The 144,179-nt window shown below is 48.7% G+C and overlaps 1 protein-coding gene across 5 annotated transcripts; it reads left to right on the forward strand.

The window, feature by feature from the left end:
- Positions 1-37,162: 37,162 nt before the first annotated feature.
- Positions 37,163-98,448, forward strand: SPC24 (SPC24 component of NDC80 kinetochore complex). Of its 5 annotated transcripts, none has more exons than XM_063931385.1 (7): positions 37,165-37,428; positions 73,189-73,295; positions 73,445-73,661; positions 73,753-73,897; positions 75,346-75,450; positions 82,492-82,568; positions 98,226-98,448. In XM_063931385.1, the coding sequence occupies exons 3-7, from the start codon at positions 73,496-73,498 to the stop codon at positions 98,330-98,332; spliced, it is 600 nt and encodes a 199-aa protein (XP_063787455.1). In that variant the 5' UTR covers positions 37,165-37,428; positions 73,189-73,295; positions 73,445-73,495; the 3' UTR covers positions 98,333-98,448. The 5 variants fall into 5 exon arrangements, with proteins under 5 accessions (XP_063787459.1, XP_063787455.1, XP_063787456.1 ...); XM_063931386.1 differs by lacking the exon at positions 37,165-37,428 and adding an exon at positions 37,760-38,369; XM_063931388.1 differs by lacking the exon at positions 37,165-37,428 and adding an exon at positions 62,211-62,306.
- The last annotated feature ends 45,731 nt before the right edge of the window (positions 98,449-144,179 follow it).

Genomic DNA, 144,179 nt, shown 5'->3' on the forward strand with positions numbered 1-144,179 from the left:
GCATGTGCAGTCGAGCGGTACAAAAATAGTTTGTGCAGTTTCTGAGTAGCTCAGAACTTACTCAGCCCTTGCGATCACTTCAGCCTGTCCGGTCCCGGAATTGAGGCTAGACGCCCGACCTGCAAACGCTTGGACACGCATGCGTTTTTCCAAACACTCCCAGAAAACGGTCAGTTGACACCCACAAACAACCTCTTCCTGTCAATCTCCTTGCGATCGGCTGTGCGAATGGATTCTTCGTTAAATCCATTGCACAGCAACGATCCGCTTTGTACCCGTAAGACGTGCCTGCGCATTGCGGTGCATATGCATGCGCAGTAGTGACCTGATCGCTGCGCTGCGAAAAATGGCAGCGTGCGATCAGGTCGAAATGACCCCCACATGCGAGTGCCGGTAGTCTGGGAAATGGAAGCTCTAATTATTGAATTGATGCAACCTGAGCGACAGGTTTATTACCGAGATGCTTGCCAGAATATCCATTATAGGTCTATATTCTTTTCCTTCTGTCAAATGTAAAGAAGTAACCATGTATTTATCTGCATATGTATATTGGAAACAAAGAGATAGATCACTTCAGCAAATATGGGGTGTTTTCTACATTGCAAAGGGTGTGGACACCCCAGGTGATACTTCTACTCAAGCAGAGTGGAGATTGCATTCAGTCATTAACCTCTGTGATATTATCAATTGACAGTGCTCCAATTTAACAGTGTGTCCTGTGAGATCATGCCATTTTGCGCAATACCTGAAAGAATGCATCTGCTGAGTTTGGTCCTACAGATCCAGTAAAGCCAGGGGCGGGTAGGGAGCGACGGGGAGAAACTGTTCAGACGAGGGATGGGCGCGTTAACGATATTAAGTGTACATTGTGTATCTGGCACTGGCGGCATTTGATATTGCTCAGAATGGCCTTTCTGAGCAATATCTTTTACTTTCTCGTCTAGTGTGTATGGGGCTTAAGTCAGCAATCATGCCAATTGCCTTTAGAGTCATTGGCATACAGCCAGCCACACACCTAATTCACCCACCTTCAGCTGAGATAGTCCAGAGATGGAAGCTCATATATTATCGTTAGCTAGGCAACTGTTGCTTTGTGATAGATCGAAAGTCAATGGAAAGAATTTGTTGAGTCTAAGGATATCTCTAAAGAAAATGCTTCAAATAACACGATAAACCTGTTAGTGTATCGAATTTAGGTAGTAACTCATGGCTTATTACAGAGGACAAAACTTTGTGTAAGGTAGGTAGAAAATCCAGATAAAATTCCAAAAACATACATTTAGAAAATGATGAATGCCGTTGCTTAATTTAAAATTGTTGTACACATAAAATGTATTATTTCGTAAATGCACAGCCTGCACATCACACTATAGCTTAGAACCCTATTGTAAGAAGTTCCTATTCTAAACAGGCTTAGGTGGCTAGATTTATTTTAAGTAAATCCGTAACATACGTTTCCCCAATCATGTTACCTTGCTAGGCCATAGCATGGCGAAAATGCACCCTCTGGCAGTTCTGCCCCCTCAACATGTCACATCATGATGTAAAAATAAGGGGGACCAGGGACATGTTCATTCCCCTTAAGCATTCGGAGAATGCTCCGGCCGAAGCTGCAGTGGTTAGCTGCCAGAACCAGGGAGAAGATGGGTGACTGGAGCGTCCTAAGGCAGTTTTCTAGGGTGCTGTTCTAGGCACCATGCATGCCAAATACAGGAGCCACTGGGGGCAGCAACAGTACTGTTCACTAACTTCTGCACCCTGGACACTTGTCCACCCCTAGTTAAGGCTCTGTTAACCAGAAATTACCAGAAATAACCAAATAATAAGAATTTACTCACCGGTAATTCTATTTCTCGTAGTTTGTAGTGGATGCTGGGAACTCCGTAAGGACCATGGGGAATAGCGGGCTCCGAAGGAGGCTGGGCACTCTAGAAAGATCTTAGACTACCTGGTGTGCACTGGCTCCTCCCACTATGACCCTCCTCCAAGCCTCAGTTAGGTACTGTGCCCGGACGAGCGTACACAATAAGGAAGGATTTTGAATCCCGGGTAAGACTCATACCAGCCACACCAATCACACCGTACAACTCGTGATATGAAACACAGTTAACAGTATGAAACAATAGAGCCTCTCAACAGATGGCTCAACAATAACCCGATTTAGTTAACAATAACTATGTACAAGTATTGCAGATAAACCGCACTTGGGATGGGCGCCCAGCATCCACTACGGACTACGAGAAATAGAATTACCGGTGAGTAAATTCTTATTTTCTCTAACGTCCTAGTGGATGCTGGGAACTCCGTAAGGACCATGGGGATTATACCAAAGCTCCCAAACGGGCGGGAGAGTGCGGGTGACTCTGCAGCACTGAATGAGAGAACTCCAGGTCCTCCTCAGCCAGGGTATCAAATTTGTAGAATTTTGCAAACGTGTTTGCCCCTGACCAAGTAGCTGCTCGGCAAAGTTGTAAAGCCGAGACCCCTCGGGCAGCCGCCCAAGATGAGCCCACCTTCCTTGTGGAATGGGCATTGACAGATTTTGGCTGTGGCAGGCCTGCCACAGTATGTGCAAGCTGAATTGTACTACAAATCCAACGAGCAATAGTCTGCTTAGAAGCAGGAGCACCCAGCTTGTTAGGTGCATATAGGATAAACAGCGAGTCAGATTTTCTGACTCTAGCCGTTCTGGAAACATATATTTTCAGTGCCCTGACAACGTCTAGCAACTTGGAGTCCTCCAAGTCCCTAGTAGCCTAGGCACCACAATAGGCTGGTTCAGGTGAAACGCTGACACCACCTTTGGGAGAAACTGGGGACGAGTCCTCAATTCTGCCCTATCCATATGGAAAATCAAATAAGGGCTTTTACAAGACAAAGCCGCCAACTTTGATACTCGCCTGGCAGAAGCCAAGGCCAATAACATAACCACCTTCCACGTGAGATATTTCAGATCCACGGTTTTTAGTGGTTCAAACCAATGTGATTTTAAGAAACTCAACACCACGTTGAGATCCCAAGGTGCCACAGGAGGCACAAACGGGGGCTGACTCTGCAGCACTCCTTTTATAAATGTCTGAACTTCAGGTACTGAAGCTAGTTCTTTTTGAAAGAAAATCGACAGAGCCGAGATCTGTACCTTAATGGAACCCAATTTAAGGCCCATAGTCACTCCTGCTTGCAGGAAATGCAGAAATCGACCTAGTTGAAATTCCTCTGTTGGGGCCCTTTCGGCCTCACACCATGCAACATTTTTTCGCCATATGCGGTGATAATGAGTTGCTGTAACCTCTTTCCTGGCTTTAGTAAGCGTAGGAATGACTTCCTCCGGAATGCCCTTTTCCTTCAGGATCCGGCATTCAACCGCCATGCCGACAAACGCAGCCGCGGTAAGTCTTGGAACAGACAGGGCCCCTGCTGCCGCAGGTCCTGTCTGAGTGGCAGAGGCCATGGGTCCTCTGATATAAATTCTTGAAGTTCTGGGTACCAAGCTCTTCTTGGCCATCCACGAGTATCGTTCTTACTCCTCGCCTTCTTATTATTCTCAGTACCTTTGGTATGAGAGGCAGAGGGGAGAACACATAAACCGACTGGTACACCCACGGTGTTACCAGAGCGTCCATAGCTATCGCCTGAGGGTCCCTTGACCCGGTGCAATATCTTTTATAGCTTTTTGTTGAGGCGGGACGCCATCATGTCCACTTGTGGCCTTTCCCAATGGTGTACAATCCTATTGGAAGACTTCTGGAGGAAGTCCCCATTCTCCCGGGTGGAGGTCGTGCCTGTTGAGAAGATCTGCTTCCCAGTTGTCCACTCCGGGAATGAACACTGCTGACAGTGCTAACACATGATTTTCCGCCTATCGGAGAATCCTTGTGGCTTCTGCCATCGCCATCCTGCTTCTTGTGCCGCCCTGTTGGTTTACATGGGCGACTGCCGTGATGTTGTCTGATTGGATCAGTACCGGCTGGTTTTGAAGCAGAGGCCTTGCCGGCCTCAGGGCATTGTAACTGGCCCTCAGGTCCAGAATATTTATGTGTAGGGAAATAACCTGACTTGACCAAAGTCCCTGGAAATTTCTTCCCTGTGTGACTGCCTCCCAGCCTCAAAGGCTGGAATCCATGGTCACTAGGACCTAGTCCTGTATGCCGAACCGGCGGCCCTCTTGAAGATGGGCACTCTGCAGCCACCACAGTAGAGATACCCTGGTCCTTGGAGACAGGGTTATCAGCCTATGCATCGGAAGATGCGATCCGGACCACTTGTCCAACAGGTCCCTCTGAAAAGTTCTTGTATGGAACCTGCGTAATGGGATTGCTTCGTAGGAAGCTACCATTTTTCCCAGGACTCGCGTGCAATGATGCACCGCTACCTATTTTGGCTTCAGGAGGTCTCTGACTAGAGATGACAACTCCTTGGCTTTCTCCTCCGGGAGAAACACTATTTCTGGTTTATGTCCAGAACCATCCCCAGGAACAGTAGACGTGTCATAGGAACCAGCTGTGACTTTGGACTGTTTAGAATCCAACCATGCTGTTGTAGCACTTTCCAAAATAGTGCTACCCCGACTACCAACTGCTCCTTGGACCTCGCCCTTATAACGAGATTGTCCAAGTACGGGATAATTACAACTCCCTTTTTTTGAAGGAGTATCAACATCTCGGCCATTACCTTGATAAAACACCCTCGATGCCATGTACAGTCCAAACGGCAGTGTCTGGACTTGGTAATGGTAATCCTGTACCACAAATCTGAGGTACTCCTGGCGAGGATGGTAAATGGGGACATGCAGGTAAGCATCCTTGATGTCCCAGGATACCATGTAATCCCCCTCGTCCAGGCTTGGAATAACCGCCCTGAGCGATTCCATCTTGAACTTGAATTTTTGTGTTCAAGGATTTTAAATATAAAATGGGTCACACCGAACCATGCGGTTTCGGTACCCCAACCCGTGTGGAATAGTAACCCCGTCCTTGTTGAAGTAGGGGCACCTTGAGTATTACCTGCTGGGAATACCGCTTATTAATTGCCTCTAGCACAGCCTCCCTGCCTGAGGGAGTTGTCAGCAAGGCATATTTTAGGAAACGGCTGGGGGGAGACATCTCGAATTCCAGCTTGTACCCCTGAAATACTACTTGAAAGAAACAGGGATCCACCTGTGAGCGAGCCCACTAATTGCTGAAATTTTTTAGACGGCCCCCCACCGTACCTGGCTACACCTGTGGAGCACCCGCGTCATGGTGTGGCCTCACAGGAGGCGGGGGAAGAATCTTGATTCTGGGAACAGGCTGACTGGTGCAGCTTTTTTCCCTCTACCCTTGTCTCTGTACAGAAAGGAAGCGCCATTTGACCCGCTTGCTTTTCTGAAGCCGAAAGGACTGTACCTTTGTCTGTGAGGAAACCTGAGGTAAAATTATTTCTTCCCAGCAGTTGCTGTGGATACGAGGTCTCAGAGACCATCCCCAAATAATTCCTCACCCTTATAAGGCTCTCTATGCGCTTTTTAAGTCGGCATCACCTGTCCAGTGACAGGTCTCTAATACCCTCCTGACAGAATGGACATTACATTTATTTTGGATGCCAGCCGGCAAAATATCCCTCTGTGCATCCCCCATATATAAGACGACGTCTTTAATATGTTTTTATGTTTGCCAACTAGTATCCCTGTTTGACAGGGTCACCGACCACGCTGCAGCAGCACTATCTGCAGGTCTCAGTCTAGTACCTGAGTGTGTAAATACAGACTTCAGGATAGCCTCCTGTTTTTTATCAACAGGCACCTATTAAAGTGGCCGTATCCTAAGACGGCAGTGCCACCTTTTTTGACAAACGTGTGAGCGCCTTATCCACCCTAGGGGATATCTCCCAGCGTAACTTATCCACCTGGCGGGAAAGGGTACGCCATCAGTAACTTTTTATAAATTACCAGTTTCTTAACGGGGGAACCCACGCTTTCACACACTTCATTTATTCATCTGATGGGGGAACAAAACACTGCCTGTTTTTTCTCCCCAAACCTAAAACCCATTTTTAGAGGTGCTTGGGTTAAAGTCAGAAATGTATAACACATTTTTTATTGCCGGGATCACGTCACGGATGTTCCTAGTGGATTGTGTATATGTCTCCACCTTGTCGACACTGGAGTCAGACTCTGTGTCGACATCTGTGTCTGCCATCTGAGAGAGCGGGCGTTTTTGAGCCCCTGATGGCCTTTGAGACGCCTGGGCAGGCGCGGGCTGCGAAGCCGGCTGTCCCACAGCTGTTACGTCATCCACCCTTTTATGTAAGGAGTTGACACTGTCGGTTAATACCTTTCACCTATCCATCCACTCTGGTGTCGGCCCCACAGGGGGCGACATCACATATATCGGCCTCTGTTCTGTCACCATATAAGCCTCCTCATTCAACATGTCGACACAGCCGTACCGACACACCGCAGACACACAGGGAATGCTCTAAACGAGGACAGGACCCACAAAAGCCCTTTGGGGGGACAGAGTAAGAGTATGCCAGCACACACCAGAGCGCTATATATATACAGGGACTAACTGAGTTATGTCCCTAATAGCTGCTTTTTATATAATATACTGTATACAGTGCCAATTTTAATGCCCCCCCCTCTCTTTTCCCTCTTACTGTACTGTAGAATTGCAGGGAAGAGCCAGGGAGCTTCCTTCCAGCCGAGCTGTGAGGGAAAAATGGCGCCAGTGTGCTGAGGAGATAGGCTCCGCCCCTTTTTCGCGGCCTATTCTCCCGTTTTTTATGGAATTCTGGCAGGGGTATTTACCTCATATATAGCCCCTGGGGCCATATATTGAGGTATTTTAGCCAGCCAAGGTGTTTTTATTGCTGCCTCAGGGCGCCCCCCCCAGCGCCCTGCACCCTCAGTGACCGGAGTGTGAAGTGTGTGAGAGGAGCAATGGCGCACAGCTGCAGTGCTGTGCGCTACCTTGGTGAAGACAGAGTCTTCATGCGGCCGATTTTCCGGACCATCTTCTTGCTTCTGGCTCTGTAAGGGGGACGGCGGCGCGGCTCCGGGACCGAACATCAAGGCTGGGCCTGCGGTCGATCCCTCTGGAGCTAATTGTGTCCAGTAGCCTAAGAGCCCAATCCGGCTGCAAGCAGGCGAGTTCGCTTCTTCTCCCCTTAGTCCCTCGCTGCAGTGAGCCTGTTGCCAGCAGGTCTCACTGAAAATAACAAATTCTAAGACTATAACTTTCTAAGAGCTCAGGAGAGCCCCTAGTGTGCATCCAACCTCGGCCGGGCACGAAATCTAACTGAGGCTTGGAGGAGGGTCATAGTGGGAGGAGCCAGTGCACACCAGGTAGTCTAAGATCTTTCTAGAGTGCCCAGCCTCCTTCGGAGCCCGCTATTCCCCATGGTCCTTACGGAGTTCCCAGCATCCACTAGGACGTTAGAGAAACATAAATATAATTATTTTGAAATTATCTTCTCTTGTATATATAAAATCTAAAATGAAACTAATTGGTTTGAAGTTTCTCTAAGCCAGGGGTGGGGAACCTTTTTTCTACCAAGGGCCATTTGGATATTTATAAAATTCTTCGGGGGCCATGCAAAAATTATCAACTTAAAAATGACCCTGCCCCCCAGTAATTATGCCCCCAGTAGTTATGCCCTTAGTGGTACTGAGTGTGCGTGCCAAAAAATGGGTGTGGCCAATTAAAAATAAGAATTTACTTACCGATAATTCTATTTCTCGGAGTCCGTAGTGGATGCTGGGGTTCCTGAAAGGACCATGGGGAATAGCGGCTCCGCAGGAGACAGGGCACAAAAAGTAAAGCTTTAAGATCAGGTGGTGTGCACTGGCTCCTCCCCCTATGACCCTCCTCCAAGCCTCAGTTAGGATACTGTGCCCGGACGAGCGTACACAATAAGGAAGGATTTTGAATCCCGGGTAAGACTCATACCAGCCACACCAATCACACTGTACAACCTGTGATCTGAACCCAGTTAACAGTATGATAACAGCGGAGCCTCTGAAAAGATGGCTCACAACAATAATAACCCGATTTTTGTAACTATGTACAAGTATTGCAGATAATCCGCACTTGGGATGGGCGCCCAGCATCCACTACGGACTCCGAGAAATAGAATTATCGGTAAGTAAATTCTTATTTTCTCTATCGTCCTAGTGGATGCTGGGGTTCCTGAAAGGACCATGGGGATAATACCAAAGCTCCCAAACGGGCGGGAGAGTGCGGATGACTCTGCAGCACCGAATGAGAGAACTCCAGGTCCTCCTTAGCCAGGGTATCAAATTTGTAGGATTTTACCAACGTGTTTGCCCCTGACTAAATAGCCGCTCGGCAAAGTTGTAAAGCCGAGACCCCTCGGGCAGCCGCCCAAGATAAGCCCACCTTCCTTGTGGAATGGGCATTTACATATTTTGGCTGTGGCAGGCCTGCCACAGAATGTGCAAGCTGAATTGTATTACACATCCAACTAGCAATAGTCTGCTTAGAAGCAAGAGCACCCAGTTTGTTGGGTGCATACAGGATAACAGCAAGTCAGTTTTCCTGACTCCAGCCGTCCTGGAACCTATATTTACAGGGCCCTGACAACATCTAGCAACCTGGAGTCCTCCAAGTCCCTAGTAGGCGCAAGGCACCAAAATAAGCTGGTTCAGGTGAAACACTGACACCACCTTAGGGAGAGAACGGGGGACGAGTCCGCAGCTCTGCCCTGTCCAAATGGACAACCAGATATGGGCTTTTTTGAGAAAAAAAACCACCAATTTGACACTCGCCTGGTCCAGGCCAGGGCCAAGAGCATGGTCACTTTTCATGTGAGATGCTTCAAATCCACAGATTTGACTGGTTTTAAACCAATGTGATTTGAGGAATCCCAGAACTACGTTGAGATCCCACAGTGCCACTGGAGGCACAAAAGGGGGTTGTATATGCAATACTCCCTTGACAAACTTCTGGACTTCAGGAACTGAAGCCACTTCTTTCTGGAAGAAAATCGACAGGGCCGAAATTTGAACCTTAATGGACCCCAATTTGAGGCCCATAGACACTCCTGTTTGCAGGAAATGCAGGAATCGACCGAGTTGAAATTTCTTCGTGGGGCCTTTCTGGCCTCACACCACGCAACATATTTTTGCCACATGTGGTGATAATGTTGTGCGGTCACCTCCTTTCTGGCTTTGACCAGGGTAGGAATGACCTCTTCCGGAATGCCTTTTTCCCTTAGGATCCGGCGTTCCACCGCCATGCCGTCAAACGCAGCTGCGGTAAGTCTTGGAACAGACATGGTACTTGCTGAAACAAGTCCCTTCTTAGCGGCAGAGGCCATAAGTCCTCTGTGAGCATCTCTTGAAGTTCCGGGTACCAAGTCCTTCTTGGCCAATCCGGAGCCATGAGTATAGTTCTTACTCCTCTACGTCTTATAAGTCTCAGTACCTTAGGTATGAGAAGCAGAGGATGGAACACATACACCGACTGGTACATCCATGGTGTTACCAGAACGTCCACAGCTATTGCCTGAGGGTCTCTTAACCTGGCGCAATACCTGTCCCGTTTTTTGTTCAGACGGGACGCCATCATGTCCACCTTTGGTATTTCCCAACGGTTTACAATCATGTGGAAAACTTCCCGATGAAGTTTCCATTCTGCCGGGTGGAGGTCGTGCCTGCTGAGGAAGTCTGCTTCCCAGTTTCCATTCCCGGAATGAAACACTGCTGACAGTGCTATCACATGATTTTCCGCCCAGCGAAAAGTCCTTGCAGTTTTTGCCATTGCCCTCCTGCTTCTTGTGCCGCCCTGTCTATTTACGTGGGCGACTGCCGTGATGTTTTTCCCACTGGATCAATACCGGCTGACCTTGAAGCAGAGGTCTTGCTAAGCTTAGAGTATTATAAATTTACCCTTAGCTCCAGTATATTTATGTGGAGAAAAGTCTCCAGACTTGATCACACTCCCTGGAAATTTTTTCCTTGTGTGACTGCTCCCCAGCCTCTCGGGCTGGCCTCCGTGGTCACCAGCATCCAATCCTGAATGCCGAATCTGCGGCCCTCTAGAAGATGAGCACTCTGTAACCACCACAGGAGAGACACCCTTGTCCTTGGATATAGGGTTATCCGCTGATGCATCTGAAGATGCGATCCGGACCATTTGTCCAGCAGATCCCACTGAAAAATTCTTGCGTGAAATCTGCCGAATGGAATTGCTTCGTAGGAAGTCACCATCTTTACCAGGACCCTTGTGCAATGATGCACTGATTTTAGGAGGTTCCTGACTAGCTCGGATAACTCCCTGGCTTTCTCTTCCGGGAGAAACACCTTTTTCTGGACTGTGTCCAGAATCATCCCTAGGCACAGCAGACTTGTCGTCGGGATCAGCTGCGATTTTGGAATATTTAGAATCCACCCGTGCTGTTGTAGCAGTATCCGAGATAGTGCTACTCCGACCTCCAACTGTTCCCTGGACTTTGCCCTTATCAGGAGATCGTCCAAGTAAGGGATAATTAAGACGCCTTTTCTTCGAAGAAGAATCATCATTTCGGCCATTACCTTGGTAAAGACCCGGGGTGCCGTGGACAATCCAAACGGCAGCGTCTGAAACTGATAGTGACAGTTCTGTACCACGAACCTGAGGTACCCTTAGTGAGAAGGGAAAATTTTGGACATGGAGGTAAGCATCCCTGATGTCTCGGGACACTATATAGTCCCCTTCTTCCTGGTTCGTTATCACTGCTCTGAGTGACTCCATCTTGATTTGAACCTTTGTAAGTGTTCAAATTTTTTTAGATTTAGAATAGGTCTCACCTAGCCTTCTGGCTTCAGTACCACAATATAATGTGGAATAATACCCCTTTTCTTGTTGTAGGAGGGGTAATTTGATTATCACCTGCTGGGAATACAGCTTGTGAATTGTTTCCCATACTGCCTCCTTGTCGGAGGGAGACCTTGGTAAACCAGACTTCAGGAGCCTGCGAAGGGGAAACGTCTCGACATTCCAATCTGTACCCCTGGGATACTACATGTAGGATCCAGGGGTCCTGTACGGTCCCAGCGTCATGCTGAGAGCTTGGCAGAAGCTGTGGAACGCTTCTGTTCCTGGGAATGGGCTGCCTGCTGCAGTCTTCTTCCCTTTCCTCTATCCCTGGGCAGATATGACTCTTATAGGGACGAAAGGACTGAGGCTGAAAAGACGGTGTCTTTTTCTGCAGAGATGTGACTTAGGGTAAAAACGGTGGATTTTCCAGCAGTTGCCGTGGCCACCAGGTCCGATGGACCGACCCCAAATAACTCCTCTTCCTTTATACGGCAATACACCTTTGTGCCGTTTGGAATCTGCATCACCTGACCACTGTCGTGTCCATAAACATCTTCTGGCAGATATGGACATCGCACTTACTCTTGATGCCAGAGTGCAAATATCCCTCTGTGCATCTCGCATATATAGAAAATGCATCCTTTAAATGCTCTATAGTCAATAAAATACTGTCCCTGTCAAGGGTATCAATATTTTTAGTCAGGGAATCCGACCAAGCCACCCCAGCTCTGCACATCCAGGCTGAGGCGATCGCTGGTCGCAGTATAACACCAGTATGTGTGTATATACTTTTTATGATATTTTCCAGCCTCCTGTCAGCTGGCTCCTTGAGGACGGCCCTATCTATAGACGGTACCGCCACTTGTTTTGATAAGCGTGTGAGCGCCTTATCCACCCTAAGGGGTGTTTCCCAACGCGCCCTAACTTCTGGCGGGAAAGGGTATACCGCCCATAATTTTCTATCGGGGGGAACCCACGCATCATCACACACTTCATTTAATTTATCTGATTCAGGAAAAACTACGGTAGTTTTTTTTCACATCCCACATAATACCCTCTTTTGTGGTACTTGTAGTATCAGAAATATGTAACACCTCCTTCATTGCCCTTAACGTGTGGCCCTAATAAGGAATACGTTTGTTTATTCACCGTCGACACTGGATTCAGTGTCCGTGTCTGTGTCGGTGTCGACCGACTAAAGTAAACGGGCGTTTTAAAACCCCTGACGGTGTTTCTGAGACGTCTGGACCGGTACTAATTGTTTGTCGGCCGTCTCATGTCGTCAACCGACCTTGCAGCGTGTTGACATTATCACGTAATTCCCTAAATAAGCCATCCATTCCGGTGTCGACTCCCTAGAGAGTGACATCACCATTACAGGCAATTGCTCCGCCTCCTCACCAACATCGTCCTCATACATGTCGACACACACGTACCGACACACAGCACACACACACAGGGAATGCTCTGATAGAGGACAGGACCCACTAGCCCTTTGGAGAGACAGAGGGAGAGTTTGCCAGCACACACCAAAAACGCTATAATTATATAGGGACAACCTTATATAAGTGTTTTCCCTTATAGCATCTTTTATATATTTCTAACGCCAAATTAGTGCCCCCCCTCTCTGTTTTAACCCTGTTTCTGTAGTGCAGTGCAGGGGAGAGCCTGGGAGCCTTCCCTCCAGCCTTTCTGTGAGGGAAAATGGCGCTGTGTGCTGAGGAGATAGGCCCCGCCCCTTTTTCGGCGGGCTCGTCTCCCGCTCTTTAATGGATTCTGGCAGGGGTTAAATATCTCCATATAGCCCCCGGAGGCTATATGTGAGGTATTTTTAGCCAAAAAAGGTTTTCATTTGCCTCCCAGGGCGCCCCCCTCCCAGCGCCCTGCACCCTCAGTGACTGCCGTGTGAAGTGTGCTGAGAGGAAATGGCGCACAGCTGCAGTGCTGTGCGCTACCTTAAGAAGACTGAGGAGTCTTCTGCCGCCGATTCTGGACCTCTTCTCGTTTCAGCATCTGCAAGGGGGCCGGCGGCGAGGCTCCGGTGACCATCCAGGCTGTACCTGTGATCGTCCCTCTGGAGCTAATGTCCAGTAGCCAAAGAAGCCAATCCATCCTGCACGCAGGTGAGTTCAATTCTTCTCCCCTAAGTCCCTCGTTGCAGTGATCCTGTTGCCAGCAGGACTCACTGTAAAATAAAAAACCTAAGCTAAACTTTTCTAAGCAGCTCTTTAGGAGAGCCACCTAGATTGCACCCTTCTCGGCCGGGCACAAAAATCTAACTGAGGCTTGGAGGAGGGTCATAGGGGGAGGAGCCAGTGCACACCACCTGATCTTAAAGCTTTACTTTTTGTGCCCTGTCTCCTGCGGAGCCGCTATTCCCCATGGTCCTTTCAGGAACCCCAGCATCCACTAGGACGATAGAGAAATAAGATTTTACTCACCGGTAAATCTATTTCTCGTAGTCCGTAGTGGATGCTGGGACTCCGTAAGGACCATGGGGAATAGCGGCTCCGCAGGAGACTGGGCACAACTAAAAGAAAGCTTTTAGACTACCTGGTGTGCACTGGCTCCTCCCACTATGACCCTCCTCCAAGCCTCAGTTAGGATACTGTGCCCGGAAGAGCTGACACAATAAGGAAGGATTTTGAATCCCGGGTAAGACTCATACCAGCCACACCAATCACACCGTATAACTCGTGATACTATACCCAGTTAACAGTATGAAATATAACTGAGCCTCTCAACAGATGGCTCAACAATAACCCTTAGTTAGGCAATAACTATAAACAAGTATTGCAGACAATCCGCACTTGGGATGGGCGCCCAGCATCCACTACGGACTACGAGAAATAGATTTACCGGTGAGTAAAATCTTATTTTCTCTAACGTCCTAAGTGGATGCTGGGACTCCGTAAGGACCATGGGGATTATACCAAAGCTCCCAAACGGGCGGGAGAGTGCGGATGACTCTGCAGCACCGAATGAGCAAACTCAAGGTCCTCCTCAGCCAGGGTATCAAACTTGTAGAATTTAGCAAACGTGTTTGCCCCTGACCAAGTTGCAGCTCGGCAAAGTTGTAAAGCCGAGACCCCTCGGGCAGCCGCCCAAGATGAGCCCACTTTCCTCGTGGAATGGGCTTTTACTGATTTAGGATGCGGCAATCCAGCCGCAGAATGCTCCAGCTGAATTGTGCTACAAATTCAGCGAGCAATAGTCTGCTTAGAAGCAGGAGCACCTATTTTGTTGGGTGCCTACAGGATAATAAGATTTTACTCACCGGTAAATCTATTTCTCGTAGTCCGTAGTGGATGCTGGGGACTCCGTAAGGACCATGGGGAATAGACGGGCTCCGCAGGAGACTGGGCACTCTATAAGAAAGATTTGGTACTATCTGGTGTGCACTGGCTCCTCCCTCTATGCCCCTCCTCCAGACCTCAGTTAGGATACTGTGCCCGGAAGAGCTGACACAATAAGGAAGGATTTTTTGAATCCCGGGTAAGACTCATACCAGCCACACCAATCACACCGTATAACTCGTGATACTATACCCAGTTAACAGATGGCTCAATAATAACCCTTTAGTTAGGCAATAACTATATACAAGTATTGCAGACACTCCGCACTTGGGACGGGCGCCCAGCATCCACTACGGACTACGAGAAATAGATTTACCGGTGAGTAAAATCCTATTTTCTCTAACGTCCTAGTGGATGCTGGGGACTCCGTAAGGACCATGCGGATTATACCAAAGCTACCAAACGGGCGGGAGAGTGCGGATGACTCTGCAGCACCGAATGAGAGAACTCAAGGTCCTACTCAGCCAGGGTATCAAATTTGTAGAATTTTGCAAACGTGTTTGCCCCTGACCAAGTAGCAGCTCGGCAAAGTTGTAAAGCCGAGACCCCTCGGGCAGCCGCCCAAGATGAGCCCACCTTCCGTGTGGAATGGGCTTTTACAGATTTAGGCTGCGGTAAGCCTACCGCAGAATGCGCCAGCTGAATAGTGCTACAAATCCAGCGCGCAATAGACTGCTTAGAAGCAGGAGCACCTATCTTGTTGGGTGCGTACAGGACAAAAAGCGAGTCAGTCTTTCTGACTCCAGCCGTCCTGGAAACATAAAGTTTCAGGGCCCTGACTACATCCAGTAACTTGGAATCCTCCAAGTCCCCAGTAGCCGCAGGCACCACAATAGGTTGGTTCAAGTGAAAAGCAGATACCACCTTAGGGAGAAACTGGGGACGAGTCCTCAATTCTGCCCTATCCATATGAAAAATCAGATAAGGGCTTTTACAAGACAAAGCCGCCAATTCTGACACACGCCTGGCCGAAGCCAAGGCCAATAACATGACCACTTTCCACGTGAGATATTTCAGATCCACAGTTTTAAGTGGTTCAAACCAATGTGATTTTAGGAAATTCAACACCACATTGAGATCCCAAGGTGCCACGGGAGGCACAAAAGGGGGCTGAATATGGTTCGCGGTTACTTCTTTCCTGGCTTTTATCAGCGTAGGAATGACTTCCTCCGGAATGCCCTTTTCCTTTAGGATCCGGAATTCAACTGCCATGCCGTCAAACGCAGCCGCGGTAAGTCTTGGAACAGACAGGGCCCCTGCTGTAGCAGATCCTGTCTGAGCGGTAGAGGCCATGGGTCCTCTGATATCATTTCTTGAAGTTCTGGGTACCAAGCTCTTCTTGGCCCATCCGGAACCACGAGTATCGTTCTTACTCCTCGTCTTCTTATTATTCTCAGTACCTTTGGTATGAGAGGCAGAGGAGGGAATACATAAACCGACTGGTACACCCACGGTGTCACTAGAGCGTCCACAGCTATCGCCTGCGGGTCCCTTGACCTGGCGCAGTACTTTTCTAGCTTTTTGTTGAGGCGGGACGCCATCATGTCCACCTGTGGCCTTTCCCAATGGTTTACCAACAGTTGGCAGACTTCTGGATGAAGTCCCCACTCTCCCGGGTGTAGGTCGTGTCTGCTGAGGAAGTCTGCTTCCCAGTTGTCCACTCCCGGAATGAACACTGCTGACAGTGCTAAGACGTGATTTTCCGCCCATCGGAGAATCCTTGTTGCTTCTGCCATCGCCATCCTGCTTCTTGTGCCGCCCTGTCGGTTTACATGGGCGACTGCCGTGATGTTGTCTGATTGGATCAGTACCGGCTGGTTTTGAAGCAGAGGCCTTGCCAGACTTAGGGCATTGTAAATGGCCCTCAGTTCCAGAATATTTATGTGTAGGGACAACTCCTGACTTGACCAAAGTCCTTGGAAATTTCTTCCCTGTGTGACTGCCCCCCAGCCTCGAAGGCTGGCATCCGTGGTTACCAGGACCCAGTCCTGTATGCCGAATCTGCGGCCCTCTTGAAGATGAGCACTCTGCAGCCACCACAGTAGAGATACCCTGGTCCTTGGAGACAGGGTTATCAGCCGATGCATCTGCACTTGTCCAAGAGGTCCCACTGAAAGGTTCTTGCATGGAACCTGCCGAATGGAATTTTGCTTCGTAAGAAGCTACCATTTTTCCCAGGACTCGTGTGCAGTGATGCACCGATACCTGTTTTGGTTTCAGGAGGTCTCTGACTAGATGACAGCTCCTTGGCTTTCTCCTGTGGGAGAAACACTTTTTTCTGTTCTGTGTCCAGAACCATCCCCAGGAACAGTAGGCGTGTGGTAGGAACCAGCTGTGACTTTGGAATGTATAGAATCCATCCATGCTGTTGTAGCACTTCCAGAGATAGTGCTACTCCGACCAACAACTGCTCCTTGGACCTCGCCTTTATAAGGAGATCGTCCAAGTACGGGATAATTAAAACTCCCTTTTTCGAAGGAGTATCATCATTTCTGCCATTACCTTGGTAAAGACCCTCGGTGCCGTGGACAGTCCAAACGGCAGTGTTTGGAATTGGTAATGGCAATCCTGTACCACAAATCTGAGGTACTCCTGGTGAGGATGGTAAATGGGGACATGTAGGTAAGCCTCCTTGATGTCCAGGGATACCATGTAATCCCCCTCCTCCAGGCTTGCAATAACCGCCCTGAGCGATTCCATCTTGAACTTGAATTTTTTTATGTATGTGTTCAAGGATTTCAAATTTAAAATGGGTCTCACCGAACCGTCCGGTTTCGGTACCACAAACAGTGTGGAATAGTAACCCCGTCCTTGTTAAAGTAGGGGCACCTTGACTATCACCTGCTGGGAATACAGCTTGTGAATTGCCTCTAGCACAGCCTCCCTGCCTGAGGGAGTTGTCGGCAAGGCAGGTTTGAGGAAACGGCGGGGGGGGGGGGGGGGGGGAGACGCCTCGAATTCCAGCTTGTACCCCTGAGATACTACTTGAAGGATCCAGGGATCCACCTGTGAGCGAGCCCACCGATCGCTGACATTTTTGAGGCGGCCCCCCACCGTACCTGGCTCCGCCTGTGGAGCCCCCGCGTCATGCGGTGGACTCAGAGGAAGCGGGGGAAGAATTTTGATTCTGGGAACTGGCTGACTGGTGCAGCTTTTTCCCTCTTCCCTCGTCTCTGTGCAGAAAGGAAGCGCCTTTTACCCGCTTGCTTTTCTGAAGCCGAAAGGACTGTACCTGATAATACAGTGCTTTCTTAGGCTGTGAGGAAACCTGAGGTAAAAAATTTTTCTTCCCAGCTGTTGCTGTGGATACGAGGTCCCAGAGACCATCCCCAAACAATTCCTCACCCTTATAAGGCTCTATGTGCCTTTTAAAGTCAGCATCACCTGTCCAGTGTCGGGTCTCTAATACCCTCCTGACAGAATGGACATTGCATTAATTCTGGATGCCAGCCGGCAAAATATCCCTCTGTGCATCCCTCATATATAAGACGACGTCTTATGTTCACAAAATAGTATCCCTGTTTGACAGGGTTACAGACCACGCTGCAGCAGCACTATCTGCAGGTCTCAGTCTAGTACCTGAGTGTGTAAATACAGACTTCAGGATAGCCTCCTGCTTTTTATCAGCAGGTACCTTCAAAGTGGCCGTATCCTAAGACGGCAGTGCCACCTTTTTTGACAAACGTGTGAGCGCCTTATCCACCCTAGAGGATATCTCCCAGCGTAACTTATCCTCTGGCGGGAAAGGGTACGCCATCAGTAACTTTTTAGAAATTACCAGTTTCTTATCCGGGGAACCCACGCTTTTTCACACTTCATTCACTCATTTGATGGGGGAACAAAACACTGCCTGCTTTTTCTCCCCAAACATAAAACCCTTTTTTAGTGGTACTTGGGTTAATGTCAGAAATGTGTAACACATTTTTTATTGCCGGGATCATGTAACGGATGTTCCTAGTGGATTGTGTATATGTCTCAACCTCGTCGACACTGGAGTCAGACTCCGTGTCGACATCTGTGTCTGCCATCTGAGGGTGCGGGCGTTTTTGAGCCCCTGATGGCCTTTGAGACGCCTGGGCAGGCGCGGGCTGAGAAGCCGGCTGTCCCATAGCTGTTACGTCATCCAGCCTTTTATGTAAGGAGTTGACACTGTCGGTTTATACCTTCCACCTATCCATTCACTCTGGTGTCGGCCCCACAGGGGGCGACATCACATTTATCGGCATCTGCTCTGCCATCACATAAGCCTCCTCATCAAACGTGTCGACACAGCCGTACCGACACACCGCACACACACAGGGAATGCTCTGACTGAGGACAGGACCCCACACAGCCCTTTGGGGAGACAGAGAGAGAGTATGCCAGCACACACCAGAGCGCTATATAATTTAGGGATTAACACTATATTGAGTGAATTTTTCCCAATAGCTGCTTGTATATACAATATTGCGCCTAAATTTAGTGCCCCCCCTCTCTTTTTAACCCTTTGAGCCTTGCAAACTACAGGGGAGAGCCTGGGGAGCTGTCTTCCAGCTGCACTGTGAAGAGAAAATGGCGCCAGTGTGCTGAGGGAGATAGCTCCGCCCCTTTTTCGCTGACTTTTCTCCCGCTTTTTTATGGATTCTGGCAGGGGTATTTATCACATATATAGCCTCTGGGGCTATATATTGTGATATATTTGCCAGCCAAGGTGTTTTTATTGCTGCTCAGGGCGCCCCCCCCAGCGCCCTGCACCCTCAGTGACCGGAGTGTGAAGTGTGCATGAGGAGCAATGGCGCACAGCTGCAGTGCTGTGCGCTACCTTGGTGAAGACTGATGTCTTCTGCCGCCGATTTTCCGGACCTCTTCTTGCTTCTGGCACTGTAAGGGGGACGGCGGCGCGGCTCCGGGAACGAACACCAAGGCCAGTTCCATGCGGTCGATCCCTCTGGAGCTAATGGTGTCCAGTAGCCTAAGAAGCCCAAGCTAGCTGCAAGCAGGTAGGTTCGCTTCTTCTCCCCTTAGTCCCACGATGCAGTGAGCCTGTTGCCAGCAGGTCTCACTGTAAAATAAAAAACCTAAAATAAACTTTCTTTCTAGGCGCTCAGGAGAGCCCCTAGTGTGCATCCAGCTCGGCCGGGCACAGAAATCTAACTGAGGCTTGGAGGAGGGTCATAGTGGGAGGAGCCAGTGCACACCAGGTAGTCTGAAAGCTTTCTTTTAGTTGTGCCCAGTCTCCTGCGGAGCCGCTATTCCCCATGGTCCTTACGGAGTCCCAGCATCCACTTAGGACGTTAGAGAAAATAAGATTTTACTTACCGATAAATCTATTTCTCGTAGTCCGTAGTGGATGCTGGGGACTCCGTCAGGACCATGGGGATTAGCGGCTCCGCAGGAGACAGGGCACAAAAATAAAGCTTTAGGATCAGGTGGTGTGCACTGGCTCCTCCCCCTATGACCCTCCTCCAAGCCTCAGTTAGGATACTGTGCCCGGACGAGCGTACACAATAAGGAAGGATTTTGAATCCCGGGTAAGACTCATACCAGCCACACCAATCACACCGTACAACTTGTGATCTGAACCCAGTTAACAGTATGACAAACGTAGGAGCCTCTGAACAGACGGCTCACAACAATAACAACCCGATTTTTTTGTAACAATAACTATGTACAAGTATTGCAGACAATCCGCACTTGGGATGGGCGCCCAGCATCCACTACGGACTACGAGAAATAGATTTATCGGTAAGTAAAATCTTATTTTCTCTGACGTCCTAGTGGATGCTGGGGACTCCGTCAGGACCATGGGGATTATACCAAAGCTCCCAAACGGGCGGGAGAGTGCGGATGACTCTGCAGCACCGAATGAGAGAACTCCAGGTCCTCTTTAGCCAGGGTATCAAATTTGTAGAATTTTACAAACGTGTTCTCCCCCGACCACGTAGCTGCTCGGCAGAGTTGTAATGCCGAGACCCCTCGGGCAGCCGCCCAGGATGAGCCCACCTTCCTTGTGGAATGGGCCTTGACAGATTTAGGCTGTGGCAGGCCTGCCACAGAATGTGCAAGTTGAATTGTGCTACAAATCCAACGAGCAATCGTCTGCTTAGAAGCAGGAGCACCCAGCTTGTTGGGTGCATACAGTATAAACAGCGAGTCAGATTTTCTGACTCCAGCCGTCCTTGAAATATATATTTTCAATGCCCTGACAACGTCCAGCAACTTGGAATCCTCCAAATCGCTAGTAGCCGCAGGCACCACAATAGGCTGGTTCAGGTGAAACGCTGACACCACCTTAGGCAGAAAACTGAGGACGCGTCCGCAGTTCTGCCCTGTCCGAATGGAAAATCAGATATGGGCTTTTATACAATAAAGCCGCCAATTCTGACACTCTCCTGGCTGAAGCCAGGGCCAGTAGCATGGTTACTTTCCATGTAAGATATTTCAAATCCACCGATTTGAGTGGCTCAAACCAATGGGATTTGAGAAATCCAAAACTACATTAAGGTCCCACGGAGCCACTGGGGGCACAACCGGGGGCTGTATATGTAGTACTCCTTTTACAAAAGTCTGGACTTCAGGAACTGAAGCCAATTCTTTCTGGAAGAAAATCGACAGGGCCGAAATTTGAACCTTAATGGACCCCAATTTGAGGCCCATAGACAATCCTGTTTGCAGGAAATGTAGGAATCGACCCAATTGAAATTCCTCCGTGGGGGCCTTCCTGGCCTCACACCACGCAACATATTTTCTCCAAATGCGGTGATAATGTTGTGCAGTCACCTCCTTCCTGGCTTTTACCAGTGTAGGAATGACCTCTTCCGGAATGCCTTTTTCCCTTAGAATTCGGCGTTCAACCGCCATGCCGTCAAACGTAGCCGCGGTAAGTCTTGGAATAGACACGGTCCCTGCTGAAGCAGGTCCCGTCTTAGAGGTAGAGGCCACGGATCTTCCGTGAGCATCTCCTGAAGTTCCGGGTACCAAGTTCTTCTTGGCCAATCCGGAGCCACGAGTATCGTTCTTACTCCCCTTTGCCGTATAATTCTCAGTACTTTTGGTATGAGAGGCAGAGGAGGAAACACATACACTGACTGGAACACCCACGGTGTTACCAGAGCGTCCACAGCTATTGCCTGAGGGTCTCTTGACCTGGCGCAATACCTGTCCAGTTTTTTGTTGAGGCGAGACTAGAGATGAGCGCCTGAAATTTTTCGGGTTTTGTGTTTTGGTTTTGTGTTCGGTTCCGCGGCCGTGTTTTGGGTTCGAACGCGTTTTGGCAAAACCTCACCGAATTTTTTTTGTCGGATTCGGGTGTGTTTTGGATTCGGGTGTTTTTTTCAAAAAACACTAAAAAACAGCTTAAATCATAGAATTTGGGGGTCATTTTGATCCCAAAGTATTATTAACCTCAAAAACCATAATTTACACTCATTTTCAGTCTATTCTGAATACCTCACACCTCACAATATTATTTTTAGTCCTAAAATTTGCACCGAGGTCGCTGTGTGAGTAAGATAAGCGACCCTAGTGGCCGACACAAACACCGGGCCCATCTAGGAGTGGCACTGCAGTGTCACGCAGGATGTCCCTTCCAAAAAACCCTCCCCAAACAGCACATGACGCAAAGAAAAAAAGAGGCGCAATGAGGTAGCTGTGTGAGTAAGATTAGCGACCCTAGTGGCCGACACAAACACCGGGCCCATCTAGGAGTGGCACTGCAGTGTCACGCAGGATGGCCCTTCCAAAAAACCCTTCCCAAACAGCACATGACGCAAAGAAAAAAAGAGGCGCAATGAGGTAGCTGTGTGAGTAAGATTAGCGACCCTAGTGGCCGACACAAACACCGGGCCCATCTAGGAGTGGCACTGCAGTGTCACGCAGGATGTCCCTTCCAAAAAACCCTCCCCAAACAGCACATGACGCAAAGAAAAAAAGAGGCGCAATGAGGTAGCTGTGTGAGTAAGATTAGCGACCCTAGTGGCCGACACAAACACCGGGCCCATCTAGGAGTGGCACTGCAGTGTCACGCAGGATGTCCCTTCCAAAAAACCCTCCCCAATCAGCACATGATGCAAAGAAAAAGAAAAGAAAAAAGAGGTGCAAGATGGAATTGTCCTTGGGCCCTCCCACCCACCCTTATGTTGTATAAACAAAACAGGACATGCACACTTTAACCAACCCATCATTTCAGTGACAGGGTCTGCCACACGACTGTGACTGATATGACGGGTTGGTTTGGACCCCCCCCAAAAAAGAAGCAATTAATCTCTCCTTGCACAAACTGGCTCTACAGAGGCAAGATGTCCACCTCATCTTCACCCTCCGATATATCACCGTGTACATCCCCCTCCTCACAGATTATCAATTCGTCCCCACTGGAATCCACCATCTCAGCTCCCTGTGTACTTTGTGGAGGCAATTGCTGCTGGTCAATGTCTCCGCGGAGGAATTGATTATAATTCATTTTAATGAACATCATCTTCTCCACATTTTCTGGATGTAACCTCGTACGCCGATTGCTGACAAGGTGAGCGGCGGCACTAAACACTCTTTCGGAGTACACACTTGTGGGAGGGCAACTTAGGTAGAATAAAGCCAGTTTGTGCAAGGGCCTCCAAATTGCCTCTTTTTCCTGCCAGTATAAGTACGGACTGTGTGACGTGCCTACTTGGATGCGGTCACTCATATAATCCTCCACCATTCTATCAATGTTGAGAGAATCATATGCAGTGACAGTAGACGACATGTCCGTAATCGTTGTCAGGTCCTTCAGTCCGGACCAGATGTCAGCATCAGCAGTCGCTCCAGACTGCCCTGCATCACCGCCAGCGGGTGGGCTCGGAATTCTGAGCCTTTTCCTCGCACCCCCAGTTGCGGGAGAATGTGAAGGAGGAGATGTTGACAGGTCGCGTTCCGCTTGACTTGACAATTTTGTCACCAGCAGGTCTTTCAACCCCAGCAGACCTGTGTCTGCCGGAAAGAGAGATCCAAGGTAGGCTTTAAATCTAGGATCGAGCACGGTGGCCAAAATGTAGTGCTCCGATTTCAACAGATTGACCACCCGTGAATCCTTGTTAAGCGAATTAAGGGCTGCACCCACAAGTCCCACATGCATAGCGGAATCGCTCCCTTTTAGCTCCTTCTTCAATGCCTCCAGCTTCTTCTGCAAAAGCCTGATGAGGGGAATGACCTGACTCAGGCTGGCAGTGTCTGAACTGACTTCACGTGTGGCAAGTTCAAAGGGCATCAGAACCTTGCACAACGTTGAAATCATTCTCCACTGCACTTGAGACAGGTGCATTCCACCTCCTATATCGTGCTCAATTGTATAGGCTTGAATGGCCTTTTGCTGCTCCTCCAACCTCTGAAGCATATAGAGGGTTGAATTCCACCTCGTTACCACTTCTTGCTTCAGATGATGGCAGGGCAGGTTCAGTAGTTTTTGGTGGTGCTCCAGTCTTCTGTACGTGGTGCCTGTACGCCGAAAGTGTCCCGCAATTTTTCTGGCCACCGACAGCATCTCTTGCACGCCCCTGTCGTTTTTTAAAAAATTCTGCACCACCAAATTCAAGGTATGTGCAAAACATGGGACGTGCTGGAATTTGCCCATATTTAATGCACACACAATATTGCTGGCGTTGTCCGATGCCACAAATCCACAGGAGAGTCCAATTGGGGTAAGCCATTCCGCGATGATCTTCCTCAGTTGCCGTAAGAGGTTTTCAGCTGTGTGCGTATTCTGGAAAGCGGTGATACAAAGCGTAGCCTGCCTAGGAAAGAGTTGGCGTTTGCGAGATGCTGCTACTGGTGCCGCCGCTGCTGTTCTTGCGGCGGGAGTCCATACATCTACCCAGTGGGCTGTCACAGTCATATAGTCCTGACCCTGCCCTGCTCCACTTGTCCACATGTCCGTGGTTAAGTGGACATTGGGTACAACTGCATTTTTTAGGACACTGGTGAGTCTTTTTCTGACGTCCGTGTACATTCTCGGTATCGCCTGCCTAGAGAAGTGGAACCTAGATGGTATTTGGTAACGGGGGCACACTGCCTCAATAAATTGTCTAGTTCCCTGTGAACTAACGGCGGATACCGGACGCACGTCTAACACCAACATAGTTGTCAAGGACTCAGTTATCCGCTTTGCAGTAGGATGACTGCTGTGATATTTCATCTTCCTCGCAAAGGACTGTTGAACAGTCAATTGCTTACTGGAAGTAGTACAAGTGGGCTTACGACTTCCCCTCTGGGATGACCATCGACTCCCAGCGGCAACAACAGCAGCGCCAGCAGCAGTAGGCGTTACACGCAAGGATGCATCGGAGGAATCCCAGGCAGGAGAGGACTCGTCAGAATTGCCAGTGACATGGCCTGCAGGACTATTGGCATTCCTGGGGAAGGAGGAAATTGACACTGAGGGAGTTGGTGGGGTGGTTTGCGTGAGCTTGGTTACAAGAGGAAGGGATTTACTGGTCAGTGGACTGCTTCCGCTGTCACCCAAAGTTTTTGAACTTGTCACTGACTTATTATGAATGCGCTGCAGGTGACGTATAAGGGAGGATGTTCCGAGGTGGTTAACGTCCTTACCCCTACTTATTACAGCTTGACAAAGGGAACACACGGCTTGACACCTGTTGTCCGCATTTCTGGTGAAATACCTCCACACCGAAGAGCTGATTTTTTTGGTATTTTCACCTGGCATGTCAACGGCCATATTCCTCCCACGGACAACAGGTGTCTCCCCGGGTGCCTGACTTAAACAAACCACCTCACCATCAGAATCCTCCTGGTCAATTTCCTCCCCAGCGCCAGCAACACCCATATCCTCCTCATCCTGGTGTACTTCAACACTGACATCTTCAATCTGACTATCAGGAACTGGACTGCGGGTGCTCCTTCCAGCACTTGCAGGGGGCGTGCAAATGGTGGAAGGCGCATGCTCTTCACGTCCAGTGTTGGGAAGGTCAGGCATCGCAACCGACACAATTGGACTCTCCTTGTGGATTTGGGATTTCGAAGAATGCACAGTTCTTTGCTGTGCTGCTTTTGCCAGCTTGAGTCTTTTCATTTTTCTAGCGAGAGGCTGAGTGCTTCCATCCTCATGTGAAGCTGAACCACTAGCCATGAACATAGGCCAGGGCCTCAGCCGTTCCTTGCCACTCCGTGTGGTAAATGGCATATTGGCAAGTTTACGCTTCTCCTCCGACAATTTTATTTTAGGTTTTGGAGTCCTTTTTTTACTGATATTTGGTGTTTTGGATTTGACATGCTCTGTACTATGACATTGGGCATCGGCCTTGGCAGACGACGTTGCTGGCATTTCATCGTCTCGGCCATGACTAGTGGCAGCAGCTTCAGCACGAGGTGGAAGTGGATCTTGATCTTTCCCTAATTTTGGAACCTCAACATTTTTGTTCTCCATATTTTAATAGGCACAACTAAAAGGCACCTCAGGTAAACAATGGAGATGGATGGATTGGATACTAGTATACAATTATGGACGGGCTGCCGAGTGCCGACACAGAGGTAGCCACAGCCGTGAACTACCGCACTGTACTGTGTCTGCTGCTAATATATAGACTGGTTGATAAAGAGATAGTATACTCGTAACTAGTATGTATGTATAAAGAAAGAAAAAAAAACCACGGTTAGGTGGTATATACAATTATGGACGGGCTGCCGAGTGCCGACACAGAGGTAGCCACAGCCGTGAACTACCGCACTGTACTGTGTCTGCTGCTAATATAGACTGGTTGATAAAGAGATAGTATACTCGTAACTAGTATGTATGTATAAAGAAAGAAAAAAAAACCACGGTTAGGTGGTATATACAATTATGGACGGGCTGCCGAGTGCCGACACAGAGGTAGCCACAGCCGTGAACTACCGCACTGTACTGTGTCTGCTGCTAATATATAGACTGGTTGATAAAGAGATAGTATACTCGTAACTAGTATGTATGTATAAAGAAAGAAAAAAAAACCACGGTTAGGTGGTATATACAATTATGGACGGGCTGCCGAGTGCCGACACAGAGGTAGCCACAGCCGTGAACTACCGCACTGTACTGTGTCTGCTGCTAATATATAGACTGGTTGATAAAGAGATAGTATACTCGTAACTAGTATGTATGTATAAAGAAAGAAAAAAAAACCACGGTTAGGTGGTATATACAATTATGGACGGGCTGCCGAGTGCCGACACAGAGGTAGCCACAGCCGTGAACTACCGCACTGTACTGTGTCTGCTGCTAATATAGACTGGTTGATAAAGAGATAGTATACTCGTAACTAGTATGTATGTATAAAGAAAGAAAAAAAAACCACGGTTAGGTGGTATATACAATTATGGACGGGCTGCCGAGTGCCGACACAGAGGTAGCCACAGCCGTGAACTACCGCACTGTACTGTGTCTGCTGCTAATATATAGACTGGTTGATAAAGAGATAGTATACTCGTAACTAGTATGTATGTATAAAGAAAGAAAAAAAAACCACGGTTAGGTGGTATATACAATTATGGACGGGCTGCCGAGTGCCGACACAGAGGTAGCCACAGCCGTGAACTACCGCACTGTACTGTGTCTGCTGCTAATATAGACTGGTTGATAAAGAGATAGTATACTCGTAACTAGTATGTATGTATAAAGAAAGAAAAAAAAACCACGGTTAGGTGGTATATACAATTATGGACGGGCTGCCGAGTGCCGACACAGAGGTAGCCACAGCCGTGAACTACCGCACTGTACTGTGTCTGCTGCTAATATATAGACTGGTTGATAAAGAGATAGTATACTCGTAACTAGTATGTATGTATAAAGAAAGAAAAAAAAACCACGGTTAGGTGGTATATACAATTATGGACGGGCTGCCGAGTGCCGACACAGAGGTAGCCACAGCCGTGAACTACCGCACTGTACTGTGTCTGCTGCTAATATAGACTGGTTGATAAAGAGATAGTATACTCGTAACTAGTATGTATGTATAAAGAAAGAAAAAAAAACCACGGTTAGGTGGTATATACAATTATGGACGGGCTGCCGAGTGCCGACACAGAGGTAGCCACAGCCGTGAACTACCGCACTGTACTGTGTCTGCTGCTAATATAGACTGGTTGATAAAGAGATAGTATACTACTAATATTATATATACTGGTGGTCAGGTCACTGGTCACTAGTCACACTGGCAGTGGCACTCCTGCAGCAAAAGTGTGCACTGTTTAATTTTAATATAATATTATGTACTCCTGGCTCCTGCTATAACCTATAACTGGCACTGCAGTAGTGCTCCCCAGTCTCCCCCACAATTATAAGCTGTGTGAGCTGAGCAGTCAGACAGATATATAATATATATAGATGATGCAGCACACTGGCCTGAGCCTGAGCAGTGCACACAGATATGGTATGTGACTGAGTCACTGTGTGCTGTGTATCGCTTTTTTCAGGCAGAGAACGGATTATAAAGTAAACTGCACTGTCCTCACTAGTAAACTCTCTCCACTCAGTCTCTACACTTCTACAGTAACAGTACTCCTCCTAGTCAGCTCCAGTAAATCTCTCTCAGTCTCTTATAATCTAAATGGAGAGGACGCCAGCCACGTCCTCTCCCTATCAATCTCAATGCACGTGTGAAAATGGCGGCGACGCGCGGCTCCTTATATAGAATCCGAGTCTCGCGATAGAATCCGAGCCTCGCGAGAATCCGACAGCGTCATGATGACGTTCGGGCGCGCTCGGGTTAACCGAGCAAGGCGGGAAGATCCGAGTCGCTCGGACCCGTGAAAAAAAACATGAAGTTCTGGCGGGTTCGGATTCAGAGAAACCGAACCCGCTCATCTCTAGGCGAGACGCCATCATATCCACCTTTGGTTTTTCCCAACGGTTCACAATCATGTGGAAGACTTCTGGATGAAGTCCCCACTCTCCCGGGTGGAGGTCGTGCCTGCTGAGGAAGTCTGCTTCCCAGTTGTCCACTCCCGGAATGAACACTGCTGACAGTGCTATCACATGATTTTTCGCCCAGCGAAGAATCCTTGCAGTTTCTGCCATTGCCCTCCTGCTTCTTGTGCTGCCCTGTCTGTTTACGTGGGCGACTGCCGTGATGTTGTCCCACTGGATCAATACCGGCTGACCTTGAAGCAGAGGTCTTGCTAAGCTTAGAACATTGTAAATTGCCCTTAGCTCCAGTATATTTATGTGGAGAGAAGTCTCTAGACTTGATCACACTCCCTGGAAATTTTTTCCCTGTGTGACTGCTCCCCAGCCTCTCAGGCTGGCATCCGTGGTCACCAGGACCCAGTCCTGAATGCCGAATCTGCGGCCCTTTAGTAGATGAGCACTCTGCAGCCACCGCAGAAGAAACACCCTTGTCCTTGGAGACAGGGTTATCCGCTGATGCATCTGAAGATGCGATCCGGACCATTTTTCCAGCAGATCCCACTGAAAAGTTCTTGCGTGAAATCTGCCGAATGGAATCGCTTCGTAAGAAGCCACCATTTTTCCCAGGACCCTTGTGCAATGATGCACTGACACTTTTCCTGGTTTTAGGAGGTTCCTGACTAGCTCGGATAACTCCCTGGCTTTCTTCTCCGGGAAAAACACCTTTTTCTGGACTGTGTCCAGAATCATCCCTAGGAACAGCAGACGTGTCGTCGGAAACAGCTGCGGTTTTGGAATATTTAGAATCCACCCGTGCTGTCGTAGAACTACTTGAGATAGTGCTACTCCGACCTCCAACTGTTCTCTGGACCTTGCCCTTATTAGGAGATCGTCCATTTTCTTTGAAGAAGAATCATCATTTCGGCCATTACCTTGGTAAGGACCCGGGGTGCCGTGGACAATCCAACCGGCAGCGTCTGAAACTGATAGTGACAGTTCTGTACCACGAACCTGAGGTACCCTTGGTGAGAAGGGCAAATTTGGACATGGAGGTAAGCATCCCTGATGTCCCGGGACACCATATAGTCCCCTTCTTCCTGGTTCGCTATCACTGCTCTGAGTGACTCCATCTTGATTTGAACCTTTGTATGTAAGTGTTCAAATATTTCAGATTTAGAATAGGTCTCACCGAGCCGTCTGGCTTCAGTACCACAATATAGTGTGGAATAATACCCCTTTCCTTGTTGTAGGAGGGGTACTTTGATTATCACCTGCTGGGAATACAGCTTGTGAATTGTTTCCACTACTGCCTCCCTGTCGGAGGGAGACGTTGGTAAAGCAGACTTCAGGAACCTGCGAGGGGGAGACGTCTCGAATCTCCAATCTGTACCCCTGGGATACTACTTGTAGGATCCAGGGGTCCACTTGCGAGTGAGCCCACTGCGTGCTGAAACTCTTGAGACGACCCCCCACCGCACCTGAGTCCGCTTGTACGGCCCCAGCGTCATGCTGAGGACTTGGCAGAAGCGGTGGAGGGCTTCTGTTCCTGGGAATGGGCTGCCTGCTGCAGTCTTCTTCCCTTTCCTCTATCCCATGGCAGATATGACTGGCCTTTTTTGCCCGCTTGCCCTTATGGGGACGAAAGGACTGAGGCTGAAAAGACGTGGTCTTTTTCTCCTTTATACGGCAATACTTCCATGTGCCGTTTGGAATCTGCATCACCTGACCACTGTCGTGTCCATAAACAACTTCTGGCAGATATGGACATCGCACTTACTCTTGATGCCAGAGTGCAAATATCCCTCTGTGCATCTCGCATATATAGAAATGCATCCTTTAAATGCTCTATAGTCAATAAAATACTGTCCCTGTCAAGGGTATCAATATTTTCAGTCAGGGAATCCGACCAAGCCACCCCAGCGCTGCACATCCAGGCTGAGGCGATCGCTGGTCGCAGTATAACACCAGTATGTGTGTATATACTTTTTAGGATATTTTCCAGCCTCCTATCAGCTGGCTCCTTGAGGGCGGCCCTATCTGGAGACGGTACCGCCACTTGTTTTGATAAGCGTGTGAGCGCCTTATCCACCCTAAGGGGTGTTTCCCAACGCGCCCTAACTTCTGGTGGGAAAGGGTATACCGCCAATAATTTTCTATCGGGGGAAACCCACGCATCATCACACACTTCATTTAATTTATCTGATTCAGGAAAAACTACAGGTAGTTTTTTCACACTCCACATAATACCCTTTTTTGTGGTACTTGTAGTATCAGAAATATGTAACACCTCCTTCATTGCCCTTAACAAGTAACGTGTGGCCCTAAAGGAAAATACGTTTGTTTCTTCACCGTCGACACTGGAGTCAGTGTCCGTGTCTGTGTCGACCGACTGAGGTTAAAGGACGTTTTAACGCCCCTGACGGTGTTTGAGACGCCTGGACAGGTACTAATTGGTTTGCCGGCCGTCTCATGTCGTCAACCGACCTTGCAGCGTGTTGACATTATCACGTAATTCCTTAAATAAGCCATCCATTCCGGTGTCGACTCCCTAGAGAGTGACATCACCATTACAGGCAATTGCTCCGCCTCCTCACCAACATCGTCCTCATACATGTCGACACACACGTACCGACACACAGCACACACACAGGGAATGCTCTGATAGAGGACAGGACCCCACTAGCCCTTTGGAGAGACAGAGGGAGAGTTTGCCAGCACACACCAAAACGCTATAATTATACAGGGACAACCTTTATAAAAGTGTTTTTCCCTTATAGCATCTTAATATATATAATCATATCGCCAAATAAGTGCCCCCCCTCTCTGTTTTAACCCTGTTTCTGTAGTGCAGTGCAGGGGAGAGCCTGGGAGCCTTCCCACCAGCATTTCTGTGAGGGAAAATGGCGCTGTGTGCTGAGGAGAATAGGCCCCGCCCCCTTTTCGGCGGGCTTCTTCTCCCGTTTTTCTGAGACCTGGCAGGGGTTAAATACATCCATATAGCCCCAGGGGCTATATGTGATGTATCTTTTAGCCAGTATAGGTATTTCATTGCTGCCCAGGGCGCCCCCCGCAGCGCCCTGCACCCTCCGTGACCGCTGGTGTGAAGTGTGTGACAACAATGGCGCACAGCTGCAGTGCTGTGCGCTACCTCATGAAGACTGAAAAGTCTTCTGCCGCCGGTTTCTGGACCTCTTCACTTTTCGGCATCTGCAAGGGGGTCGGCGGCGCGTCTCCGGGACCGGACTCCATGGCTGGGCCTGTGTTCGATCCCTCTGGAGCTAATGGTGTCCAGTAGCCTAAGAAGCCAATCCATCCTGCACGCAGGTGAGTTCACTTCTTCTCCCCTAAGTCCCTCGTTGCAGTGAGCCTGTTGCCAGCAGGACTCACTGTAAAATAAAAAACCTAAAAACTTTTTCTAAGCAGCTCTTTAGGAGAGCCACCTAGATTGCACCCTGCTCGGACGGGCACAAAAACCTAACTGAGGCTTGGAGGAGGGTCATAGGGGGAGGAGCCAGTGCACACCACCTGATCCTAAAGCTTTATTTTTGTGCCCTGTCTCCTGCGGAGCCGCTAATCCCCATGGTCCTGACGGAGTCCCCAGCATCCACTAGGACGTCAGAGAAAATGGGATGTGATACACATATGCCCCCAATAGTGCAGTGCCAGATACACATATGCCAGTGCAGTGCCAGATACACAAATGCCGCCAGTGCCAGATACACAAATGCCCCCGCAGTGCCAGATACACAAATGCCCCCACAGTGCCAGATACACATTGCCCCACACATGCCCCCTCCCTCCACTGTGCTGCTCATCGCTGCTGCTGTATGTCAGGGAAGGAGAGCACAGCATGCGACTCTCCTGCCCCTTAGTGCTCAGTCCAGTGGTGTGTCTCAGCTGTCAGGGTCCAGGCAGGGAGGAGAGCGCAGCTATGTCGGGAGGCGGTGTGTAAGACCTCAAACCAGCCACCGGTTCGTAAGCCAATCAGAGCTCATGGACCGGCAGCGGCGGCTCCTGATTGGCTGCCGGTCCGCAAGCTCTGATTGGCTACTGAACCGGCGGCTGGTTTGAGATCCTACCCGCTGCCGGACATAGCTGCGCTCTCCTCCCTGCTCTGACAGCTGAGACACGCCGCTGCTGGACTGAGAGGTGGCGTGTCTCGCTGACACACAGCAGTGGGTGAGCCGGAACAAACAGCTTTGCGGGCGTGGGCCGGAGGGGGGAACCCCTGCTCTAAGCCAAACTACTTTTGAATTATTTGTTGAACTCAATAAAAACGTTAGAAGTCTGTGTAGAAAGCCTTATTCAGAGAATGCCTTCGCAACTGCGATTCAGTATGCAGCAGCTGTGTAATAATATGCATCGTGGCACAACTTATATGCATGTGCAGTAGCAACAAATTGCTCCATTGCATACATCGACATTATATTCCGAATCAGGTCCACACTGTGTTGTTTTACTAATACACAGCTACAAAGCAGGAATATTCCTGGTTTATAGATAATTCTGGTCAGTGCTGCCGAGAGGGGGGGAGCGGGTACAAATTTCCCGGGCTGCTGGAGGGGCCCCGAGTCCGCTACTCCCTCACCCTAAGTATACCTGCGCTGGGATCCGGCCGACGGCGGCATCATCTTCCCAGTGATATCTACAGGAAGATAGCGCCGCACATAGAAAATAAAGACTCTGGCACTGTGCCAGAGTCTTTGCTCTCTAGTGACCAGCATGATCTTCCTAAATATCACTGGGAAGACGGCTCTGACCAGGGAGGAGGGACCCGCTTCCAGATCAAGTAAGGTAGGAAGCGGGTGCCTTCTCCTGCGCCCCCTCTCTCCTGTCCCCCCTCCCCCGGTGTTAAAATGGCGCCCCCCTTGAGGCGGCCCCGCAATTATTTTATTATAACAATAATTTTTTTATTAAAGGGCATAGTAACGCCCACTTTAGACACGCCCCCCCTCCCCCCCTTCCCCTTTACTGGGGCCCGGAAACGCAGGTACCACTTTAGGAAGAATTTGCTGACCTCATGGAAAATTAAGTAGGGGCTTTTGTGAGACAAAGCCCCCAGCTCCGACACATGTCCTGCTGAAGCCAAGGCCAACAGTGTGACGGTCTTCCACGTAAGAGATTTTACGTCCACGTCCTGTAACGGTTCAAACCAGTCCAATTGGAGGAACTGCAGCACCAAATTGAGACCCCAAGGTGCCGTGGGAGGCACGAAGGGAGGTTGGATTTGCAGAACACCTTTCAAGAACGTCTGGTCCTCAGGGAGAGAAGCTAATTGTTTTTGGAAGAAAATGGACAAGTCCAAAATCTGGACTTTTATGGAGCCCAGACGTAGACCCACATCCACACCCAACTGCAGAAAAAGCAGGAAACGTCCCAGATGAAATTCGACCGTAGAATAATTTCTGCTCTCACACCAAGAGACTTATTTCTTCCAAATACGGTGGTAATGTTTAGACGTTACCCCCTTCCTGGCTTGGATCATAGTCGGGATGACCTTGTGAGGGATGCCTCTCCTTGCTAGAATCAGCCATTCAACTTCCATGCTGTCAAAAGTAGCCACGGTAAGTCCTGATAGACGAACTGGCCCTGTTGCATTATATCCTTGCGAAGAGGTACAGGCCACGGATCTTCGAGGAGCATCTCCAGAAGGTCCGCGTAGCAGGCCCTTATTGGCCAGTCCGGAGCAATGAGTATTGCTTGAACCTTTCCCCTTTTAATCTTTTTAGAATCCTTGGGATCAGAGGAAGTGGAGGAAACTCGTACACCATCTGATAGACCCCTTGAGTCGTCAGAGCATCTACCGCCACTGCCTGTGGGTCTCTCGACCTGGAACAATACCGCTTGAACTTCTTGTTGAGACGAGAGGCCATCATGTCGATTCGTGGATATCCCCATCAACGTGTCAAGCACCTGAACACTTCCAGGTGAAGGCAGCATTCCCCCGGGTGCAGGTCGTGTCTACTGAAGAAGTCTGCTCAGTTGTCTATTCCCGGAATGAAGACCGCTGACAACGCCACAACAGGGTTTTTTTTTGCTATTCGTTCCACCCTGAAGGTTTATGTACGTCACTGCCGTCACATTGTCCGACTGGACCAGAATTGCCTGATCTTAAAGAAGATAGGAGGCCTGCAGGAGGGCGTTGTATATGGCCCTGAGTTCCAGAATGTTGACTGGAAGGATGACTTCCTGACTTGACCATCTTCCTTGAAACTGCACCCCCTGGGTGACTGCTCCCCAACCTCTGAAGCTTGCGTCCATGGTTAACAGAATCCAGTTCTGAATTTCGAACCTCCGACCCTCGATGAGGTGAGAAGTCAGTAGCCACCACAGACGGGAGATCTTGGCTTTTGGCAACAGACAGATCCTCTGGTGCATGTGAAGATGTGATCTGGATCATTTGTCCAACAGATCGAGATGGAAGGGTCTTGTATGAAACCTTCCGTATTGTAGCATCTTGTAAGAAGCCACCATTTTCTCCAGAAGGCGAATGCACAGATGCACCGATATCCGGGTTGGCTTCCGGACATCCTGAACCATCGACTGGATTACCAATGCCTTTTCCAACGGAAGGAACACCTTCTGTGAATCACTTTGGTGAACACCCTCGTGACAGCCCAGAGACTGATGCGTCCACTATCGGTGTATTTTCCCATTTTTTTCTATCCTCCAGAGGAAAAGGAAAAGATGAGAGCAACCTTTTAGGGATTTGAAATTTCTTATCAGGAGTAACCCACAGTTCTTCAAACAGGGTATTCAATTCCTTTGACGCAGAAAAAGTGACTGAGGACTTATTTTTTACATTAAAATAAGATTCCTCTGACACCTAATCAGGAATTTGCAGAACATCTCTGATAGCCTCTATAAGAGCCTCTATTCCCTGTGACAGAGTAGCATCCACCCCCCTCCAAATCCACCTCACCCTCCTCCAAGTCTGACCTGTCAGTGTCCGAGTCAGACTGCATGATATGGGCCAGAGATCGTTTTTGTGGACAAATGGGAGGGGATTGAGATGCTGGTTTGGGGACTGAGTCTCTATTCATACACTCATCCACAGTCTGTCTTAAGTATTGCGTCTCTTATTTCTTATTGCTGGACAATTTCATAGAAATATTGGAGATCATTCCTTTAATGGAATTAACCCACTCCGGTTCAGCCCCGCTATTCTGGGAAGGTGCACTGCCCTGAGTATCCAGTAGTAAGCCCCCTAGTGAAGAGGAACACTCCGCTGTACAAGAAACACACTCTTTGCCTGACATAATGTAAATGTGACAGCACACACACACACAGGAAAAAGGTTAAGCACAATTTACCCACAAAGAGCCCATCAGGGAGACACAGAGTTTGGAGCCAGCCCCCACCGCGCCCTTATCGCTAATGCCAAGCTTAGCCGGGTCGCAGACTAAGTACCCTGATAGGGGACTTAGTACACTAATAATCGCTCCCCCCCTGCTATGACCCGCTGGTACCGCTGAGGTAAACTGGAGTCACTCTGGAGGAGCTACGCGTCCCTGTCAGTCAGCTTCTGTGTCCACTGCAGAGGGAAAATGGCGCTGGTGAGCTGCTGGATCTTCTCATAGTGAGGGCCCCACCGCCTCAATGGCGCGCGGTCTTCACGCTTTTTTATACTGACTGAGGTAATCTGGTGCTTAAAATTGAGAGAAACCCGATTTAAGGCTGTTTTTGCCAGTGTGGGTACTGTGTACTGAGTTGCAGCTGTGTACTGTGTCTGGAGACGCATTCCGCCCCGGTTAGAAGCCGTGCGTCTCCGTACCCTCATGCTGCCATAATGGCCGACGCCCCGCTAACCGGGACGTCATCTTAGTACTCAGCACTCTTCATTCTTCTGGCTCTGTTAGGGGTGGCGGCGTGCTGCAGGAACATATGCTCGCCATGGTGGGGCTTGCGAATAGTTCCCTCAGGAGCTCAGTGTCCTGTCAGCGGGGAATGGGACAATTTACCCTTCAAGAGATTGGGTTGGGCCGTCCACACCCCCCAAGTCCCACGAAGCAGGCAGGCTGGTGCTATCCAGCCCTGCCTGAAAATAACAAACATATAAAATAAATGCAGAAAACTCTTCAGGAGCTTCCATAAACATGACCAGCTCCTCCGGGCACATTTTCTAAACCGAGTCTGGTAGGAGGGGCATAGAGGGAGAAGCCAGCCCACACTATCAAATTCTTAAAGTGCCCATGGCTCCTAGTGGACCCTTCTATACCCCCATGGTACTAAATGGAACCCCAGTGTCTTCTAGAACGTAAGAGAAAGATAGCTAACGTTGTATATGACCAGCGGGAGCACGCATCATATACAATATTTCCCTTACACATTGACGTGACCGATATATCGTATGAGGCAGCGGCTCGTACGATATATCGGGTGCACATCGGACAGTATTTACCCCGCTTTAAGGCCGGTACACACAACCCGATGTTTTAATGCTGGAAGTGAACGATATCGTTGATCGATATAGCGTTCAGCGATATAATGCGTACATACTGAACATTATCGTTGATAACATTCAGTGACGTCACTGCCGGCATTCCCGAATATGCATCTCCCATTACAATGGAAGCCTATGGGAGCGCCGCTTAGCCACGCCACTTTACCCGTAAGCAAGCCCCTTTTCCGATTTTGTACCGGTTTTCAGCTGGGCAGCGTTGGAGGGTATGATATTAGTGAACGCTGAACGACGTGCGAGAACTTGTATTGTTCACCAAGATCACCCTCAAGGGCCCTACAGACACAGCCCCCCCCCCCCCAGCGAGCGACCCAGAAGGGGGGGGGTTAAGTTTCTTCACTCCCCCATCACCATAGCAATGCATGCTAATATGGACAATCTCGTCCATATTGGCCTGCATGCACCAGCGACGGGGCACCACGATTATCGAGCGCAGGGCCGCACATCGTTAATCGTTGGAGCATACACACTGCACGATGAGCGAGTTCTCGTTCATTAATGAATGAGAATGTCCATACAGATCTGCCAGTGTGTACACATTGGACGATATCGCCTAGTGTGCGCCCCCCTTTACGATGCATAACACCATGTAGATAGCGAGTGAATATATTATACCGGTGGATTCTCACAGCTCCGTTGATATACTGTATATATATCGCTTACACATTTTTAAACAGAGGAGAAAGGCTGCAACGTTACACGTCAGGACTCCAAAGAATCCGAGAGAACTCAATACTGACGTAGTGGCCCGTCCGGCCTACAGCCCGCCCTGCTACGGACGGGAGGAGGTCGGTCGGTCCCTGCTCCTCCTCCTCCGGCTCTCAGGAGAAGGCGGGGTTGCTACTGCTGCTGGGTCGGACTGTGAGACGGGTTTACCTCATCTGACTACATACCGCTCTCCCTATCCGTGACGTTACGCCCCTCCCCCACCGTTACCGGACGGATCGCGAGGGGAATAAGAAGGTAACAGCTGGGAGGAGCCACCCTCACGCGGCGGTTGTTTTTTTCTTTAAGATAACAGTCTGTGCAGCTCGAGCTCTCGGCGGGAGAATTCAAATTCCTCACGAGGGACGCTGTCGCTTTGTGATTGGTCTGCGGCAAAGCGGTTACTATGGCTACAGGCCATCTAGGGCACTGTCAGTTGTGTAAAGCGTTTGTAGATATGTGTGTTTATGGGGTCTATTCATGAAGTAGTGAAAAGTGTGGCGAAGTGAGCAGGTGGAGGAGTTGCCCATGGCAACCAATCAGCATTGATGTAACATTTATAATTTGCATACTATACAATTGTACGGAGCAGCTGATTGGTTGCCATGGGCAACTTCTCCACTCTTTTCACTGCTTGATGATTAGACCCCTATGTCACTGGCAAATATATATCTGTGTGTTGGCTATTGGTGGGCAGCGCATAGTTATGTAGGCAGTTTAAAGTGTGCAGCTGGTTACCTTCGGGAATTGTATTGAACACAAAGGCACATTGGGGGGTGCACTATCCTCAAAAAGGCTGGCAAACCTCTAAAAATGGCATTTTTGGAGGTATGACTGCTTTCCCCATATGTATCAGAACTCGAAACTGCGCTGAGTCTGTTCCTGGTAGGCAACATTATCCTAATAGAAGCCCATTGGCTTCTTATTGCAGACTTATAGGATCCCACTCAGTATCCATTGAGGCTCATGTGTGCGCCGCCTGACGGTCCCGCATTCACAGAAGGACTACCGGGTTATAAACATTAAAGTCCCCATATGCTTATTCCCACCCATTGTCCATCTCGGTACCTCCCAACAGTACTGATTTATGTGCATCAGTCCCCATTTGGAGCACCGTCAAATGCAGGAGGACACCGCCCTCCCCATTGTCCAGACAGCACTTACCTTGGTGTGCACTGTGTTTTAAGGAAAGTGAACAGGTCAGTAAGTAAGGTGGTGTAGATATATGAAGGGTTGTTTCGGGGTATAGTGGTATCTGCACGTTATATGCTGCAGAAACCGTGTCCTCATGTATTACGGCTGCGATGCGTGTCTTTAGTGGTGCTGCTATCTGCAAGATACTGTAGCACGTCAACGTACCAGGCATTATGAATGATCAGTGGCACTGATCGTTCCGACACCTGCAGCTATCGATGTCAACAGCTGACATTGCCCGGCGCACAGCACTGTCCCTGGCTGTTGGCAATGACAACAATTTCTCTATCGTCCTAGTGGATGCTGGGGTTCCTGAAAGGACCATGGGGAATAGCGGCTCCGCAGGAGACAGGGCACAAAAAGTAAAGCTTTAGGATCAGGTGGTGTGCACTGGCTCCTCCCCCTATGACCCTCCTCCAAGCCTCAGTTAGATTTTTGTGCCCGGCCGAGAAGGGTGCAATCTAGGTGGCTCTCCTAAAGAGCTGCTTAGAAAAGTTTAGCTTAGGTTTTTTATTTTACAGTGAGTCCTGCTGGCAACAGGATCACTGCAACGAGGGACTTAGGGGAGAAGAAGTGAACTCACCTGCGTGCAGGATGGATTGGCTTCTTTGGCTACTGGACATTAGCTCCAGAGGGACGATCACAGGTACAGCCTGGATGGTCACCGGAGCCTCGCCGCCGGCCCCCTTGCAGATGCTGAAACGAGAAGAGGTCCAGAATCGGCGGCAGAAGACTCCTCAGTCTTCTTAAGGTAGCGCACAGCACTGCAGCTGTGCGCCATTTCCTCTCAGCACACTTCACACGGCAGTCACTGAGGGTGCAGGGCGCTGGGAGGGGGGCGCCCTGGGAGGCAAATGAAAACCTTTTTTGGCTAAAAATACCTCACATATAGCCTCCGGGGGCTATATGGAGATATTTAACCCCTGCCAGAATCCATTAAAGAGCGGGAGACGAGCCCGCCGAAAAAGGGGCGGGGCCTATCTCCTCAGCACACAGCGCCATTTTCCCTCACAGAAAGGCTGGAGGGAAGGCTCCCAGGCTCTCCCCTGCACTGCACTACAGAAACAGGGTTAAAACAGAGAGGGGGGGCACTAATTTGGCGTTAGAAATATATAAAAGATGCTATAAGGGAAAACACTTATATAAGGTTGTCCCTATATAATTATAGCGTTTTTGGTGTGTGCTGGCAAACTCTCCCTCTGTCTCTCCAAAGGGCTAGTGGGTCCTGTCCTCTATCAGAGCATTCCCTGTGTGTGTGCTGTGTGTCGGTACGTGTGTGTCGACATGTATGAGGACGATGTTGGTGAGGAGGCGGAGCAATTGCCTGTAATGGTGATGTCACTCTCTAGGGAGTCGACACCGGAATGGATGGCTTATTTAGGGAATTACGTGATAATGTCAACACGCTGCAAGGTCGGTTGACGACATGAGACGGCCGACAAACAATTAGTACCGGTCCAGACGTCTCAGAAACACCGTCAGGGGTTTTAAAACGCCCGTTTACTTTAGTCGGTCGACAAAGACACAGACACGGACACTGAATCCAGTGTCGACGGTGAATAAACAAACGTATTCCTTATTAGGGCCACACGTTAAGGGCAATGAAGGAGGTGTTACATATTTCTGATACTACAAGTACCACAAAAGAGGGTATTATGTGGGATGTGAAAAAACTACCGTAGTTTTTCCTGAATCAGATAAATTAAATGAAGTGTGTGATGAGGCGTGGGTTCCCCCCGATAGAAAATTATGGGCGGTATACCTTTTCCCGCCAGAAGTTAGGGCGCGTTGGGAAACACCCCTTAGGGTGGATAAGGCGCTCACACGCTTATCAAAACAAGTGGCGGTACCGTCTATAGATAGGGCCGCCCTCAAGGAGCCAGCTGACAGGAGGCTGGAAAATATCATAAAAAGTATATACACACATACTGGTGTTATACTGCGACCAGCGATCGCCTCAGCCTGGATGTGCAGAGCTGGGGTGGCTTGGTCGGATTCCCTGACTAAAAATATTGATACCCTTGACAGGGACAGTATTTTATTGACTATAGAGCATTTAAAGGATGCATTTTCTATATATGCGAGATGCACAGAGGGATATTTGCACTCTGGCATCAAGAGTAAGTGCGATGTCCATATCTGCCAGAAGATGTTTATGGACACGACAGTGGTCAGGTGATGCAGATTCCAAACGGCACAAAGGTGTATTGCCGTATAAAGGAAGAGGAGTTATTTGGGGTCGGTCCATCGGACCTGGTGGCCACGGCAACTGCTGGAAAATCCACCGTTTTTTACCCTAAGTCACATCTCTGCAGAAAAAGACACCGTCTTTTCAGCCTCAGTCCTTTCGTCCCTATAAGAGTCATATCTGCCCAGGGATAGAGGAAAGGGAAGAAGACTGCAGCAGGCAGCCCATTCCCAGGAACAGAAGCGTTCCACCGCTTCTGCCAAGCTCTCAGCATGACGCTGGGACCGTACAGGACCCCTGGATCCTACATGTAGTATCCCAGGGGTACAGATTGGAATGTCGAGACGTTTCCCCTTCGCAGGCTCCTGAAGTCTGGGTTACCAAGGTCTCCCTCCGACAAGGAGGCAGTATGGGAAACAATTCACAAGCTGTATTCCCAGCAGGTGATAATCAAATTACCCCTCCTACAACAAGAAAAGGGGTATTATTCCACATTATATTGTGGTACTGAAGCCAGAAGGCTAGGTGAGACCTATTCTAAATCTAAAAAAATTTGAACACTTACAAAGGTTCAAATCAAGATGGAGTCACTCAGAGCAGTGATAACGAACCAGGAAGAAGGGGACTATATAGTGTCCCGAGACATCAGGGATGCTTACCTCCATGTCCAAAATTTGCCCTTCTCACTAAGGGTACCTCAGGTTCGTGGTACAGAACTGTCACTATCAGTTTCAGACGCTGCCGTTTGGATTGTCCACGGCACCCCGGGTCTTTACCAAGGTAATGGCCGAAATGATGATTCTTCTTCGAAGAAAAGGCGTCTTAATTATCCCTTACTTGGACGATCTCCTGATAAGGGCAAAGTCCAGGGAACAGTTGGAGGTCGGAGTAGCACTATCTCGGATACTGCTACAACAGCACGGGTGGATTCTAAATATTCCAAAATCGCAGCTGATCCCGACGACAAGTCTGCTGTGCCTAGGGATGATTCTGGACACAGTCCAGAAAAAGGTGTTTCTCCCGGAAGAGAAAGCCAGGGAGTTATCCGAGCTAGTCAGGAACCTCCTAAAATCAGTGCATCATTGCACAAGGGTCCTGGTAAAGATGGTGACTTCCTACGAAGCAATTCCATTCGGCAGATTTCACGCAAGAATTTTTCAGTGGGATCTGCTGGACAAATGGTCCGGATCGCATCTTCAGATGCATCAGCGGATAACCCTATATCCAAGGACAAGGGTGTCTCTCCTGTGGTGGTTACAGAGTGCTCATCTTCTAGAGGGCCGCAGATTCGGCATTCAGGATTGGATGCTGGTGACCACGGAGGCCAGCCCGAGAGGCTGGGGAGCAGTCACACAAGGAAAAAACTTCCAGGGAGTGTGATCAAGTCTGGAGACTTTTCTCCACATAAATATACTGGAGCTAAGGGTAAATTTATAATACTCTAAGCTTAGCAAGACCTCTGCTTCAAGGTCAGCCGGTATTGATCCAGTGGGAAAAACATCACGGCAGTCGCCCACGTAAATAGACAGGGCGGCACAAGAAGCAGGAGGGCAATGGCAAAAACTGCAAGGACTTTTCGCTGGGCGGAAAATCATGTGATAGCACTGTCAGCAGTGTTTCATTCCGGGAATGGAAACTGGGAAGCAGACTTCCTCAGCAGGCACGACCTCCACCCGGCAGAGTGGAAACTTCATCGGGAAGTTTTCCACATGATTGTAAACCGTTGGGAAATACCAAAGGTGGACATGATGGCGTCCCGTCTGAACAAAAAACGGGTCAGGTATTGCGCCAGGTTAAGAGACCCTCTGGCAATAGCTGTGGACGTTCTGGTAACACCATGGATGTACCAGTCGGTGTATGTGTTCCATCCTCTGCTTCTCATACCTAAGGTACTGAGACTTATAAGACGTAGAGGAGTAAGAACTATACTCATGGCTCCGGATTGGCCAAGAAGGACTTGGTACCCGGAACTTCAAGAGATGCTCACAGAGGACTTATGGCCTCTGCCGCTAAGAAGGGACTTGTTTCAGCAAGTACCATGTCTGTTCCAAGACTTACCGCAGCTGCGTTTGACGGCATGGCGGTGGAACGCCGGATCCTAAGGGAAAAAGGCATTCCGGAAGAGGTCATTCCTACCCTGGTCAAAGCCAGAAAGGAGGTGACCGCACAACATTATCACCACATGTGGCAAAAATATGTTGCGTGGTGTGAGGCCAGAAAGGCCCCACGAAGAAATTTCAACTCGGTCGATTCCTGCATTTCCTGCAAACAGGAGTGTCTATGGGCCTCAAATTGGGGTCCATTAAGGTTCAAATTTCGGCCCTGTCGATTTTCTTCCAGAAAGAAGTGGCTTCAGTTCCTGAAGTCCAGAAGTTTGTCAAGGGAGTATTGCATATACAACCCCCTTTTTGTGCCTCCAGTGGCACTGTGGGATCTCAACGTAGTTCTGGGATTCCTCAAATCACATTGGTTTAAAACCAGTCAAATCTGTGGATTTGAAGCATCTCACATGAAAAGTGACCATGCTCTTGGCCCTGGCCTGGACCAGGCGAGTGTCAAATTGGTGGTTTTTTTCTCAAAAAAGCCCATATCTGGTTGTCCATTTGGACAGGGCAGAGCTGCGGACTCGTCCCCAGTTCACTCCCTAAGGTGGTGTCAGTGTTTCACCTGAACCAGCTTATTTTGGTGCCTTGCGCCTACTAGGGACTTGGAGGACTCCAGGTTGCTAGATGTTGTCAGGGCCCTGTAAATATAGGTTCCAGGACGGCTGGAGTCAGGAAAACTGACTTGCTGTTATCCTGTATGCACCCAACAAACTGGGTGCTCTTGCTTCTAAGCAGACTATTGCTAGTTGGATGTGTAATACAATTCAGCTTGCACATTCTGTGGCAGGCCTGCCACAGCCAAAATATGTAAATGCCCATTCCACAAGGAAGGTGGGCTTATCTTGGGCGGCTGCCCGAGGGGTCTCGGCTTTACAACTTTGCCGAGCGGCTATTTAGTCAGGGGCAAACACGTTGGTAAAATCCTACAAATTTGATACCCTGGCTAAGGAGGACCTGGAGTTCTCTCATTCGGTGCTGCAGAGTCATCCGCACTCTCCCGCCCGTTTGGGAGCTTTGGTATTATCCCCATGGTCCTTTCAGGAACCCCAGCATCCACTAGGACGATAGAGAAAATAAGAATTTACTTACCGATAATTCTATTTCTCGGAGTCCGTAGTGGATGCTGGGCGCCCATCCCAAGTGCGGATTATCTGCAATACTTGTACATAGTTACAAAAATCGGGTTATTATTGTTGTGAGCCATCTTTTCAGAGGCTCCGCTGTTATCATACTGTTAACTGGGTTCAGATCACAGGTTGTACAGTGTGATTGGTGTGGCTGGTATGAGTCTTACCCGGGATTCAAAATCCTTCCTTATTGTGTACGCTCGTCCGGGCACAGTATCCTAACTGAGGCTTGGAGGAGGGTCATAGGGGGAGGAGCCAGTGCACACCACCTGATCCTAAAGCTTTACTTTTTGTGCCCTGTCTCCTGCGGAGCCGCTATTCCCCATGGTCCTTTCAGGAACCCCAGCATCCACTACGGACTCCGAGAAATAGAATTATCGGTAAGTAAATTCTTATTTTTGCACATGCAAAAAAAAAAAAAAGTTTTTGTTTTCCTTGTTCAATACGACCACGGGTACCGCTGGGGGATTTCTGACCTACGCATGCTTACTATCTATGCAAGTGCCGATCAGAGCAGCCCAAGAGGGAAACAAGTACTTTATCACTCTCTCTCTTCAGAAAAGTAGCCATACACACTTTCGCCAGTTACAGGAACCTGCTTCGCCGTGCCAAAAGGGCTAAGTAGGTCCTGTCGCATAAAGGCACATGCAGCCCTGATCGTACATTTCCCCCATGCATACCTTCCAACATGACCCTCTCCAGGAGTGACAGAACGCTCTGCTTCTGGACTTTCCTCTTAATTTATGATTGCCATCACCTGTGGTGAAACACCTTTCTTATCTATTAACCTAATCAAAACAGGTGCCGGCAATCATAAATTTAGAGGAAAGTCCAGGAGCAGAACATTTTGTCCCTCCTGGAGAGGGTCATGTTGGGAGGTATGCCCATGTGCAGTCCTGTGACACTTGATCATGCCCCCGTCTCATGATGGCTGTTACAAATGTGTGTTATGCATTAATAAATGATACTGATTTGTAACTGATGTAGTTCTATTCGGCTTTGTCTGGTGCTCCGTGGCTGCAGCCATTTTGTACGGTAGGGCCACTAGTGAGCCGGACCATTCAGTAATGGTAGTAAGAATTTAGGATCCGTCCTCCTAAAATATCTGTTTCTGGAAGAATGGTACAATTTAGGATATCAGGGTGCTTTAAGAAGGTGTTACTGCAGCAGAGTGATAAAAGAGATCTCTTCTTCGGAACCCCTCTTAACAATCACAGCAGCAGTCCCCGTAGTGATATGTGGGCACTGTGACGATGCCCAATTTATTTATTTATTTACAGTTTCTCTGACGTCCTAGTGGATGCTGGGAACTCCGTAAGGAACTCCGCAGGAGACTGGGCACAAAAGTAAAGCTTTAGGACTACCTGGTGTGCACTGGCTCCTCCCCCTATGACCCTCCTCCAAGCCTCAGTTAGATTTTTGTGCCCGGCCGAGAAGGGTGCACACTAGGGGCTCTCCTGAGCTTCTTAGTGAAAGTTTAGTTTTAGGTTTTTTATTTTCAGTGAGACCTGCTGGCAACAGGCTCACTGCATCGAGGGACTAAGGGGAGAAGAAGCGAACCTGCCTGCTTGCAGCCAGCTTGGGCTTCTTAGGCTACTGGACACCATTAGCTCCAGAGGGACCGAACACAGGCCCAGCCTCGGAGCTCGGTCCCAGAGCCGCGCCGCCGGCCCCCTTACAGAGCCAGAAGCAAGAAGAGGTCCGGAAAAATCGGCGGCAGAAGACATCAGTCTTCAACAAGGTAGCGCACAGCACTGCAGCTGTGCGCCATTGTTACTCAGGCACACTTCGGTCACTGAGGGTGCAGGGCGCTAGGGGGGGGCGCCCTGAGCAGCAATGTAAACACCTTGGCTGGCATAAATGCACCACATATAACCCCCAGGGCTATATGGATGTATTTTAACCCCTGCCAGAACTCACCAAAAAGCGAGAGAAAAGGCCGCCGAGAAGGGGGCAGAGCCTATCTCCTCAGCACACGGGCGCCATTTTCCATCACAGCTCCGCTGGAAGGACGTCTCCCTGACTCTCCCCTGCAGTCCTGCACTACAGAAAAGGGTAAAAAAGAGAGGGGGGCACTAATTTGGCGCAGTTTTAATACTAACAGCAGCTATAAAGGGAAAAGCACATTTTATAGTGGTATTCCTGTCTATCTATAGCGCTCTGGTGTGTGCTGGCATACTCTCCCTCTGTCTCCCCAAAGGGCTAGTGGGGTCCTGTCCTCTATCAGAGCATTCCCTGTGTGTGTGCGGTGTGTCGGTACGATTGTGTCGACATGTTTGAGGAGGAAAATGAGATGGAGGCGGAGCAATTGCCTATTATAGAGTTGTCACCCCCTAGGGAGTCGACACCTGAGTGGATGAGCTTATGGAAGGAATTGCGTGACAGTGTCAGCTCTTTACGACAGACAGTTGACGACATGAGACAGCCGGCTACTCAGCTTGTGCCTGTCCAGGGGTCTCAAACGCCATCAGGGGCTTTAAAACGCCCGTTACCTCAAATGGCAGACACAGACACGGATACTGACTCCAGTGTCGATGATGAGGAGACAAACGTGACTTCCACTAGGGCCACACGTTACATGATTGAAGCAATGAAAAATGTATTGCATATCTCTGATAATACAAGTACCACTAAAAAGGGTATTATGTTTGGTGAGAAAAAGCTGCCTGTAGTTTTTCCTGTATCCGAGGAATTAAATGAAGTGTGTGATGAGGCGTGGGTTTCCCCCGATAAAAAACTGATAATTCCTAAAAGGTTATTGGCATCGTACCCTTTCCCGCCAGAGGATAGGGCACGTTGGGAAACACCCCCTAGGGTGGATAAAGCGCTCACACGCTTGTCTAAACAGGTAGCACTACCCTCTCCTGATACGGCTGCCCTAAAGGAACCTGCCGATAGAAAGCTGGAGAATATCCTAAAATGTATATACACTCACACGGGTGTTATACTGCGACCAGCAATCGCCTCAGCCTGGATGTGCAGTGCGGGCCTGGCGTGGTCGGATTCCCTGAGCAATAAGAGGTTTATGGACGCGGCAGTGGTCAGGTGATGCGGATTCTAAAAGGCACATGGAAGTATTGCCTTATAAGGGGGAGGAGTTATTTGGGGTAGGTCTATCAGACCTGGTAGCCACGGCAACTGCTGGAAAATCCACATTTTTACCCCAGGTAGCTTCTCAACCTAAGAAGACGCCGTATTATCAGGCGCAGTCCTTTCGGCCCCATAAGGGCAAGCGGGCAAAAGGCGCCTCATTTCTGCCCCGTGGCAGAGGGAGAGGAAAAAGGCTGCAACAAACAGCCAGTTCCCAGGAACAAAAGCCCTCTCCCGCCTCCGCAAAGTCCTCAGCATGACGCTGGGGCTTTACAAGCGGACTCAGGCACGGTGGGGGCCCGTCTCAAGAAGTTCAGTGCGCAGTGGGCCCACTCGCAAGTGGACCCCTGGATCCTTCAGGTGGTATCTCAGGGGTACAAATTGGAATTCGAGACGTCTCCCCCTCGCCGTTTTCTAAAGTCTGCTTTACCGACGTCTCCCTCAGACAGGGAGGCAGTATTGGAAGCCATTCACAAGCTATATTCCCAGCAGGTGATAATCAAGGTACCCCTCCTACAACAGGGAAAGGGGTACTATTCCACACTATTTGTGGTACCGAAGCCGGACGGCTCGGTGAGACCAATTTTAAACCTAAAATCCTTGAACACTTACATACAAAGGTTCAAATTCAAGATGGAGTCACTCAGAGCAGTGATTGCAAACCTGGAAGAAGGGTACTATATGGTGTCTCTGGACATCAAAGATGCTTACCTACATGTCCCAATTTACCCTTCTCACCAAGGGTACCTCAGGTTTGTGGTACAGAACTGTCACTATCAGTTTCAGATGCTGCCGTTTGGATTGTCCACGGCACCCCAGGTCTTTACCAAGGTAATGGCCGAAATGATGATACTCCTTCGAAGGAAGGGAGTTTTAGTTTTCTCTGACGTCCTAGTGGATGCTGGGAACTCCGTAAGGACCATGGGTAGTAGCGGCTCCGCAGGAGACAGGGCACATCTAAAGAAAGCTTTAGGATCACCTGGTGTGCACTGGCTCCTCCCCCTATGACCCTCCTCCAAGCCTCAGTTAGATTTTCTGTGCCCGACGAGAAGGGTGCACACTAGGGGCTCTCCTGAGCTCTTTGTGAAAGTTTTAGTTTAGGTTTATTATTTTCAGTGAGACCTGCTGGCAACAGGCTCACTGCATCGAGGGACTAAGGGGAGAAGAAGCGAACTCACCTGCGTGCAGAGTGGATTGGGCTTCTTAGGCTACTGGACATTAGCTCCAGAGGGACGATCACAGGTTCAGCCTGGATGGGTCACCGGAGCCGCGCCGCCGGCCCCCTTACAGAGCCAGAAGAGCGAAGAGGTCCAGAAAAATCGGCGGCAGAAGACTTTCCTGTCTTCAGATAAAGGTAGGCGCACAGCACCGCAGCTGTGCGCCATTGCTCTCAGCACACTTCACACTCCGGTCACTGAGGGTGCAGGGCGCTGGGGGGGCAGCGCCCTGAGACGCAATAAATCGTTAGAAAACCTTTTATGGCTAAAATAAATGCATCACATATAACTCCTGGGCTATATGGATGCATTTAACCCCTGCCAAAACATACAAGAAAACGGATGATAAGGACGCCGAGAAAGGGGCGGAGCCTATCTCCTCAGCACACTGGCGCCATTTTCCCTCACAGCTCAGTTGGAGGGAAGCTCCCTGGCTCTCCCCTGCAGTCACTACACTACAGAAAGGGGTTAAAAAAGAGAGGGGGGCACAAATTAGGCGCAGTATAAACAATACAGCAGCTATAAAGGGAAAAACACTTATATAAGGTTATCCCTGTATATATATAGCGCTCTGGTGTGTGCTGGCAAACTCTCCCTCTGTCTCCCCAAAGGGCTAGTGGGGTCCTGTCCTCTATCAGAGCATTCCCTGTGTGTGTGCTGTGTGTCGGTACGTTTGTGTCGACATGTATGAGGAGAAAAATGATGAGGAGACGGAGTAGAGTGTCTGTAATAGTGTTGTCACCCCCTGGGGGGTCGACACCTGAGTGGATGTACTGTGGAAATTGCGTGACAGTGTCAGCTTTGTATAAAAGACAGTGGTTGACATGAGACAGCCGGCTACTCAGCTTGTGCATGTCCAGACGTCTCATATAGGGGCTCTAAAGCGCCCGTTACCTCAGATACAGACGCCGACACGGATACTGACTCCTGTGTCGACGGTGAAGAGACAACCGTGATTTCCAAATAGGGCCACACATTGCATGATTGAGGCAATGAAAAAAGTTTACACTTTTCTGATAATATGAATACCACCAAAAAAAAGGGGTATTATGTTGGTGAGGAAAAACTTCCTGTAGTTTTCCTGAATCTGAGAAATAAAATGCGTGGGTTTCCCCCCGATAACAATTGATAATTTCTAAAAAGTTATTGGCAGTATACCTTTTCCCGCCAGAGGTTAGGGTGCGTTGGGAAACACCCCCTAGGGGGGATAAGGCGCTCACACGCTTGTAAGAACATGGGCTCTACCCTCTCTTGAGATGGCCGCCCTTAAGGATCCTGCTGATAGAAAGCAGGAGGGTATCCTAAAATGTATTTACACACATACTGGTGTTATACTGCGACCAGCAATCGCCTCAGCCTGGATGTGCAGTGCTGGGTTGGCGTGGTCGGATTCCCTGACTGGAAATATGATATCCTAGATAAGGACAGTATATTATTGCCTATAGAGCAATTAAAAGATGCATTTCTATATATGCATGATGCACAGCGGAATATTTGCCGACTGGCATCAAGTATAAGTGCGTTGTCCAATTATACCAGTAAAGTGGTCAGGTGATGCGGATTCCAAACGGCATTTGGAAGTATTGCCTTAAAAGAGGGGATGTACCCCAGGTCGCCTCTCAAAATAAGACGCCGTATTATCAGGCGCAGGCCTGGTTGGCAAGCGGACAAAAGGGTTCCTCTTTTCTGCTCGTGACAGAGGGAGAGGAAAATGGCTGCAGAGATCAGCCAGTTCCAAGGAACAGAAACTCTTTTCCGCCTCTGCCAAGCCCTCAGTATGACGCTAGGGCTTTACAAGTTCAGGCACGGTGGGGTCCCGTTCTCAATGAATTTCAGTGCGCAGTGGGCTCACTCGCAAGTAGACCCCTGGATCCTTCAGGTAATATTTCAGGGGTACAAATTGGAATTCGAGACGTATCCCCCTCGCCGTTTCCAAAGGTCTGTTTTACCGACGTCTCCCGCTGACAGGGAGGCAGTTTTGGAAACCATTCACAAGCTGTATTCCCAGCAGGTGATAATCAAGGTACCGCTCCTGCAACAGGGAACGGGGTATTATTCCACACTATTGTGGTACCGAAGCCAGACGGCTCGGTGAGACCGATTTTAAAATCTAAAATCTTTGAACACTTGCATACAGAGGTTCAAATTCAAAATTGAGTCACTCAGAGCAGTGATTGCAAACCTGGAAGAAGGGGACTACATGATGTCTCGGGACATCAAGGATGCTTACCTTCATGTCAAAATTTACCCTTCTCACCAAGGGTATTTCAGGTTATGGTACAGAACTGTCACTATCAGTTCGGACGCTGCCGTAGGGATAGTCCACGGCACCCCGGGTCTTTACTGAAGTAATGACCGTAATGATGATATTCCTTCGAAGGAAGGGAATTTTAGTTATCCGTTACTTGGACGATTCCCTGATAAGGGTAAGATCCAGGGAACAGTTGGAGATCGGTGTAGCACTATATCAGGTAGTGTTGCGGCAGCACGATTGGATTCTCAATATTCCAAAATCGCAGCTGGTTCCGACGACTTGTCTTCTGTTCCTAGGGATGATCCTGGACACAGTCCAGAAAGAAGGTGTTTCTCCCGGAGGAGAAAGCCAGGGAGTTATCCGACAGGAACCTCCTAAAACCGAACCAAGTCTCAGTGCATCAATGCACAAGGGTTCTGGGTAAAAATGGTGGCTTCCTACGAAGCAATCCCATTCGGCAGATTCCACGCAAGACTTTCCAGTGGAACCTACTGGACAAATGGTCCGGGTCGCATCTTCAGATGCTTCAGCGGATAACCCTGTCACCGGGGACAAGGGTATCCCTCCTGTGGTGGTTGCAGAGTGCTCATCTTCTAGAGGGCCGCAGATTCGGCATTCGGGACTGGGTCCTGGTGGCCAGGGATGCCAGCCTGCGAGGCTGGGGAGCAGTCACACAGGGAAGGAATTTCCAGGGCTTATGGTCAAGCTTGGAGACATCTCTTCATATAAACATTCTGGAACTAAGGGCCATTTACAATGCCCTAAGTCAAGCGAAACCCCTGCTTCAGGGTCAGGCGATATTGATCCAATCGGACAACATCACGTCAGTCGCCCACGTAAACAGACAGGGCGGCACGGGAAGCAGGGGGGCAATGGCAGAAGCTGCAAGGATTCTTCGCTGGGCGGAAAATCATGTGATAGCACTGTCAGCAGTGTTCATTCCGGGAGTGGACAACTGGGAAGCAGACTTCCTCAGCAGACACGACCTTCACCCGGGAGAGTGGGGACTTCACCCAGAAGTCTTCCACCTGATTGTAAACCGTTGGGAAAAACCAAAGGTGGACATAATGGCGTCCCGTCTAAACAAAAAACTAGACAGATATTGCGCCAGGTCAGGGGACCCTCAGGCAATAGCGGTGGACGCTCTGGTAACACCGTGGGTGTACCAGTCAGTGTATGTGTTCCCTCCTCTGCCTCTCATACCAAAAGTACTGAGAATCATAAGAAGGAGAGGAGTAAGAACTATACTCGTGGTTCCGGATTGGCCATGAAGGACTTGGTATCCGGAACTTCAAGAGATGCTCACGGACGAACCGTGGCCTCTACCTCTAAGAAAGGACCTGCTCCAGCAGGGGCCTTGTCTGTTCCAAGACTTACCGCGGCTGCGTTTGACGGCTTGGCGGTTGAACGCCGGATCCTGAAGGAAAAAGGCATTCCAGATGAAGTCATCCCTACCCTGGTCAAGGCCAGGAAGGACGTAACCGCAAAACATTATCACCGCATTTGGCGAAAATATGTTGCGTGGTGGGAGGCCAAGAAGGCCCCTACAGAGGAATTTCAACTGGGTCGTTTCCTCCATTTCCTGCAAACAGGACTGTCTATGGGCCTAAAATTAGGGTCCATTAAGGTTCAAATTTCGGCCCTGTCGATTTTCTTCCAAAAGGAACTGGCTTCAGTGCCTGAAGTTCAGACATTTGTAAAAGGGGTACTGCATATACAGCCTCCTTTTGTGCCTCCAGTGGCACCTTGGGATCTCAATGTTGTGTTGAGTTTCCTAAAGTCACATTGGTTTGAACCACTCACCACTGTGGTCTTAAAATATCTCACATGGAAGGTGACGATGCTGTTAGCCCTGGCTTCAGCCAGGCGTGTGTCAGAATTGGCGGCTTTATCATATAAAAGCCCTTATTTAATATTTCATTCTGACAGGGCAGAATTGAGGACTTGTCCTCAATTTCTACCTAAGGTGGTTTCTGCATTTCACATGAAGCAACCTATTGTGGTACCTGCGGCTACTAAGGACTTGGAGGATTCCAAGTTGCTTGACGTGGTCAGGGCCCTGAAAATATATGTTTCCAGGACGGCTGGAGTCAGAAAATCTGACTCGCTGTTTATCCTGTATGCACCCAACAAACTGGGTGCTCCTGCTTCTAAGCAGACGATTGCTCGTTGGATTTGTAGTACAATTCAGCTTGCACATTCTGTGGCAGGCCTGCCACAGCCAAAAATCTTAAAATGCCCACTCCACAAGGAAGGTGGGCTCATCTTGGGCAGCTGCCCGAGGGGTCTCGGCTTTACAACTTTGCCGAGCAGTTACTTGGTCAGGAGCAAATACGTTTGTAAAATTCTACAAATTTGATACCCTGGCTGAGGAGGACCTGGAGTTCTCTCATTCGGTGCTGCAGAGTCATCCGCACTCTCCCGCCCGTTTGGGAGCTTTGGTATAATCCCCATGGTCCTTACGGAGTTCCCAGCATCCACTAGGACGTCAGAGAAAATAAGAATTTACTTACCGATAATTCTATTTCTCGTAGTCCGTAGTGGATGCTGGGCGCCCATCCCAAGTGCGGATTGTCTGCAATACTGGTACATAATTATTGTTACCAAAAGATTCGGGTTATTGTTGTTGTGAGCCATCTTTTATAGAGGCTTCTCTATTATCATGCTGTTAACTGGGTTCAGATCACAAGTTGTACAGTGTGATTGGTGTGGCTGGTATGAGTCTTACCCGGGATTCAAAATCCTTCCTTATTGTGTACGCTCGTCCGGGCACAGTATCCTAACTGAGGCTTGGAGGAGGGTCATAGGGGGAGGAGCCAGTGCACACCAGGTGATCCTAAAGCTTTCTTTAGATGTGCCCTGTCTCCTGCGGAGCCGCTATTCCCCATGGTCCTTACGGAGTTCCCAGCATCCACTACGGACTACGAGAAATAGAATTATCGGTAAGTAAATTCTTATTATCCCTTACTTGGACGATCTCCTGATAAGGGCAAGATCCAGGGAACAGTTGGAAGTCGGAGTAGCACTATCTCAGATAGTGCTGCGCCAGCACGGTTGGATTCTCAATATTCCAAAATCGCAGCTGATCCCGACGACACGACTTCTATTCCTAGGGATGATCCTGGACACAGTCCAGAAAAAGGTGTTTCTCCCGGAGGAGAAAGCCAGGGAGTTATCCGAACTAGTCAGAAATCTCCTAAAACCAGGCCAAGTCTCAGTGCATCAATGCACAAGGGTCCTGGGAAAGATGGTGGCTTCTTACGAAGCAATCCCATTCGGCAGATTCCACGCAAGAACCTTCCAGTGGGATCTGCTAGACAAATGGTCCGGGTCGCATCTTCAGATGCATCAGCGGATAATCTTGTCACCAAGGACAAGGGTGTCTCTCCTGTGGTGGTTGCAGAGTGCTCATCTTCTAGAGGGCCGCAGATTCGGCATTCAGGACTGGGTCCTGGTGACCACGGATGCCAGCCTGAGAGGCTGGGGAGCAGTCACACAGGGAAGAAATTTCCAGGGCTTGTGGTCAAGCCTGGAGACATCACTTCACATAAATATCCTGGAGCTAAGGGCCATCTACAATACTCTAAGCCTAGCAAGACCTCTGCTTCAAGGTCAGCCGGTGCTGATCCAGTCAGACAACATCACGGCAGTCGCCCACGTAAACAGACAGGGCGGCACAAGAAGCAGGAGGGCAATGGCAGAAGTTGCAAGGATTCTTCGCTGGGCGGAAAATCATGTGATAGCACTGTCAGCAGTGTTCATTCCGGGAGTGTACAACTGGGAAGCAGACTTCCTCAGCAGACACGACCTCCAACCGGGAGAGTGGGGACTTCACCCAGAAGTCTTCCACATGATTGTGAACCGTTGGGAAAAACCAAAGGTGGACATGATGGCGTCCCGCCTCAACAAAAAACTAGACAGGTATTGCGCCAGGTCAAGGGACCCTCAGGCAATAGCTGTGGATGCTCTGGTAACACCGTGGGTGTACCAGTCAGTGTATGTGTTCCCTCCTCTGCCTCTCATACCCAAGGTACTGAGAATCATAAGAAGGAGAGGAGTAAGGACTATACTCGTGGCTCCGGATTGGCCAAGAAGGACTTGGTACCCGGAACTTCAAGAGATGCTCACAGAGGACCCGTGGCCTCTACCTCTAAGAAGGGACCTGCTCCAGCAGGGACCATGTCTGTTCCAAGACTTACCGCGGCTGCGTTTGACGGCATGGCGGTTTGAACGCCGGATCCTGAAGGAAAAAGGCATTCCGGATGAAGTCATCCCTACCCTGATCAAAGCCAGGAAGGATGTAACCGTACAGCATTATCACCGTATTTGGCGTAAATATGTTGCGTGGTGCGAGGCCAGGAAGGCCCCTACAGAGGAATTTCAACTGGGTCGTTTCCTGCATTTCCTGCAAACAGGACTGTCTATGGGCCTAAAATTAGGGTCCATTAAGGTTCAAATTTCGGCCCTGTCGATTTTCTTCCAGAAAGAACTGGCTTCAGTTCCGGAAGTTCAGACGTTTGTCAAGGGGGTACTGCATATACAGCCTCCTTTTGTGCCTCCAGTGGCACCTTGGGATCTCAATGTAGTTTTGGGGTTCCTAAAATCACATTGGTTTGAACCACTCACCACTGTGGACTTAAAATATCTCACATGGAAAGTGGTAATGCTGTTGGCCCTGGCTTCAGCCAGGCGTGTCTCAGAATTGGCGGCTTTATCCTATAAAAGCCCTTACCTAATTTTTCATACGGACAGGGCAGAATTGAGGACTCGTCCTCAATTTCTCCCTAAGGTGGTTTCAGCGTTTCACTTGAACCAGCCTATTGTGGTACCTGCGGCTACTAGGGACTTGGAGGACTCCAAGTTGCTGGACGTAGTCAGGGCCCTGAAAATATATGTTTCCAGGACGGCTGGAGTCAGAAAATCTGACTCGCTGTTTATCCTGTATGCACCCAACAAGCTGGGTGCTCCTGCTTCTAAGCAGACTATTGCTCGTTGGATTTGTAGTACAATTCAGCTTGCACATTCTGTGGCAGGCCTGCCACAGCCAAATTCTGTAAAAGCCCATTCCACAAGGAAGGTGGGCTCATCTTGGGCGGCTGCCCGAGGGGTCTCGGCTTTACAACTTTGCCGAGCAGCTACTTGGTCAGGGGCAAACACGTTTGCTAAATTCTACAAATTTGATACCCTGGCTGGCTGAGGAGGACCTGGAGTTCTCTCATTCGGTGCTGCAGAGTCATCCGTATTCTCCCGCCCGTTTGGGAGCTTTGGTATAATCCCCATGGTCCTAACGGAGTTCCCAGCATCCACTAGGACGTCAGAGAAAATAAGAATTTACTTACCGATAATTCTATTTCTCGTAGTCCGTAGTGGATGCTGGGCGCCCATCCCAAGTGCGGATTGTCTGCAATACTTGTAAATAGTTATTGTTAACTAAAGGGTTATTGTTGAGCCATCTGTTGAGAGGCTCAGTTGTTTTCATACTGTCAAACTGGATATAGTATCACGAGTTGTACGGTGTGATTGGTGTGGCTGGTAAGAGTCTTACCCGGGATTCTAAATCCTTCCTTATTATGTCTGCTCGTCCGGGCACAGTGTCCTAACTGAGGCTTGGAGGAGGGTCATGGTGGGAGGAGCCAGTGCACACCAGGTAGTCATAAATCTTTCTAGAGTGCCCAGCCTCCTTCGGAGCCCGCTATTTCCCATGGTCCTTACGGAGTTCCCAGCATCCACTACGGACTACGAGAAATAGAATTACCGGTGAGTAAATTCTTATTTTCTCTGACGTCCTAGTGGATGCTGGGTACTTCGTAAGGACCATGGGGAATAGACGGGCTCCGCAGGAGACTGGGCACTATTAAAAGAAAGATTAGGTACTATATCTGGTGTGCACTGGCTCCTCCCTCTATGCCCCTCCTCCAGACCTCAGTTAGAATCTGTGCCCGGCCAGAGCTGGATGCACCTAGTGGGCTCTCCTGAGCTTACTAGAAAAGAAAGTATTTGTTAGGTTTTTTATTTTCAGTGAGATCTGCTGGCAACAGACTCACTGCTACGAGGGACTGAGGGGAGAGAAGCAAACCTACCTGCTTGCAGCTAGCTTGTGCTTCTAAGGCTACTGGACACTATTAGCTCCAGAGGGATCGAACACAGGGCCCGACCTCGATCGTCCGTTCCCGGAGCCGCGCCGCCGTCCTCCTTGCAGAGCCAGAAGACGGAAGATTCCAGGAGAAAATCGGCGGCTGAAGACTCCGGTCTTCAATAAGGTAGCGCACAGCACTGCAGCTGTGCGCCATTGCTCCCACAGCACACCACACGCTCCGGTCACTGGTGCGCCCTGGGCTGCAATATGTATACCTTTGTTGGCAAAATGCACATAATACAGTTATAAACTGTATATGTGCCTAATCCCCCGCCATAAATATTATTAAAAAAGCGGGAGAAGCCCGCCGCTGAAGGGGCGGGGCTATCTTCCTCAGCACAGCCAGCGCCATTTTCTCTTCACAGCTCCGCTGGAAGGACGCTCCCCAGGCTCTCCCCTGCAGTATTCACTACGAGAAGGGTAAAAAAGAGAGGGGGGGGGCACATAAATTTAGGCGCAAAAGGTGATATAAGCAGCTATTGGGGGAAAATTCACTTTGTATTAGTGTAAATCCCTCTGTTATATAGCGCTCTGGTGTGTGCTGGCATACTCTCTCTCTGTCTCCCCAAAGGACTTTGTGGGGTCCTGTCCTCAGTCAGAGCATTCCCTGTGTGTGTGTGTGCGGTGTGTCGGTACGGCTGTGTCGACATGTTTGATGAGGACGCTTACGTGGAGGCGGAGCAGGAGCCGATAAGTGTGATGTCTTCCCCTGCGGGGCCGACACCAGAGTGGATGGATATGTGGAAGGTATTAACCGACAGTGTCAACTCCTTGCATAAAAGGTTCGATGACGTAACAGCTTTGGGACAGCCGGCATCTCAGCCCGCGCCTGCCCAAGCGTCTCTGAGGCCATCAGGGGCTCAAAAACGCCCGCTACCTCAGATGGCAGACACAGATGTCGACACGAAGTCTGACTCCAGTGTCGACGAGGATGAGACCAATGTACAATCCACAAGGGCCATCCGATGCATGATTACGGCAATGAAAAATGTGTTGCACATTTCTGACATTAACCCGGTTACCACTAAAAAGGGTATTATGTTTGGGGAGAAAAAGCAGCCAGTGACTTTTCCCCCATCTGATGAATTAAATGAATTGTGTGAAGAAGCGTGGTGTTCCCCAGATAAGAAATTAGTGATTTCTAAGAGGTTACTAATGGCGTACCCTTTCCCGCCAACGGACAGGTTGCGTTGGGAAACATCCCCTAGGGTGGACAAGGCGCTCACACGCTTATCAAAAAAGGTGGCACTGCCGTCTCAGGATACGGCCGCCTTAAAGGAGCCTGCAGATAGAAAGCAGGAGGCTATCCTGAAGTCTGTGTATACACACTCAGGTACTATACTGAGACCTGCTATTGCTTCAGCCTGGATGTGTAGTGCTGCAGCAGCAGCATGGTCTGATTCCCTGTCAGATAACATTGATTCCCTTGACAGGGATACTATTTTGCTAACCATAGAGCATATTAAAGACGTAGTCTTATATATGAGGGATGCACAGAGGGACATTTGCCGGCTGGCATCTAGAATTAATGCAATGTCCATTTCTGCCAGGAGAGTATTATGGACTCGGCAGTGGACAGGTGATGCTGATTCTAAAAGGCACATGGAAGTTTTGCCTTATAAGGGTGAGGAATTGTTTGGGGACGGTCTCTCGGACCTCGTATCCACAGCAACAGCTGGGAAGTCGACTTTTTTACCTCAGGTTCCCTCACAGCCTAAGAAAGCACCGTATTATCAAGTACAGTCCTTTCGGCCTCAGAAAGGCAAGCGGGTCAGAGGCGCGTCCTTTCTGCCCAGAGGCAGGGGTAGAGGGAAAAAGCTGCACCAGACAGCCAGTTCCCAGGAACAAAAATCCTCCCCTGCTTCCACTAAGTCCACCGCATGACGCTGGGGCTCCACAGGTGGAGCCAGGTGCGGTGGGGGCCCGTCTCCGGAACTTCAGCGACCAGTGGGTTCGCTCACAGGTGGATCTCTGGGTTCTACAAGTGGTATCTCAGGGATACAAGCTGGAGTTCGAGACGTCTCCCCCTCGCCGTTACCTCAAATCAGCCTTGCCAGCTACTCCCATGGAAAGGGAAGTAGTACTGGCTGCAATTCACAAGCTGTACCTTCAGCAGGTGATAATCAAAGTTCCCCTCCTTCAACAGGGACGGGGTTACTATTCCACAATGTTTGTGGTACCGAAACCAGACGGTTCGGTAAGACCCATTCTAAATTTGAAATCCTTGAACACTTATATAAGGAAGTTCAAGTTCAAAATGGAATCGCTCAGGGCGGTTATTGCAAGCCTGGAAGAGGGGGATTTTATGGTGTCACTGGACATCAAGGATGCTTACCTACATGTCCCCATTTACCCACCTCACCAGGAGTACCTCAGGTTTGTGGTACAGGACTGCCATTCCCAATTCCAGACGTTGCCGTTTGGTCTGTCCACGGCACCGAGGGTATTTACAAAGGTAATGGCCGAAATGATGATACTCCTTCGAAAGAAGGGAGTTATAATTATCCCGTACTTGGACGATCTCCTTATAAAGGCAAGGTCCAAGGAGCAGTAGTTGGTCGGAGTAGCACTATCTCAGGAAGTGCTGCAACAGCACGGCTGGATTCTGAATATCCCAAAGTCGCAGCTGGTTCCTACGACGCGTCTGCTGTTCTTGGGCATGATTCTGGACACAGAACAGAAGAAGGTGTTTCTCCCGGAGGAGAAGGCCAAGGAGTTGTCATCTCTGGTCAGAGACCTCCTGAAACCAAAACAGGTGTCGGTGCATCACTGCACGCGAGTCCTGGGAAAGATGGTAGCTTCTTACGAAGCAATTCCCTTCGGCAGGTTCCATGCAAGGATCTTTCAGTGGGATCTGTTAGACAAGTGGTCCGGATCGCATCTTTAGATGCATCGGCTGATCACCCTGTCCCCGAGGGCCAGGGTGTCTCTGCTGTGGTGGCTGCAGAGTGCTCATCTTCTCGAGGGCCGCAGATTCGGCATTCAGGACTGGGTCCTGGTGACCACGGATGCAAGCCTCCGAGGTTGGGGGGCAGTCACTCAGGGAAGAAACTTCCAAGGACAATGGTCGAGTCAGGAGACTTCCCTACACATAAATATTCTGGAACTAAGGGCCATTTACAATGCCCTAACTCAAGCAGAACCCCTGCTTCAAAACCAGCCGGTGCTGATTCAGTCAGACAACATCACGGCTGTCGCCCATGTAAACCGCCAGGGCGGCACAAGAAGCAGGATGGCGATGGCAGAAGCCACAAGGATTCTCCGATGGGCGGAAAATCACGTGCTAGCACTGTCAGCAGTGTTCATTACGGGAGTGGACAACTGGGAAGCAGACTTCCTCAGCAGGCACGACCTCAACCCGGGAGAGTGGGGACATCATCCAGAAGTCTTCCAGCTGATTGTAAATCGTTGGGAAAGGCCACAGGTGGACATGATGGCGTCCCGCCTCAACAAAAAGCTAAAAAGATATTGCGCCTGGTCAAGGGACCCTCAGGCGATAGCTGTGGACGCTCTAGTGACACCGTGGGTGTACCAGTCGGTTTATGTGTTCCCTCCGCTTCCTCTCATACCAAAGGTGCTGAGGATAATAAGAAAGAGAGGAGTAAGAAAAATACTCATCGTTCCGGATTGGCCAAGAAGAACTTGGTACCCGGAACTACAAGAAATGATCTCAGAGGACCCTTGGCCTCTGCCGCTCCGACAGGTCCTGCTACAGCAGGGGCCCTGTCTGTTCCAAGACTTACCGCGGCTGCGTTTGACGGCATGGCGGTTGAACGCCGGATCCTATTGGAGAAAGGCATTCCGGTTGAAGTCATTCCTACGCTGATAAAGGCTAGGAAGGATGTGACAGCAAAACATTATCACCGCATATGGCGAAAATATGTTGCTTGGTGTGATGCCATGAAGGCCCCAACAGAGGAATTTCAGCTGGGTCGATTTCTGCACTTCCTACAGTCAGGAGTGACTATGGGCCTAAAATTGGGATCCATTAAAGTCCAGATTTCGGCCCTGTCTATTTTCTTTCAAAAAGAACTGGCTTCACTGCCTGAAGTTCAGACGTTTGTTAAGGGAGTGCTGCATATTCAGCCCCCTTTTGTGCCTCCAGTGGCACCTTGGGATCTCAACGTAGTGTTGGATTTCCTAAAATCACATTGGTTTAAGCCACTTCAGACCGTGGAGTTGAAGTATCTCACGAGGAAGGTAGTCATGCTGTTGGCCTTGGCCTCAGCTAGGCGTGTGTCAGAATTGGCGGCTTTGTCCTGTAAAAGCCCATATCTGATTTTCCATATGGACAGGGCAGAATTGAGGACTCGTCCCCAATTTCTCCCAAAGGTGGTATCAGCGTTTCATTTAAACCAACCTATTGTGGTGCCTGCGGCTACTCGGGACTTGGAGGATTCCAAGTTGCTGGACGTAGTCCGTGCCCTGAAAATCTATGTTTCCAGGACGGCTAGAGTCAGAAAAACTGACTCGCTGTTTATCCTGCATGCACCCAACAAGCTGGGTGCTCCTGCTTCAAAGCAGACTATTGCTCGCTGGATCTGTAGCACGATTCAACTTGCACATTCTGCGGCTGGACTGCCGCATTCTAGATCAGTAAAAGCCCATTCCACGAGGAAGGTGGGCTCTTCTTGGGCGGCTGCCCGAGGGGTCTCGGCTTTACAACTTTGCCGAGCTGCTACTTGGTCGGGATCAAACACTTTTGCAAAATTCTACAAGTTTGATACCCTGGCTGAGGAGGACCTTGAGTTTGCTCATTCGGTGCTGCAGAGTCATCCGCACTCTCCCGCCCGTTTGGGAGCTTTGGTATAATCCCCATGGTCCTTACGGAGTACCCAGCATCCACTAGGACGTCAGAGAAAATAAGAATTTACTCACCGGTAATTCTATTTCTCGTAGTCCGTAGTGGATGCTGGGAGCCCGTCCCAAGTGCGGACTTTCTGCAATACTTGTATATAGTTATTGCTTAACTATAGGGTTATTGTTCTGAGCCATCTGTTGATTGAGGCTCAGTTGTTGTTCATACTGTTAACTGGGTATAGTTATCACAAGTTGTACGGTGTGATTGGTGTGGCTGGTATGAGACTTAACCTGGATTCCAAATCCTTTCCTAGTAATGTCAGCTCTTCCGGGCACAGTTTCCCTGACTGAGGTCTGGAGGAGGGGCATAGAGGGAGGAGCCAGTGCACACCAGATATAGTACCTAATCATTCTTTTAAGAGTGCCCAGTCTCCTGCGGAGCCCGTCTATTCCCCATGGTCCTTACGGAGTACCCAGCATCCACTACGGACTACGAGAAATAGAATTACCGGTGAGTAAATTCTTATTATATATATATATATATATGGGACATGTGTGTATTTGTTTATTACATTATGATTTATAATGAATGCTGAAGTAAGAGTATTCTTTCTCATGTGCTGGTCGCTCTGTTGATAAAGCTCTAGGTCGGCCGTGACGAGCAGATCCTCACAAGGAGTCCGAATGATTATTCTTTTCCCGCTGTGGATAGAATACTGTGAAAGTCAACTCCTTGTCGACACGGGGCCCTGTCACAAAGGATCGTACACAGGAAGCTAAGTGATATTTTATTTCTATGCTTTGGAGTTATTGGCATTACATGCACATGGGGGAGTGTTTATATTCGGAAAAGCATCCGATAGTATTACCCTAAAGAGAGTGGGGAAGTGTCTTATGTTGAGTCTTCTCTATTCCATGGCAAGAAATGCTGCGGCTGACTCCGAGAGATACTCGAGTGTTTCCCTGGGACGTTGTACCGCTGTGTGGGGAGGCCTCAGTTCAGTCAATCTCGGCGGATACCACTGGTAAGTCTAACTTCGTGAGTTAGATTCCCTCACAACGGTTGTTGACGCATTCGGTTGAGGGATGCAGTCATTTTAACTCGTTTGATACCCTTCTTTTTTCCCTTTTGGTGCAGATTGTGGTAGGTGAAAAGGTAAGAGTTCTGCAGCTTTGTTAGGTTCGCAGAAGCGGATGTCGTTTTCTGTTTCTACCACATCCACCGCAGGTCGCTGGGTCTATCTGGCTGGAGCCCACTTCGGTGGGAATTCGTCTACTACTCTTCAGTCAGTCTGGGAATTGACTTGGACCTGTGAGTCAATAATGGAATACAAAGGGGGACATGCTGGAGTTTACAGATGATTCCCCTCACTGATTTTTGGAATAGATCTTTCCGATTCCTCTCTGGAAGGGGAGGTGGTACGGGACGCCATACCAGAGTTGCGTCAGGTTCAGGACATTGTCCTGCTGTCCATATAAAAAAAAAAAAAAGGATTCCTACTTACGAAGGGAGCTCCAGCACGTAACGGTAGAAAAGGGGTAAAAGGCGTGTTTCTCTGCATTCGGCTTGCCTAGGTTGATATCCTGGATTGTCTTTGCCATTTCACCGGAGTGATGGCAGTATGATGGGTTCTTTCAATAATTAGAGCTGTTGTCATTCTGTGCTGAGACGCTCTCCTGATTAAGGCGAGGTCAAGAAACAACTGGTGCAAATCGTTGTTTCTCTGACGTCCTAGTGGATGCTGGGAACTCCGTAAGGACCATGGGGAATAGCGGCTCCGCAGGAGACTGGGCACAACTAAAAGAAAGCTTTTAGACTACCTGGTGTGCACTGGCTCCTCCCACTATGACCCTCCTCCAAGCCTCAGTTAGATTTCTGTGCCCGGCCGAGCTGGATGCACACTAGGGGCTCTCCTGAGCTCCTAGAAAGAAAGTTTATTTTAGTTTTTTTATTTTACAGTGAGACCTGCTGGCAACAGGCTCACTGCATCGAGGGACTAAGGGGAGAAGAAGCGAACCTACCTGCTTGCAGCTAGCTTGGGCTTCTTAGGCTACTGGACACCATTAGCTCCATAGGGATCGACCGCATGGAACTGGCCTTGGTGTTCGTTCCCGGAGCCGCGCCGCCGTCCCCCTTACAGAGCCAGAAGCAAGAAGAGGTCCGGAAAATCGGCGGCAGAAGACATCAGTCTTCACCAAGGTAGCGCACAGCACTGCAGCTGTGCGCCATTGCTCCTCATGCACACTTCACACTCCGGTCACTGAGGGTGCAGGGCGCTGGGGGGGGGGCGCCCTGAGCAGCAATAAAAACACCTTGGCTGGCAAATATATCACAATATATAGCCCCAGAGGCTATATATGTGATAAATACCCCTGCCAGAATCCATAAAAAAGCGGGAGAAAAAGGGGCGGAGCTATCTCTCTCAGCACACTGGTGCCATTTTCTCTTCACAGTATAGCTGGAAGACAGCTCCCCAGGCTCTCCCCTGTAGTTTGCAGGCTCAAAGGGTTAAAAAGAGAGGGGGGGGGGCACTAAATTTAGGCGCAATATTGTATATACAAGCAGCTATTGGGAAAAATTCACTCAATATAGTGTTAATCCCTAAATTATATAGCGCTCTGGTGTGTGCTGGCATACTCTCTCTCTGTCTCCCCTAAGGGCTGTGTGGGGTCCTGTCCTCAGTCAGAGCATTCCCTGTGTGTGTGCGGTGTGTCGGTACGGCTGTGTTGACACGTTTGATGAGGAGGCTTATGTGATGGCAGAGCAGATGCCGATAAATGTGATGTCGCCCCCTGTGGGGCCGACACCAGAGTGGATGGATAGGTGAAAGGTATAAACCGACAGTGTCAACTCCTTACATAAAAGGCTGGATGACGTAACAGCTATGGGACAGCCGGCTTCTCAGCCCGCGCCTGCCCAGGCGTCTCAAAGGCCATCAGGGGCTCAAAAACGCCCGCTCCCTCAGATGGCAGACACAGATGTCGACACGGAGTCTGACTCCAGTGTCGACGAGGTTGAGACATATACACAATCCACTAGGAATATCCGTTACATGATCCCGGCAATAAAAAATGTGTTACACATTTCTGACATTAACCCAAGTACCACTAAACAAGGGTTTTATGTTTGGGGAGAAAAAGCAGGCAGTGTTTTGTTCCCCCATCAGATGAGTGAATGAAGTGTGAAAAAGCGTGGGTTCCCCCGATAAGAAACTGGTAATTTCTAAAAAGTTACTGATGGCGTAACCTTTCCCGCCAGAGGATAAGTTACGCTGGGAGATATCCCCTAGGGTGGATAAGGCGCTCACACGTTTGTCAAAAAAGGTGGCACTGCCGTCTTAGGATACGGCCACTTTGAAGGTACCTGCTGATAAAAAGCAGGAGGCTATCCTGAAGTCTGTATTTACACACTCAGGTACTAGACTGAGACATGCAGATAGTGCTGCTGCAGCGTGGTCTGTTACCCTGTCAAACAGGGATACTATTTTGCGAACATAAGACGTCGTCTTACATATGAGGGATGCACAGAGGGATATTTTGCCGGCTGGCATCCAGAATTAATGCAATGTCCATTCTGTCAGGAGGGTATTAGAGACCCGACACTGGACAGGTGATGCTGACTTTAAAAGGCACATAGAGCCTTATAAGGGTGAGGAATTGTTTGGGGATGGTCTCTGGGACCTCGTATCCACAGCAACAGCTGGGAAGAAAAATTTTTACCTCAGGTTTCCTCACAGCCTAAGAAAGCACTGTATTATCAAAGGCGCTTCCTTTCTGCACAGAGACGAGGGAAGAGGGAAAAAGCTGCACCAGTCAGCCAGTTCCCAGAATCAAAATTCTTCCCCCGCTTCCTCTGAGTCCACCGCATGACGCGGGGGCTCCACAGGCGTAGCCAGGTACGGTGGGGGGCCGCCTCAAAAATTTCAGCGATCAGTGGGATCGCTCATAGGTGGATCCCTGGATCCTTCATGTAGTATCTCAGGGGTACAAGCTGGAATTCGAGGTGTCTCCCCCCCGCCGTTTCCTCAAATCTGCCTTGCCGACAACTCCCTCAGGCAGGGAGGCTGTGCTAGAGGCAATTCACAAGCTGTATTCCCAGCATGTGATAGTCAAGGTGCCCCTACTTCAACAAGGACGGGGTTACTATTCCACACTGTTTGTGGTACCGAAACCGGACGGTTCGGTGGGACCCATTTTAAATTTGAAATCCTTGAACACATACAAAAAAAATTCAAGTTCAAGATGGAATCGCTCAGGGCGATTATTGCAAGCCTGGAGGAGGGGGATTACATGGTATCCCTGGACATCAAGGATGCTTACCTACATGTCCCCATTTACCATCCTCACCAGGAGTACCTCAGATTTGGGGTACAGGATTGCCATTACCAATTCCAAACACTGCCGTTTGGACTGTCCACGGCACCAAGGGTCTTTACCAAGGTAATGGCAGAAATGATGATACTCCTTCGAAAAAAGGGAGTTTTAATTATCCCGTACTTGGACGATCTCCTTATAAAGGCAAGGTCCAAGGAGCAGTTGTTGGTCGGAGTAGCACTATCTCGGGAAGTGCTACAACAGCACGGATGGATTCTATACATTCCAAAGTCACAGCTGGTTCCTACCACACGCCTACTGTTCCTGGGAATGGTTCTGGACACAGAACAGAAAAAAGTGTTTCTCCCGCAGGAGAAAGCCAAGGAGCTGTCATCTCTAGTCAGAGACCTCCTGAAACCAAAACAGGTATCGGTGCATCACTGCACACGAGTCCTGGGAAAAATGGTAGCTTCTTACGAAGCAAAATTCCATTCGGCAGGTTCCATGCAAGCACCTTTCAGTGGGACCTCTTGGACAAGTGGTCGGGATCGCATCTTCAGATGCATCGGCTGATAACCCTGTCTCCAAGGACCAGGGTATCTCTACTGTGGTGGCTGCAGAGTGCTCATCTTCAAGAGGGCCGCAGATTCGGCATACAGGACTGGGTCCTGGTAACCACAGATGCCAGCCTTCGAGGCTGGGGGGCAGTCACACAGGGAAGAAATTTCCAAGGACTTTGATCAAGTCAGGAGTCGTCCCTACACATAAATATTCTGGAACTGAGGGCCATTTACAATGCCCTAAGTCTGGCAAGGCCTCTGCTTCAAAACCAGCCGGTACTGATCCAATCAGACAACATCACGGCAGTCGCCCTTATAAACCGACAGGGCGGCACAAGAAGCAGGATGGCGATGGCAGAAGCCACAAGGATTCTCCGATGGGCGGAGAATCACGTCTTAGCACTGTCAGCAGTGTTCATTCCGGGAGTGGACAACTGGGAAGCAGACTTCCTCAGCAGACACGACCTACACCCGGGAGAGTGGGGACTTCATCCAGAAGTCTTCCAACTGTTGGTAAACCGTTGGGAAAGGCCACAGGTGGACATGATGGCGTCCCGCCTAAACAAAAAACTAGATATTGCGCCAGGTCAAGGGACCCTCAGGCAATAGCTGTGGACGCTCTAGTGACACCGTGGGTGTACCAGTCGGTTTATGTATTCCCTCCTCTGCCTCTCATACCAAAGGTACTGAGAATAATAAGAAAACAAGGAGTAAGAACGATACTCGTGGTTCCGGATGGGCCAAGAAGAGCTTGGTACCCAGAACTTCAAGAAATGATATCAGAGGACCCATGGCCTCTACCGCTCAGACAGGATCTGCTACAGCAGGGGCCCTGTCTGTTCCAAGACTTACCGCGGCTGCGTTTGACAGCATGGCGGTTGAATTCCGGATCCTAAAGGAAAAAGGCATTCCGGAGGAAGTCATTCCTACGCTGATAAAAGCCAGGAAAGAAGTAACCGCAAACCATTATCACCGTATTTGGCGAAAATATGTTGCGTGGTGTGGGGCCAGGAAGGCCCCAACAGAGGAATTTCAGCTGGGTCGTTTTCTGCACTTCCTACAGTCAGGAGTGACTATGGGCCTAAACTTGGGTTCCATTAAGGTCCAGATTTCGGCTCTGTCGATTTTCTTCCAGAAAGAACTGGCTTCACTGCCTGGAGTTCAGACATTTGTAAAGGGAGTGCTACATATTCACCCCCCTTTTGTGCCTCCTGTGGCACCTTGGGATCTCAAACGTGGTGTTGAGTTTCCTAAAATCACATTGGTTTGAGCCACTTAAAACTGTGGATTTGAAATATCTCACGTGGAAAGTGGTCATGTTATTGGCCTTGGCTTCGGCCAGGCGTGTGTCAGAATTGGCGGCTTTGTCATGTAAAAGCCCTTATCTGATTTTCCATATGGATAGGGCAGAATTGAGGACTCGTCCCCAGTTTCTCCCTAAGGTGGTATCAGCTTTTCACTTAAACCAACCTATTGTAGTGCCTGCGGCTACTAGGGACTTGGAAGATTCCACGTTACTGGACGTAGTCAGGGCCTTAAAAATGTATATTTCCAGGACGGCTGGAGTCAGGAAAACTGACTCGCTTTTTATCCTGTAGGCACCCAACAAAATAGGTGCTCCTGCTTCTAAGCAGACTATTGCTCGCTGAATTTGAAGCACAATTCAGCTGGAGCATTCTGCGGCTGGATTGCCGCATCCTAAATCAGTAAAAGCCCATTCCACGAGGAAAGTGGGCTCATCTTGGGCGGCTGCCCGAGGGGTCTCGGCTTTATAACTTTGCCGAGCTGCAACTTGGTCAGGGGCAAACACGTTTGCAAAATTCTACAAATTTGATACCCTGGCTGAGGAGGACCTTGAGTTCTCTCATTCGGTGCTGCAGAGTCATCCGCACTCTCCCGCCCGTTTGGGAGCTTTGGTATAATCCCCATGGTCCTTACGGAGTTCCCAGCATCCACTAGGACGTCAGAGAAAATAAGATTTTACTCACCGGTAAATCTATTTCTCGTAGTCCGTAGTGGATGCTGGGCGCCCATCCCAAGTGCGGATTGTCTGCAATACTTGTATATAGTTATTGCCTAACTAAAGGGTTATTGTTGAGCCATCTGTTGAGAGGCTCCGTTATATTTCATACTGTTAACTGGGTATAGTATCACAAGTTATACGGTGTGATTGGTGTGGCTGGTATGAGTCTTACCCGGGATTCAAAATCCTTCCTTATTGTGTCAGCTCTTCCGGGCACAGTATCCTAACTGAGGCTTGGAGGAGGGTCATAGTGGGAGGAGCCAGTGCACACCAGGTAGTCTAAAAGCTTTCTTTTAGTTGTGTCCAGTCTCCTGCGGAGCCGCTATTCCCCATGGTCCTTACGGAGTTCCCAGCATCCACTACGGACTACGAGAAATAGATTTACCGGTGAGTAAAATCTTATTTTCTCTCTGACTGTTCTTCAACACAGGGAATGGCTGTTGTTCCCAACGACGCAGATGTCGGAGGTGGGTATCAGAGTAGTTACTGAACGGTTGAAGTTCTGTGTTTTCCTGTGGAAAGAGGTCTGCGGATCCAGAGTCGGATCAGATTTGCAGTGACAATCCATCAATATGTTCTGTTGATGGAGAGGTTGGTGCGGCCTAAGAGGCTTTGCTGTAAGCAGGTCAAATGCCAGAATGTTTTTCACGGGGCCAGTTGAAAATGTGGTCCGGGTCTCACCTGCACATGCGCCAGTATATAATCCTAGTGGCCAAGATATCGCTCCTGTGGTGTCTGCTCAGTTCTCACCTCCTAGAGGGAAGAAGGTTAGAATCCAGGATGAGACCCTGGTGTCCATGCATGCAGATCTCCGAGACTGAGGAGCAGTCCTTGCAGGGGACGTATTTCCAGAAGAAAAGGTCAAGCTGGGAAGCTTGTCTGCAATAAGCTTTCTTGAATTAAGAGCTATTTTCAATGGACATATGCTTTGTGATCTGCCGTGTTAATTCTGTCGGGCGACTTGACAGCTGTGGTGTAAGTGAGCCGCTAGGACGGAACATGGAGCAAAGCGGCAATGGCAGATGCCGTAAAAGTTTTCCGCTGAGTGAAACAACTGGTAAACGCTATATTAGCAGTCTTCGGTCCGGATGTGAACGACGGAGAAATACATTCCTCTGCAGATGCGATCTCCATCCGGAAGATATACAGTCGTCATCGAGAAGTTTCACTGAAGCAACAGGTCTTTGAGGTGTGCCTCGATTCGACATATTAGTGTCTCGCCTCAACAAGAGATCTCAGGAATATTGTTCCAGGTCATGGGACACTCAAGCTATAGTAGTGGACGTCCTCGGGACACCTTGGGTGTTCAGTCGGTCTATGTGTCCACTCCGTTTTCACTCTTCTGAAGGTGATAAACGTAAAATGAACAAGGGTTCAGGCGATCCTCATTGTTCCGGTCTGAACATGGAAGGCTTGGGATCCAGTTCTTCAAGATTTACTCATAGCGGATCCCTGGCCTCTTCCTCTACGTGAGGACCTGTTACAACAAGATCCGGGCGTGTATCAAGACTTACCGCGGCTGTGTTTGGCGGCATGGCGGTTGAACGCCATATCCTAGCCAGAAAGGGTTTTTCCAGTGAAGTCATTTCCAATTTTCTTCAGGCTAGAACAGAAGTAACGGCAAAGCCTTACCACCGTGTTTGGAGAAAATATGTGTCTTGGTGTGAATCCAAGAAGGCTACTACGGTAGACTTTCAGTTGGGTCATTTTTCTACATTCTTTGCAAGCAGGTGTGTTTGCAAGCCTAAAGTTAGGCTCCATTCAAGAGTGGTTTTGACCTTATAAATTTTCTTTTAAGGAAGAATTGGCGACCTTTCCGGAAGTTCGGACCTTCGTGGAAGTAGTACTGCACATCCAACCTCCATTTGTGCCCCCATTGGCACCGTGGGACCTTGACGTGGTGTTGTTTTTTTGTGTCACAATAATTGGAACCTTTCTGAAAGGTTGTGTTAAATTTTCTCTCTTGGAGAGTGGTCATGCTTTTGGCTTTGGCGTCCGCAAGGCGGGTGTCGGAAGTGGCGGCTGGGTCTCACAGGAGCCCCTGTTTGATCTTCCAGGTGGATAGAGAGAAATTGAGAACTCCGATAATAGTTCTGCCAACAGTGGTTTAGGTGTTTTGCAGTGTGTTTGATGCCTGTGGTTACTTGAGCTGATTCAAAGTCTCGATGTAGTCAGTGCTTTGAATATTTATGTCGCCAATTTGGCTCAGTTTGTGGAAACAGAGGCTCTGTTTTAGTCAGGTATGCTCCCAGCGTGATTGGGGCGCCTGCATCTCTGTAGTCGGTTACACGCTAGATCTGTGATCCGCTTCGGCGTGCTCGTTCTACGGCTGGATTGCCGTTACCGAATTTGGTGGTGACCCATTCTACTTGGAAAGTGGGTTTTCTTGGGCGGATGCCCGAGGAGTCTCGGCAATTCATCTTTGCCGAGCGGATACTTGGTCGGGTTCAAACACTGTTGCTAAGCTCTACAAGTTTGATACCCTGGCTGATGGGGTCCTCATGTTGCTCAATCGGTGCTGCAGAGTTGTCCGCACTCTCCCGCCCGGTCTGGAGCTTTGGTATAAACCCCATGGTCCTTACGGAGTCCCCAGCATCCTCTAGGACGTAGGAGAAAATAGGATTTTAATACCTACCGGTAAATCCTTTTCTCTTAGTCCATAGAGGATGCAGGGCGCCCGTCCCAGTGCGTACTGTGTCTGCAGTAATTGGTGATGGTTACACTCTTGTGGTGTTTCTTTTGTCAGGCTGTTGCTGATGTTGTGCATGCCATGGCAGGCGGTGTCTTTTTATTGGTTGTGTTGACACACTGGTTGTGTTACATATTCTCTCAGCATGTGGCTGTGTATTTTTCATGCCTTTGGCTGGTATTCTTTTGAATGCCACGTTCTTTGGTATGTTCGTGGTGTGAGCTGGTATGACACTCACCGTGTTTAAACAATAAATTATTTCCTCGAAATGTCCGTCTCCCTGGGCACAGTCTTCTAACTGAGTTCTGGAGGAGGGGCATAGAGGGAGGAGCCAGTTCACACCCAGTAAAAGTCTTATAGTGTGCCCATGTCTCCTGCGGATCCCGTCTATACCCCATGGTCCTTACGGAGTCCCCAGCATCCTCTACGGACTAAGAGAAAAGGATTTACCGGTAGGTATTAAAATCCTATTTTTGCCCATCACTGACATCCCAACTTTTCAGCAGAGTGGAGAGGGATTTTGCACATCCGGAAAAGGGGCTGAGCAGTGGGAGAGGTGGCCTCAAACCCTCCCCCGACACCACGGGAAGCTGCGGCCTGTGGGAGGGACAGCGGAGCAGTGCCTGAAAAGTTGGACTGTCCCACTACATTCAGGGCGGTTAGGAGGTATGCATCAACCCTCCTTGTCCATCATTCCACTTACATTTTTATGCCCATCACTTTCTCATTTCACTTACAATAATTGCTCCTCTTTGTTTCATAAGATGGTGTTGGCTGTGGCTGGTCAGTCCCTGCTCGGTGTACTGCTGGCTGTGGTACAGTGTCGCAGGCACAGCCGGTTCATACACCCATGGCTCCTTGTAGATCATTAGGGGATGGTTGCGGGAGCGCGCATCGTTAACGACATTGAGTGTACACACTGGACAAGATTGTAAAAGATCTCGCTGAGATCGGCCCTTCTGAGCGAGATCTTTTACTTTATCGTCTAGTGTGTATGGGGCTTTAGAAGGAAAGGGCGCCATGCAGAAGGAGGGAGCATGTCCGAGGTTAAGTCTCCGCGGAGAGCCGCTGGGACCTAGCGCTTGGCGACGATCTGCCGATAAACAGATACAGAGCAGATTGCGCCTCTAACAATCCTTACATACCACTAGCGAATCACTCATCGCTGTTGGCGCCCAGCATTTCTGCTTCCAGCTGTGGACTGCACTCGCGACCTCATGCTGAGATGGTGGCAACACACTTTGGCCTCCCTACGTTATGTACTTTTTACCTCAACTCTACCTTTTCATCATTTTAGTGCGTTAGGTTGCTTATAGTACTGGGTACTTAGGATTAGTATATTGTGTGGCGACTTTGCAAATCCTGTGTCGCGTTAAATGGAGCTGTTTGGCGCAATTTGATCATAGTATTTGGATACATTTGTACTAGTGTGCTTCAGTGACTTCATTCCAGTTATCCAGTGCCCTTTTCCATATACGTGTGACTATATAACCATACAAGTTTGCACAGCAGAGTGAAACTATTTTTTATTTGTCTGCAGAATATTTTTTTTTTAAAGCAGCAATTCTTTCCAAGGCAAAACCATGTCACTACATCCGGCCCAATGCTATAAACAGATTTTGAAATTGTTTTTTTATTGACATACCTCCCAACATGACCCTTTCCAATAAACTGAATTTTTTAAGCCATTGAGAATATAGGCCCTCATTCCGAGTTGATCGCTAGCTGCCGTTGTTCACAGCGCAGCAATCAGGCTAAAAATCGGCACTTCTGCGCATGCGTATGATGCGCACGCTCGACGGACGCTTTTCAGTCGCACTGCTGATCGTTGAGTGATTTACAGGAAGTGGGTGTTTCTGGGTGGTAACTGACCGTTTTCGGGGAGTGTGTGTAAAAACGCAGGCGTGCCAGATAAAAACGCAGGAGTGGCTGGGGAAACGGGGGAGTGGCTGGACGAACGCAGGGCGTGTTTGTGATGTCAAAACAGGAACTAAATATTCTGAAGTTATCGCATGGTAGGAGTAGGTCTGCAGCTACTCAGAAACTGCTTTAAAAAATGTTGTCGCCGTTCTGCGATCCTTTCGTTCACACATCTGCTAAGCTAAGATACACTCCCAGAGGGTGGCGGCTTAGCGTTTGCACTGCTGCTAAAAGCAGCTAGCGAGCGAACAACTCGGAATGAGGGCCTTAGTGCGACAAGCTGCTTAAAGGCAGCTATCCTCACTTGAGGATCACTGAGTTGTGATTGATCCATTAATGTGGAAACAGATATGCCTATCTATATAATACGGGATGGTCTTACCTGTCTCTGTCATGTGCAGTGGGAGCGGTGGTGCAGACTTAACGGCTTCCACTGCCACAACGGAAAAGACGGGACAAGTTAGTGGCCGAAGGTGAGCGGAAAACCCTACAGCACAGACCTCCCAGAGTAAGTGTAAGAGCAGTCCGTGGATGAGGGGGGACCTGGTATGGGATTGATCCAAATTACTGTTATTTAACCTGAGTGCCATGTTACTAGATACTTCTGCAGCATGTTGTTCTATTTGCATGTATACTAAAGCCAGTTTTGTTTTCTAGGGCCCCTTAATTACTTGCTAATTCCATCACTTTGGTTGAAAACTAACGAATATGTTTTGGGAGGGGATACAAGAGTATGTGGAGTTGAGTCAGGAGATTGTGAAGGTCATGGTGTCGGACAATGCCGCCGTCACACTGAAGATAAGTCTGGACATGCAGGAAGCCATGATCGACTCGCTTGCAGAGACTGAAAACCAGGCCTCGGAGCTCATCAGAGGTTCTTATTCTCTGACCGCTGTTGTACTTTACAGTGTGCTTAGTACAGGAATATCCATCCTAGCAGTCTTTTTTTTTTTAAATACTTTTAGATGTTCTGTCCGTGGAAGAAGTAGTAGCAGAAAAACTACTTGAAACAGAAGAAGCCATGCAGAAGGCTTCGTCCAGACAGAGGCAGATTGATCAGGAGCTGCAGCAGGTGCTCAAGAAGAATGCGTCATTGGAAAGCAGCATCAAATATCCTTTATGGCTGACCATTGTACTCAGAGTAGTGCTTATTATTTTTCATTACCTAAGACTCGTAGACTGCTACAGTTTAGCAGAATTTTAAAATGAAGCGGAGTACGCACTAATCGCTATATTCTACAATGTATTGTTCCGATTTGGCTCGGAACATATGTCATAAGCATCGTATAGTGTGTACACCTGATTGTGAATTCATGCCGGTCATGGCCGCTTCCTATCCGATGTGCTGCATGTCAGATGGGACACTGTGATGAACGACTGTATCCAGTTACTTGCATGCTGTAAGAAAACATTGCGCTGTCATACACCGGATCGTGTATTGTGTACAGCGAGCACAATGTGTCGATACATCACGTCACATAGTGTGTGCCCAGCTTTAGTCAACCTGACAGACGCACGCTAATATTTGTAGTTTCAACAAAATTGACCACGTGTTTTGGAGCAAAGGGAAATTATGTTGCTTTGTGTGTTCGTGAAATACTTGTTTTGATCATTTAAAATATTCTTAGTATTACAGGTTGAGTATCCCTTATCCAAAATGCTTGGGACCAGAGGTATTTTGGATATCGGATTTTTCCGTATTTTGGAATAATTGCATACCATAATGAGATATCATGGTAATGGGACCTAAATCTAAGCACAGAATGCATTTATGTTACATATACACCTTATACACACAGCCTGAAGGTAATTTTAGCCAATATTTTTTATAACTCTGTGCATTAAACAATGTGTGTGTACATTCACACAATTCATTTATGTTTCATATACACCTTATATACACAGCCTGAAGGTCATTTAATAGAATATTTTTAATAACTTTGTGTATTAAACAAAGTTTGTGTACATTGAGCCATCAAAAAACAAAGGTTTCACTATCTCACTCTCACTCAAAAAAGTCCGTATTTCGGAATATTCCGTATTTTGGAATATTTGGATATAGGATACTCAACCTGTAATTGGATTATAAATTGCCTTGCTCAAACATACAGTATTCTCATTGGTATGTGTGTGCTGTCATTTGGTCCAGTGGTCTAACAACTGGATCTGGGCAATTTGCACCACGCTTGCTAAAATAACTAGCACCCATTCCCACTGCCTTAGGTTGTAACCCCTTTTTGCCTTCGCAGCAAAACTAAAGTTTATAATTAAGTAGTAGCAGTCAGAAAATGGTCTACGGCATGTAATAGTTGCATATTGTATAGTCCCTTTAAAATTCAGATGTGAATTCAGTTAAATGCGATGCAAGATTGCATGTTCCGCTGCGGTTTATTTGTAGCATGCACATAACACGTACATATGGAAGCTTAACATTGTGCATTTTCCTGTTCACCCCTGTGGGCCTCGCTTCACCCATACATCACATTTAATTGAATCGACCCCATAAATAATTATTTTGGCTGTCAGTTTCTTTGTGGTATTTTTCTGAACATCCGCACATTCCTAAACAAGGAGCTGGATGAGGTGAATCACCTGGAGAAGGAGATTGCGGAGGTGGAGAAAGAAGCTGAAGAGGACACCACTGTAGTCATTCCCTCCGCTCTGTGAGTATTCTTATTTTCTCTAACGTCCTAGTGGATGCTGGGGACTCCGAAAGGACCATGGGGAATAGCGGCTCCGCAGGAGACTGGGCACAAAAGTAAAAAGCTTTAGGACTACCTGGTGTGCACTGGCTCCTCCCCCTATGACCCTCCTCCAAGCCTCAGTTAGATTTTTGTGCCCGAACGAGACGGGTGCAGGCTAAGGGGCTCTCCTGAGCTGCTTAGTGGAAAAGTTTAAAGTAGGTTTTTTATTTTCAGTGAGACCTGCTGGCAACAGGCTCACTGCATCGAGGGACTAAGGGGAGAGAAGCGAACTCACCTGCGTGCAGAGTGGATTGGGCTTCTTAGGCTACTGGACATTAGCTCCAGAGGGACGATCACAGGCCCAGCCATGGATGGGTCCCGGAGCCGCGCCGCCGGCCCCCTTACAGAGCCAGAAGACTGAAGAGGTCCGGAAAATCGGCGGCAGAAGACGTCCTGTCTTCTATAAGGTAGCGCACAGCACCGCAGCTGTACGCCATTGCTCTCATGCACACTTCACACTCCGGTCACTGAGGGTGCAGGGCGCTGGGGGGGGCGCCCTGAGACGCAATAAAACACCTTTTTGTTGGCAAAAAAATACATCACATATAGCTCCTGGGCTATATGGATGCATTTAACCCCTGCCAAATTTCCATAGAAAAGCGGGAGAAAGGCCGCCGTGAAGGGGGCGGAGCCTATCTCCTCAGCACACTGGCGCCATTTTTCCTCACAGCTCCGTTGGAGGAAGGCTCCCTGACTCTCCCCTGCAGTCCTGCACTACAGAAACAGGGTAAAACAAAGAGAGGGGGGCACTAAATTGGCATAGAAATATATACAGCAGCTATATTAGGGAAAAACACTTATATAAGGTTATCCCTGTATATATATAGCGCTCTGGTGTGTGCTGGCAAACTCTCCCTCTGTCTCCCCAAAGGGCTAGTGGGGTCCTGTCCTCTATCAGAGCATTCCCTGTGTGTGTGCTGTGTGTCGGTACGTTGTGTCGACATGTATGAGGAGGAAAATGGTGTGGAGGCGGAGCAATTGCCTGTGTTAGTGATGTCACCCCCTAGGGAGTCGACACCTGACTGGATGGTCTAATGGAAAGATTTACGTGATAGTGTCAGCACTTTACAAAAGACTGTTGACGACATGAGACAGCCGGCAAATCAGTTAATACCTGTACAGGCGTCTCAAACACCGTCAGGGGCTATAAAGCGCCCGTTACCTCAGGTCGATACAGACACGGACACTGACTCCAGTGTCGACGGTGAGGAAACAAACGTATTTTCCAGTAGGGCCACACGTTACATGATCACGGCAATGAAGGAGGTTTTGAACATTTCTGATACTACAAGTACCACAAAAAAGGGTATTATGTGGGGTGTGAAAAAACTACCCGTAGTTTTTCCCGAATCAGATGAATTGAATGAGGTGTGTGATGAAGCGTGGGTTTCCCCCGATAAGAAACTACTAATTTCTAAAAAATTATTGGCATTATACCCTTTCCCGCCAGAGGTTAGGGCGCGTTGGGAAACACCCCCTAGAGTGGATAAGGCGCTCACACGCTTATCAAAACAAGTGGCGTTACCGTCTCCTGATACGGCCGCCCTAAAGGAACCAGCTGATAGAAAGCTGGAAAATATCCTTAAGAGTATATACACACATACTGGTATTATACTACGACCAGCAATCGCCTCAGCCTGGATGTGCAGTGCTGGGGTGGCTTGGTCGGATTCCCTGACTGAAAATATTGATACCCTGGACAGGGACAATATATTATTGACTATAGAGCATTTAAAGGATGCATTCCTATATATGCGAGATGCACAGAGAGACATTTGCACTCTGGCATCAAGAGTAAGTGCGATGTCCATTTCTGCCAGAAGAGGATTATGGACGCGACAGTGGTCAGGGGATGCGGATTCCAAACGGCATATGGAAGTATTGCCGTATAAAGGGGAGGAGTTATTTGGGGGCGGTCTATCGGACCTGGTGGCCACGGCAACGGCTGGAAAATCCACCTTTTTACCCCAAGTCACCTCGCAGCAGAAAAAGATACCGTCTTTTCAGGCTCAGTCCTTTCGTCCCCATAAGGGCAAGCGGGCAAAAGGCCACTCATATCTGCCCCGGGGCAGAGGAAGGGGAAAAAGACTGCAACAGACAGCATCTTCCCACGAACAGAAGCCCTCCCCCGCTTCTGCCAAGTCCTCAGCATGACGCTGGGGCCTTACAAGCGGACTTAGGCACGGTGGGGGCCCGTCTCAAGATTTTCAGCGCGCAGTGGGCTCACTCGCAAGTGGACCCCTGGATCCTGCAGGTAGTATCTCAGGGGTACAAATTGGAATTCGAGACGTCTCCCCCTCGCCGGTTCCTGAAGTCTGCTTTACCAACGTCTACCCCCGACAGGGAGGCGGTATTGGAAGCCATTCACAAGCTGTATTCCCAGCAAGTGATAATCAAGGTACCCCTCCTACAACAGGGAAAGGGGTATTACTCCACGCTGTTTGTGGTACCGAAGCCGGACGGCTCGGTGAGACCCATTTTAAATCTGAAAGCCTTGAACACTTACATAAAAAGGTTCAAGTTCAAGATGGAGTCACTCAGAGCAGTGATAGCGAACCTGGAAGAAGGGGACTACATGGTGTCTCTGGACATCAAGGATGCTTACCTCCATGTCCCAATTTGCCCTTCTCACCAAGGGTACCTCAGGTTTGTGGTACAGAACTGTCACTATCAGTTTCAGACGCTGCCGTTTGGATTGTCCACGGCACCCCGGGTCTTTACCAAGGTAATGGCCGAAATGATGATTCTTCTTCGAAGAAAAGGCGTCTTAATTATCCCTTACTTGGACGATCTCCTGATAAGGGCAAGGTCCAGAGAACAGTTAGAGGTCGGAGTAGCACTATCTCAAATAGTACTACGACAGCACGGATGGATTCTAAATATTCCAAAATCGCAGCTGATTCCGACGACACGTCTGCTGTTCCTAGGGATGATTCTGGACACAGTACAGAAAAAGGTGTTTCTCCCGGAAGAGAAAGCCAAGGAGTTATCCGACCTAGTCAGGAAGCTCCTAAGACCAGGCCAGGTGTCAGTGCATCAGTGCACAAGGGTCCTGGGAAAGATGGTGGCTTCTTACGAAGCGATTTCATTCGGCAGATTCCACGCAAGAACTTTTCAGTTGGATCTGCTAGACAAATGGTCCGGATCGCATCTTCAAATGCATCAGCGGATAACCCTGTCTCCAAGGACAAGGGTGTCTCTCCTGTGGTGGTTACAGAGTGCTCATCTCCTAGAGGGCCGTAGATTCGGCATTCAGGATTGGGTCCTGGTGACCACGGATGCCAGCCTGAGAGGCTGGGGAGCAGTCACACAGGGAAAAAATTTCCAGGGCTTGTGGTCAAGCATGGAAACGTCACTTCACATAAATATCCTGGAACTAAGGGCCATTTACAATGCCCTAAGTCAGGCAAGGCCTCTGCTTCAGGGTCAGCCAGTATTGATCCAGTCGGACAACATCACGGCAGTCGCCCACGTAAACAGACAGGGCGGCACAAGAAGCAGGAGGGCAATGACGGAAGTGGCAAGGATTCTTCGCTGGGCGGAAAATCATGTGATAGCACTGTCAGCAGTGTTCATTCCGGGAGTGGACAACTGGGAAGCAGACTTCCTCAGCAGACACGATCTCCACTCGGGGGAGTGGGGACTTCACCCAGAAGTCTTCCACATGATTGTAAACCGTTGGGAAAAACCAAAGGTGGACATGATGGCGTCTCGCCTCAACAAAAAACTGGACAGATATTGCTCCAGGTCAAGGGACCCTCAGGCAATAGCTGTGGACGCTCTGGTAACACCGTGGGTGTACCGGTCAGTGTATGTGTTCCCTCCTCTTCCTCTCATACCAAAAGTACTGAGAATCATAAGAAGGAGAGGAGTAAAGACTATACTCGTGGCTCCGGATTGGCCAAGAAGGACTTGGTACCCGGAAATTCAAGAGATGCTCACGGAAGAACCGTGGCCTCTACCTCTAAGACAGGACCTGCTCCAGCAGGGACCATGTCTGTTCCAAGACTTACCGCGGCTGCGTTTGACGGCATGGCGGTTGAACGCCGGATCCTGAAGGAAAAAGGCATTCCGGATGAAGTCATCCCTACCCTGATCAAAGCCAGGAAGGATGTAACCGTACAACATTATCACCGTATTTGGCGTAAATATGTTGCGTGGTGCGAGGCCAGTAAGGCCCCTACAGAGGAATTTTAACTGGGTCGATTCCTGCATTTCCTGCAAACAGGACTGTCTATGGGCCTCAAATTAGGGTCCATTAAGGTTCAAATTTCGGCCCTGTCGATATTCTTCCAAAAAGAACTAGCTTCTGTTCCTGAAGTTCAGACGTTTGTCAAGGGAGTACTGCATATACAGCCTCCTTTTGTGCCTCCAGTGGCACCTTGGGATCTCAATGTAGTTTTGGGATTCCTAAAATCACATTGGTTTGAACCACTCACCACTGTGGACTTGAAATATCTCACATGGAAAGTGGTGATGCTGTTAGCCCTGGCTTCAGCCATGCGTGTATCAGAATTGGCGGCTTTATCCTATAAAAGCCCGTACCTACTTTTTCATACGGACAGGGCAGAATTGGGGACTCGTCCTCAATTTCTACCTAAGGTGGTTTCAGCATTTCACTTAAACCAACCTATTGTGGTGCCTGCGGCTACTAGGGACTTGGAGGATTCCAAGTTGCTGGACGTAGTCAGGGCCCTGAAAATATATGTTTCCAGGACGGCTGGAGTCAGAAAATCTGACTCGCTGTTTATCCTGTATGCACCCAACAAGCTGGGTGCTCCTGCTTCTAAGCAGACGATTGCTCGTTGGATTTGTAGTACAATTCAGCTTGCACATTCTGTGGCAGGCCTGCCACAGCCAAAATCTGTAAAAGCCCATTCCACAAGGAAAGTGGGCTCATCTTGGGCGGCTGCCCGAGGGGTCTCGGCTTTACAACTTTGCCGAGCAGCTACTTGGTCAGGGGCAAACACGTTTGCTAAATTCTACAAATTTGATACCCTGGCTGAGGAGGACCTGGAGTTCTCTCATTCGGTGCTGCAGAGTCATCCGCACTCTCCCGCCCGTTTGGGAGCTTTGGTATAATCCCCATGGTCCTTTCGGAGTCCCCAGCATCCACTAGGACGTTAGAGAAAATAAGAATTTACTTACCGATAATTCTATTTCTCATAGTCCGTAGTGGATGCTGGGCGCCCATCCCAAGTGCGGATTGTCTGCATTACTTGTATATAGTTATTGTTACAAAAATCGGGTTTTTGTTGTTGTGAGCTATCTTTTCAGAGGCTCCTTCTGTTATCATGCTGTTAACTGGGTTCAGATCACAAGTTGTACGGTGTGATTGGTGTGGCTGGTATGAGTCTTACCCGGGATTCAAGATCCTTCCTATTTGTGTCAGCTCTTCCGGGCACAGTATCCTAACTGAGGTCTGGAGGAGGGTCATAGTGGGAGGAGCCAGTGCACACCAGGTAGTCCTAAAGCTTTCTTTAGTTGTGCCCAGTCTCCTGCGGAGCCGCTAATCCCCATGGTCCTTACGGAGTCCCAGCATCCACTACGGACTACGAGAAATAGATTTACCGGTGAGTAAAATCTTATTTTTTCAAACCCAGCCTGTGACATGGCAGTTAGACACTGATTGTCTGGTACTTTATCTCTGTCCACTTTATCTCCATACAAGGCTTAGTAAATAGACCCTGTTGGTATGCTGTTATACTCTTCCACTTTCCATACGGTATTCTTGACATAGAACAGAGGCGGCTAAACTCTGCCTTTTGAGGATTTTAGAATCTGTCAGGAATGACTGCCCCTGTGCACCAGCTGGGAGGTCTGGGAAAGGTGAACTGTTAGGGGTCCTTGAGGACAGAGTATGACCACCCCTACCATATAGTGTACTGTAGGAAGGGGTGTAGTATGGTATGCCGGCTGTCGGGGTCCCGGCGCACAGCATACCGGCGCTGGAATCCCGACAGCCGGCTTACCGACAGTGTGGCAAGCACAAATGTGCCCCTTGCGGGCTCACTGCGCTCGCCACGCTGAGGGCAACGCCACACTATCTATTCTCCCTCCAGGAGGGAATGTGAACCCCCAAGATCGAGGGAGAAACGGTGTCCGTATGCCGGCTGCCGGTATACTGTGCGCCGGGACCCAGACAGCCGGCAAACTGAAGACCACCCGTAGGAAGATATGGTTCAAGTTCAGAACATGGGCCCCCTGGGTTAGTATAACTAAACTGCTTCAGAACATCATTAAACTTGTTCAGAATATAAAAAAAATGAATTTAACGTTTAAACTGCTACTTCTTATCAATGTAATGCTTCAGTAACCTGTTACTAGTGGAACACTTTTCTGTATCTTCTCATTCCTTTCTAATGAACACTTTTCAGTGTCCCTATTGTCTGTAGGGCATACATATGATATCCCGGCAGACGGATGCTGTCACTATACCGACAGCGGCATCCTGTCTGCTGGAAGCGAGGCAGTGAGTCCTCTCGCTGTGCTCACCACACATCGGGCCAGGTGGCTCGCTGCACCCACCACAGGTTCTAGTCCCACTCGGATGATAGCGTGGACCCACCGACTGAGTGGGAATACCGAGCCTGTGTTGGGATTCCGTGCGTCTGTATATATTGGTCTTCTGAACGCCGGTATATTGACTGCATCCCATCTGGAGGATATAGTATACTTCCATGATGCCTGCTCATTCGTTCATTCCCAGAAAAGTGTTCAATTAGTAACAGGTTACTAAAGATTTCATTAGTAAGATGCAGCAAGTGTTAAATTAGTTTGCCATGTCTAAACTGCTTCAGAACATCAAGCAGTTTAGTTTGTACTGGAAGATATTCTCTCATACTTACAGATCGTGTTTGTTTTTTGTTCTGTTACTTCTTGATACCACCTGCTCATGATTATAACGGAAATAAATAAATCCATGAATTGTTCTGCAATAACCATGTGTTTTCTGTACAGGTATATGGCAAAACTTTTCCACTCTGTAACGAAGATTGACTGGGATTACAGTTGTGACCCAACACTCATCAAAGGCAGTATCCTTTCCTTGGCCTATTTTGTTTGTCTGTTCAGAAAGTCAAGGCTGTTGTTGCAACTTGGTATTGCAATGGCTCATGCGCAAAGGGGTTGAAGCCGTTCAGTCTGCAGATCCCAAGTTCTCCAAACCAGATGGTGTTGTGATCCCCAGTCTAAAAATGACAAGTTGGGGTTTGGCTCTATAATTTGAAAGAAGCCCAAGAAAAAGGACTGGAGACCAGTTGTATGAGCATAGGACACAGATCTGTATTCTAGACAGAAGCTACCTCTCCTTAGGAGGTAGACCTTACTTACAGTGGAAAGCTCAGATGGCTGCTGTTATGTGTTTTCTCTATCTAGCTCTATAGAAAAATAGGGACAGCTCTCTGATCTGTATCATTAGCATTTATTTATGAAACGCCACAAAGTGGATAGGGTTCTTAAGTTGCCTCCACAGTGAGAGAGGGTCTGATCCTGGGCATGCTTTAATGCAGAGGGGACAGTGCCTGATGAGAGGGAGAGATTGAAGAGATGGACAAGATGGGAACAGGCAACAGACGAGAGAGAGCATAGGAGGTGGGAGGGTATAGGGCAAAGGGGGAGGGGGATTAGGACCATGATTTCCTCTCTAGATACTGGTGAGAATGAAGTCCGTTGGTAAAATAGATCAGGAGTATGTCGAGAGGCAGGCTGGGAAAGATGGGGATGCGGTGATGAGTATCTGGTGGACGAGATGTGATGTCCTGATGTATGGGTGATTTCAATTTTGGTTGTGAAGTTGGGGGTGAAGTCAAGGGCAAAGAGTGAGGAAAGAGGTAGAAGAGTTGAAAGTGGCAAAGATACGACTGGATTTGGAGGACTGTGAGGCGATAAGGGACTTGAAATACATCTGTTTAGAGAGGGAAAGAGCAGAGAGATTTGTTGAGCATACATTTGAAATGGAGGAAGTCTGCATTGGAGAGCGTTTTCCTCCACTGTCGCTTGGCGATTCGTGAACACTTGCAGATATCTGGTAAGTTTGGAATGCCGGGGTTGAAGTTTGGATCTGCGAGGGTGAGTAGTGACCATCAGAGTCTAGAGCAGAAGTAAGGGAGGCATTGTATAGAGAAACAGCTTGGCCAGGACAGGTGAGAGACAATGGAGGAGAGAAGCGAGTCGAGCAAGGAGGATAAGGATACAGGGTCAATAGCCTCAAGGTTACAATTAGTGATGGTAGCCTTGGAAGGCAGAGCTGGAGAAGGAATGAGCGATAAGTTAAGAGAGAAGAAATGGTCAGTAATGGGGCATTGGTGAATTCGGAAATATCACAGTGGTGAGAGAAGACCAGATCCGGTGAGTGTCCACTTACATGGCAGGGTGAAGTGGTCCATTGAGAGAGACCAAATGATGTAATAGTAAGGAGAGGCAGAGGGGTCAGTGGTGACATCATTAGGGATATTGAAGTCACCTAAGATCTGAACAGAGGAAGTAGGAGAGACAGGAAGCAAAGTTGTCAGTTTAGGGCTTAATTATAACACATACTAATTAACTGAGATAGAGAATCTAAGTGAAGAGATAAAAGTTGAAGGAGGGTCATGCTCATGAGCTTGCGTTCTAAATGGAAAGTGGAAGGAGTGGGGATATTGGGGAGATACAAGGTATTGTGGTAGGGAGACCAGGTCAGACAGAGATCCAATAGACTAGGGTTAGTTAGGAGGTAGAGTTTAAAGCAATGGATATTGGTTGAGAGCAGCAGCGGTGGGCTGCAGCACTGACCACACATTGCAGGGGGGAGCCAGTCAGCACATCTAAACATGTAGTGTTGTAATATATGTGCTGGCTGCCCTACCTCAGGGATCAGCAGCGCCGCTGTGTTTCTCTGACCTGCCGCAGCACGGGACACACTGCACAGCGCTCAGCTTATCTATCCTCTATAAGCCCACCCCCAGACTCCTGTGTAACTGGCCAATGAGAGTCTAGGGGTGGACTTATAGAGCTACAGATGGAGCCACGCTATTTGTGGCTCTGTCTGCAACTAGGTGTGTCCAGCGGGGCGCACTGTCGGGAACGCGCGTGCGTCGTAGACATGCACGCACCCCATTCAAAGTGAATGGGAATGTCTCTACGCTGGGAGGGGGGTGCCACCTGCCTGCGATGATTGAGCGTGGCTCCATCTGTGATACAAGCGGAGTGCTGTTTCCTGTGCAGCAGTGGCTCATTGAAACACAGGAGCCAGTGCACTTTAAATTTCTTCAACTGGGTGTGCTGGCTCCACCCCTCTTTGCCCCCTCCCACAGGCAGTTTAGAAAAAAGTGCCCTCAGGAGCGGATGCACATCTCTGCAGCTCCAGAGAGTGTTTTCTTAAATTTCTTTTAAAACTTTTATTATTTTCGGTATGCTATTTGGACAACAACATACCTGCACCGTGAGAGTTAGGGGGGGTGGGGGGGGGGGGTGACGGTCACTGGCCTTACGAGGTGCAGAGCCGCTTCCCCGCTGCAGGACCACCGTTCTGAGGGGTTGTTGTTAAGCTGTCGTACGCCGCTCACCCCTATAAAGGTGACATCGGTGGTGAGTAAAAACCGGGGGCTCCGGTTCAAAGTGCGGCTGACCACGGGTGCTGCGTTCGGGACCCTCTCTGGGGGTTCCCGCTAGGATCCCTCGTGTGTAAACTGGCACAAAACTGCTTGACTAGCACTTGTGTGATGTTTTAAGCTGTTTGGAAGACTTTGCCAGTATAAAAAATATGTACAGCCCCGCCGCCATTGGAGGGGCGGAGCTTCATCAGAGTTGGACTTGAGGCGTTTTGGCACCTTCCTCTGCTTACTGCAGCCATTTACAGCACACGCAGCGCTTCCTGCCTCACAGACACGCTGGAAAACTGGTACAGGGTGTAGCAAAGGGGGAGAGCCGCTTGTGCACACTATTCTGAGCATATTTAGGATTGCAATTGTTAGTGTTTACTGTGCTTTACAGAGCTGACAGTCTCACTTGGGCTGTGCAGCTCAGGGTGTGCTGGTATCATCCCTCTCTTTCTGTGTCTCTCCTCATATATAGTAGGGCAGGCTTGCATTATAACTGTCTGTGTGTATGTTATTGTGCTTACTGTGAGAAATGGGTAAACACAAGCTCTGCAGTATATGTCACACCAGATTCTCTCCATTATATAATGACTCTTGTTTCCTGAGAACTATGTAGTCAGTCTTCACAAATTAGTGAGGAGGCTCCACTGGTTTAAGGGTCTTAAAACTATGATGTCAGATATGTCATCCTAGCTCACTGCTAATGTGCAGAATACTCTGCTACTGCAACAAGCTGTTGCAGATTTAGCTTCTAGGGCTGAAGCACAGCCCCCCCTCTCTCTCTCATGCAGGTCCCCAGAAGCGTGGTTTACCTGCACTAATATCTGATACAGATGATATACAAGATGATGAAGATGACCTGGATCCCGATACTACTCAGGGTCTTGAACCCCTCGTTCTGGCTATAAGGGATGTGTTAAAGCTCCCTCTAGAGGACACTGCGTCACAGCAGTCGTTTTTCTTTGTACAAAACAAGCCCAATGTCACTTTCTCTGATTCTCCAGAGTTAGATGACTTATTCAAACAAGCCTGGAAAAATCCAGACAAAAAATTCCAAGTGTCCAAAACGCACTTTCCCATTTGCTCCTGAAGGTAGAAAATTTTGGGAGGAACTTCCTGGCGTGGATGTCTCAGTCTCTCGCCTGTCTAAGAAGGCGGTGCTGCCTGCCCCGGGCTCCTTTACCATGAAGGATCCTGGGGATTGGAAGATAGAGACTACCCTTAAGTCTATATACACTGCTTCCAGCCTCTCACAGAGACCGGTCATTGCGGGTTGCTGGATGACCCATGCTATTCATTCCTTGGCCATTCAAATTCAGGGGGGTCTCTCGGGGGATATGCCCTTAATTACTATGGTAACCCTGGCGAAGCACATTCAGAACACTACACGTGTCCTTTGTGATTCCCTCAAGGAGTTGGGGAACATTAATGCTCGGATGTCTGCCATGGCAGTGTCGGCACGCAGGGCCTTGTGGTTGCGTCAGTTGATTGCGGACGCAGAATCCAAACGCAGTGTAGAATCCCTCCCCTTTTTCTGGGGAATGGCTTTTTGGGGCTGAATTGGATACCTGGATTTCCAAAGTTACAGCTGGGAAATCCTTGTTTCTCCCCTCTGGGGCCCCGCCAGCTAGACGTTCCTGTCTGGGGCCGTCTGTCCAGTCCTTTCGGTCTCACAGATTTCGATCAAAGGCCAGAGGTGCCTCAGATGCGGCTAGAGGCACCATATGTAAGTCCAAAAAACCCGCAGGTACCAGTTCTCGGGAACAGTCCACCACTTCTGCTTCTACAAAGGCCTCAGCATGATGGTGCCCACCCACCCCGAGGGGACCTCGAGGTGGGAGCCCGACTGCGTAACTTCAGCCGTGTCTGGGAAGCCTCCTGCCAGTATGCCTGGATCAGGGAGCTTGTTTCTCAAGGCTACAGGCTGGAGTTCGACCCCCCCCCCCTTTCCCCCTCCCCACACACACGCACACACCCAACGATTTTTCAAATTAAGCTTAACAGCTTTGGAGGATATGCAAGTTACGTTGCAACAGGCTATCCGAAACTTGGTCCAGTCCCACGTCATTGTTCCAGTACCACTAAAGCAACATGGCAAGAGGTTTTACTCAAACCTATTTGTGGTACCACAGTCGGATGGTTCGATCAGTCCCATTCTGAATCTGAAATCCTTGAATCCTTATTTGAGGGTGTTCAGGTTCAAAATGGATTCCTTGCGAGCGGTAATAGAGGGCATGGAAGAACAGGAAATTATGATCTCCTTGGATATCAAGGACGCCTATCTCCATATTCCGATTTGGCCTCCTCATCAGGCGTATCTGCAGTTTGCCCAAGGGTATTCACGAAGGTGATGGCGGAGTTGATGCTTCAACTCCGGGTCAGGGTATCAATGTGGTCTCTTTTCTGGACGATCTTCTAATAAAGGCAAGATCCAGGGAGCTTTTGTTGCTCCATATCGACTGCACCATCAGTCTTCTGTCTGACCATGGGTGGATCCACAACTTGCAGAAGTCCCACCTGGAGCCAACTCAGGGGCTCCTGTTTCTGGGTATGTTGCTGCATACTGTGGCCCAGAAGTTGTTTCTACCAGAGGACAAGGATGAAAACACTCAAGGAGATGGTCCGCATGGTGCTCCGACCTACTCGATAGTCCGTACATCTCTGCATAAGATTGTTGGGAAAGATGGTTGCCTCATACGAGACAATCAAGTATGGGAGGTTCCATGCCAGAACGTTTCCGTTGGATCTCCTGAGCAAGTGGTCTGGATCGCATCTCCAGATGCACCGGATGATTCAGCTGTCACCTCAGGCCAGGGTTTCTCTCCTGTGGTGGCTACAGTCCTCCAATCTCCTGGAGGGCAAGAGTTTCGGGATTCAGGATTGGACCCTCCTCGCGATGGATGCGAGTCTGAGAGGATGGGGAGCTGTCACCCAAGGGGTGCAGTTCCAGGGGCAGGTGGTCAGCCCACAAAAGCCTCCTTCCAATCAACATTCTGGAACTTCGGACAATCTACAATGCTCTACTTCAAGCCTCTCCTCTACTAAGGGATCACGTGATCCAAGTACAGTCTGACAACGCCACGGCGGTGGCAAATATCAATCAACAAGGAGGGACAAAAAGCAGAGCCTGCATGCGAGAGGTGTCAAAGATACTCTTCTGGGCGGAGCCATGTCAGCAATCTTCATTCCGGGTGTGGACAACTAGGAGGCGGACTTCCTGAGTCGTCATGATCTCCACCCGGGGGAGTGAAGGGTTCCACCATCTGGTGTTCCAGCAGATCATCGACTGGTGGGGTTGCCCACAAATAGACATGATGGCTTCTCGTCTCAACAAGAAACTTCCCTGGTATTGCTCGCGGACCAGGGACCCTCAGGCGAGGGCAGTGGATGCACTGGTGTCGCCTTGGCCGTACCTGCTGGTCTACCTGTTTCTTTCAATCCCATTGCTCCCAAGAGTGCTAAAGCGAATCTGGAATCAAGGTGTCCAGGCAATTCTAATTGCCCCGGATTGGCCTTGGAGGGCGTGGTACGCGGATCTTCTGGACATGTCTGTCAAAGACCCTTGGCCTCTTCCACTCAGAGGAGATCTTCTTCAACAAGGACCGTTCATCTACTCAGACTTACGGCGACTTCGATTGACGGCATGGAGGTTGAGCAGAAGATCCTAGCTCACAAGGGCCTTTCCAAGAAGGTTATTGCAACCATGGCTCGGGCTAGGAAACCTGTGACGTCAAAACACCGTCATCATATCTGGAGGAGATATGTCTCTTGGTGCGAGGAACGCACGTACCCGCCTGCAGTATTTCACTTGGGACGTTTCCTGCAGGCTGGTGTGGATAAGGGCTTACGTCTGGGTTCCATTAAGTTCCAGATTTCAGGTCTCTCCATTTTCTCTCAGAAGAAATTGGCAGTGTTGCCAGAAGTTCAGACCTTTTTGCAAGGGGTACTCCACATATAACCTCCCTTTGTGCCGCCTACGGCACCCTGGGATTTGGATGTAGTGTTCAGATTTCTACAGTCCTCCTGGTTCGAACCTCTGATGACGGTAGAAGACAAGTACCTCACCTGGAAGACTGTGATGTTACTGGCCCTGGCTTCTGCTCGTCGTGTTTCAGAATTGGAGGCCTTATCGAGTAAAAGTCCATACTTGGGGGGTCATTCCGAGTTGATTGCTAGCTGCCGTTGTTCACTGCATAGTGATCAGTGTAAAAATCGGCTAATCTGCGCATGCGTATGCACCACAATGCGCACACGCAACGTACGGGTACAAAGAGAATTGTGGTTTTGCACAGGTTCTAGCGACGTTTTAATTCGCACTGGTGGCCGCTAGAAGATTGACAGGAAGTGGGCGTTTCTGGGTGTCAACTGACCGTTTTCTGGCAGTGTTTGGAAAAACGCAGGCGTGCCAGGGAAAACGCAGGCGTGGCTGGAGCAGGTGTGTGACGTCAAAAGCCATCCCTCCAACGTTAGAATCAACGCACACGAAGAGTAAGTCCAGGGCTGGTCTTGTTATGCACAAAATGTTTTTGCAAAGCGAAAATACACTCCCCGTTGGGCGGAGACAATGTGTTTGAATGGCTACTAAAAACTGCGAACAACTCGGAATGACCCCCTTGGTCTTTTATGAGGACAGAGCGGAGCTCCGGACTAGACAGCAGTTCCTGCCGAAGGTTGTCTCTGCGTTTCATCTAAATCAACCTATTGTGGTTCCGTCCAGTTCTGACGCTTCTGCTCCTCCGGAGGCATTGGATGTTGTGCGTGCCTTGAAGATATGTCAAGTGTACAGCTCGGGTCAGAAAGACGGATTCCTTGTTCGTGCTGTATGATGCGCAGAAAAAGGGTTGTCCTGCTTCAAAGCAGACCATTGCTCGTTGGATTAGGCTTACTATCCAACAGGCCTATGTGTCGGCAGCCTTTCCTTTTCCTAATGGTGTGTACACACGGTGAGATATTTTCTTACGATTTTGACTATATAGTCAAAATCATAAGAAAAGTTAGTGCAGATCGCAAGGTGAAAGTCACCTTGCGATCCCGATTCGATGCCAATGCGCGGCCCTGCCCAGTCAGCATCGCAAGCATAGATAGACTGTGCAAGCAAGTCAGTTTTGACTATCTCTATAGAAGAGATAGTCAAAATTGACACTTAGCCAAAATCGCACATAGTCAGTATCACAAGCACACTCATTATGTGCTTGTGATGCCGACCTAGCCCCTGTTGCATAGTGAGAATCGGGCATAGCCCGAATCTCACCGTGTGTATGGGCCCTAAGTCTCTAAAGGACCACTCTTCGAGATCAGTGGGCTCTTCCTGGGCAGCTGCCCGTGGAGTCTCGACCTTGCAACTTTGCCAAGCTGCCACCTAGTCTGGGAAGATGACTTTTGTAAACTTCTACAAATTTGATACCCTGGCCAAAGAGGATACCCAGTTTGGGCAGGCGGTGCTGCAGCAGTCTCCGCACGTTCCTGCACGTTCTGGAAGCTTTGGGACGTCCCCATCGTACTAGTTTCCCCCAATATCCCTTATGGATGCTAGAAAAAATAGGATTTTAATACCTACCGGTAAATCCTTTTCTCGTAGTCCATAAGGGATATTGGGCGCCCGCCTCAGTGTGTGGACTTTTCTGGAGGTTCTTGTTCTTGGGCGCCCGCCTCAGTGCATGGACTTTTCCGCAGGTTCTTGTTCTATAGTTACCTGTTCAGCTGTTGCACTTGTTATTACCAGCCATAGCTGCTGGTTGTTGTTTGAAAGTGGTGTGCTGGTGTGTAAATCTCACCACCTTTTCTGTTATCATGTTTCTACTCTCATATACAGTATGTTGTTTCTCCTTCGGGCACGGTTTACCTATAACTGCCTGTGGGAGGGGGCATAGAGGGAAGGAGCCAGCACACCCAGTTGAAGAAATTTAAAGTGCACTTGCTCCTTTGGACCCCGTCTATACCCCATTGTACTAGTTTCCCCCAATATCCCTTATGGACCACGAGAAAAGGATTTACCGGTAGGTATTAAAATCCTCTTTTCTGCTGCGGGGTACACTGGGCTCCACAAGGAAAGACATAGGGGTGTAGAGTAGGATCTTGATCCGAGGCACCAATAGGCTCAAAAGCTTTGACTGTTCCCAGAATGCATAGCGCCGCCTCCTCTATAACCCCGCCTCCCTGCACAGGAGCTCAGTTTTGTAGTTGGTGCCGCAGATAGTAGGCACATAACAGAGGGGCTGCTCTGGGCAGCCCTAAGAAGAGCTTTTTAAGAAGAAAAGTGAAGACTTCAAGGGCTGCAGCAGTGTGTACATGTCTTGTGACATTCACTGCTGCAGCTCCATCTCTCCCCAGCGGCGCTGTACACTCCCGAGTCCTGGTTGCCGGGTACCTACAGCAGGAGGCTCCGGTTTTCTTCTAACGTCAGGCACACGCGACGGGGGCTCTCCGGGTTCGCGTGGCCGCGCTTCGGGAGGTGGTGAGTGGGTCCCGCTCGCAAGACCCGTACTTTATCGCGATCCGGCGCGGTCAGTGGGAGGCGGGCCGCGCGCGCTGGCGGTGGACACTATGGCAGTACATGCGATCCCACTAGATCACCAGGGCATGGGTGCAGGTCAGGTTTTCTCTTAAAACAGTTTTACTAGTAGCCCACAGTACCTGGTGGTTTTTCCAGCAGGGGATAGACCTGGAGCCCCTCCCCCAGCCCCAAGGCGCCATTTCCAGCAAATGTTCCTTCCCTGGAGCTGCATATCTGTCTCTCCCTCACTCCCTGTCAGTGTGTGGGCGCCATTTCTCTCAGCTACACTGTTCCTGGGACTGCTTGCGCAAATCCTCCTGTGTAAAGCCACCTGGTTGTCAGCGCTGTGACTTTACATGACACTTAAGTATTCTACATGTCAATTAGACAGTGTTAGTTAAGAGAGTGCATTTAGTCAGGGTTCTCTGGTACAGGTACCCTGTGATATACATCCAGTTCTTACTGTGCAGTGTTATATCTATTGACTACATAGCTATAGAAGCTGATCCAGTGCAGTATTATTGTTAGTAATAACCTCTGCATTGTACAACTGTGACTATATGTGTGTGCATTAGCTTGCTGGGTGGTTTACATTTCGTGTCTCTCACTCAACTTGCTATCCCTATATTCTGTAACCTGAGGGGGGGCTTGGTGCGTCAGGTTTTATAATAATATAGGATATTCACAAGATATACTCTAATACGTATTTTTCTCTGTGATTTTAGTCACCATATCACTCCTGTATCCCTGCTTGTGCTGACTACACTGCGCAGGGGTTTGGGTAAAAGGTATTGTGCTGCTGCCAATTGTACTGTGTTACCTGATACTGCAAGTTATATCATGTCTGCTTCTGAAGGTAACGGTTCTGGGGCTGAACACACTGCCGGTGTTGCTGAAGCCACAGACCCCTGTGAGGAGACTATAGCAGCTGTGGGCTCTGGTTCTGGGGGCTCCTTGCCCCCCAGTGGGACTGTGGCAACGGGGGTACATAATGACCCACCGTGGGCTACTTTCTCCACGCTTCTACATACGCTAGTTACTAAACTAACACCCCCTATGGGACCTCCTATGCCGGTGCAACCGTATGTGGTCCCCGCAGCTAACCCGCCTTGGGCGGACAATTTATCTGCTCAATTGAAGAAGTTGAACAAGTCCTTGACTACTAAAAAGTCTGACCCTCACTCGCCTAAGACCAAGGGGTCCTCTAAGCGAGCTCTTCTCTCCTCACAATCCACTGCTGTCACTGACACCTCGTCTGATGAAGATGGCACTTACACTGACCTCACAGATTCTGACACAGATACTGTTGATGGGGAGGGTAGTTCACATGTGGATGATCCTGATCTTTTGGAGGCTATTAAGTTAATTTTACAGATTACGGATGATCCCGAGCCATCCGCCCCTCCTAAGAAACCGGATAGGTTCAAGTGTCAGAAGGTGGTTAAACAAGTTTTACCTCACTCTGACCACCTAGTGGATATACATCAGGAACCCTGGGAAAGAAGTTTGTGCCTCAAAAGAAGATGCTGGCTCGCTATCCCCTCGCGCCAGAGCTGTCTAAAAATTGGGAAACGACTCCTCCAGTAGACTCACATGTGGCTAGGATGGTGGTTTCCTCAGCTCTACCTGTCACTACCGTCACGTCTCTAAAAGAGCCTACGGATAAACATGTGGAGGGTTGCCTGAAAGCGATTTACACCTTCACGGGTGCTGCACAAAGGCCCACTATTGCAGCAACATGGGCTGCAGAGGCTATTGAAGCATGGGCCTTGGAGTTAGAAGCTGAAATCTCTTCTGACCATGCTAGACAATGCTTGTCATATATTGTCACAGCTTCTCACTACATTAAAGAGGCGGCTTCTGATGCCGGTATTCTAGCAGCCAAGGCCTCTACTACATCAGTCCTGGCTCGCCGGATATTGTGGCTGAGATCCTGGTCTGTGGATCTGGACTCTAGAAAAACCCTGGAGGTACTCCCTTTCAAGGGAGATATTCTGTTTGGAGAGGACTTAAATAAGATAGTGGCTGACTTGGCTACTGCCAAAACTGCCTGTCTGCCAAGTAACGCTCCTTCTGTGTCGAAGGCTAAAGGTACTTCCTTTCGTCCTTCAAGTAAAGCAAAAGGTCAGGCATACAACAAGCAGGACCGCACTTCCAAACCTGGTAAGCCGAAGCCCAAAAGAGCCTGGGTTGCCCGTCAGCCAGCTTCCCGGACCGATAAGCCTGCCGCATGACGGGGTGGGCCTCCCCCCGGGGGATCCCAGGGTGGGGGGCCGCTTCTAGGGTATACCCAGGAATGGTTGAAGACCACTTCAGATGCCTGGGTACGGGAAGTCGTCACTCGAGGTTACGCCATAGCCTTCAAAAACCGACCCCCTCATCGATTTTGCTAGACAGACGTCCCGTTGGACCAGACAAAGGCAAACACTCTACGTTCGGTGGTACAGACCCTCCTGGATACAGGAGTCGTAGTACAGGTGCCTCTTGCTCAGAGGGGCCGGGGGTACTATTCTCCGCTGTTTCTGGTCCCGAAACCGAATGGGTCCTCCCGGCCCATTCTCAACCTCAAGGCATTGAACAGGTTTGTGAAAGTTTCCAAGTTCCGTATGGAAACCCTTCGCTCTATAGTTCTGGCCTTGGAAACTGGGGACTACATGGTCTCCCTGGACATACAGGATGCTTACCTGCATATTCCTATAGCAGTATCACATCAGCAATACCTGAGGTTTGCGATTGGCAACCTCAATTACCAGTTTCGGGCGTTACCTTTTGGTTTAACTACGGCTCCGCGAGTCTTCACCAAAGTTATGGCGGTGATGACGGTGGTACTCCGCCGTCAAGGGGTCAGGATACTGCCGTATCTGGATGACTTGGTAATCCTGGCAAATTCCCCAGAAATTCTCCTACTTATCTGGATATGACTGTCCAGTTTCAACAAGCCCACGGGTGGCTCATCAACTGGAAGAAATCCTCCCTGGTCCCTGCTCAGAGCATGGTGCACCTGGGAGTGCTATTGGACACTCACAACCAGCGGTTGTTCTTGTCTCAGGAGAAAGTCCTGAAGCTTCAGGACAGGATTCGTTGCTTCCTTTGTCGTCCGCAAGTGTTGATACATTCGGCGATGCAGGTGCTGGGCCTCATGGTATCAGCATTGGACATGGTGGAGTATGCTCAATTTCACTCTCGCCCCCTCCAGAGGCTGATTCTAGCCAAGTGGGACGGCCTGCCTCACCGGATCAGGTCTCACATGATCTCTTTGGCTCCGGAGGTCCGTCTGTCGCTGCACTGGTGGCTCCAGTACCAACGACTGTGCAGGGGCCGCACTTCTGGATATCCGACTGGGTCCTGTTGACGACATGCCAGTCTCAGAGGTTGGGGAGCGGTGCTGGAGCAACAGGGTTGGTGGACCAAGGAGGAATCTCTCCTCTCGATCAACATTCTGGAATTGCGGGCGGTCTTCAATGCGTTGAATCTGGCCCAGTATTTAATTCAGAACCGTCCTGTTCAAGTACAGTCGGACAACACCACCACAGTGGCTTACATAAATCATCAAGGCGGCACTCAAAGCCGTTTGGCAATGAAGGAAGTCTCACGGATTCTACATTGGGCGGAACGCCATCTACCGGCCATATCGGCAATATTCATTCCGGGAGTCCTGAATTGGGAAGCGGACTTTCTCAGTCGTCAGGACGTACATGCCGGAGAGTGGGGCCTCCATCCAGAAGTGTTTCAACTCCTAGTGGAAAAGTGGGGCCTTCCAGACGTAGATCTGATGGCGTCTCGACACAATTACAAGGTTCCGGTCTTCGGAGCAAGGACAAGTGATCCTCATGCAGCATTCGTGGATGCGCTGGCGGTGCTGTGGAGGTTTTGGCTGCCGTACGTGTTCCCTCCGGTGTCACTCCTGCCCAGGGTATTTCGGAAGTTCAAGCAAGAAAGAGGAATTCTGCTTCTCATAGCTCCAGCGTGGCCCAGACGGCACTGGTTCTCAGACCTGCAGGGCCTATCGTCAGAGCGTCCAATTCTACTTCCACAACGCCCAGACCTCCTCGTTCAGGGCCCCTGTGTCTACCAGGACCTAGCCCGGCTGTCTTTGACGGCGTGGCTCTTGAAGCTTCCGTCTTGAGGGCTAAAGGGTTTTCTGAGGCGGTCATTCAAACTATGTTGCGGGCCCGGAAACCGGCTTCTGCTCAGATTTACTATAGGGTCTGGCATCCTTACTTTGTTTGGTGCGCATCTAACGATTATGACGCTTCCAAGTTTAGTATAGCCAAGTTGTTGGCCTTTCTTCAGCAGGGCCTGGACTTAGGCCTGCGTCTGGCCTCCCTCAAGGTTCAAATATCTGCCTTGTCGGTGTGGTTTCAGAGAAAGATTGCGACCTTACCTGATGTGCATACCTTCACTCAGGGTTTGTTGCGTATCCAACCTCCCTATGTCCCGCCTGTGGCTCCTTGGGACTTGTTGGTGGTTTTGGAGGCGTTACAAGAGTCTCCGTTTGAACCTCTTGGTTCAGCTGACCTTAAGTGGCTTTCCCTTAAGGTGGTGTTTCTGCTGGCTATTGCTTCAGCTAGAAGAGTGTCGGGTTTAGGTGCCTTGTCTTGTAGTTCCCCATATCTGATATTTCACCGTGACCAGGCGGTTCTTAGGACTCATCCCGGATACTTACGTAAGGTGGTTTCTTCGTTCCACCTTAACCAGGAGATTGTGGTTCCGGCACTTGTTTCTCCTGATCTGTCTCCCAAAGAGCGGTCTTTGAATGTGGTACAGGCTCTCCGTATCTATGTGAAGTGAACTGTTTCTATTAGGAAATCTGATTCTCTATTTGTGCTGTTTGGATTTCACAAACGGGGCTGGCCTGCTCACAAGCAAACTTTGGCCAGATGGATTAGAATGGTGATTGCACATGCTTATGTGAGGGCTGGTCTATCAGCTCCTGCTCACATTACGGCCCATTCTACTCGGTCTGTTGGACCGTCTTGGGCGGCCCGCCGTGGTGCGACCCTTGAACAATTGTTCAATGCGGCTACGTGGTCTTCAGTGAACACGTTCATAAGGTTCTATGCCTCCGATACTGCCGCTTCCCAGGATGCTTCCTTTGGACGCCGGGTTCTTGTGCCAGCTACAGTGCGTCCCCTCCCATAAGGAACTGCTTTAGGACATCCCCCTATGTCTTTTTCCTTGTGGAGCCCAGTGTACCTCGCAGCAGAAAATGAGTTTTATGGTAAGAACTTACCTTTGTTAAAACTCTTTCTGCGAGGTACACTGGGCTCCACAAGGCGCCTACCCTGACGCACTTAGCTTCTTTGGGTTGGTATGGCATTAGCCGCTGACACTTCTCCTGTCGTGAGAGTGTGGTGTATGTGGCTACTAACCGTTGTCGTCTTTTCCTGCTACTGCATTGGGCTGGTTATCTAAAAAACTGAGCTCCTGTGCAGGGAGGCGGGGTTATAGAGGAGGCGGCACTATGCATTCTGGGAACAGTCAAAGCTTTTGAGCCTGTTGGTGCCTCAGATCAAGATCCTACTCTACACCCCTATGTCTTTCCTTGTGGAGCCCAGTGTACCTCGCAGAAAGAGTTTTAACAAAGGTAAGTTCTTACCATAAAACTCCTTTTCCCATTTACCGATGAAAATATTAGTTGTACCTCCGGTAAAAGCAAAAAAACAATATGTACGTGGAGCCTGCCTCCACCAGCGATTCCTTCACTTCTAAAAACCCGCACTTTAGTAAATTTACCCCTACGTTCCCTCTCTTATACTCTACTCTATTTCTCTGGTTCAACAGAGGAGTGTTGTCATCTCATGGAAGCAGAAACCTGTCCATTCTTGTGATTATGCTAGTGGGGGCAGGATTGTATGTAATGGGCAATATTCTGATGTGCAGAGGTGAACAGAGAACAGCTGGAAGCTAGAGACTGATGGTTATGTAGTGGGGGGTTTTCCTAGGTGAAAAATTGGATTTTTCGTTCTTTTTGGGGTGAATTGGGATTCGCCCTATTCAATAGCAGTGCCGTTTTATCGCCTAGGTGAAAAATTCAGCAGGAGCAAAAAACATGTGGATAGTCGAATCCACATGTTTACTCGCCTGCGCTGGCGAAAACGCGGGCTGTTTTTGACGATTTTGAGGCATTATCCATTATCCATAGCTCTGATATTACCAGAGTAGACTGCATACCCCCATAAGACTCCCAACAGCACATGTTGATATGAGGAGGGGAATAGAGGCAGTAGGAAACCAGTGACTGTTATATAGTAGAAGTTGCAGGGTCCCCAGCAGCGCAGAGTAGTGATCTGAAAGAATGGAATAGAGGCAGAGGAAAGCCACAGACTGAGAGTTCTATAGTAGATGAACCAGGGTTATGCAGCAGCACCGAGCAGTGATATGAGGGGGGGAATAGAGGCAGCAGCAAGCCACAGACTGAGAGTTACATAGTAGGTGAAGCATGGTAACGCAGCAGCACAGAGCAGTTATGTTATGCTGTACTTGTCACACTCATGCAAATGGTGATGTCGAACTGATTTTGCATGTTGATATACAGCTACAAAGCAATACAATAGGAATAATGCATACATTTAATTTACTCTCTCTTCTATACTATTTCCCTAACTGGATCTAATTTTCAGTCCACTATGGAGGAGAGATTGCTCAGCCCATCAGCATTGACAGCACCCAGCACTCAAAGATCTTCATCTGCAACTATCTATGGAGCCTCTTGTCCACAGATTGGTGACTCCGCTTCCAGTTTTATTTACACTCGTTTTTTAAAATATAATTGTTATTTATTGAAAGCAGCAAGCAATGTATACACGTTTTATGTACGTTTTCCAATAAATGTAGTTATTTGGACATATTGGTTTTCTCTCTTATTGTATAATACTGAATGAACACGTGTGTATATAGCAGCGAGGGTATATACTAGCGGAGGCAAGCTTAGGGTGTAGGGAAAGGGAATTGTGTATCTGCATGTATTCTAAAGTGAGGGGTTAATTCCGATCTGATCGCTTTTTCGCACAGCGGGCGATCAGGTCCAAACTCTGTGTGCACTGCAATGCGCAGGCGCGTCGGACAGCTACAACGGGCATCGCCGGTCAGCGGTGGCATGGCGCGAAGGATCCATTTGCACGGGTGTATGCAACGTGATTGACAGGATGAGGCCGTTTGTGGGTGGCATCTGACCGTTTACAGGGAGTGTCCGGAAAAACGCAGGCGTGTCCAAGCGTTTTGAGGGAGGGTGTCACGTCCGCTCCGGCCCAGATCAGCAGGATTCAATTGCACTGGAAGAGTAAGTCCTGGGCTGCGCAGAGACTGCACACACTAATTTTTAGCAGCTCTGCTAACACATAGGAACGCACACTTACATAGTGCAAATACACTCCCCCTGTAGGCGGCCACTATCTGATCGCAGGACAGCAAAAAAACGCAGCCCAGCCATCAGATCTATATTACCCCCTTAACCTATATTCCCTGAGTACAAGTATCTTATCACTTCTATTGCCACAGGTGGTGGTGCAGTCTTAAATCCCTGATACTCCTGAGTATAATAACAGGCAGTGAGTGCTGGTGGTGGTTTACCCATCATTGGTGGTGTGGGTGATTCAGTCACTGCCATCAAAGTTACTGTGTACTGTAGGTACCCTCTTCCGTTTCAGAAGGCTGAATTTGGGCTGGTGGCAGCTGGGTCGTCGTCCTCTGAAATTAAGGAGGAAAGTGTGTAAGTATTGTGCTGTGTTTTGTTAAAATTGATTTCTCATACGTCCTAGAGGATGCTGGGGTCCACTTTACCATGGGGTATAGACTGTTCCGTAGGAGCCATAGGCACGGTAAGACTTTTTCAGTGTGTGAACTGGCTTCTCCCTCTATGCCCCTCCTCCAGACCTCAGTTAAGAAAATGTGCCCAGGCAGACTGGTCGCATTCTAGTGGAGCTCTATTGAGTTCTACTAAAATACTTTTGTTTAGGTTTTTTATTTCTCTGACGTCCTAGTGGATGCTGGGACTCCGTAAGGACCATGGGGAATAGCGGCTCCGCAGGAGACAGGGCACAAAATAAAAGCTTAAGGATCAGGTGGTGTGCACTGGCTCCTCCCCCTATGACCCTCCTCCAAGCCTCAGTTAGATTTTTGTGCCCGGCCGAGAAGGGTGCAATCTAGGTGGCTCTCCTGAGCTGCTTAGAATAAAAGTTTAGTTTAGGTTTTTTTATTTTCAGTGAGTCCTGCTGGCAACAGGCTCACTGCATCGTGGGACTAAGGGGAGAAGAAACGGACTCACCTGAGTGCAGAGTGGATCGGGTTTCTTAGGCTACTGGACATTAGCTCCAGAGGGACGATCACAGGTTCAGCCTGGATGGGTCACCGGAGCCGCGCCGCCGTCCCCCTTACAGAGCCAGAAGAGACGAAGAGGTCCGGTGAAATCGGCGGCAGAAGACATCCTGTCTTCAGACTAAGGTAGCGCACAGCACCGCAGCTGTGCGCCATTGCTCTCAGCACACTTCACACTCCGGTCACTGAGGGTGCAGGGCGCTGGGGGGGAGCGCCCTGAGACGCAATATAACAGTATATACCTTAGGTGGCAAAAAGAATACATCACATATAGCTCCTGGGCTATATGGATGTATTTTAACCCCTGCCATTTTTACACAAAAAAAGCGGGAGATAAGGACGTCGTGAAGGGGCGGAGCCTATCTCCTCAGCACACAAGCGCCATTTTCCCTCACAGCTCCGCTGGAAGGACGGCTCCCTGACTCTCCCCTGCAGTCCTGCTTCAGAATCAGGGTAAAAAAGAGAAGGGGGGGCATTTTTGGCAGCAAATAACGATAATAACAGCAGCTATAAGGGAATAACACTTATATAAGGTTATCCCTGTATATAAATATATAGCGCTGGGTGTGTGCTGGCAGACTCTCCCTCTGTCTCTCCAAAGGGCTAAGTGGGGTCCTGTCCTCTATCAGAGCATTCCCGGTGTGTGTGCTGTGTGTCGGTACGCGTGTGTCGACATGTATGAGGAGGAAAATGATGTGGAGGCGGAGCAGTTGCCTGTGTTGGTGATGTCACCCCCTAGGGAGTCGACACCTGACTGGATGATTGTATTTAAACAATTAAGTGATAATGTCAGCAATTTGCAAAAAACTGTTGACGACATGAGGCAGCCGGCAAATCAATTAGTGCCTGTCCAGGCGTCTCAGACACCGTCAGGGGCGCTAAAACGCCCGTTACCTCAGTGGGTCGACACAGACCCTGACACAGATACTGAGTCTAGTGTCGACGGTGACGAGACAAACGTAATGTCCAGTAGGGCCACACGTTACATGATCACGGCAATGAAAGAGGCATTGAACCTTTCTGACACTACAAGTACCACAAAGAAGGGTATTATGTGGGGTGTGAAAAAACTACCAATAGTTTTTCCTGAGTCAGAGGAAATAAATGAGGTGTGTGATAAAGCGTGGGTTTCCCCCGAAAAAAAAAAAAACAGCTAATTTCTAAAAAATTATTAGCATTATATCCCTTCCCGCCAGAGGTTAGGGCGCGTTGGGAAACACCCCCTAGGGTAGATAAGGCGCTCACACGTTTATCTAAACAAGTAGCGTTACCGTCTCCTGATACGGCCACCCTCAAAGAACCAGCTGATAGAAGGCTGGAAAATATCCTAAAAAGTATATACACACATACTGGTGTTATACTGTGACCAGCAATCGCCTCAGCCTGGATGTGCAGTGCTGGAGTCGCATGGTCGGATTCCCTGACTGAGAATATTGATACCCTGGATAGGGACAATATTTTGTTAACTATAGAACATTTAAAGGATGCATTACTATATATGCGTGATGCACAGAGGGATATTTGCACCCTGGCATCAAGAGTAAGTGCTATGTCCATCTCTGCCAGAAGAGCGTTATGGACGCGACAGTGGTCAGGGGATGCGGATTCCAAACGGCACATGGAAGTATTGCCGTATAAAGGGGAGGAGTTATTTGGGGCTGGTCTATCGGACCTGGTGGCCACGGCAACGGATGGAAAATCCACCTTTTTACCCCAGGTCACTTCACATCAGCAGAAAAAGACACCGTCTTTTCAAACTCAGTCCTTTCGTTCCCATAAGTACAAGCGAGCAAAAGGCCACTCCTTTCTGTCCCGGGGCAGAGGAAGAGGAAAAAGACTGCACCATGCAGCCGCTTCCCAGGAGCAGAAGCCCTCCCCTGCTTCTGCCAAGTCTTCAGCATGACGCTGGGGCTTTACAAGCAGACTCAGATATGGTGGGGGCCCGTCTCAAGAATTTCATCGCGCAGTGGGCTCACTCGCAAGTGGATCCCTGGATTCTACAGGTAGTATCGCAGGGGTACAAACTGGAATTCGAGGCGTTTCCCCCTCGTCGGTTCCTGAAGTCTGCTTTACCAAAGTCTCCCTCCGACAGGGAGGCAGTTTTGGAAGCCATTCACAAGCTGTATTCCCAGCAGGTGATAATCAAGGTACCCCTCCTGCAACAAGGAAAGGGGTATTATTCCACGCTGTTTGTGGTACCGAAGCCGGACGGCTCGGTGAGACCAATTTTAAATCTGAAATCCTTGAACACTTACATAAAAAGGTTCAAATTCAAGATGGAGTCACTCAGAGCAGTGATAGCGAACCTGGAAGAAGGGGACTATATGGTGTCTCTGGACATCAAAGATGCTTATCTCCACGTCCCAATATACCCTTCTCACCAAGGGTACCTCAGGTTTGTAGTACAAAACTGTCATTATCAGTTTCAGACGCTGCCGTTTGGATTGTCCACGGCACCTCGGGTCTTTACCAAGGTAATGGCCGAAATGATGATTCTTCTACGAAGAAAAGGCATTTTAATTATCCCTTACTTGGACGATCTCCTGATAAGGGCAAGATCCAGGGAACAGTTAGAAGTCGGAGTAGCACTATCTCAGGTAGTGTTACGTCAGCACGGGTGGATTCTAAATATTCCAAAATCGCAGCTGATTCCAACGACACGTCTACTGTTCCTAGGAATGATTCTGGACACAGTCCAGAAGAAGGTGTTTCTCCCGGAGGAGAAGGCCAGGGAGTTATCCGAGCTAGTCAGGAACCTCCTAAAACCAGGCCAGGTCTCAGTGCATCAGTGCACGAGGGTCCTGGGAAAAATGGTGGCTTCTTACGAAGCGATTCCATTCGGAAGATTCCATGCAAGAACGTTTCAGTGGGATCTACTGGACAAATGGTCCGGATCGCATCTGCAGATGCATCAGCGGATAACCCTGTCGCCAAGGACAAGGGTGTCTCTCCTGTGGTGGCTGCAGAGTGCTCATCTACTAGAGGGCCGCAGATTTGGCATTCAGGATTGGATCCTGGTAACCACGGATGCCAGCCTGAGAGGCTGGGGAGCAGTCACACAGGGAAGGAATTTCCAGGGCTTGTGGTCAAGCATGGAAACATCTCTTCATATAAACATTCTGGAACTAAGGGCCATTTACAATGCCCTAAGTCAAGCAAAACCTCTGCTTCAGGGTCAGGCGGTGTTGATCCAATCGGACAACATCACGTCAGTCGCCCACGTAAACAGACAGGGCGGCACGAGAAGCAGGAGGGCAATGGCAGAAGCTGCAAGGATTCTTCGCTGGGCGGAAAATCATGTGATGGCACTGTCAGCAGTGTTCATTCCGGGAGTGGACAACTGGGAAGCAGACTTCCTCAGCAGACACGACCTTCACCCGGGAGAGTGGGGACTTCACCCAGAAGTCTTCCACCTGATTGTAAACCGTTGGGAAAAACCAAAGGTGGACATGATGGCGTCACGTCTAAACAAAAAACTGGACAGATATTGCGCCAGGTCAAGGGACCCTCAGGCAATAGCAGTGGACGCTCTGGTAACGCCGTGGGTGTACCAGTCAGTGTATGTGTTCCCTCCTCTACCTCTCATACCAAAAGTACTGAGAATCATAAGAAGGAGAGGAGTAAGAACTATACACGTGGTTCCGGATTGGCCAAGAAGGACTTGGTACCCGGAACTTCAAGAGATGCTCACGGACGAACCGTGGCCTCTACCTCTAAGAAAGGACCTGCTACTGCAGGGGCCTTGTCTGTTCCAAGACTTACCGCGGCTGCGTTTGACGGCATGGCGGTTGAACGCCGGATCCTGAGGGAAAAAGGCTTTCCAGAAGAAGTCATCCCTACTCTGGTCAAAGCCAGGAAGGACGTAACCGCAAAACATTATCACCGCATTTGGCGTAAATGTGTTGCGTGGTGTGAGGCCAAGAAGGCCCCTACAGAGGAATTTCAACTGGGTCGTTTCCTTCATTTCCTGCAAACAGGACTGTCTATGGGCCTAAAATTAGGGTCCATTAAGGTTCAAATTTCGGCCCTGTCGATTTTCTTCCAGAAAGAACTGGCTTCAGTACCTGAAGTTCAGACATTTGTAAAAGGGGTGCTGCACATACAGCCTCCTTTTGTGCCTCCAGTGGCACCTTGGGATCTCAATGTGGTGTTGAGTTTTCTAAAGTCACATTGGTTTGAACCACTTTCCACTGTGGACTTAAAATATCTCACATGGAAGGTGTCGATGCTGTTAGCCTTGGCTTCAGCCAGGCGTGTGTCAGAATTGGCGGCTTTATCATATAAAAGCCCTTACTTAATTTTTCATTCTGACAGGGCGGAATTGAGGACTCGTCCTCAATTTCTACCTAAGGTGGTTTCTGCATTTCACATGAACCAACCTATTGTGGTACCTGCGGCTACCAGGGACTTAGAGGACTCTAAGTTGCTTGACGTTGTCAGGGCCTTGAAAATATATGTTTCCAGGACGGCTGGAGTCAGAAAATCTGACTCGCTGTTTATCCTGTATGCACCCAACAAGCTGGGTGCTCCTGCTTCTAAGCAGACGATTGCTCGTTGGATTTGTAGTACAATTCAGCTTGCACATTCTGTGGCAGGATTGCCACAGCCAAAATCAGTAAAAGCCCATTCCACAAGGAAAGTGGGCTCATCTTGGGCGGCTGCCCGAGGGGTCTCGGCTTTACAACTTTGCCGAGCAGCTACTTGGTCAGGGGCAAACACGTTTGCTAAATTCTACAAATTTGATACCCTGGCTGAGGAGGACCTGGAGTTCTCTCATTCGGTGCTGCAGAGTCATCCGCACTCTCCCGCCCGTTTGGGAGCTTTGGTATAATCCCCATGGTCCTTACGGAGTCCCAGCATCCACTAGGACGTCAGAGAAAATAAGATTTTACTTACCGATAAATCTATTTCTCGTAGTCCGTAGTGGATGCTGGGCGCCCATCCCTAGTGCGGATTGTCTGCAATACTTGTATATAGTTATTGTTACAAAAATTCGGGTTATTATTGTTGTGAGCCATCTTTTCAGAGGCTCCTTTGCGTTTATCATACTGTTAACTGGGTTCAGATCACAAGTTGTACGGTGTGATTGGTGTGGCTGGTATGAGTCTTACCCGGGATTCAATATCCTTCCTTATTATGTACGCTCGTCCGGGCACAGTATCCTAACTGAGGCTTGGAGGAGGGTCATAGGGGGAGGAGCCAGTGCACACCACCTGATCCTTAAGCTTTTATTTCTCTATCGTCCTAGTGGATGCTGGGGTTCCTGAAAGGACCATGGGGAATAGCGGCTCCGCAGGAGACAGGGCACAAAAAGTAAAGCTTTCCGATCAGGTGGTGTGCACTGGCTCCTCCCCCTATGACCCTCCTCCAAGCCTCAGTTAGATTTTTGTGCCCGGCCGAGAAGGGTGCAATCTAGGTGGCTCTCCTAAAGAGCTGCTTAGAGAAAGTTTAGCTTAGGTTTTTTATTTTACAGTGAGTCCTGCTGGCAACAGGATCACTGCAACGAGGGACTTAGGGGAGAAGAAGTGAACTCACCTGCGTGCAGGATGGATTGGCTTCTTGGCTACTGGACATCAGCTCCAGAGGGACGATCACAGGTACAGCCTGGATGGTCACCGGAGCCTCGCCGCCGGCCCCCTTGCAGATGCTGAAACATGAAGAGGTCCAGAATCGGCGGCAGAAGACTCCTCAGTCTTCTAAAGGTAGCGCACAGCACTGCAGCTGTGCGCCATTTTCCTCTCAGCACACTTCACACGGCAGTCACTGAGGGTGCAGGGCGCTGGGAGGGGAGCGCCCTGGAAAGCAAATGAAAACCTACTTGGCTAAAAAATACCTCACATATAGCCTCCGGGGGCTATATGGAGATATTTAACCCCTGCCAGAATACACTAAAGAGCGGGAGACGAGCCCGCCGGAAAAGGGGCGGGGCCTATCTCCTCAGCACACAGCGCCATTTTCCTTACACAGCTCCGCTGGTCAGGACGGCTCCCAGGTCTCTCCCCTGCACTGCACTACAGAAACAGGGTAAAACAAGAGAGGGGGGGGCAAAATAGTGGCAAAAATTATATTATAAAAGCAGCTATACAGGGAGCACTTATTATAAGGCTATCCCTGTCATATATAGCGCTTTTGGTGTGTGCTGGCAAACTCTCCCTCTGTCTCCCCAAAGGGCTAGTGGGGTCCTGTCTTCGTTAAGAGCATTCCCTGTGTGTCTGCTGTGTGTCGGTACGTGTGTGTCGACATGTATGAGGACGATATTGGTGTGGAGGCGGAGCAATTGCCAAATATGGGGATGTCACCTCCTAGGGGGTCGACACCAGAATGGATGCCTTTATTTATGGAATTACGGGATAGTGTCAACACGCTAAAGCAGTCGTTTGACGACATGAGACGGCCGGACAATCAGTTAGTGCCTGTCCAGGCGCCTCAAACACCGTCAGGGGCTGTAAAACGCCCTTTGCCTCAGTCGGTCGACACAGACCCAGACACAGGCACTGATTCCAGTGGCGACGGTGACGAATCAACCGTATTTTCCAGTAGGGCCACACGTTATATGATTTTGGCAATGAAGGAGGCGTTACATTTAGCTGATACTACAGGTACCACTAAACAGGGTATTATGTGGGGTGTGAAAAAACTACCTATAGTTTTTCCTGAATCAGAAGAACTAAATGATGTATGTGATGAAGCGTGGGTTGCCCCCGATAAAAAGATGCTAATTTCAAAGAAGTTATTAGCTTTATACCCTTTCCCGTCAGAGGTTAGGGCGCGCTGGGAAACACCTCCTAGGGTGGACAAGGCGCTCACACGCTTATCTAAACAAGTGGCGTTACCCTCTCCTGAGACGGCCGCACTTAAAGATCCAGCAGATAGGAGGATGGAAAATATCCAAAAAAGTATATACACACATACAGGTGTTATACTACGACCAGCTATAGCGACAGCCTGGATGTGCAGTGCTGGAGTAGCTTGGTCAGAGTCCCTGATTGAAAATATTGATACCCTGGATAGGGACAATGTTTTACTGTCTTTAGAGCAAATAAAGGATGCATTTCTTTATATGCGTGATGCACAGAGGGATATCTGCACACTGGCATCACGGGTAAGTGCTATGTCCATTTCGGCCAGAAGAAGTTTATGGACGCGACAGTGGTCAGGCGATGCGGACTCAAAACGGCATATGGAAGTTTTGCCGTATAAAGGGGAGGAGTTATTTGGAGTCGGTCTATCAGATTTGGTGGCCACGGCTACAGCCGGGAAATCCACCTTTTTACCTCAAGCTACTCCCCAACAGAAAAAGACACCGACTTTTCAACCGCAGCCCTTTCGTTCCTTTAAAAACAAGAGAGCAAAGGGATATTCATATCTGCCACGAGGCAGAGGAAGGGGGAAGAGACACCAACAGGCAGCTCCTTCCCAGGAACAGAAGCCCTCCCCCGCTTCTACAAAAGCCTCAGCATGACGCTGGGGCTTCTCAAGCGGACTCGGGGGCGGTGGGCGGTCGTCTCAAGAATTTCAGCGCGCAGTGGGCTCACTCGCAGGTAGATCCCTGGATCCTGCAGATAATATCTCAGGGGTACAGGTTGGAACTAGAGACAGATCCGCCTCGCCGTTTCCTGAAGTCTGCTTTACCAACGTCCCCCTCCGAAAGGGAGACGGTTTTGGAAGCCATTCACAAGCTGTACTCTCAGCAGGTGATAGTCAAGGTACCTCTTCTACAACAGGGAAAGGGGTATTATTCCACTCTATTTGTGGTACCGAAGCCGGACGGCTCGGTAAGACCTATTCTAAATCTGAAGTCCTTGAACCTGTACATACAGAAGTTCAAGTTCAAAATGGAGTCACTCAGAGCAGTGATAGCGAACCTGGAAGAAGGGGACTTTATGGTGTCCTTGGACATCAAGGATGCGTACCTCCACGTTCCAATTTACCCCTTACACCAGGGGTACCTCAGGTTCGTTGTACAAAACTGTCACTATCAGTTTCAGACGCTGCCGTTCGGATTGTCCACGGCACCTCGGGTCTTTACAAAGATAATGGCCGAGATGATGATTCTTCTTCGAAGAAAAGGCGTATTAATTATCCCATACTTGGACGATCTCCTAATAAGGGCAAGGTCCAGAGAACAGCTAGAGAGGGGATTAGCACTGTCTCAAGAAGTGCTAAAACAGCACGGCTGGATTCTGAATATTCCAAAATCCCAGTTAATGCCGACAACTCGTCTGCTGTTCCTAGGGATGATTCTGGACACGGTTCAGAAAAAGGTTTTTCTCCCGGAGGAAAAAGCCAAGGAGTTATCCGAGCTTGTCAGGAACCTCCTAAAACCAGGAAAGGTGTCTGTACATCAATGCACAAGAGTCCTGGGAAAAATGGTGGCTTCTTACGAAGCAATTCCATTCGGCAGATTCCATGCACGAATTTTCCAGAGGGATCTGTTGGACAAATGGTCAGGGTCGCATCTTCAGATGCACCAGCGGATAACCCTGTCTCCAAGGACAAGGGTATCTCTTCTGTGGTGGTTGCAGAGTGCTCATCTATTGGAGGGCCGCAGATTCGGCATACAGGATTGGATCCTGGTGACCACGGACGCCAGCCTGAGAGGCTGGGGAGCAGTCACACAAGGAAGAAACTTCCAGGGAGTGTGGACGAGCCTGGAAACGTCTCTTCACATAAACATTCTGGAACTAAGAGCAATCTACAATGCTCTAAGCCAGGCAGAACCTCTGCTTCAAGGAAATCCGGTGTTGATCCAGTCGGACAACATCACGGCAGTCGCCCATGTAAACAGACAGGGCGGCACAAGAAGCAGGAGTGCAATGGCAGAAGCTGCAAGGATTCTTCGCTGGGCAGAGAATCATGTGATAGCACTGTCAGCAGTGTTCATCCCGGGAGTGGACAACTGGGAAGCAGACTTCCTCAGCAGACACGACCTTCACCCGGGAGAGTGGGGACTTCATCCGGAAGTCTTCCACATGCTGGTAACCCGTTGGGAAAGACCAATGGTGGACATGATGGCGTCTCGCCTCAACAAAAAACTGGACAGGTATTGCGCCAGGTCAAGAGATCCGCAGGCAATAGCTGTGGACGCGCTGGTAACGCCTTGGGTGTACCAGTCGGTGTATGTGTTTCCTCCTCTGCCTCTCATACCAAAAGTATTGAGAATTATACGGCAAAGAGGCGTAAGAACGATACTAGTGGTTCCGGATTGGCCAAGAAGGACTTGGTACCCGGAACTTCAAGAGATGATCACGGAAGATCCGTGGCCTCTACCTCTAAGGAGGGACTTGCTTCAGCAGGGTCCCTGTCTGTTTCAAGACTTACCGCGGCTGCGTTTGACGGCATGGCGGTTGAACGCCGGATCCTAAAGGAAAAAGGCATGCCGGAAGAAGTCATTCCTACTTTGATTAAAGCAAGGAAGGAAGTAACCGTGCAACACTATCACCGCATTTGGCGAAGATATGTTGCGTGGTGCGAGGATCGGAGTGCTCCGACGGAGGAATTTCAACTGGGTCGATTCCTACATTTCCTGCAATCAGGATTGTCTATGGGTCTCAAATTGGGATCTATTAAGGTTCAAATTTCGGCCCTGTCGATTTTCTTTCAAAAAGAATTGGCTTCAGTTCCTGAAGTCCAGACTTTTGTTAAGGGAGTGCTGCATATACAGCCTCCTGTGGTGCCTCCAGTGGCACCGTGGGATCTCAATGTGGTTTTGGAATTTCTAAAATCTCATTGGTTTGAACCACTAAAAAAGGTGGATTTAAAATATCTCACATGGAAAGTGACCATGTTACTAGCCCTGGCTTCGGCCAGGAGAGTGTCAGAACTGGCAGCTTTATCTTACAAAAGCCCATATCTGATTTTCCATTCGGACAGGGCAGAACTGCGGACTCGTCCGCATTTTCTCCCTAAGGTGGTGTCAGCATTTCATCTGAACCAGCCTATTGTAGTGCCTGCGGCTACAAGTGACTTGGAGGACTCCAAGTTACTGGACGTTGTCAGAGCATTAAAAATATATATTGCAAGGACAGCTGGAGTCAGAAAATCTGACTCGTTGTTTATATTGTATGCACCCAACAAGATGGGTGCTCCTGCGTCTAAGCAGACGATTGCTCGTTGGATCTGTAGCACAATCCAACTTGCACATTCTGTGGCAGGCCTGCCACAGCCTAAATCTGTAAAGGCCCACTCCACAAGGAAGGTGGGCTCATCTTGGGCGGCTGCCCGAGGGGTCTCGGCATTACAACTTTGCCGAGCAGCTACGTGGTCAGGGGAGAACACGTTTGTAAAATTTTACAAATTTGATACTCTGGCTAAGGAGGACCTGGAGTTCTCTCATTCGGTGCTGCAGAGTCATCCGCACTCTCCCGCCCGTTTGGGAGCTTTGGTATAATCCCCATGGTCCTTTCAGGAACCCCAGCATCCACTAGGACGATAGAGAAAATAAGAATTTACTTACCGATAATTCTATTTCTCGGAGTCCGTAGTGGATGCTGGGCGCCCATCCCAAGTGCGGATTATCTGCAATAATTGCACATAGTTATTGTTAACTAATTCGGGTTATTGTTTAGGAAGCCATCTTTCAGAGGCTCCTCTGTTATCATACTGTTAACTGGGTTTGATCACAAGTTGTACGGTGTGATTGGTGTGGCTGGTATGAGTCTTACCCGGGATTCAAAATTCCTCCCTTATTGTGTACGCTCGTCCGGGCACAGTACCTAACTGAGGCTTGGAGGAGGGTCATAGGGGGAGGAGCCAGTGCACACCACCTGATCGGAAAGCTTTACTTTTTGTGCCCTGTCTCCTGCGGAGCCGCTATTCCCCATGGTCCTTTCAGGAACCCCAGCATCCACTACGGACTCCGAGAAATAGAATTATCGGTAAGTAAATTCTTATTTTTGTGCCCTGTCTCCTGCGGAGCCGCTATTCCCCATGGTCCTTACGGAGTCCCAGCATCCACTACGGACTACAAGAAATAGATTTATCGGTAAGTAAAATCTTATTTTTACAGGGAGACTGCTGGCAACAGGGTGGGGGGGGGGGGGCGCCGCCGTCCCCCTTGCAGAGCCAGAAGACAGAAGAAGGAGATGAAATCGGCGGCAGAAGACTCCGGTCTTCATTAAGGTAGCGCACAGCACTGCAGCTGTGCGCCATTGCTCCCACAGCACACCACACACTCCGGTCACTGTAGGGTGCGCGGCGCTGGGGGGGGGGGCGCCCTGGGCAGCAATTATATTACCTTTTGGCTAAATATACACATAATACAGTCGGCTAACTGTATATGTGTAAAAAACACCGACATTAAGTTAAAGAAAACGCGTGACAGAAGCCCGCCGCTGAGGGGGCTGGGCCTTCTTCCTCAGCACACCAGCGCCATTTTCCCTTCACAGCTCCGCTGGAAGCACGCTCCCCAGGCTCTCCCCTGCAGTATCCAGGTACAAGACGGGCTAAAAAGAGAGGCGGGGCACATAAATTTAGGCGCAAATCGATAAAAACAAGCAGCTATTGGGAAAATCACTTATTAGCAGTGTAAATCCCTGTGTTATATAGCGCTGTGGTGTGTGCTGGCATACTCTCTGTCTCCCCAAAGGACTTTGTGGGGTCCTGTCCTCAGTCTGAGCATTCCCTGTGTGTGTGCGGTGTGTCGGTACGGCTGTGTCGACATGTTTGATGAGGAGGGTTACGTGGAGGCGGAGCAGGGGCAGAAACGTGGTGTTGCGCCCGACGGGGCCGACACCTGATTGGATGGATATGTGGAAGGTCTTAACTGACAGTGTCAAATCCTTACATAAAAGGTTTGATGACGCAGCAGCCTTGGGACAGCCGGGGTCTCAGCCCGCGCCTGCCCAGGCGACTCAGAAGCCGTCAGGGGCTCATAAACGCCCGCTAGCTCTGATGGTAGACACAGATGTCGACACGGAGTCTGACTCCAGTGTGGATGAGGATGAGACAAATGTACAGTCTACAAAAGCCATCCGATGCATGATTACTGCAATGAAAGATGTATTGCACATTTCTGATATTAACCCGGTTACCATCAAAAGGGGTATTATGTTTGGGAGAAAAAGCAGCCACTGACTTTTCCCCCATCTGATGAATTAAATGATTTGTGTGAAGAAGCATGGAGTTCCCCTGATAAGAAACTAGTGATTTCTAAGAGGTTACTGATGGCGTACCCTTTCCCGCCAACGGATAGGTTATGTTGGGAAACATCCCCTAGGGTGGACAAGGCGCTAACACGCTTATCTAAAAGGGTGGCACTGCCGTCTCAGGATACGGCCGCCCTAAAGGATCCTGCGGATAGAAAGCAGGAAGCTATCCTGAAGTCTGTGTATACACACTCTGGTACTCTACTGAGACCTGCTATTGCTTCAGCCTGGATGTGTAGTGCTGCAGCAGCATGCACTGATACCCTGTCAGACAACATTGATTCCCTCGACAGGGATACTATTTTGCTAACCATCGAACATATAAAAGACGTCGTCTTATATATGCGGGATGCACAGAGGGACATTTGCCTGCTGGCATCTAGAATTAATGCAATGTCCATTTCTGCCAGGAGAGTATTATGGACTCGGCAGTGGACAGGTGATGCAGATTCTAAAAAACACATGGAGGTTTTGCCTGATAAGGGTGAGGAACTATTTGGGGACGGTCTCTCGGACCTCGTATCCACAGCAACTGCTGGGAAGTCGACTTTTTTGCCTCAGGTTCCCTCACAGCCTAAGAAAGCACCGTATTATCAAATGCAGTCCTTTCGGCCTCAGAAAGGCAAGCGGGTCAGAGGAGCATCCTTTCTGGCCAGAGGCAAGGGTAGAGGAAAGAAGTTGCACCAGGCAGCCAGTTCCCAGGAACAAAAATCCTCCCCTGCTTCCACTAAGTCCACCGCATGACGTTGGGGCTCCACAGGCGGAGCCAGGTGCGGTGGGGGCGCGTCTCCGAAACTTCAGCAACCAGTGGGTTCGCTCACAAGTGGATCTATGGGTTGTACAAATTGTATCTCAGGGATACAAGCTGGAGTTCGAGGCGACTCCCCCTCGCCGTTACCTCAAATCAGCCTTGCCAGCTGCTCCCAGGGAAAGGGAGGTAGTACTGGCGGCAATTCACAAGCTGTACCTCCAGCAGGTGATAATCAAGGTCCCCCTCCTTCAACAGGGCAGGGGTTACTATTCCACAATGTTTGTGGTACCGAAACCGGACGGTTCGGTGAGACCCATCCTGAATTTAAAATCCTTGAACACTTATATAAAGAAGTTCAAGTTCAAAATGGAATCGCTCAGGGCGGTTATTGCAAGCCTGGAAGAGGGGGATTTTATGGTGTCGCTGGACGTCAAGGATGCTTACTTGCATGTCCCCATTTTCCCACCTCACCAGGTGTACCTCAGGTTTGTGGTACAGAACTGTCATTACCAATTCCAGACGTTGCCGTTTGGTCTCTCCACGGCTCCGAGAATATTTACCAAGGTAATGGCCGAAATGATGATACTCCTTCGAAGAAAGCGAGTTATAATTATCCCGTACCTGGACGATCTCCTCATAAAGGCGAGGTCCAAAGAGCAGTTGTTGGTCAGCGTAGCACTCTCTCAGGAAGTGTTGCAACAGCACGGCTGGATTCTGAATATCCCAAAGTCGCAGCTGATCCCTACGACGCGTCTGCTTTTCCTGGGAATGATTCTGGACACAGAACAGAAGAAGGTGTTTCTCCCGGAGGAGAAGGCCCAGGAATTGTCATCTCTGGTCAGGGACCTCCTGAAACCAAAACAGGTGTCGGTGCATCACGGCACGCGAGTCCTGGGAAAGATGGTGGCTTCTTACGAAGCAATTCCCTTCGGCAGGTTCCATGCAAGGATCTTTCAGTGGGATCTGTTGGACAAATGGTCCGGATCGCATCTTCAGATGCATCGGTTGATCACCCTGTCCCCAAGGGCCAGGGTGTCTCTGCTGTGGTGGCTGCAGAGTGCTCATCTTCTCGAGGGACGCAGGTTCGGCATACAGGACTGGATCCTGGTGACCACGGATGCAAGCCTCCGAGGATGGGGGGCAGTCACTCAGGGAAGAAACTTCCAGGGACAGTGGTCAAGTCTGGAGACATCTCTACACATAAATATATTGGAACTAAGGGCCATCTACAACGCCCTGAGTCAAGCAGAGCCCCTGCTTCAAAACCGATCTGTACTGATTCAGTCAGACAACATCACGGCGGTCGCCCATGTAAACCGCCAGGGCGGCACAAGAAGCAGGATGGCAATGGCGTCCCGCCTCAACAAAAAGCTAAAAAAATATTGCGCCAGGTCACGGGACCCTCTGGCGATAGCTGTGGACGCACTAGTGACACCGTGGGTGTACCAGTCGGTTTATGTGTTCCCTCCTCTTCCTCTCATACCCAAGGTACTGAGGATAGTAAGAAAGAGAGGAGTAAGAACTATACTCATCGTTCCGGATTGGCCAAGAAGACCTTGGTACCCAGAACTACAAGAAATGATCTCAGAGGACCCATGGCCTCTGCCTCTCAGACAGGACCTGTTACAGCAGGGGCCCTGTCTGTTCCAAGACTTACCGCGGCTGCGTTTGACGGCATGGCGGTTGAACGCCGGATCCTAGCGGAAAAGGGCATTCCGGATGAAGTTATTCCTACGCTGATAAAGGCTAGGAAAGACGTGACAGCAAAACATTATCACCGTATACGGCGAAAATATGTTGCTTGGTGTGAGGCCAGGAAGGCCCCTACAGAGGAATTCCAGCTGGGTCGATTCCTGCACTTCCTACAGTCGGGAGTGACTATGGGCCTAAAATTAGGATCCATAAAGGTCCAGATTTCGGCCCTATCTATTTTCTTTCAAAAAGAACTGGCTTCACTGCCTGAAGTTCAGACGTTTGTTAAGGGAGTCCTGCATATTCAGCCCCCTTTTGTGCCTCCAGTGGCACCTTGGGATCTTAACGTTGTGTTGGATTTCCTGAAATCACACTGGTTTGAGCCACTTAAGACCGTGGAGCTAAAGTATCTCACGTGGAAGGTGGTCATGTTGTTGGCCTTGGCTTCAGCTAGGCGTGTGTCAGAATTGGCGGCTTTGTCATGTAAAAGCCCGTATCTGATCTTCCATATGGACAGGGCAGAATTGAGGACTCGTCCCCAATTTCTCCCAAAGGTGGTACCAGCGTTTCATTTGAACCAACCTATTGTGGTGCCTGCGGCTACTCGGGACTTGGAGGCTTCCAAGTTGCTGGACGTAGTCAGGGCTTTGAAAATCTATGTAGCCAGGACGGCTGGAGTCAGGAAAACTGACTCGCTGTTTATCCTGCATGCACCCAACAAACTGGGTGCTCCTGCTTCAAAGCAAACTATTGCGCACTGGATCTGTAACACGATTCAGCAAGCTCATTCTGCGGCAGGGTTACCGCATCCTAAATCAGTAAAAGCCCATTCCACAAGGAAGGTGGGCTCTTCTTGGGCGGCTGCCCGAGGGGTCTCGGCTTTACAGCTTTGCCGAGCTGCTACTTGGTCGGGTTCAAACACATTTGCTAAGTTCTACAAGTTTGATACCCTGGCTGAGGAGGACCTTGCCTTTGCTCATTCGGTGCTGCAGAGTCATCCGCACTCTCCCGCCCGTTTGGGAGCTTTGGTATAATCCCCATGGTCCTTACGGAGTTCCCAGCATCCACTAGGACGTCCGAGAAAATAAGAATTTACTCACCGGTAATTCTATTTCTCGTAGTCCGTAGTGGATGCTGGGCGCCCGTCCCAAGTGCGGACTCTCTGCAATACATGTATATAGTTATTGCTTAACTCAAGGGTTATTGTTATGAGCCATCTGTTACTGAGGCTCAGTTGTTGTTCATACTGTTAACTGGGTATGGTTATCACAAGTTGTACAGTGTGATTGGTGTGGCTGGTATGAGTCTTACCCTGGATTCCAAATCCTTTCCTTGTTGTGTCAGCTCTTCCGGGCACAGTTTCCTTAACTGAGGTCTGGAAGAGGGGCATAGAGGGAGGAGCCAGTGCACACCAGATAGTACCTAATCTTTCTTTTAGAGTGCCCAGTCTCCTGCGGAGCCCGTCTATTCCCCATGGTCCTTACGGAGTTCCCAGCATCCACTACGGACTACGAGAAATAGAATTACCGGTGAGTAAATTCTTATTTTTACAAGGTCCTACACCCCCGCCAGTATAAAAATCAGTTGTATTGCCTGAGGGGAAGCGCGCCATTACAGGGGGCGGAGCTTCTTCCTCAGACAGCCAGCACAGTTCTCAGCGCCATTTTCGCCCAGCAGCAGCAGGAGAAGACACGCTGATCCTCCTCTCCACATCTGACACAAGTATCAGGGTGCAAAAAAAAAGGGGGGGGGGGGGGGGGGAGTGTAATATTTTAGGTGTTAAGACCTATTATTGGCATTATAAGATTATAAGCGCTTGAAAGTCTCTGTGTGCAAAACGACACAGGGATTTTTGGTTTTGGCGCTGAGTTGTGGACTGGCAATTCCTTTTCTGTGTCCCTCTGACAGATTTTACTGTTGGTCTGTCTCCAGTAGCCCTGGAGTGTCTGTGGTGTGATTGTGCATGTGTGTGACATGTCTGAGGCAGGGAGCTCTTCCCCTGAGGGAGCCATTTTAGGGACGCAGAGTTGTAATGTGGTGGCGTTGCCGTTGCTCCACGAGCCTGAATGGGTGAAAGAATTACGTGATAGTGAATCATATTAGTAAAAGATTGGATAAGTCTGAGTCTCATGCAGAAAAATGGAGAAAATCCGTGGAAGACGTGATTTTTAATAGTTCTGCCTTTTCATCCACAGGGGACCCCTCTGGTTCACAAAAAAGGTAATTTGCACAAGTAGTACAAACTGATACCGACACAGACTCTGATTCCTGTGTCGACACTAGTGATTCCAGGGGAATAGATTCAAAGTTAGCAAAAAACATTCAATACATGATTGTTGCTATGAAGGAGGTATTAGAAGTTACGGAGCCCCCTCCTTTACCACAGGAGAAGGCTTACTTTAATAAAGAGAAGAAAACTAATGTAACTTTCCCTCCATCTCATGAACTGAACAGTCTCTTTGAGGGAGTCTGGTCAAACCCTGAAAAGAAATTTCAGATTCCCAAAAGAATTCAGGCAGCTTACCCTTTTCCTGCAGAAGACAGGAAAAGGTGGGAATCACCCCCCCATTTTAGACAGTGCCCTGTCATGGTTAACAAAAAAGGTGATTCTCCCTGCGCCTGGGACAGCTTCACTAAAGGAGCCGGCAGACCTCAAGTTAGAGACTACTACGCTGAAATCTATTTATGTGACCAATGGGACGCTACTCAGGCCTACCATTGCCTGTGCGTGGGTGAGTAGTGCTATTGAAAAGTGGTCAGAAAACTTGTCATCAGACATTGACACGATAGATAGAGACGAGATACTCCTAACGTTAGGTCATATCAAAGACGCTGCTGCATACATGCTGGAAGCCATGAAAGATATTGGTCTTTTGGGATCAAGAGCCGCTACAATGGCAATTTCAGCACGTAGGGCGTTGTGGATTCGCCAATGGAACGCAGACGCAGATTCCAAAAGGAATATGGAGGCTCTTCCGTATAAAGGCGAGGCCTTGTTTGGAGATGGGCTGGATGCCTTAGTTTCTGCGGCTAACGCAGGTAAGTCGACATTTTTGCCTAATGCTCCTGCGCCGGCGAAAAAGACACATCACTCTCAGATGCAGCCCAATAAATACAAAAAGGGTAAAGGTTCCCCTTTCTTTGCGGGTAAAGGCAGGGGAAAAGTTAAAAAGTCCACAGCGTCTCCAGGATCACAGGACAGAAATCAACCTCTGCTTCTGCCAAATCCTTCAGCATGACGCTGGGGCTCCCTTGCGGGAGTCCGCTCAGGTGGGGGCACGTCTGAAGCTCTTCAGTCAGATTTGGGTTCAATCTGGCCTGGACCCGTGGGTCTTACCAGGGCCGGTTCTGGGGCTTTGCGCGTCCCGGGCGGCAATGGGGGGGCGTGGTCATTTACGCCCCCTGTACAGACTACTGTAGCGCTCTGAAATGTGCCTGCCGCTGGCTGCTGTGAAGCCCTTCGTGGAGAGGTCCTTTAATGTGCGGTGCGCGATGACGTCATCGCGCACCGCACAGTAAAGGACCTCTCCACGAAGGGAAACTCTAGTTTCCCTTCACAGCAGCAGCGGATCTTGCCCTGGTGCGGCGCCCTCCGGAAGGCGGCGCCCCAGGGCAAAAGTCCTGCTTGCCCGTGGCAAGATCCGCTACTGGGTCTTACAAATAGTGTCCCACGGGTACAAGCTGGAGTTTCAAGACGTTCCCCCATGCCCATTTTTCAAATCGGCCTTACCAGCTTCTGTCCCAGACAGGGAAGTGGTATCAGCAGCAATACAAAAATTGTTTCAGGTTCAAGTGATTGTCCTGGTTCCCTTGTCGCAACAAGGAGAAGGGTTTTATTCAAGCCTTTTCGTAGTTCCGAAGCCGGATGGCTCGGTCAGACCAATTCTAAATATGAATCTCTACCTGCAAAGGTTCAAATTCAAGATGTAATCTCTGAGGGCAGTGATTTCCAGTCTGGAGGAAAAAGACTTCATAGTGTCAGTGGACATAAAAAGATGCCTAATTACATGTTTGTATCTATCCTCCACATCAAGCTTATCTGAGATTCGCAGTGCAGGATTGTCATTACCAATTTCAGATGTTGCTGTTCGGGCTATCCACGGTACCGAGGGTGTTTACCAAGGTGATGGCGGAGATGATGGTCCTCCTTCGACAGCAGGAAGTCAATATAATTCCTTACCTGGACGATCTGATAAAAGCAAGGTCCAGGGAAAGGTTAGTGCAGAGCATTGCACTTTCCCTGACAGTACTTCAACAGCACGGTTGGATCATAAATTTTCCAAAGTCACAGTTGGAACCGACGACAAGATTATCGTTTCTGGGGATGATACTGGACACAGAAGGGGTATTTCTTCCGGTAGGAAAAGGCTCTGGAAATCCAGAGAATGGTCAAACAAATTCTGAGACCAACAAAAGTGTTGATTCATCAATGCATTCGGTTGTTGGGGATGATGGTAGCGGCCTACGAGGCCCTACAGTTTGGCCGATTCCATGCCAAAGTATTCCAGTGGGACCTATTGGACAAGTGATCCGGATCCCATCTACACATGCATCTGAGAATAATCCTGTCATCCAAAGCCAGAATTTTGCTCCTGTGGTGGCTACACCGTTCTCACCTCCTAGAGGGACGCAGGTTTGGGATTCAGGACTGGGTCTTAGTAACCACGGATGCAAGTCTCCGAGGCTGGGGAGCAGTCACACAGGGGGAAAACTTCTAAGGAAGATGGTGAAGTCAAGAAACCTGTCTTCACATAAACGTTCTGGAGTTGAGAGTCGTTTACAACGGCCTTCTACAAGCGGTGCATCTTCTTCAAGATCAACCGATTCAGATCCAGTCAGACAATGTAACAGCAGTGGCGTACATAAACAGTCAAGGCGGAACGAAAAGCAGCGGCAATGGCAATTTGTGTCAAAGATCCTCCTCTGGGCAGAAAGACGTGCAAGAGCTCTGTCGGCAATTTTCATTCCGGGAGTGAACAACTGGGGAAGCGGACTTCCTCAGAAAACATGATCTCCACCCAGGAGAATGGGGCCTCCACCAAGAAGTCTTCGCAGAGGGGACAGGTCATTGGGGTGTTCCTCAAGTAGACATGATGGCATCTCGTCTCAACAAGAAGCTTCAGAGATATTGTTCCAGGTCGAGAGACCCACAAGCAATAGCAGTGGATGCACTAGTGACCCAGTGGGTATTTCGGTTGGTGTACGTGTTCCCTCCACTTCCACTAATTCCAAAAGTTCTCAAGATCATAAGAAGAACAGGGGTTCGGGCGATCCTCATTGTCCCAGACTGGCCAAGGAGGGCTTGGTATCCGGATCTTCAGGCGTTACTCATAGAAGATCCTCGGCCTCTTCCTCTTTGAGAGGACCTGCTACGGCAGGGGCCGTGCGTGTATCAAGACTTACCGCGGCTACGTTTGACGGCATGGCTGTTTAGCGCCGGATCCTAGCCAGAAAGGGTATTCCCAAGGAAGTCATTCCCACTCTTATTCAGGCCAGGAAAGGAGTAACGTCTGGACATTACCACCGTATTTGGAGAAAATATGTGTCTTGGTGTGAAACCAAGAAGGCTCCAACGGAAGAATTTCAGTTAGGACGTTTTCTCCATTTTCTTCAGACGGGTGTGGATGCTGGCTTAAGATTGGGTTCAATCAAGGTCCAAATTTCGGCTTTGTCTGTTTTCTTTCAGAAATAATTGGCCTCCCTTCCGGAAGTTCAGACGATCGTGAAGGGGGTTCTGCACATCCAACCTCCTTTTGTGCCTCCTACGGCACCATGGCATCTTAAAGTGGTTTTGCAGTTCCTTCAATCAGATCGGTTTGAACCTCTCCAGGAGGTGGAGTTAAAGTTTCTCACTTGGAAAGTGGTCATGCTGTTGGCCTTGGCATCCGTAAGACAGGTGTCTGAGTTAGGGGCCTTTTCTCACAAGAGCCCGTACTTGATCTTCCATGAAGATAGGGCTGAATTAAGAACTCGTCAGCAATTTCTTCCAAAGGTGGTTTCTTCTTTCCATGTAAACCAACCTATTGTGGTGCCAGTGGCTACTGACACCTTAGCTGCTTCAAAGTCTCTGTATGTGGTCAGAGCTTTGAGAATTTATGTCGCAAGAACAGCTCAGGTACGGAAAACAGAGGAACTGTTTGTCCTGTATGTTCCCAACAAGATTGGGTGTCCTGCATCTAAGCAGACGATTGCGCGCTGGATCAGAGGTACGATTCAGCACGCTCATTCCACGCCAGGATTGCCGATAACGAAGTCGGTGAATGCCCATTCTACAAGAAAGGTGGGCTCATCCTGGGCAGCTGCCCGGGGGGTCTGGGCATTACAGCTTTGCCGAGCAGCTACTTGGTCAGGGACAAACACGTTTGCTAAGTATTACAAGTTTGACACCTTGGCCGCTGATGACCTAAAGTTTGGTCAATCGGTTCTGCAGGATCATCCGCACTCTCCCGCCCGTACTGGAGCTTTGGTATAACCCCATGGTACTAAAGTGGACCCCAGCATCCTCTAGGACGTATGAGAAAACAGGATTTTTATACCTACCGGTAAATCCTTTTCTCCTAGTCCGTAGACTGCTGGGCACCCAACCTAGTGCGTATTTTACCTGCAGTAGTTCATTTGTTATAGTTTACACAGGTGTTGTGTTCAATTGTTTCAGCACGTTGCTGCAATGGTCTTGCTCGTTGGCATGTGTTATGTTGTATGCCATGTTGTGCGGCATGGTTGAAGTATGAGCTGGTGTGAATCTCTCCATTAACTTAAAAGTAAATCCTTTTCTCGAATTGTCAGTCTCCCTGGGCACAGTTCCTATACTGAGGTCTGGAGGAGGAGCATAGAGGGAGGAGCCAGTTCACACTCTGAGAAAGTCTTAAAGTGCCCATGGCTCCTGCGGAACCGTCTATACCCTATGGTACTAAAGTGGACCCCAGCATCCTCTACAGACTAGGAGAAAAGGATTTACCGGTAGGTATAAAAATCCTGTTTTTTGTTTGTAACGTGCAGTATTTTGAATTTTTTTAATCTTTAAAAAGTGGAGATGTTCTCCAGAACAGGGAAACACATTTTAATTTGGTTATGCAGTAAATAAAAATACATATATCCATATAATGTGTTTTATTGTTTGTTTCTGTATTGGGGGTACATCACTACTTATATAAAGTATTAATGTGAGTGTACACTGACATTGTTCTTGTAGTGTTTTTAAAACTTTGAACTAGTAGGCTCCATAATATAATGTAAGAGAATGTGTTTTGCACAAGTTTGCCAATTTGCATTTTTAAAAGTAATTGTAGATGCATTCTTTGGCAAGGTTTGTGCAAAACCATTCACTACTGTGCTTATATTTTTCTGAAAGTGTGTGTGGTGTAACGTTGAAGTGACTCGCCAAGTAGCTGCGGAGAATGGAGCGTTGTCTCCTCAGACGGTGCCAGGATGGTACTTGGGGTCCTTGACTACACCGCTGACAGTCTGGGTGTTTATTGTGGAGGTGCAGAAGAAGGACCTTAAAATAGTGGCTACAAAAATTTAAAAGCATTGTATAGAAAACTAATTGAAAATGTAATTCTCATCTTCCACATCATCATGCCTTCTGTGAGACTTCTGAACTGTAAAATAACATCCGTGTGTGAAATAAGCATATTATGTTATCAAAACAGACATACTTTTTTTTATAATAAACTGGCATTACTTTTTTTTTTTACATGACATTGTGCAAATATTTTTCGCATTGTATAAAGAACATTAATATTTTTTAAGGAATGGATCTCTTCCTTATGGGGATTACAATATAGCCAATACTTAAACTCACACTATTGTTCAGCAACAACAGGTGTTATATACAGTATAAAGTGTTTATACATTACATAAATGGTTTTAAAAGTATACTTCCGATATGTTTTTTTTGGGTGTTGATTTTTATTTTATTTTTGTTTTAATAAAAAAAATAAAAAATGGCACACATGATTTTTAAAAACTGAATGTAAAAAGTACTATGTTTAGGTGGGTATTTATGACCTCTCAGAGTGCAATAAAAATGTGAGAGAGAGTACTAACTAATCTGCATTACAATTTACAAGCTGTGTATGACAAATGACAGGTGAAGATTGTGTTGAAATATCACACACACACACACACACACACGTACACGTTTTCTAAAGTAGAATAAAACCCTGCACGTCACTGCAATGTAAACAAAACCACATGTTGCCTAAGTACCAACTACTAAAAACAAATTACAGTACCAGGCAGTATACACAATATGAAAAAACATTACAATTTCTGCTGCGGGGTACACTGGGCTCCACAAGGAGAAAGTATTAGCCAATCTGCATTACAATTTACAGGCTGTGTATGACAAATAACGGGATCCGGTCTGAAGATCGACAGTGTCTAGGTCGACAATGTTTAGGTCGACCACTATAGGTTGACAGTCACTAGGTCGACATGGATGCACTAATTTGGGATCCCGGTCACTCTACGAAGAAAACGACAGCAAAAAAAAAAATCCTCTTTTTTTTTTTTTTTTTTGGTGTCGTTTTCTTCGTAAAGTGACCGGGATCCCAAATTAGTGCACCGCGTCCCCTCGCATGGCTCGCTTCGCTCGCCATGCTTCGGGCATGGTGCCTTCGCTCCGCTACCGCTTCGCTCGGCACACTTTACCGTTCCAATCGTAGTCCACGTGGATCGTTAAGTATGAAAAAAAAAATGTGAAAAACTCATGTCGACCTTTAGACCTGTCGACCTAGCACATGTCGACCTAGAAACCCTGTCGACCTTCCATCCATGTCGACCTAGTGACTGTCGACCTATAGTGGTCGACCTAAACATTGTCGACCTAGACACTGTCGAATTGATGAACCACACCCACAAATAACAGTTAGGTGAAGATTGTGTTGAAATATCCCACTTACACACACGGTTTCTAAAGAAGAATAAAACCCTGCACGTCACTGCAATGTAAACAAAACCACATGTTGCCTAAGTAGCATCTACTAAAGACAAATTACAGTACCAGGTAGCATACACAATATGAAAAAACATTATAATGTCTGCTGCGGGGTACACTGGGCTCCACAAGGATGAACATCGGGTTGTAGAGTAGGATCTTGATCCGAGGCACCAACAGGTTCAAAGCTTTGACTGTTCCCAAGATGCATAGCGCCGCCTCCTCTATAACCCCGCCTCCGTGCACAGGAGCTCAGTTTGTAAGTGGGTGCCATGCAGTAAGCAGCCAATCAACAGGGGGGCTACCTTTGCAGCCCATACTATAGCTTTTTTTGAAGAAAGAAGAAAAGAAAAACTTTCAAGACTTCAAGGGCTGCAGATTTTAATGTCATAAGACATACTCAGCTGCAGCTCCATCACTCCCCCAACAGCGCTGTATACTCCTGCGCCCTGGTTGCCGGGTTACTACAGCAGAGGCTACGGTGTTGTTTTTGTTAGTCACACACACCCGCCGCTGTCCTCCAGGATCGCATGGTCGCAGGTACAGGGGAGGTAAGGGGTCTCTTTGGCCGCTATTAAACCGCGATCCGGTGCGGCCGTGGGAGGCAGGCGCGCTGGCGTGGACACTGTTACTGGGCAGCCGCTCCCGAGCCCCTGGGACACGTGGGGTTTTTTGCTGTAATTAAAACCCCGTTTTTAATAACCCGCAGCGCCCGGTGGGGAAGCCAGCAGGGGGAGAAGGCATAACCTGTAGCCCCAGGGCACCATTTCTGTAAATGTTCACACCCTGGAGCTGCATCTCACTCCCTGTCAGCAGCCATCACTACGGAGCTGAGCTGTTCCTGGGACTGCTGGGGCAAATCCTCCTCTGTAAAGCCGCCTGATCGCCAGCGCTGTGCATTTTACAGGACACTTAAGAATTCTACCTGTCACTGGGACAGTGTTAGTTAAGAAAGAGTGCATACATTCAGGGCTGTGTGGTACAAACGCCCTGTGATATACATCCAGTATCTACTGTGTTTTGTTATTGTCACTGACCTAGGTTGGGGGTGTTGTGAACTCGGGGGTTCTCCCGATGGTAGGGGAGAGGAACCACAGTTGGGTCAGAACAGGGATGGCTTGATATAGGTCTTCCTCATACAGGACTCTGACAGTAAAGCTTGGTGAAAATATTAAAGGATTTTATTGCAGGAAGGGGGCAACACAATGTCACATAACAGAGAAGGAGCGTATGGAGAAATGTCCCGGAAGTACTTGTGAGTGATGGTAAAAGATACTGGTGACTGAAGAACTTGAGAGCGGTGGTTAAAAGACACTGATGATTTGAAGAACTTGAGAGCGGTGGTTAAGACTCTGATAATTTGAAGAACTTGAGAGCGGTGGTTAAAGACACTGATGATTTAAAGAACTTGAGAGCGGTGGTTAAAGACACTGATGACTTGAAGAACTTGAGAGCGGTGGTTAAAGACACTAATGATTTGAAGAACTTGAGAGCGGTGGTTAAAGACACTGATGATTTGAAGAACTTGAGAGCGGTGGTTAAAGACACTGATGATTTGAAGAACTTGAGAGCGGTGGTTAAAGACAATGATGATTTGAAGAACTTGAGAGCAGTGGTTAAAGACACTGATGATTTGAAGAACTTGAGAGCGGTGGTTAAAGACACTGAGGATTTGTATAACTTGGGAGCGAGGGTTAAAGACACTGAGGACTTGTATAACTTGGGAGCGAGGGTTAAAGACACTGAGGACTTGTATAACTTGAGAGCGACGTTTAACCTGCAGCCCACGCTGACTCCAAGAAGCACTGGTGACTGGAGCGCAGTGGAACCCATCAGCGGCTGGGAACGCTGGAAGCTGTGCAACAACTGACACCTGGAAATGCCGGAGACACTGGGGTATGCTGCAGAGAGATCCGCCGAGAACAGAAGCACTAGCATCCACTTCAGAGGAAAAGACGATAGTCAGGCGCCGAGGCTCTGCCCGGCGTCTGCCTTTGAATCTCCCGCCTCCGCTGGATTGGCGGAACAGTCCGATGACGTCACCTGCTCCCCGCCCACGTGATGCCGGGTGTCATGGCGGCGCCCCTGCCCCGGGGAGCCGCGCCAGCCAGACGCCGGAGTCCGTGGACCACGGAAGGCGGAGGCCGCAACACAGACCAGCAGGCACGCAGGGGTAAGCGCGGCGGACGCCGCCCATGGCGTGTGACAGTACCCCCTCCTCCAGGAGTGGCCCCCGGACACTTTCCAGGTTTCGTTGGATGTCTGGAATGGAAAATCCGCACCAGTCGGGGAGCCATAACTTCAGTAGCCTTGACCCAGCTCCTCTCCTCGGGGCCAAAACCTTTCCACGCCACCAAATACTGTAGATTCTTGTGAAGATAACGAGAGTCGAGAATAGCTTTGATTTCAAAGTCCGTTCCAGCTTCAGACTCAGCAGAGGTTGGCCTCTGGGATTTTAAATGGAACCGGTTTAAAATAAGGGGGCGAAGGAGAGAGACATGAAAGGAGTTTGGTATCCGGAGGTGGGAAGGCAATCCCAATTTGCAGACAACCGGGTTCAGGACTTGTAACACGGGGTAAGGACCAATAAACTTTAGGGCGAACTTCATAGTGGGCACCCTTAACCGGAGGTTGCGGGTGGAGAGCCATACCCTGTCACCAACCTTGTATTGGGGAGCTGCTCGTCGCTTCCTATCCGCAAAGAACTTATAGCGGCTGGAGACTCTCTTGAGATTAGCATGAACTCGACTCCAAATTTGGCTGAAGTGTCGAAGAGTAGAGGCTGCAGCAGGAACATCCTCCGGAGGACAAATGGGTAATTCAGGAACTTGAGGATGGAACCCATAATTAATGAAAAATGGGGACTCACCAGTAGAAGAGTGGTACAGATGATTGTGGGCAAACTCGGCCCATGGCAACAGTTCCACCCAATCATCTTGCGTTGGAGAGAGATAAACACCGAGAAAAGTCTCTAAATCTTGATTGACGCGTTCAGTTTGCCCATTGGTTTGTGGATGGTAAGTGGATGAAAACTTGAGTTTTATTTGTAAGGCCGCACAGAGAGCTCTCCAGAATCTTGCAGTGAATTGTACCCACCGGTCAGAAACTATTTCCTGAGGTAAGCCGTGCAGGCGGAAATGTTCTCGGATAAATAACAACGCCAACTTGGGAGCTGATGGTAACCTGGTCAAAGGTACGAAATGTGCCATCTTAGAGAAACGGTCGATAATTACCCAGACAGTATTGTGACCCTTGGAGAGGGGCAATTCGGTGACAAAGTCCATAGAGATATGGGTCCAAGGCCTCTGAGGAATGGACAGTGGATGCAACAACCCTGCAGGAGGCAAACGAAGAATTTTGTGCTGAGCACACTGAGGACATGAGTTGACATAATCTTGAATATCCTTCTTCATAGTGTCCCACCAGTAAGACCTTCGTAGAAACTCCCACATCTTTTGAACTCCATGGTGACCGGAAAACTTGGAAATATGAGCCCACTGCAACAACCTTGATCAGAATTTAGCTGGCACAGACATTCTCCCAGGAGGAGGGCCCAGAGCGGTGGGAGCCGCTGACATATAAACTGGACTGAGAATTAAAGCCTTCTCAACGGAATTCTCCTCATCCGAAGCTGTTAAGGAACGGGATAAAGCATCAGCCTTGGTGTTAAAAGTCCCGGCCCGGTACTTAATAACAAACGAAACCCGAGTAAAGAAGAGCGCCCATCTAGCTTGACGGGGATTCAAGCACTGGGCCGTCTTGAGGTACAGCAAATTCTTATGATCAGTGAAAATTGTAATTAGGTGTTTAGCACCTTCCAAAAGATATCTCCATTCCTCCAAGGCAGATTTTATTGCCAAAAGCTCTTTGTCTCCAATGGTGTAATTCTGTTCCGCAGGAGAGAATTTGCGAGAATGGAAACCACATGGATGTAACTTCCCATCTGGAGCGTACTGCGAAAGCACGGCACCTATGCCTACCGTGGAGGCATCAACTTCCAAAAAGAATGGTTTTGAAAAATTTGGTTGTTGAAGTACTGGAGTAGACAGAAAGGCTGCCTTTAACTGAGCGAACGCTGCTACAGCTTCGGAGGACCAATGACTTGGGTCAGAACCCTTCTTGGTCAGGGCAGTAATAGGTGCCACGATGGTAGAAAATCCCTTTATGAATTTCCCGGTAGTAATTTGCAAAACCCAGAAATCGTTGTACCGCTTTCAAGGAAAAAGGCTGAGTCCAGTCCCGGATGGCAGTGAGTTTCTCTGGATCCATACGAAGCTCCGTGCCCGAAATGATGTAACCAAGAAATGGAATAGAAGGAACCTCAAAAGTACATTTGGAAATCTTGCCATAAAGATGATTCTCTCGCAATCGAAGAAGTACCTCCTTGACCTGTATTCTGTGCTCTGTGAGATTTTTAGAAAATATCAGAATGTCATCCAAATATACCACTACACTTAGGTATAGCATATCCCGAAAGACTTCATTAATGAATCCCTGGAAGACGGCAGGGGCGTTGCTGAGGCCAAACGGCATTACCAGATACTCGCAATGCCCGTCCCTGGTATTGAAGGCCGTCTTCCATTCGTCCCCCTGTCGAATACGTATCAAATTATAAGCTCCCCTTAAATCAAGCTTGGTGAAAACTCGGGCTCCGCGAACTCCATCAAAAAGCTCCGTAATGAGTGGCAAAGGATACTTATTCTTAATGGTGACATCATTTAGACCACGATAGTCAATACATGGTCTCAGCCCTCCGTCCTTCTACTTCACAAAAAAGAAACCCGCCCCCGCCGGGGAGGTAGAGGGGCGGATGAATCCTTTCTGCAGATTAGACTTGATATAGTCCGACGTAGCTTGGGTCTCGGGTAATGATAAGGGATAAGTGCGACCCCGAGGTGGCATTTTCCCCGGAATGAGCTCAATGGGTAGTCCCAGGGTCTATGCGGTGGTAGCTGATCGGCCGCTTGCTCCGAGAACACGTCAGAAAACTCCCGATAGGCCTCCGGAATGAGCCCTTCATCTGACTTGGAAGATACATGGAGTGGATAGACAGGGGTGAGACAATTCGAATGACAAAAAGGACTCCAAGATGTTATCTGTGTCGAACTCCAGTCGACGTGAGGGTTGTGAAGTTTGAGCCAAGGAAGGCCAAGAACCAGATCGTGGGGCATCTCCCGAATACTAGAAATTCCAGGTGTTCTTGATGCAGAGCTCCCCACTTGCAGTTTGATTGGTACTGTACAACTTGAAATCAGACCGTTAGAAATTTGGGTACCAATGATGGCAGTCAACGTAATAGGTCGTTCGACCGACCGTAACTGAAAACCCAGATCCTGGGCACAGGAAAGGGAAATAAAATTCCCTGCAGCCCCTGAGTCCAGCAGAGCCTTAACGGGTTTGGCTACTGACCCGGAAAACAGAGACACGGAGAGTAAACAGTCCACTGGCGGAGAAGGTTTAGAAGAAACCCCTAGCTCGACTCCTCCGGAACAAGCTAGGACTGCCCGTTTCCCGGGTGAGACTTGCAAAACTTGAGAAAATGATCCGTGGCTCCACAGTAGAGGCAGAGTCTACCCTCACGACGACGCTGACGTTCCTCTGGGGACAGCCGAGATCGATTAATCTGCATGGGTTCATCAGGACTTGGAATAACCGTCTGCTTAGACGGAAGAGATCGGACCCTTGATCGATCTGACCGACTACGTTCGCCACCTCGTTCCTGCATGCAAAGATCCACCTTTACACAGAGCGAAATCAACTGTTCTAAAGAATCCGGCAAATCTCTAGTGACCAACTCGTCCTTTAGACGATCGGAGAGCCCGTTCCAAAAGGCAGCCCGAAGAGCATCATTATTCCAGCGCAGTTCTGAGGCTATGGTCTGAAAATTAATCACATACTGTCCCACTGAACGAGAGCCTTGTCGGACACTAAGCAAGTCTGCAGAGGCAGCGGTCGTCCTGCCGGGCTCATCAAAGATCCTCCGGAATGACGTAATGAAATTGGTGTAACTAGAAACCAATGGATCAGATCGCTCCCATAATGGAGACACCCAATCCAACGCTGAACCCTCGAGCAAAGAAATAATGTATGCCACCTTGGACCGATCAGTAGGGAAGTTATGTGAAAGCAGTTCAAAATGTACCTCGCACTGATTGAGAAAACCACGGCAATTATTTGGATTCCCATTATAGCGAGAAGGAGTAGGGAGCTGAAGGCGTGACCTGGTTCCAGAGGAGGATGGAACATTACTAGAGACAACCACTGGAACGGGTACTGGAGCTGGGGCCGGTACTACTGAAGCCAGAGAAGTCTGAATTTGATCCAGCCGACCAGATAATTCCTGGAGATAATGCATCACCTGGCCCTGTGCTGCTTCCTGACTTTGTACTCGAGAAATCAAGTCCTGGATGGTACTTGCCTCTGGGCTCCGATCCCCCGGGTCCATGAGGCCTGAGTATACTGTCACTGACCTAGGTTGGGGGTGTTGTGAACTCGGGGGTTCTCCCGATGGTAGGGGAGAGGAACCACAGTTGGGTCAGAACAGGGATGGCTTGATATAGGTCTTCCTCATACAGGACTCTGACAGTAAAGCTTGGTGAAAATATTAAAGGATTTTATTGCAGGAAGGGGGCAACACAATGTCACATAACAGAGAAGGAGCATATGGAGAAATGTCCAGAAAGTACTTGTGAGTGATGGTAAAAGATACTGGTGACTGAAGAACTTGAGAGCGGTGGTTAAAAGACACTGATGATTTGAAGAACTTGAGAGCGGTGGTTAAGACTCTGATAACTTGAACAACTTGAGAGCGGTGGTTAAAGACACTGATGATTTAAAGAACTTGAGAGCGGTGGTTAGAGACACTGATGATTTGAAGAACTTGAGAGCGGTGGTTAATGACACTAATGATTTGAAGAACTTGAGAGCGGTGGTTAAAGACACTAATGATTTGAAGAACTTGAGAGCGGTGGTTAAAGACACTGATGATTTGAAGAACTTGAGAGCGGTGGTTAAAGACACTTATGATTTGAAGAACTTGGGAGCGGTGGTTAAAGACAATGATGATTTGAAGAACTTGAGAGCGGTGGTTAAAGACACTGATGATTTGAAGAACTTGAGAGCGGTGGTTAAAGACACTGAGGATTTGTATAACTTGGGAGCGAGGGTTAAAGACACTGAGGACTTGTATAACTTGGGAGCGAGGGTTAAAGACACTGAGGACTTGTATAACTTGAGAGCGACGTTTAACCTGCAGCCCACGCTGACTCCAAGAAGCACTGGTGACTGGAGCGCAGTGGAACCCAGCAGCGGCTGGGAACGCTGGAAGCTGTGCAACAACTGATACCTGGAAATGCCGGAGACACTGGGGTATGCTGCAGAGAGATCCGCCGAGAACAGAAGCACTGGCATCAACTTCAGAGGAAAAGACGATACTCAGGCGCCGAGGCTCTGCCCGGCGTCTGCCTTTGAATCTCCCGCCTCCGCTGGATTGGCGGAACAGTCCGATGACGTCACCCGCTCCCCGCCCACGTGATGCCGGGTGTCATGGCGGCGCCCCTGCCCCGGGGAACCGCCGGGAGCCGCGCCAGCCAGACGCCGGAGCCCGTGGACCACCGAAGACGGAGGCCGCAACACAGACCAGCAGGCACGCAGGGGTAAGCGCGGCGAACGCCGCCCATGGCGTGTGACCGTTATATCTACTGTTAACATATATATATATATATATATATATATATAGCTATACTGAGTATAACTTTTGTATTGCTAATCCAGTGCAGTTTTATGGTACATAATTTCTGCATGGTACGCTTGTGACTATATATGTGTGCGTGCATGTAGCTGCTGCGTGGCTGCCATATCGGGTATTTCACTCAGTGTGCTACTCCTATATTCCATAACCTGAGGGGGCTAAGTGTATCAGGTTTATTCTGTATGATATAGGTTTTTCACAAGTTATACCTGCTTCATATTTTTCCTTGTGATTTATAGTCCTCATATATCTCTTGGATTCCCGGTTTGTGCTGACACAGTCACACTTCACAGGAAGTTCTTGCTAGGTATATAGCTGCTAAGAATTGTACCGGGTTGCCCTATATTGTGCTTACTGTTATGTCAGCTACACGAGGCGACGGAGCTGGGGCTTCTCCCACATTGCGTGGTAGTGATGCCGCAGACATTTTGGAGGATAATATGGCAGCAGAGAGTTCAGGTTCAGGGGGTTCCTTACCCCCCAGTGGGTCCGTAGCACCGGGGGCAACAAATGACCCGCCTTGGGCTACCTTTTCCACGCTGTTAAACACGCTTGTAACTAAACTGGCGCCCCCTGTGGGACCACCTGTGCCACTGCAACAGTTAATGGTCCCTGCAATTAATCCGCCATGGGCAGATCAATTCTCCACTCAGTTACAGCACTTGAACCGGTCACTGATTAAATCTAAATCTCACTCTCGCCCGCCTAAGACTAAGACGTCTTCTAAACGGGCCATTTCCTCCTCCCAGTCCACTGCTATCCCGGACACATCCTCTGAGGAGGATGGTGCATATACTGACCACACAGACACTGACTCAGATGCTTCTGATGGGGAGGGGAAGTCAATGGTGGATGTCCCTGATTTGATTGAGGCTATCGGGCTCATTCTTCAGGTCTCGGATGAGCCTGAGGCTGTCTCTAAAAAGCCGGACTATACACTTTCTGCGGAGCTTTGTAAAAATTGTGAAACTCCTCGACCTGTAGATTCTCATGTGGCTTGTATGGTAGTTTCCTCTGCTCTGCCAGTAACTACCGTCACCTCTCTGAAGGACCCGACGGATAGACGTGTGGGGGGAATTGTCTAAAAGCGACTTACACCCTAACGGGGGCTGTGCATAGGCCAACCATTGCAGCAACTTGGGCTGCTGGAGCTGTTGAGGCGTGGGCTCAGGAGCTAGAGGCGGAGCTGCCTTCTAATGCATCTGAGCATGCTCGACAATGTCTCTCGTATATTACCACGGCTTCTCTGTACCTTAAGGAGGCTGCCTCCGATGCCGGGGTGCTGGCGGCCAAGGCTGCTACTACGTCCGTCTTGGCCAGACGTATCCTTTGGTTGAGATCCTGTTCGGTGGATCTGGATTCCAAGAAAACCCTGTAAGTGCTTCCTTTCAAGGGAGACATTCTCTTTGGAGAAGACCTCAATAAGATTGTGGCTGATCTGGCTACTGCTAAAACAGCTTGCCTACCTAGTACGGCTCCTTTCCATGCAGAAGGCTAAAAGTACTTTCCCTCTGCCCTTTCATCCTCCAGGTAAAGCAAAAGGTTAGGCATACCCAGACCTGCCAAGCCCAGACCGAAGCGAGCCTGGGCTGCCCGTCAGCCTGCTTCCAAAACTGACAAGCCTGCCGCATGATGGGGCGGGACTCCCTCTGGGGGATCCCAAGGTGGGGAGCCGACTTCTAGGTTTTGCCCAAGAATGGTTGAAGACCACTTCCGATGTCTGGGTAAGGGAAGTCGTCACTCGATGTTACGCCGTATCCTTCAAGAATCGTCCCCCTCATCGATTTTGCCTGACAGATGTTCCTCTGGACCCGACAAAGGCAAACACTCTGCATTCGGTGGTACATTCCCTCCTGTCCACAGGAGTGGTAGTACAGGTGCCTCTGGCTCAGAGAGGCAAAGGGTACTATTCACCACTGTTTCTAGTCTCGAAACCGAACGGGTTCTTGCGGCCCATTCTCAATCTGAAGTCCTTGAACAAGTATGTGCGGGTCTCCAAGTTTCGTATGGAAACTCTGCGCTCTGTTGTTCTGGCCTTGGAGCCTGGGGACTATATGGTCTCCCTGGACATGCAGGATGCCTACCTGCATATTCCTATTGCAATGTCTCATCAGCAGTACCTCAGGTTTGCAGGGGGCAATCTTCATTACCAATGTCGGGCGTTACCCTTTGGTTTGACAACGGCTCCCCGAGTTTTCACCAAAGTAATGGCGGTCATGACGGCTACACTCCGCCGTCAAGGGGTCAGGATCCTACCGTACTTGGACGATTTGTTGATCCTGGCAAATTCCCCAGAACTTCTCCTGTGTCATCTAGATCTGACGGTCCAGTTCATGAAAGCCCACCGGTGGCTGATCAACTGGAAGAAATCCTCCCTGGTTCCTGCTCGGAGCATGGTACACCTGGGAGCGCTATTGGACACTCGCAACCAACGTTTGCTCTTGTCTCAGGAGAAAGTCCTGAAGCTTCAGGACAGGATTCGATGCTTCCTATCTCGTCCGCAAGTGTAGATACATTTGGCAATGCAAGTGCTAGGTCTCATGGTGTCGGCTTTCGATGTGGTGGAGTATGCTCAATTTCATTCTCACCCTCTGCAGAAGTTAATTCTGACCAAGTGGGACGGCCTGCCTCACCGGATCAGATCTCACATGTTCTCATTGGCCCTCATTCCGAGTTGTTCGCAGCAATTCATCGCATCGCAAACGGCAAAAATTTGCAAACTGCGCATGCGCGAAAGCAGAAATGCGCGTGTGCAAAGGGAGCGATACGACGCTTGTGCAAAATTACTGACTGAAAATCAGCTCGTACTACACCACCGAAAACAGGGAGTGACGGAGGCGTGACAGAGGCTCGGCTTCGCTATCTAACGAAATGGGCGTGAAAGTGGGCGGCTAGTGTGGGAGTATGCAACCAGCAGTAGGCGTGTTTTGTGCAGAAATGCGTATCCGATGGTAAAATGTACACAACAAATGTTCGCTATCTTGTCGCAGCCGAGGAGTAAGTCTGCAGCTACTCAGCACTTGCGAAGTACTGTTACAAGTGTGTCTGCCCTAATTAGCAATTCATTTGCCTATGAATTCACCTGTTGACCAATTACTTGGCAAACACTGCTCTTACAAAATACTACAAACAGCAATTGTATGGCCACATAACATTTTTATTGTTAGCATGTATAAATCTGACACGCTCACAAATAATGCACTGTATTTTTTTATTTTTTTTAAATACTTTGATGTTAAATGCATGTTTTAATTATTTGTTTAATACTATCAAATGTAATCAAGTGTGAATAAACCAACTTATAAACTACATCAGCTAAATCTTCTCGACATAGACATATTCCTTTGTACATACCAAATAACATGAACAACATAATGCAGCCTACACTTAATGTTACTTAATACATTTTTTTTTTGTTGTTGGAATATGTGTCCATATCTAATACTATGCCATGTTGCCCCTAGTAACCCAAGGTCCTAATTTTTTTTTTATATGCCCACTTAAGTGTTGTGCAAGGCATACATGTTTTAAATTATAATATGCAATGTTTTGTATGAATATTCTGATTGTTCCCTTGTTCCACAAATGTCAATATGCCATGTTAAAGTTTACAGGGCACAGTTTTCCATAGTGCATAACCTTTAATAAAACACACAAACAATTTTTTGTTTTATATTTTTTTACTTAAAAAAAATAAAGTAAATCAGCAACACAACATGGCTACAAATGAGCATCACATACAAAGATGGACATAGCAACAAGCAGATGCCAGTGCCAAAATTCACATAGCAGAACCCAGTACTATGGTAACACCATCTTCTGACAAAATATGATGTTTAATATTTACTAAGTATATGTTGTGAACCCCCAGCCAGACGAAACTTTTAGGGGAACTGAGGTCGATTCTGGAACCAACACACAAACACAACCATACACAGCACGCGAAGATGGCTCAGGTGTAGATGAAAATAACTCACAGGCTACAATTTAAATAAACACAAATATACCCTTTCACTTTGAGGGAGTTGTACATTCTGGCCACACAAGCCAAAAAAACAAAACATCGAGGCAACATGTAAAACATGGGTGCTGCCCATCTGGAGAGACATCACTTTCTCTTCTTTTTCCCCCGCCTGATGTAGTTCTTCACGGCTCGGTCTGCGAAGCGACCTTCGAGGGCCCTGCCCAGTGGGATGTTCTTCCTGGGCAGAGGGAGGGGAGGGAGCAGATGTGGCTGGCTCTCTGCCACTGTGAGCAAGGGAGACAGCGATGTCCTGGAGCCCTTGCAGAATGGAATTGGCAATTTGTTGGAAGGAGGAGGCGAGTTGCTCTTGGCCTTGCCTGATCTCTGCCAGACCTTGGCAGAGTTGAGCTACACCTTGCTCCACACTGGTTCTGTGCTCAGTGAGCCGGACAGGTATCTGGCTTACCTCCTGGATCATCCTGTCCTGAAAAGCATTCAGGCTCTCACCATACCTGGCAATTTGAGACAAGATGTCCGGGATAGCAGAGGGTTGGGTGGGGGGTCAGTTGGAATCTGGACGGGTGGAATCTGTGGTCCCACAGTGCCAGAGACACTAGGTCCCCCCACCTCAGACTCAGCCACATAACCCTCCTCTGACTCTACCTGCTCACCCACCTGTGCTGTGTTATGTTCAAAGCAAATAGAAGAATGAGTGGAAAAAGAGTAGAAAAAAACATGAGACTTTTGTAACCACTAAATAAGTTGTTTAGGAATATGTGTGTAAACTTACCTGGCAAGTCATATGCATTCAGTATTTCAGGCAGGTCCGTGTCCATATGAGACACCCCAACCCCCTCCTCGTAGCTCACACAGTCCATCGCCATCTCCTCAAGATCTGTGTACTCCACAGTGGCAGCTGGACCTCCCCCTGTTGCCCTTGAGGCATTCCACTCCGCAGACCTCTTGCCCTTCAGGCGGGATTTGAAGTCGGCCCAACTACATATGTGATAAAAAATAGGGGCAAGCTACAGAAAAGTTATGAATACCTGCTTTAATTGATAGTACACATGTTGTGTATTTGTTTGCTATAGGCAACATCACATCTAGCTTAGTTTTTAATAATACTTGGCTCAGAAAATGGTATGTCAATATACACTTACCGTCTTCTAACTTCCTGTGAGGTGCGGACTATTGTGCCGACTTCATTAACAGAATCAGTGATGTCCCTCCAGATTCGATCTTTGGATGCAGCACCCATGTTTTTGGGGCCTCGATTAATTTTTGCCATGGCCTGTGTGACCAAAACACGTAACTCCCTCTTAGTGAAAGCGGGCTGTCTTTGGATTTAGCCTGTGAGCTATCGTCCTGTCCCTCCTCACCATCTTCCTCTTCACTAGCTGCTTGTGTACTTTGTGTTTGAGATGGTAGGCCGGAATCTCCCTCTGTTTCCCCAGTATCTATGTCTGGCAGGGGATTCACTCCTAACTCCTGGGTATCAGAAGATGGAGTTTGTACAGTACTGGGTCCTGCAATTTGAACATCCGCACTTGCAGCTTCCAGCATCTGCCTCCGCAGCGCTAGGCGCCTTTGTGTCAAAGCGGACATCTGCTGCTGCACCTGGTCCATCTCTGCTGCCATCTGCTCACGAGTAGCCATGTTGCTGGTGGCATGTGTGTTTGCACAGGTGTCTAGCGATTTATAGCTGCGTGTGGTTTCCAGTGCGGTAATTCGCACAGGTGTCAATTATGCTAATAGCTCCAGTAATTGTTGTACAGCCTATTTAACAGCCTGGATTGCAGCCTGTGTGAGTGGGTGTATGATGCTAAATGCTGTTTGAAGACACAAGCAAGGTGGGCATGTTGCCTCTCACATTTCAGAGTGAGTTTTTATTGCAGTATGTAGCATAAAAATGTGTGTTTGTTTGCTTGCAAATGTGTTACTGTTGTGTTGCGGAGGGCGTATTTACAGCATATTTTTTAAATATTTGTATGAAAAATTAGGAGATTAACAAACCAAGTATGTATGGGTGTGCAATGTTCCTTTGTAGTTGTTTAAAATGGGTATTTGTAGTTTGGTGGTTATTGTTTTTTGCTATAAATTTATTAACGTGTACTATCTAATAGTTTTGTTACCTGTAATTTACAGTGTGTCCGTTCTAGTGTTGAGAGTGGTTATTTTATTTCTTATTGGCCATTTCTCTCTCTTGTAGGTGTCTCTCTTCTTGGTTTTTGCAGTCCGATTTTGTTTGCCAAAGTAGGCCAGATTTAATTAGATTGTTCAAAAAAAGCTGCACCTTTATTTTCTGAGCAGGTAAGTTGCCTGTCCCTGGGTGTCATGGTGTGTGTTTGTTGCGAGTGTGTATCTTATTTCTTATTGGCCATTTCTCTCTCTTGTAGGTGTCTCTCTTCTTGGTTTTTGCAGTCCCTTGTTGTTTGCCAAAGTAGGCCGGATTTAATTAGATTGTTCAAAAAAAGCTGCACCTTTATTTTCTGAGCAGGTAAGTTGCCTGTCCCTGGGTGTCATGGTGTGTGTTTGTTGCGAGTGTGTATCTTATTTCTTATTGGCCATTTCTCTCTCTTGTAGGTGTCTCTCTTCTTGGTTTTTGCAGTCCCATTTTGTTTGCCAAAGTAGGCCAGTTTTCTTTTGTAGTTTCACAAAAAGGGATCCTTTATTTTCAGATCAGGTAATTATTTTTTTTGAAATGTTTGCATTTTTTTGTTTCTTTTTTTTTTAAAACATACTTAGTACTTTTGAAATATATTATTTCAGTAATTATCTGGGTATGTTGTAAATCTCAAAAAGTTTATGATTTGTGATGGTAACCTATGTTGTAGGTACTTAGCTAACTGTGGCGGTTTTTTTTTTTCATTTATGTGATTTTGTTCCGTATTTTCATCTTGAAGATATGGAGTACGCTCCTGCAGTAAGTGAACACCCATACACTTTGAATTATATTTTGTTTTACAATGTGTGTTGTTAATTGTTTGTGTTTTTTAATGATTCTTACCTTCATTTTAAGTTGGTGATGTCCATTCATGTGGCAGCTGAAGCCCTCCCACCACAACCCATGGAACCACTCCCACCCCAACCACTGCAAGCCCTCCAATCCCAACCGGCTCCTCATCCTCCAAGGCAACGGAGGCGTGCTAGGCCACCAATTTTCTGTACCCATGTCCTCCTTTTTGGGAAGCCTGATGATGTAGTGTTGCGCAGATACAGACTGCCACCTCATCTAATCCTAGACACTCTCTCCATAATAGAGAGTGATCTAGAACAATCCATTAGGTATCCTACAGCAATACCAGCACTGACACAATTCCTTGCTGTGTTACATTTTGTGGCCACTGGTTCGTACCAGCATGTGGTAGGAGATCTGGTTGGCATGTCGCAGCACCAGTTCAGTAAGGTCCTGCGGCGTGTCAGCCAAGCTTTCCTAAAACGAGTCAAGCAATTTATCGCAATGCCTTTGGATGTTGGTGCCCTGGCTGTGGTGAAGCGGCAATTTCAGGGAGGTGGTAGTCGCTTCCCACACGTTATTGGGGTTGTGGATGGGACACATGTAGCTATTGTTGCACCAAGACATAATGAAGAAATTTATAGAAACAGGAAACTGTTTCATTCTCTGAATGTAATGGTTGTTTGTGGCCCATCCCACCAGATACTGTCCCTGAATGCTAAGTTCCCTGGGAACTCCCATGATGCCCATGTCATTAGACAATCAGGGATATGGCAGAGATTAAGAACGATGGAAGGCCAAGACATGCGGCTATTGGGTGAGTTTGATATTTTTCATGATTTGAGCAGTCATATTTTTGGTATTACATTATTTTATATTTTTTTTTCCTTTTTCTTTTTTCATCTTATCAAACAGGTGACCGTGGATATCCTTGCACCCCCTGGCTCATGACTCCTTACAGTAAACCCAGGCCAGGACCACAGACGGCATTTAACTCCACGCTTACTGCCACTAGACAGCTGGTGGAGCGCACGTATGGTGTTCTTACGTTTTCGTGTGCTCCACCGCACTGGTGGCGACATCATGTATTCGCCGGAGATGGTAAATAAAATTGTGGTCTTGTGCGCTATCCTACATAACATCGCTATAAGGAGTCGCGTAGAGCTTCCCCAAACGGAGGAATTGCCGGATGAGGAGCCAGGGGTTGGCCGGACATTCGGTGGGGGGAGTGTGTCCCGCCGGGGGAATGCAGTAAGGGCTAGAATTGTCCGGGATTATTTCAGGTATTTTTATTTTTTTCTTTAGTTTTGTTTCCAAAAACTCTCTGGATTTGTTTATTAATTTTGGACTGTTGTCATTTAGGTCGCTTGGTAAAGTTCAGAGTGTGTTGGTTTTGTTTTGTGAGTCTATATTATTGTTTCAGTACATAATTAATCTGTAATGTTCTCCTTATCATGTTTTTTTGTGTAATATTGTTGTTGTCAATGGCTTTTTTTCTTGTAATTTATAATTGATTCTATTTGGGTTAATTGTGTTAATAACCATAATATTTTTTTTTTTTATGTTTGGCTTGTGCATCTGTTTACATTACAAATGACACAACATATGATCCTAAAACTGTATAAAACTTTGTGACTTTGTGCAGCTGATTGTTCATGCAAAATGTGGTGAGTACACAGATTGTAACTATTACTTTGCAATAAGTGTGTGTGTGTGTGTGTGTGTGTGTGTTTGTGGGGGGGTTTTCTTCCGCGGGTGGGAATTTTCGCTAATGCGAACTGTACCCACTGTCCTTCACATTAATGCACACATAGCAATAAAGTTTAATACAGATGACACCATAAAATTACAACCAATCACATGCCACCACACACTATAAATATATGCCCATGTATGGAAAACGCCATTGGCACCATACGCGCAGCTGCATTCTCACGACAGGAGCTGCGCGTGCTGGTCGCGGTAATGGACCGACGGGTAAGCCGCGCAGGGCCCTTTATACCCAATAGGGTAAAGCGCGAGGCCTATGCAGAGGTCCACCGCTTACTGCGCACACGCACCCAGAGCAGAAGGACTATAATCCAGTTGGAGAGGCGCTGGTGCGACCTCCGCCGACGCACGCCGGACCTGTTGGCGGAATTACGCCAACAAATCCGCTCTAGACGTATACGCAGTAAGTTTCACATATTACATTAAATATGTGTATTACACTGAGATTATTAGCAGAAACTTTAAATGTACAGACTGCACATTTTCACTAAGAAGGTATATAGTGAGAAAATTAGCAGACTGTAATTACACTATTGTAGAACAAACATGACAAGTTTAGACAGTGTGTGTGGTTATGGCAAGTAGTACTGGCTGTGTAGCAAAATGCTTTGGAAATAGTTAATGTTGTTGTACTGAGTTGCTACACAGGCTGTCGACTGAACCCAATAACTTGCTCTGTGTCTTTTACATGGGACAGAACAATGTAATTTTTAAATGCTGATGTTATTTTTTTTAAAGCCACTACCTAATTATTACATATCTCATTCTAGGGCAAGCACAACATCGAGCAGCGACTGCAATGCGCTGAATTGGAGGCCCAGCCCAAGCCCCTTCTCCGGCCCCCTCCCCTTCTGTGGCCCACTCCCCCTCTCCGCACCCCTCCCCCTCTCCGGCCCCCTCCCCCTCTCTTTCCCAATCCCCCTCTCCGGCCCAATCCCCCTCTCTGGCCCACTCCCCCTCTCCGGCCCCCTCCCCATCTCTTTCCCAAGTCATCTCTCCGCCCACTCCCCCTCTCCGGCCCCCTCCCCCTCTCTTTCCCAAACCCCTCTCCGGACCACTCCCCCCTCTTTCCCAATCCACCTCTCTGCCCCCCTCCCCCTCTGTGTCCCAAACCACCTCTCCGCCACCCTCCCCATCTCTTTCCCAAGTCATCTCTCCGGCCCACTCCCCCTCTCTTTCCCAATCCCCCTCTCCAGCCCACTCCCCCTCTCCGGCCCCTCCCCATCTCTTTCCCAAGTCATCTCTCCGCCCACTCCCCCTCTCCGGCCCCCTCCCCCTCTCTTTCCCAAACCCCCTCTCTGGACCACTCCCCCTCTCTTTCCCAATCTACCTCTCTGCCCCCCTCCCCCTCTGTGTCCCAACCCCCCTCTCCACCACCCTCACCCTCTCAATCTGACCCACCCTCTGTAAGCTCCTCCCCCTTCCATCCTCTTTCCCAAATCGACCCTCCTTCCCCCATCCTGCCTTCTTCCCCCATCCAGCCGCCATCCCCCATCCAACATCCCCCATCCAGCCTACATCCCCCAGCCAGCCAACATCCCCCATCCAGCCTACATCCCCCAGCCAGCCCACATCTTCGCCATCGGAATGGGCAGCAGAGGCCCCGGAGCCACTTGAGGGAGGTGGGCAAGTGGCAGAGGAGAGTAAGTTCATACCCATTGACATTTCTTTTTTAAACGTATTTAACGTCACATTCTAATAAATGCAGTGTTGTACTGTGGCCAATCTTTTGTCAAGGTTAAATGCTTGTCTTCTTCATCATGGTATGGATGATGCATTTACATTTGTGTGAGGAACATTAGATGTACAGTGTCTACGTCTGCAATGTTGAGGATGCCCACTCTAGGTCGACAATCATTATGTCGACAGGGTTGCCTGCACAACAGGGTTTGTATGTGATACATTATATGCAAAACATTTAGACCTGAGTGGAGTTTAGTTTGTGGTTTTACTTTTACACTTGTGTCTGGGTATTCCAATATTTGCACATTGAAGTCACAGGATTCACTTTGTTAGGCAGGCTAAGGACACAGTGATTTGTGTTGTGAAAGTTACACTACTACAATTTAGGATTTTTACATTTTGAAAGATGTAAGACCTTATGTAGTAAGGCAGGCTTTCAGGGAGTGTGGGCATACTAGGATATGTTGTCCTTCTGAAGATGTTGATATGCAGAGTGATGATTTAGGGACAAACCCAAAAAAGATAAGTCTGCTTCACTCCAGATGTGAATTAATCCCAGCATGGGGGTAAATTTACTAAGGTGGGAGATTTTTAGAACTGGTGATGTTGCCCATAGCAACCAATCAGATTATATCTATTATCTGCTAGAAGCAGCTAGATAAATGGTAAGTAGAATCTGATTGGTTGCCATGGGCAACATCACCAGTTCTAAAAATCTACCACCTTAGTAAATTTACCCCATGGTGTTAAATTTACTAAGATGGTAGTTCTATTTAAGATGGGATGTTGAGCATAGCAACCAAGCAGATTCTACTTCTCATTTTTTACACATCTTCTACAAGATAATATGTTTAATGTTATTGGTTGCTATGGGCAACGACCCATCTAAAATAGAAATCACATATTAGTAAATAAATGTACCCCATGGTGTGGTACACTTTCATAAAAATATTATTAAAAAATAATTAAAAAAAAAACATTGCTGAGCAGGCTTGTGTGTTTTTCTGCTACTGTTTTGACATTGAAACATACATGATGTAGTCACTTTGCCATTAAAGCAGGCCTGGCAAAACTTCGGCCCTCCAGCTGTTGAGAAAGTACACATCCCAGCATGCCCTGAAACAGCTTTAGCATTCTCTGACTGCAAAAATGTGTCAAGGCATGCTGGTATATGTAGTTTCACAACAGCTGGAGGGCCACAGTTTGGACATGCCTGCATTAAAGTGTGCTTTGTGCCTTGCTTGTATAATAGGTAATGTGAGTAAGTTAGTAATGTTTTCTTTGCCTCTTCATTTCAGATGTGGCAGTTGGAGATCCCAGCAGTTTGCCGGAGATGGTTTTCTGCCTTAAAAGCAATCTGAGGGCCGTCATAGCGGACTTAGAACTTTTAGAAACATTTTCTAATTTTTTTTAGTTTGCAAATATTTACATTAGTTGTTTAAAAAATAACAAAAAAATAAAATAAAATTGTTTTTGAAGTTAAGCGGGTGTTGTGTTTATTAATGCTATTCTGGCAAAGCAGATTTGCATGCATAAATTGGTGAGCTAAAACACTTCACACATCTTATTTCTGAATATTTAATTAAAATTACACAAACAAAAAACAAAAACAAAAAAATTAGGAGCTTATTGTTTACAAAAACATGTTAACACATTTATTCACACACTACACCTCTACAAAAAAAAAGGCACATTTACCACATCTATATTTTTATTTACTTCTTTTAAATGTTGATGTACAATTATGCCTACAAAGTGTTATTAAGGTATTCTTTGAAGACTTAATTGGTCATGACCATTATCATTCATTACACTAATTGGATTCGTAATTGAGGAAGGCTTGTGGAGTTTAAACTGAAAGGTGTAATTTAACGTAAAAGAAAAAAAACCCATTGCTGTGTGTTTTTTAGCAAAAGCATGTGCAATTTTAAGAGGAATGTGTAAATCTACGATAAGTTAGGATTTTTACGATGAGGTTTGTGGTAATGCGATGGGTTCGCATTAGTGCGATGTCATTTGGCATACACCTACTTTGTGTACTACTGCTTACGAAATAGCAAAAAAACGTTGGGGGCGGATATTCGCTATTGTGCAACATATTCGCAATTTTGCGAATATGTTGTGCGAACGAAAAAAATAGCGAACAACTCGGAATCACCCCCATTGTCTCCGGAGGTCCGCCTGTCACTGAGCTGGTGGCTTCAGGACCAACGATTGAGCAGGGGCCATCCCTTCTGGATATCCAACTGGGTCCTTCTGACGACGGATGCCAGTCTGAATGGTTGGGGCGCGGTGTTGGAACAACACTCTCTTCAGGGTCGGTGGACCAAGGAGGAGTCTCTACTCCCGATAAATATTCTGGAACTGCGGGCAGTGTTCAACGCGTTGACAATGGCCCAGCATCTAATACAGAACAGACCTGTTCAAGTACAATCGGACAATGCCACCACGGTGGCGTACATCAATCATCAAGGTGGCACTCGAAGCCGCATGGCAACGAGGGAAGTATCACGGATTCTTCAGTGGGCAGAACACCATCTGCCGGCAATATCCGCAGTGTTCATTCCGGGAGTCCTAAACTGGGAAGCGGACTTTCTCAGTCGTCAGG

Source organism: Pseudophryne corroboree, chromosome 6 (genome assembly GCF_028390025.1).
Source record: "Pseudophryne corroboree isolate aPseCor3 chromosome 6, aPseCor3.hap2, whole genome shotgun sequence".
In the NCBI taxonomy this organism is placed as follows: Eukaryota; Metazoa; Chordata; class Amphibia; order Anura; family Myobatrachidae; genus Pseudophryne; species Pseudophryne corroboree.

Excerpts from the sequence above, each read along its gene's own strand:
- SPC24 (XM_063931389.1), top strand. The coding sequence starts at position 73,496 with ATGTTTTGGGAGGGGATACAAGAGTATGTGGAGTTGAGTCAGGAGATT. Across the intron at positions 75,451-82,491 it reads GTAGTCATTCCCTCCGCTCT|GTATATGGCAAAACTTTTCC; the intron begins GTGAGTATTCTT and ends TTTTCTGTACAG. Across the intron at positions 82,569-98,225 it reads CCCAACACTCATCAAAGGCA|TCCACTATGGAGGAGAGATT; the intron begins GTATCCTTTCCT and ends TCTAATTTTCAG.